The sequence below is a fragment of the Eubalaena glacialis genome, chromosome 11 (assembly GCF_028564815.1).
Source record: "Eubalaena glacialis isolate mEubGla1 chromosome 11, mEubGla1.1.hap2.+ XY, whole genome shotgun sequence".
Classification (NCBI taxonomy): Eukaryota; Metazoa; Chordata; class Mammalia; order Artiodactyla; family Balaenidae; genus Eubalaena; species Eubalaena glacialis.
This window is the reverse complement of record NC_083726.1, coordinates 62,236-201,154: the sequence shown is the minus strand read 5'-3', so window position 1 is coordinate 201,154 and position 138,919 is coordinate 62,236. Positions and strand designations below refer to the sequence as shown.

At 51.9% G+C, this 138,919-nt stretch overlaps 5 protein-coding genes and 1 pseudogene across 25 annotated transcripts in view; 3 read left to right on the top strand and 3 right to left on the bottom strand.

Annotated features, from left to right (window-relative positions):
• The window catches only part of MAPK8IP2 (mitogen-activated protein kinase 8 interacting protein 2), a 10,209-nt gene extending 8,235 nt beyond the window's left edge, over positions 1–1,974 (top strand). The window contains exons 11-12 of the mRNA XM_061204652.1: positions 728–826; positions 1,258–1,974. Of these exons, the coding sequence (XP_061060635.1) occupies positions 728–826; positions 1,258–1,330 (172 nt within the window). The 3' untranslated portion in view covers positions 1,331–1,974. The remainder of the gene's footprint in view (positions 1–727; positions 827–1,257) is intronic.
• Positions 1,975–10,588: 8,614 nt separating this feature from the next.
• On the bottom strand, positions 10,589–13,904 carry ARSA (arylsulfatase A). 4 transcript variants are annotated; one of them, XM_061205823.1, is made up of 9 exons: positions 13,716–13,904; positions 13,160–13,412; positions 12,703–12,943; positions 12,404–12,622; positions 12,152–12,321; positions 11,704–11,828; positions 11,484–11,611; positions 11,135–11,237; positions 10,589–11,042 (listed from the first exon to the last, which is right to left on the bottom strand). In XM_061205823.1, exons 2-9 carry the CDS (start codon positions 13,375–13,377, stop codon positions 10,723–10,725), a joined length of 1,524 nt encoding a protein of 507 aa, XP_061061806.1. In that variant the 5' UTR covers positions 13,378–13,412; positions 13,716–13,904; the 3' UTR covers positions 10,589–10,722. The 4 variants fall into 4 exon arrangements, with proteins under 4 accessions (XP_061061806.1, XP_061061807.1, XP_061061808.1 ...); XM_061205824.1 differs by having other exon boundaries at positions 13,160–13,397; XM_061205825.1 differs by having other exon boundaries at positions 13,779–13,904.
• Positions 13,905–28,904: 15,000 nt separating this feature from the next.
• SHANK3 (SH3 and multiple ankyrin repeat domains 3) lies at positions 28,905–79,098 on the top strand. Of its 6 annotated transcripts, none has more exons than XM_061205719.1 (23): positions 28,905–29,028; positions 29,805–29,847; positions 30,278–30,940; positions 31,254–31,457; positions 32,290–32,361; positions 34,455–34,563; positions 34,639–34,790; positions 34,884–35,051; positions 35,154–35,270; positions 35,654–35,731; positions 36,678–36,744; positions 42,422–42,695; positions 45,662–45,855; positions 46,982–47,095; positions 52,666–52,741; positions 52,935–53,017; positions 53,476–53,600; positions 53,697–53,829; positions 54,764–54,844; positions 62,547–62,677; positions 63,320–63,404; positions 67,797–70,047; positions 78,267–79,098. In XM_061205719.1, exons 3-23 carry the CDS (start codon positions 30,662–30,664, stop codon positions 78,856–78,858), a joined length of 5,385 nt encoding a protein of 1,794 aa, XP_061061702.1. In that variant the 5' UTR covers positions 28,905–29,028; positions 29,805–29,847; positions 30,278–30,661; the 3' UTR covers positions 78,859–79,098. The 6 variants fall into 6 exon arrangements, with proteins under 6 accessions (XP_061061702.1, XP_061061703.1, XP_061061701.1 ...); XM_061205720.1 differs by lacking the exon at positions 29,805–29,847 and adding an exon at positions 29,406–29,444; XM_061205718.1 differs by lacking the exon at positions 29,805–29,847 and adding an exon at positions 29,406–29,469.
• Positions 79,099–85,960: 6,862 nt separating this feature from the next.
• Positions 85,961–90,782, top strand: ACR (acrosin). Its single transcript, XM_061205768.1, has 5 exons — positions 85,961–86,031; positions 87,051–87,257; positions 87,474–87,757; positions 89,557–89,702; positions 90,231–90,782. The coding sequence occupies exons 1-5, from the start codon at positions 85,964–85,966 to the stop codon at positions 90,780–90,782; spliced, it is 1,257 nt and encodes a 418-aa protein (XP_061061751.1). The 5' UTR covers positions 85,961–85,963.
• A 6,388-nt stretch (positions 90,783–97,170) lies between these two features.
• On the bottom strand, positions 97,171–101,580 carry LOC133101317 (glucose 1,6-bisphosphate synthase-like; annotated as a pseudogene).
• Positions 101,581–103,871: 2,291 nt separating this feature from the next.
• RABL2B (RAB, member of RAS oncogene family like 2B) lies at positions 103,872–120,858 on the bottom strand. 13 transcript variants are annotated; one of them, XM_061204706.1, is made up of 9 exons: positions 120,814–120,858; positions 118,942–119,103; positions 111,433–111,462; positions 110,184–110,263; positions 109,467–109,573; positions 107,160–107,271; positions 106,721–106,848; positions 106,237–106,320; positions 103,872–106,065 (listed from the first exon to the last, which is right to left on the bottom strand). In XM_061204706.1, the coding sequence occupies exons 2-9, from the start codon at positions 119,046–119,048 to the stop codon at positions 105,985–105,987; spliced, it is 729 nt and encodes a 242-aa protein (XP_061060689.1). In that variant the 5' UTR covers positions 119,049–119,103; positions 120,814–120,858; the 3' UTR covers positions 103,872–105,984. The 13 variants fall into 13 exon arrangements, with proteins under 13 accessions (XP_061060689.1, XP_061060691.1, XP_061060690.1 ...); XM_061204708.1 differs by having other exon boundaries at positions 120,780–120,856; XM_061204707.1 differs by having other exon boundaries at positions 120,804–120,852.
• Between the last annotated feature and the right edge of the window lie 18,061 nt (positions 120,859–138,919).

The following is a 138,919-nucleotide window of genomic DNA, read 5'->3' as shown; positions in this document are numbered from 1 at the left end:
ATGCTGTCGTGTGGATTCCCATCTGGTGGAACCACAAAACCCTAATCCCACCTGATGTAGATTGGATTGGCCACAGTTGGGGGGTGGGTCTCAACCCTCCTGCTACAGGATTCTGACAGTTCCTCCCTCTGGACAATAATTTTTATTAATGTCTTGATGAGAAGAAGGGCAGATTCAGGAAAGGCATACATGGAAGAGAGCTGGGGTGACAGAGCCAGGGTACAAGCTTCTTCAGGAAGACTGTTTTACACATCAGGGATCATGTCAAGCCCCACATCAGAGCCCGGAAAACAGCTGTGGGTTTGCAGGACCAGAGGTGGGACTGGGCAGGCTCAGGGTGTCAGGTGACATGACAAGGAAGAGTCAGCTGAGATGCGGTGCCCAGAAGACAGGGGGAGGCCTTGCTCTGTGGTCCAGGGGCAGGCTTTGGGTGGGGGGGGCCACAGAGGCAGGTGGCACTGTCTCGGGAGAAGGAAGATGCAGCGGGACACCCTTGTTGTGGACAGATTAGCATAGACCGCTAACTCCTCACAGATGCCCAGCGCTGTGCTTGGACGGGGACCCAGAAAGGGGCCTCGAATCTTGAAATCGTATGACCCGCACATTCCCCAGCCCCACACGCCCTCCCTGAGCCCTCTGTTCCTGCCTCTTCTCCCCGATCCCTGGGGGCTGAGGGGTGGACCCGTGCCCTGACGTCCCCGTGTGCTCACCGCCGCTCTCCCCGCAGCTATTTTGGCTTCATCACCAAACACCCGCTGCTGAGCCGTTTTGCCTGCCACGTTTTCGTCTCCCAGGAGTCGATGAGGCCCGTGGCCCAGAGTGTGGGGTGAGTGGGTCTGGAGGGTGGGTTGCAGGATTAGGGTTGGGCCAGTGTGGAGTGATGGCTGGGACTGGGGTGGGGATGCAGAACCGGTGCAGCGGTGCCCAGGGCGTGAGCAAGCTGGGAGGAGGGATGGAGATGAGGTTTGGGGAGACAGGGGAGGGGCAGGGAGGGAAGGCCAGATGACCGTGGTGGTGGTGGAGGGTTGGGAAGGTGGTGGGCAGAGCGCTTGGGGCAGGAGCGTGGTGTGGGGGGTTCCTGAGCGTGGGAACGGCACGGGCACACTGACCACGGGGGTGGGGGTGGGAAGGCCGCATTGAGGCCAGAAGGAAAAGGGTCCGGGCCCGGAGGGCTGAGCAGTGAAGCTGGGGGGGACACGGGCAGGCCCAGGTGGGCGGGCCTGGGGAGCCTGGGGCTGAGGACGCTCTCTCCGCCAGCCGCGCCTTCCTGGAATACTACCAGCACCACCTGGAGTACGCCTGCCCCACAGAGGACATCTACCTGGAGTAGCCCCGCCGCGCTCCCGCTCCGGGGGCGGCTGGGGCTGGGGCGTCTCCCGCGGCCTCCTCGGCTTTGGCAAGGACGGGACTGGGGGCACATGGGACCTGACATCCGGCGAGTCTCGGGCTGTGCTGGGAACTCTCCTCCTTGCTCCCCAGGGGCTGCTGAAGAGTGGAGTCTGCACCTTCGCTACCCCTGACCTGTTCTGTCTGTGTCGCCCTGGTCTGCCCTTGGCCTCCCTCCTCTCTCCTCCTGTCTGTCTCTGCTCCTCTGTGCCTGCACACTCTTGCCCTCTGCTCTTTACTTTGGGGTCAGCATTGGGAGGCGCGTGTGGAGGAAGCTCCCAGGTGACCCCTCTTGCTCCTCCCATGTGATTTATAAAGGAATTTTAATTTTTATAGTGAATATCAAGGGATCATCCCATCCTCACCATAGGGACAAAGAGAGGGGACCCCCCCATACTGCCCCACGAGGAGCTCAGGGGTAAGCAGGGAGGGGTTCCCCAGTAGGGCCCTGGGGGAGACTAGGAGTCGTGGTCACCCCAGGCCCCAGACGCTGCTAGGAGGAGGGGGCCCTGGCCCAGGCCCCGGCCACACCAGCATCCGCTATGCCGCTGCAAGCACTCCCCGCAGTCCACCTCAATAAACTCTCTGCTTGGTGTGACCTTGGCTGTTTCTGGGGTGGGGGGAGCAGCTAAGGGGCCAGGGGCCCAGGCACTGTCCATGGCAGTGGGGACCAAGACCCCAGGGTGATGGAATCAGGAGAAGTCTCAGCCCTTCAGGGCTCTCTGAAACCACGCCGGTGTTGCTGTGCGGCGCGCGGGAGGTGCTGTCCAGATACACTTGCTTGGTCAGCGAGGAAGCTGAGGCCAGAGAGGAAGGTCACGCGACGTGTGCCCTTTCCGCCTGCGCTGGAGTGCCGGGCTGGGAAGTGTGTGTGTGCTTGTGGGTGTGTATGGGAGACAGAGGGCAGGCGTCAGTCTGCTTAGATCCTAAGATCAGTGTTTTAAAAAGTCTCCACAGAAAGCCAGAAGAAAAGAGGTGACTGTCTGTCACATGCCCGAGGTGATTATAGATGGTACCTCCTGGAGAAAGGGCTTCCCCGGCCCCCTGGCCCCGGTGAGCCCCAGCTCTCAGGTGCTGAGGTCAGCATGGCGGTCAGTGCCTTTCTGAGGGTGGGCCTGACCCCCGCCCTAACCCCCCGAGCCCAGGATGAGAGCACACCAGGAAGACAGCGGGTGAAGATTGAGAAATGAGAGTGAGGAAGGCCAGAATAGACAAATTCACTACATGAAGGTTGAAAACTACTGTCTACAGAAATCACACACCTCTACTCAAATTAAGGGCAACCAGCAAACAGAGAACATAGTCACGGGTTAGGAATCAGTAAATGACCACCCTTCAGCCTTTGGGTAGCCCCGGCGCAGGCCAGGGCCCCCGACCCTGCAAGAAGACCAACCCAGCAGAACATCTACGAGAAAACTTTCCTACTAATTACAGCTGAACGAGGCAGAGAACCCCTGGACGCGCACCTCTGCCCCTGAGCGTGGGGGCGTGGCTCTCAGGTCCCTGTGGCTGCACCCTGCCTGCTGTTCCCTTCACCCTCTGTCACGTGGGAATTCGACCCCCCATCTCAGGGAAGGCTCCATTTGCCCGGCCCCCACTCCGCCCTTGTTGGGCTCAGTCCCTCCCTCCAACTCATCTCCTCACGTCTCTGTATCCATACCTTTCCCTTCCTGCGGTGGCCCTTTGGGACAGCAGCCGGACACGCTTGGGCGTCCTTCACCTGGAACAGCTTCCTGTCTGTAGGGCCCTTCCCACACCTGCCTTCCACCTCTGGTCTCCTTTCCTGCACCTGCCCGGGCACCTTCCTTCCCCTCCCCAGCTGTTCCTTCTCGGGGCTGGCTCACGGTCTGCTCCGGCTCAGCTGCGCTCCAGACCCCGCCCTGGCTCTGTCCTGGGTCCCCTCACTGGTTTCCTCTCTCCCGCGGCCTCGGTGCCTTCCCTGTGCCGAGGGCCCCAGAGTCCTGCCACCGGCAGACCGCGTGGTTCAGCTCTGTGCTGCGCCTTAACTCGCCAACCCCAGCGCCCCGCAGGAGCGCTGCTTCTGCCAGTCACGGCCAGGCGCCTGGTGGAGTTCGGTAAACGCGGGACCCTAACCGGGGCCCTGAGGTGCAGAGACACGGAACTCCTGGTGGGAGCCACGGACACTTCGAACTGACGTGAGCCTCTTCCCCATGTGCCCCGTTCTGTATTCTGTGCTTTATGTCTCTTGCAGTTGCCCGAGCAGGAGGCCTGGAGGCACCCTAGACTGCCCCTGCTGTCAGCGTCACCCCCACCGCCCCAAGCCCGCCCCTTCGCCTCCCCGCCTCCGCCTGGATCTTTGTGTGTCAAGCAGACTCCTCTGGGCTCCCACCTCCACCTGTGTCTGCAACCCACCAGCTCCTGCAACCAGACCCGGTTGTTTAAACAGAAACCTGAGCAGGCCACTCGCCCTCTTGACTCCGCTGTGGCTCCCTGTGCAACCTCAGCCTGCCCTGTCGCTGCCCCTCTCCAGCCCCTCTTCCCTCCACCCCGGTATTTCCACCCTTGACACTGAGCTTCCTGTGGGCCTGCACTGCCCTTCTCTGCATGCGGCTGGGTGACCTATCCTCCTGGACGCAGGGGGGCCCTGGGCAGAGGCTGCCACCTGTGAGTCTGCTAATGCCCTCGTCCTCCCAGAGCCTGGCACACGCGCTGGGGGCCCTCAGAGCCCTGAGTGGTGAGTGAGTAAGCCTCCAATGCCAGGACTCTGCCTTCTGGAAATCCAGCCAAGGAGAGCATCCTAAATGAAAAGCTTTGTATTGTACATGTTCTTGTTTAAAATGTTGAAAACATAAAAAACAGTCTAAATATTGACCAGTAAGGTTAACTGAATTAAGGTATATATACCTAATTGGAATAGTGGGCTGGTACGAAAAAAGTGTGCTTACAAACATTTAATAATAATACAGAAATATTTGTTATGCTATTAAGGAAAAATAAATATGCAGATTCTACACTAGAAACTACACTGAAAAAGACTGAAAGAAAACACAAAGACTGCAGTCATTGTCGTCGGAGGTGGGGCTGACAGTTTCTCTTCCTTTTTTCTCTGCAATGAACATGTCTTAATTGTTTCAAGCATTATATATTGCTATTAGGGACCCCCGAATGCAAATAGAAACACCCACAGAAAACTAAAAATAAAAAAGTAAAGATATATTCATTAAATCCAAACATAGGGACTTCCCTGGTGGTCCAGTGGTAAAGAATCCACCTTACAATGCAGGGGACGTGGGTTTGATCCCTGGTCAGGGAACTAAGATCCCACATACCGCAGGGCAACTAAGCCCGCGAGCCACAACTACTGAGCTCGGGCTCCTCAACTAGGGAGCCTGCGTGCCGCAAACCACAGAACCCACACGCCCTGGAGCCTGCACGCCACAACTAGAGGGAGAAAAACCCGCACGCCACAACTAGAGAGAAGCCTGCACACGACAATGAAAGAGCCCACATGCCTCAGCGAAGATCCCGTGTGCCGCAACTAAGACCTGATGCAGCCAAAAATAAATAAATACATCTAAAAAAAGAACAAAAAACCCCCAAACATAAAAAGTTATTTTGGCCACGATGGAAATACCCATCTCATAGGATTCGGTGGGTTCAGCTGTCAGGCCAAGAACAGGGCTCCAGTGAGTGTATCTTTTCAACTTAAAGACGATTGCTAATATTTTGGTGTATTTTTTTTTCCAGTTTCCTTCCTATGTATGAGTTTTATTTTATTTTGTTTGAGGCCAGAAAGAGATTGGGAGAGTCAAGGAATAATTTAGGGCAAAAAGATTAAGGCAAAGTAGCTAAGATCATTATAAAATAAAGAATGGTGGTCTCAGCTCAGATTCTAGTTATGAAACTGCTGACCAAGAAATTCATGATTTAAAATGTTTGAGTGGCAAGAAAAGGAGAAAAACATAATCATGGATTCAAAAATATAATCAATAAGGTAAAAAAAAAATACATGTACACCCTGGATTTTATATTCTGCATGTCAAGAGCACCCTTCTTTCTGGATGTCACTGGGAATGTTTCAACAGTGGTTCGCGTGATAGGTGGGATGCAGAGCATCCAGCTCTGAGAGAAATGCCCAGGAAGACAGTCTAATAAATCAGGGCATTTCTTGTGCCGCAGGAGGCCTGGAGGCTGGTGTGGCTTCTAGAAGGTGACATCGAGAACAGCAGGCTCCTTCCCTTGGTCCTGTGTCCTAAGTGTGTGGTCTTTGTCCTCATGACTGCCTGAGGGCTGCTGTATCTCTGGGCATTGTGCTCAGTCCCATGCAAGAGGACATACAAGGGCAGAGGGGCAGGCAGCTGGTTTTGTAAAAGCCCCACTGTGTGCTGTAGTGAGGAGAGGGCACAAGTGAGGTAGGGAGGGAGCAAAAGCCAGTGTAAGGCCCATCCTTAAGGCTGGGTGCCCTTCTGCGAAGCAGAAGAGTTCTTCCCTGAACCATATACCCGAAGGATGGGAAGCAGGAACGCTCACCTGCTGGCTCCTGGCCCCCCCCTGGTTGAGGACCACCCCAGGAGTGTTCACCCCTTGCCCTTTAGAGCAGCTCGTTTGCGGGCTGAGAGCAGAGGGGAGAAGCAAGCCCTCTCAGGACTGCCCAGCCAGTTGCAGCAAAGGTCAGAAGACCCGCCCAGGCTGCTGACCCTTTAAAGCTGAGCAGCCATCCTGACTTTCCCAAAAGAAGCACAGAGAGTAGAACCCACCCAGGGGGCTGCAGGTATCCCCCCCAACCCAGGGTGAGGGTGATGGGGAAGTAAATGGCACCCCCGAAGAGGGACTGTTAAGGAACATTGCCTTGGTGCTGAGCAGAGCTACGGTACCAGGCCCCCCATCCCTGAGACAGCCGCCCTGAGATGGCCTCACCTGGTCTGCAGGTGTGGCGGGATGTGTGGAGGTATGAGGTGCGTGTGGGACGGGAGTTGATGCACAGCATAGGGTCTCTCCCCAAATGTGCCCCCCACACCTGGCTCATGTTTTACGGAATTAGCATAAACCCAGCATACAGGCCCTGTCCCACGTCCTGGGTCCTGTCCTGTGGCAGCACCCACATAATCCAAAGTCAGCGGCACCGAGTACCACGCCCTCTCCCCTGTGAGTGAAGTACAGCTTCGCAGGGAGGAGGATAAAACAATGTAGCCCTAAAAGCTGCCTCAGCCATCATCTGGGTTGATGACACACGGACAACTTTATTTTTGTTTCTTCTTTGTACAGATTTGGAGCAGACAAGAGCGGACGGCCCCTGGCATCTACCTGACGGGGAGGGGCCTGGCCCCCCACACCCACACTCGGCAGCCCGCAGACAGACCGGAACCCTGTAGAGCAGGAGCCCCTGTGCCCCTCTGGGGCGTCCTGCATGAGGTCACCGGGCAAGGAGCCTGACGACCCAGTGAGGTGTCTGCAGCCTTGCTCTCCCCGCGGGGAGGTGGGTGGAGTCAGCAGCCTCAGCGCCACCAGCCACCAGGACCTCGCCCCGTCCTTCCTCAGGGACTCCCCCACCGCCCCCCGTGAGGGACTGGACTGTCCTCACCGGAGGAAGTGTCTCAGGGCGGGTGACTTGTCAAGTCACGGGTGGCGAAGCAGAGGGAGAGGGTCATGCTGTTTAGTAGGGCACATGTCCCTGTGGCCACATGGCAGGGTGGGCACAGGTGGACCCCAGGGCTCTGCCCCAGTGTCTCCAGGAGGCAGTGGCTCATCCTCCACCGCAAGCACTCAGCACATTACACTGAACCTGTCTGTGGCAGCGCCGTCACCCTGGATGGCAGGGACCACGGCCCATTCCTCTCACCGCTGGCCCACATTTGCTGGGATGAGGAGGGTGGGTTAGTAATTATTTTCTTCTGTGGTTGCAACCGACCTATAGACACTGACCCTGGGTAACTTAGCCAAAAGGGAATTTATTGGGAGGGTGCTGGGGACTCCCGGGTGGAAAAGAAGGCACAAAAAGGGACCCTGCAGAGGGCCCCTGGGCAGCTCGGGCCCGGGGTGTGGGGAGCTGCCGAGGAGGATGGAGGCCGTCATGCCTCTGCCCCCAGGGCTGCGACCGCCTAAGGGGAGGTCTTCACACGAAGGAGCCAAGGAGCTGGGGGCACAAATAAATGCCCTCCTCCCTCTGTTACTGCCCTGCCTACACCAGGCCTGGGGTCCAGGAGCTGGCAGGACTCTCCAGACATCCCACAGGCAGTGTCCAGCCGTGACGAGGGTCAGGGTCGAGTCCAACACCCACAGGTAAGATGCGGGGTTCACAGTCACGGTCACGGGGGCAGGGAGGGGCGTGTCCGGGTGTCTCTTCTTCCCTCCTGAGGGACACCACAGCGCCCACAGCACGGCGTTCTGTCCCTTCCAAACACACTAGCGCCTTCCAGAGGATGCTGGGCGCCCTGAGGAAGCCGCTCGGTGGGAGTGGATGGTCTTAGGCTCACAGGAAAAGGGCTGCTTTTCAAATCAACAGCAGCAGAGAAGGGACATCGCAGACAGCATTTGTGGCTGTGAGTGTGTGTATGAATATGCGTGAGCGTGTGCCTGTCTGTGTCAAGTATGCAGGCCCGTTTGCGGGCGCACGTGCACGAACGTGGGAGAGCACGTGCGCAGACCGGTGCCTCTACAAAGAGGGTGCATCGCACTAAAGCAGCTAAAATGATGAGAAAGCTTTTCTGCTCTCAAAGCATCACAGCGAGACCAAAAGTGGAGGGGGAGGGGGAGGGGGAGAACCTTGCGTTCAGAGGGTGGAGTGAACACCCGTCAGGTCTCAGCAGACTGGGAAGCAGCCCTAACTGGTTCAATCATTTCCCGCACCCCTGCCCTGCCCCGCAGTTGCACTTTTGTAGCACCAAGCACTCTTCCTTTGTGGTATTTACTACGGTTAAATTTTTTTCTTCCAGTTTTCTCGAGATACAGTTGACACAATCACGATTAATATTTTATTTCTATTGAAGTATAAAATATACATGGCACCATAAAGGGCACTCAAGCTACACACTCAAGTGTGTAGCTCGAGTGCATTATACATATCTGTGCACCACGTTTCCACCCCCCCCCCCCAGTCAAGACGGAGGACTTCTGTAGCACCTGACGGTTCCCGATCGTTGTTCCCAGGCAATACCCACACACCGAAACCTGGGAAGTTGAGTTTCTATCACACTGAACTCCATTTGGTCTGAGTGCGCAGCGTTGATGTTCATCTCCTTTGCTAGACATTAAGCACCACAGGAGCAGGGGTGAGTGCCCTCTGTCGATTTGTGCCCCAGCCCCAAGCACAGCCCTGGGTGGTGAGTAAAGGTCCGTGGAACTAATACCGTGATGCTCACCACCCAGCTGGGCAACAGACCTGGACAAGGTGCCTGCAGGTTATGCCTGGGTGTTGGCATTCATTTATTCTTGCTGGAGTGTTTGATCTTTGGATGTGATACAGAGATCGTGCACCTGCTTCCATTCCTCTGTCCTCATCCTGAAACCAAGGCACCTCGAGGTGACTGCAGGCCCCTTGGAAGAGAAGCTGCAGGCTGCAGGGGGTGGGCATGCCCAGACCACACATGCACGTGGGCCCTCCTTATGTCAGCGCCAGTGGCTGAAGGGGCCCCCAAGGAAACCACTGCCCTATGGGGGCAGCTCCAAGATACAGCAGGATGTGGGGCATGGTTAGTGCAGCCCCCAAACCAGACTGGAAGTGATGGGAGAGTCACATGGAGAACACAGACGGGGCCTCAGCACAGGGTATCTGACACCACAGGCTCACTCAGGAGGACCCCTGCACACATACACATGCCCTCTACACGTCCCGTTCACACGTCATTCCAGCAAGACTGCTTTCAGCTGCAAGTAATAGACAAGCCAGCAGCAGTGGCTTAAATAGGCTGGTTTATTTTCTTACATTGTGAGCTCTGGAGGTACATGGCTGGAGACACTCGTTTAGCGGCTTCACGATGTCTGGTCAGGGCCAGTGATGCTGCAGCACCGTCCTCACCACCTCTGGAGGATGAGTGGTGCAGAAGACCCGGGGATTCCAGCAGACTGCCCCTGACCTTTCACTGACCAGGACCCTTGGTCACACGCCTCTCTTGGACCAATCACTGGATTGTGATTGGCTCAGACTGGCTACTACCCTCCTGGGACTAGGAGAGCCTGTACCTCAGAGGTCACGGGGCCTCTGCCCACCAATGAAAAAGTGAGGACCATTAGTAGGAGGGGGTTGGCTGTTTGGTCTACCGTGAGGACAGGACACCCACTCGGGGTCCTGAGCACCCAGACTGCACTCTTCTCACTCAACCAACGCTGAGGGAGCATGTGGGGTGTGACAGCCGCTCTAGGAGCACGTGGCCCTGAATCGGTACACACACAAGGGGACCCCAGGAGGGCTACATGCCACCACGCAGATGCCAGCGGGTGGGCAGGCAGGGGGCCCCTTCTGCAGAGAAGGTGCCAGACAGAGGCAAGGATGAGCATCTTGCCCTGATGATGGGCAACCTGGCCAGCTGCCAGGGCTGACGGACGAGGGCTGTGGGATGGGGCATGGTGGGCCACTCCAAGGAGTCTGGGTTCTATTCTGAGCATGATAGGAAGCCTGCGGTTTTGAGCACAAATGGAGCCAAACCTGCTTGTTTTTAAGAGATCACTTTGACGGGTGGGGAATGGCTCCCCTGGGGGCAGAGGCGAAGTCAGGAGACTGGAAATGTGTGTGCAGGTAGGAAACGCAGTTTTGGAAGGGGCATTGGGGGGCCGAGGGGAAGTCTCTGGAGCTGCTGACGTGCCTTCCTCAGAGCTGGCAGGGCTCCCCAGCCCACTTCACCACGTAGACTGCAACTCCTCACCCTCCTCCAGACAGGTTTCTAACAGCCAGGGCGGTCCAGTTCCTGTGCTTCTTCCCCGGGGAAAACCTGGCTCTTATGGGCACTCTGCGTCTTCGGGGTCTGCTGTCCGCCATGCCCTCGCCCCCTCCTCACCCCGTCCTGGCACATAAAAGCACCTAGTATTGCCCCCATGAACAGGTGTGCCCACACTCACCACCACGCTTGTCTGCACTGACACAAGCAATCCCCAGGGGGAGGGGGGCAGCTTCCGGAGCCAACCTCTCACTGGCCGGGTGACCTCAGACAACTTGCTGGACCTCTCCACGCCTCAGGTTCCTCATTTGTAACGGGCAGAACAACACCTATCTCAGGGCTATCACAAGGATCATGTGAATTATCACACCTACAAGTGTCAGCTGGTGTTATTAGCATTCTCAGGTACAAACCATCTCTACACACCCACAGCACAGCAATGGACCATCACGTGCCTGGGTGGGGCGAGGGGCGCGGGGCGCGGGGCTGGCCTCCGCCTATGCTCTCAGGGCTGGAGCTCAGGGCAGTGGCAGCAGGATGGCCTGGGGGTGCAGCTGGGCTGACAGCAGACCTGCAGGGCAGGGTCCTCGCCCCGGGCTATCTGGCTGGGGCTGAAGGTCACGGCAGCATCAAACTGGGCCTTGAGCAGCTGAAGTTGCTTCAGCGCCTGCAGCGCCTCTGGGGCGACCTCAGCCACACCCCCCAGCAGGTTGTAGTTCTCACCAGGGTCCTCAGACAGGTCAAAGAGCAGCGGGGGCTCATGGGCAGTCAGAGGACTAGAGGCATGGCAGGCAGGGTCCGCAGTGGTGTCGCTGTGGACAGAGCCTGCGGAGGGGGGCACATCTGGGCACAGGGCAAGGGGGGGTGTGGGCTCTGGGGCTACGAGGGGTGGGCAGGGCTGGGGGAGAGGAAGTTACCCTGGGTGAAGAAGTGTGCCTTGTACTTCCCGCTCCGCACAGCAAAGACCCCTCGGACCTCGTCTGGGTAGGCCGAGTAGAAGAAGAGGGTCTGCCGGGGGCTCTGGGGGCAAAGTCGGGGGTCTGCACATACCCAGAGCCTCAGCTCTGCGTTGGGCCCTGGATGTGCGGTGGCTCCCTGCCCACCCGAGAGCCCCAGGCGCGGCACCACTTGGACGCTGCTCAGCAGAGGGTCTGCCTGGTCCCAGGGACTTCAGTTGCTGCCCATACGCACTCCCGGGGAGGGTAAGTTGAGAGGGGCCCTGGGGGGGGTTGGGGGGAGCTGGGGTCATGAGGTCACGGGCCCTACCTTGCCTGTGCCCAGCAGCAGGGGGCTGAGGTCAACGCCATCCAAGATGACATTGGGCAGTGGGGCCCCTGCCAGGGCTGCCAGGGTGGGCAGCAGGTCCAGGGAGCTGGCTAGCTCGTGGGTCACACCTGCGGGTAGAGGGCTGTACAGTCACTCCATTTGTGATCAGGGTTGGGGAGATGGGGCCAAGAGTCCAGGAGGAGAAGGCCTGAAGACTGACCGGGAGCAATGTGGCCTGGCCAGAAGGCCAAGGCAGGCTCTCGGACGCCCCCCTCGAAAGTGGTTCCCTTTCCGCATCGCAGGAGGCCAGAGCAGCCACCGTGGGACATCCGCATCGTCTCAGGTCTGGAACACACGAGAGGTTATCTGCGATGAGGAGCCCAGGGTCTCTGGCCTGCCCCAGTGACCCCAGCCCCAGACTTCTGAGTTACACGTTTTGCCCAGAAACGGCCAGCATGTGCCTGTCCGCTCCCTGTCCTACCAAGACAAGCACCTCCATGTACTCGTGGCCCCCAGCCTCCCACACACATGCACCTGGTGTCACCACATATGGCCAGCATCTCCCAAGACCCCCTTATCCCACTATGTCCTCGACCAGCAGTCAAGATGGGAAGACCCCAGGACCCTGTGAGGGATCGACCAGCATCCTCTGCCCCCTGCCAGAGTACCCGTTGTCTGCAGTGAAGAAGACCAGTGTCTCTCCGAGCAGCCCCAGGTCCCCCACAGCCGTCATCAGGGCCCCCACAGCCGCATCCAGCTCCATCAGGGAGTCCCCAAACGGCCCTCGGCCGGAGCGCCCCGAAAAGCTCTGCCCACTGAACTGGGGATAGTGGGTGTGCTGGGGATGGAGACTGGAGTTAGCAGCAGGTAGGGGTCATGGGCAGCCCTGGGCTCGGGGGGGGGGGGCCACGATCACTCACGTGGGAGGCGTAGTACAGGAAGAACGGGCGGCCCTGGCGCTGGGCATCAGCCATGAGGTCACGGGCGAAGGCCACGTAGCGGGCCTCAAGTCCAGGAAGCCAAGGGGGCTGTGCCTCCACCGATAGGTTGGCCAACAGAGGGACAGGGACCAGGCCCTGGTCGCAGCCGCCATCGCAGGGGGTGGCCGGCGGGAAGCAGGTCAGGTTCTGGCAAGGGCCCTGGGGGAGCAGCTCCTTCAGAGGTCTGGGCTGTGGGCTGGGGCTGTAGGGTCAAGGGGAAGGACCCCTGTGGTTCCTACCTGGTCATGGGAGTATGGGATGCCCAGGAATCGATGGAAGCCATGGTGGGGGGGCAGAAAGGCCCCCTCAGGCCCCACCCCAAGGTGCCATTTGCCAGCTATCCCTGTGAGGTAGCCTCGGGCAGCCAGGACCTCAGCCAGGGTCACCTCCTCCAGGGGCAGGCCCCCTCGGGAGCTGGGCTCCAGAACGCCAGGGTACAGGCCCATCCGAACTGGGAGTCGGCCGGTCAGGAGGGCAGCCCTATAGGACAAGTCAAAGAGTCCGTGAGACAGAGCAAAAGTGATTGAGATAAACACAAGGAGAAGGGGAGAGAGAGGACAAAAACAAAGAGACGTGAACTTCTCCATAGAGAGATGGAGACCCTCTTCCTCCCTCTGCAACCCAGAGTGAAGCTGGGAGGAACTGGATGGGCAGGGGTGGGCATTTGGGGTGAGCGCTCCTGGTCTCCTTGCTCACCGGGAGGGTGTGCACAGAGACACAGGCACGTAGAAGTCCGTGAACCGCAGACCCCCTGCGGCCAGCTGGTCCAGATTGGGGGTGGTGGAACTGGGGTGTCCATAGGAGCCCAGGTCCCCATAGCCCAGGTCATCAGCAAAGATCAGCACAATGTTAGGTGGGCTGGTAGCAGCCAGGCCAGCGGCCAAGGCCAGAGTGAGGGTCCACAGAGCCACCATGGCACACGGCACAGACAGGCCTGTAACAAGAGACCCTTGGGAGAGAAGGCAAACTGGTTCCAGAAAGCGCTATCCCAAAACCCCAGACGCAAGGCACTACCCTCCCCTGATACCCCAGACCCAGGCACTAACTTCTGACACCCCAGAGCCAGGCACTACCCTCCCCTGAGACCCCAGACCCAAATACTCCCCCGACTGAGACAACTCCTTTCCTGAAGTCCCAGCGAACTCTGAGACCCTTGACCTCAACAGAACACAGGAGCCCGTAGCCTGGGATCTAACTCCCTGGAGACCCTCAAGGGCCAGGACACCTTTAGATTCTTAGGCGGAGATCTCACCCTCTTCACGTAAAGGTCCCGGCCCAGGCGCGTGATCAGGGGCAGAAGTCCCAGGACACTGACCCGCGGGGGCCCGCGAAGCGGGACGAAGGCAGTTCACGGTCGAGGAGGGGCGAACGCGGAACAGTGGGCAGCAGTGCCCTCTGCTGGCGCTTCCGCCTGGCCCGGCCCCGCCCCCGGCCCGCCCTGCGACCCGCCCCCTGACCCCGTGACTTCCGCGCGGCCCGCCCAGGGGCGGGGCTCAGGGCCGGGGAGGGGGCCCCAGGCTTGGCGGGTGTGGCGAGGCCTTCTCTGACCGGGGTTGGGGCGGGGTCGCGATCTGGCGGCGGGGGCCGGCCGGGGCGGCCGGGGCGGCCTGGGAGGGGGGCGGCGCGGTCGTGCGCGCGCTCCGACCCGCTTTGCGCCCTGAGGCAGTTGGCGCCAGGTGCGGGGCGGCCGGGGAGGTGCTCGCAAGCGGGCTGCCGGCGTTCGCGCTCGGCGCGCGGTGTGTTCCTTAAGGGGCCTGAACCCGGAGAGTGTGGAACGACCGAATCGAAACAAAAACCGTGGAGCCCGCGGGCTGCTGGCTTTTCCTTCAACACTCCTTTTGGTGTTTTTCTTGAAACAGGAGATCAAAATTTCTTCCCAACCCTTTCTCCTCCGTTCATGTGTGTGTCTGTTGTGTGTCAGGGTGTGTGTATGTGTGTGTGATGTGTCTGCGGTGTGTGTGATGTGCGGTGTGCGTGGTGGTAGTGTGTGTGCTGTGTAGAGGGGCATCTGGGGTTTGCTCTGCGTCCGGGTTACACCAATGGGAAGGGCCCATCGAAAGCGGAGATGACGGTCCTGGCTCCATCACTGCACAGCTTTGGACGAATGACTTCACCTTTTTGGTCCGCAGTTTGTTTAGCTGTTTCAAAGTAAGAGAACGCCCCAGGCGGTGGTTAGGTGGGTATCTTAGTGCAGCTGAACACCCCACGTAACTCCCCCAGAGCGCTTCCCCACAGAAGCTCCCCTAGGACATTCGTCGCCCACCCCCAGCCCTCCCCAGGGCAGCTCTCAGGCTTCAGGGTCCCCCACAAGGTCGGACCTCAGGAAGAGCAGGATGCGGGCTGCTGGTTGGGGAGGGCTTCCCGTGGTTACTGACCCTGGAGCCAGTGGGAGAGTGGACAGGGCCCCTGAAAGGCCTCTGGTCACTGGGGTGGGGGCCAAGACACAGTTTCCACTGCAGCCCTGGCTGGGGAGCTGGTATTTTGCTGGTGAAAGATGAAAGCTCAAGACGAGAGGCAGCGTGGGGGAGAAAATTGGAAGGGTAGCGACTCCCAGAGACACGGCTGGGCTTGCGGCTGCTGCTGGCCTCGTGGGGAACGGAAGGGGCTCCGGTGAGCCACCCCCTTGGTGTCACGTTCCAGTGTGGTTTCTGGGCCGGTGCGTGGGAGCAGTATGGGGTGGGTGGCCAGGACAGAAAGTTTTTCCGTGGCCCAGAAATCTTTGAACTTGTAATTGGAACTGTCACAGCTGGTTGGCGCTGTGAATCGGAGTTTAAAAGGAATCAACCAAAAGCACTTTCTTCCCTCTCTGCTGCAAGCTGGGAACTACCCCAGGCAGCGGAGGACCTGCCCTTGTTCTCTGGAAGAGCCGGCCTGTGGTTGTAATGTTATGCAAATGGCTGGCACTTTCCCCTGCAGTCTCTGGAGGCTGTTCTGGTGTGTGCACACGGGACAGCAGAGCCAGCCCAGCCCTGACCTCTGGGTGGGGGGAGGGCGCATGCGCTGCCAGCTGTGTTTGTTCAAAGCCGAGCTCTGCGGGCGCCAGAGTCTTTTGGAGATGTGAGCCTTTCTTGGCTTTGCTGCGGGAGCCGGCAGGAGGGTCAGCTTGGGACAGAGCCCCGGTGCGAGGCATCCTGCCAGGCTGCAGAAGTGGCTCTGGGCATTGCTAATTTGGAACTAACACCCACAGTTAGGAGAGGGGCCCTGTGAGCGGTGCGTGCCTGCTCTTTCGGCACCTAGGGCAAGGAGGGCCTCCCATTTCCTGGGCCTGCCTGGGGTGAGCGGGGTGGGCCAGCCGCTTCATGGAGAACACTTGGCCCACCTGAAGGGCTTCTGCAGTGGTTCTTGGGACTGGCGGATGTGGGGGACCCGAGACACCGAAGACCATCTGTGCAGGCCTCCACCTCCTGCTCTGGGTCTGCTCTGTCCACTTTGCCCTCAGCAACCATCATTCCTGTCCCCTGGGTATTGGAGGAAAATGATCCTAAGTCAGGCAGGACTGAGCACAGGTTCTGGATCTGAGGGGCGAGGATGGTGTTGACTGTTTGTGCTGTGGTTGTTAAAACCAGTGCTCATGACAGCCCATGTGAATGAAGCCAAGATGCTGGAAACTCTTTGGTTTAGTACAGAAAAAGGCATCCAAAGACAGAGAGGGATAGGAGTGTATTGTGCTTGACCTGCTCTGTTGTCCCCTAACTGTCCTCTGTGAGGGCCTGGAGGATGCTGTCATTGAGACATTGAGGTGGACTTTGGAGTAAGGAAGGGAAGCAGCAACACCCTTGCAAGGCTCTGGGGAGCTGGCCACTATGGGACAGAAATGAAATGGGATGAAAAGATGCTAGGGTGCCAGAGGCCACATGGCCAGGCAGGTATTGTCACCATCATGTCAGGCAGAGTGGCGTGGCCTCAGAGATTTTTGGCTCACTGGCCAGTGGAGTTACCCTCCAGGACAAAAACAGAGGGCAGCACTAGTGGAGGCGGGGGTGGTGGTGGAAAGACCCTGGGTCTCGGGAACATGGCCCAGACTTGACTCACAATGCAGCTCCTCTTCCAATTCCTGGACATGAGTCACTCACAGACCTGGAGCCCTCTGCCAGAGGGAAAGACCTGGCAGAAACACCCAAGGCTGTACTAAGTCTTCTCCCTGGCCTCCGCTGCGGGGAGGTATGGCCTTTGGGCAGGATGGCCATGCACTAGGGGAAGGGACACCTCAGGCTCTGAGGGGTTGTTGGGCACTGGCTCTGAGCGAATGCCACTTCTTGGACATTCTGATGCCCCCACAGTCCACTGATGAGAGCTGGGCTTTGGACGTCAGGCAAGTCATGCATTTGGGGCCATTGTCCATCCCACAATGGATACAGTGGTTACGCGAATTTATTTTGTATTAATCTCCCTGGTTCTCAAGCATATTATTCAAATAGGTATATTGAGCAGCTGGCCAGTGCAACACTACCTGCTGATCTAGACAAGGACCCTGAAGGTGGAAAGCTCAACGGAGTCTCCTACATCAGTTGAGGAAACACCAGCTACTTTAACAGATAAACCCCCAAATCTCAGTGACTCAATACAGTAGACATTTATTTCTTGCTCACAGAGAGTCCAGTCTGCAACACAGGCAGGGATGGGGGTGGGCGAGTCTCTGCTCCGTACGGGCATTAGGGACCCATGCTGAAGGAAGTGCTGCCGTTTTTGACACGTGGATTTAAGGTCATCCTAGATGCCTGCATTCAGCCAGCAGAAGAGTGAACAGAGAGCACGCAGGATAAGCAGGAGGTATTTATGGGTTAGGCCTAGGAGTGGCACACATCATTTCTACCCAAACCAATTCCAGAACTCTGTGACATGGCCCTACCTAGATGCGAAAGGGGCTGGGAAATACAGACTCCGAGGTGTGGTCTGTTGGAGCCAGCAGTTGGAGTATCAGCTTTCTGACACCTCAGTTTGCTGACTGTGGCAAAAAGAACAAATCCCCAGGGGACTAGTTCTGTGGTATTGTTGGGGGAGAGTGTATTTCTAGCAGCTCAGGGTAAGTGCTACTTTCAGTACTTCCAATGACTTTGTAGACACTAATTCCATGTATTAAATACCTTTCTGCTCAAACTAGCCATACGTGGGTCTATAATCAACACCTAAACCCTAGCTTTTACAGTCAGTGAGATGAGAGGTGGAGGAACTGGGAGGCCATGGTGTGAGGGATCACTTGGAGAGACATGGAGGATGTCAGAACTTGGAGTGAGCAGACAACCTGTCATCAGGGTGCTGAAGTTCTCAGTGAATGAGAGGATGTGTTTGACCAGGAGGGACCCATTTGGTCACTGCTGTATTCCTAGTGCCTTACCCTCATACTTTGTTGTGTGTGGGTGTGTGTGTAATAAACATTTTAAAATGCAGGATGTTGGACTTCCCTGGTGGCGCAGTGGTTAAGAATCCGCCTGCCAGTGCAGGAGACACGGGTTCAAGCCCTCGTCCAGGAAGATCCCACATGCCGCGGAGCAACTAAGCCCGTGCGCCACAACTACTGAGCCTGCGCTCTACAGCCTGCAAGCCACAACTACTGGGCCCACGTGCCACAACTACTGAAGCCTGTGCGCCTAGAGCCTGTGCTCCACAACAAGAGAAGCCACCGCAATGAGAAGCCCGCACACTGCAACGAAGAGTAGCCCCCTCTCACCGCAACTAGAAAAGGCCTGCGTGCAGCAACGAAGACCCAATGCAGCCAAAAATAAATAAATAAATAAATAAATTTATTAAAAATAAATAAAATAAAATGCAGGATGTCTTTCTGTTCATTTATTGATTCATTTAATATCTGACCAGCAAACAATCGTTAAACACTTCTTTGTGCTGACTGCTGTGGCTGAATAAGAAAAACAGATTTCCAACAATATAACCTAAAGCCCCTCTATTGTAAAACACTTGAAAATGCTGAGTAAAATATAGTAAGTAGAAACTAAAAGCAACAGGGTAAGCAAGTGTGATATCAGGGACATTCTCAATACCAGGAACTTAAAGCTCTGGGTTTTAATGGCTGCATAGAAGGCAAGAGAAAGGGATGTGGGCCCATGCAATATGAGAAGGTGGTATTTTGATACCCACATAAAGTCAGGATTATTAAAGACCCGTAATTTCAGTAAAAGGTTACAAAGACTAGGAAAAAATATCTCCTTTCCAGGAAAGAGAAATGAGAGATTTTGTGACGAACTCACTACAAGACAAATCAAATCTCCCTTCAGAATTCATAAGTACAGATGTTTACCTTCAAATGGGTGTGGGTTTTAAATATATACTGGATGGGTTTTTTTTTTTGGGTCACACTGCACAGCTTGCAGGATCTTAGTTCCCCGACCAGGGATCGAAACTGCGCCCCCAGCAGTGGAAGTGTGGAGTCCTAACCACTGGACCGCAAGGGAATTCCCTACCTGGGTGGTTTAGAATTGAGTTGAAGTGGTTATATGTTGGCAGCATTGAGGCACCTAGCAGGAGCAAATGCAAATCACCTCGGGAGGAGTTCAATCCCTCCAGCTTACCACAGTTTGGATTAACCAAACATGAGATCACAATCTAAAAATCACAAAACATGTAAAGATGCTAAAAATGGCCTCAGAGATAAAAGATGCAATTGAAAACCTGAACAAGGAAAGAGAAACTGTTAGAAAGCATCAGAAAAAAAGGATAAAGGAAAAGAAAGAATCTGATAGATTTTAAAATGAACGCAATATAACTTTAGAAATGAAAAATATAATAATTGAAATTTCAATGGGCAGGTTAATAGCAGACTAGACACAGCTGAGAATTATTAAACTAGAAGATGGTAGGCTGAATACAAAATAGTTAGACTGGGAGATGAGACCATTTTATAGAAGTTACAGTGAGAAGGTCTAATATATATTAAAAATTTCAATCTTTTAAAATTTTTCACAATTTATAATTTAACAAAATATATTCACAATGTTGTAGAACCATCACCACTATTCATTTCCAGAACTTGTTCATTATCTCAAAGAGAAACTCTGTCCCCATTAACAATACTATCTATTCTCTCCTTTCCCCAGCCCCTGGTAACCTCTATTCTGCTTTCTGTCTCTATGAATTTGCCTATTCTAGGAACCTCATATCAGTAGAGTCATATAATGTTTGTCCTTTGTGAATGGCTTATTTCCCTTCACATAATGTTTTCAATGTTCATACATGAGGTCTAACATATTTTTAAAAGAAGATACTGAGGAGATACAATATTAAAAAAGATAATAGCAGAGAATTTTCAGATTTGATGAAAGACGTAACTCCTCAGATTCAGGAATCACAACAAATCACAAACTGGATAACTAAAACTAAAAGAACACCTAGGCATATCATATTGAAATTGAATAATATTAAAGACAACAGGGTCTGAAAAGTAGCCACAGAGAACAAATTACCTATGGAAAGAATAACAATTCAAAACAGTATTTATTTTAATGGCAACAAGATGACAATAGAATAGGAAGTTTAAAATGTGGCATGTCAATAACTGCTAATCTAGAATTGTATACCCACAGTGGCAGCTTGCTAGTTGCCTATTCTGATATCCATCATGCCTTCTTCCTTATTAACAGAGTCCTGGTTTTCTAGGAGGCAGTAATGTGCTCACCTAAGAAAACATTTTCTAGCCTCACTTGCAGCCAGACCCAGTTCTGGCCAATAGGATGTAAGCAGTTATTGGGTAAGGTATCAAAATGTTCCTTAAGAGGGTCAGCTATCTGTTCATAAGGAAAAACTCTCTACAGACAAGGACTAGAAGGTAATTTTCTTTATCAGTAAAGGGTATCTATAAAAAAACCTTCAGATAACATATTTAATGGTGCAATAGCAAACATTTTCTACTGATGATTGGGAGCAAAGCAAGAATGCCTGCTCTTATCACTTCTGTATGACACTGTACTGGTGGTCATTGCAACAAGGCAAGAAAAATAAATGAAAGGCATAAACATTCAAAATAAGGAAGTATTTTGCTATTTGCTGACTATTTATGTAGAAAATCCTAAGGAATCTACAAAAATACTATAAAATGAAGTGAATTTAACAAGGTTATAAGCTACAAAATTTACATACAAAAATCAGTTGTGTTTTTATATACTAGCAACAAACAATTATAGCATGAAATTTAAAAATTTCATTTGTAATAATGTGAAATAACGAAATTCTTAGGAGCAAATTTAACAAAATGTTTAAGAATGCAACCCTGAAAACTACTAAGCCTTGCTGAGATACCTGAGGAAAACAAAATAAATGGGGGACATACCATGTTCAAACGTTAGAAGATTCAATATTGTTAAGATGTCCATTTTCTCTAAATATATTTATAGACTCAATGCAATACCCAATTAAATTCCCAGGTGGTTTTTAATTTTTGTAGAAATTGACAAGCTGATTCTAAAACTTCTAAAACATAGAAATGAAAATGACCTAGAATAGCCAACAAAATTAAAAAAGAATGAAGTCGTAGGACTTACACTATCTGATTTCAAGACTTAGTATAGAGTTATAGAAATTAAGATAGTGTGGTATTGGAGAAAGCATATAAATATAGATTAGGGCTTCCCTGGTGGCACAGTGGTTAAGAATCCGCCTGCCAATGCAGGGGACATGGGTTCAAGCCCTGGTCCAGGAAGATTCCACGTGCTGCAGAGCAACTAAGTCTGTGCGCCACAAGTACTGAGCCTGCCCTCTAGAGCCTGTGAGCCACAAATACTGAGCCCGCGTGCCACAACTACTGAAGCCCACACTCCTAGAGCCCGTGCTCTGCAACATGAGAAGCCACCACAGTGAGAAGCCCACGCACCATAACCAAGAGTAGCCCCCGCTCGCCACAACTAGAGAAAGCCTGCGTGCAGCAACGAAGACCCAACGCAGCCAAAAAAAAATAAACAAAATAAATAAATTAAAAAAAAATTAAAAATATAGATTAAAGGAAAAGTAAAGAAAGTGCAAAGGCAATCCAGTGGGAAAGGAAAGTCTTCAAAAATGGTGTTGAGAGGTCCCTAAAATGGTGGAGACAGAAAGTAGAAAAGTGGTTACAGGGGCCGGGGGAGGGGAATGGAGCGTTACTACTTAATGGGCACAGAGTTTCCATATGGCATGATGAAAAAGTTCTGGACATAGTGGTGATGGTTGCAAAACAATGTAAATAAAAATATTTTAAAATAATTTAAAAATGGAATGAAACAACTGGACACCCCAAAAGGGAAAATACAAACATCAACCTTTTCTTGACACCACAAATAAAAATTAACTTGAAATTAATCATAGAACTAAATGAAAAGTTAAAACTACAACTTCTCATTGAAAACACAGGAGAAAATTTTATGATCTTTCAGGAGGCAAAGATTTATTGGATAGGACACAGAATATAAATGATAGAAGAAAAAAGATAAGCTCACTCTATAATAATAAAAAACTTCTGTTCTTTGAAGGAAACTACTATGCAAGTGAAAGGAAGCTACAAAATTAGAGAACTTTTGCAATACACGTTTCTTACAAAAAAATTTGTTCCCACAATATATAAAGAGCTTCAAAATTTCAATCAGGTAAACTACACATTTTAAAAAAAATGGTCAGTGGACTTGAAGGGACACTTCACAAAAGACACGTGAATGGCTAATAAGCATATGAAAAGAGGCTCAATATCATTAGTCATCAGAGAAATGCAAATTTAATCACACAAGGAGATACCACTATACATCCATTAGAATGGCTAAAAATTAAAAAGACAGGAAATACCAAGTGTTAGCAAGGATGTGGAGGAGATGGGAAAGGTTGGAATGTAAAATGGTACTATCATTCTGGAAAACTGCTTGCCAGTTTCTTTAAAAGTTAGCAAAAATATTCACAGCAGTTTTATTCATCATTGTCCCAAACTAGAATCAACCCAAATATGCATATCAACGTGGTATTTTCCTAAAATGGAATACTGCTCAGAACAAAAAAATGAACTGAGTGGGATTTATCCCTAGGAGGGCTTCCCTTCAAGATGGTGGGTGGGGACGTGTGAGTGCATGGGGACTCTGGCAGAAAGTAGGCTGGGGATCCCCTGTCATTCAGAAAGTTGAGAAGGAGGGGCTAGGAATTACCTTTCATAAAAAGCTAAGTCCCTCCCTCCCTGCAATAACAGCCCCACTTCTCTTCTGGCCCAGGGGTCTCTCCAGTCCCCCGCCCACTGTACTCAGGGAGCAGTTCTGTGCCCTGCAGCTGGAGTCAGCTGATCCCACCCCACTCCAGCATGGTCCCACTGTGCCCAGCTGGCCCCTTCCCCAGAAGTCTCTGTGACATTAGGGCTGTGCAGCCAACTCTTGAGTTTTGTTGGCTTTTCCATCTTCTGATCCGTCCGTATCATGTCTTCACAGATTTTATTCACAATCCATGTGTCTGTCTTTTGACACTAGGATGGACTTATTATTTAAAAAAATACACTGTTCCTTTTAACACTACTGTATTATACACTTAAAAATGGTTAAGATGGTAAACTTTATATTATGTATTATTTACCATAATAATTTTTAAAAAAACCTCACATAGTTCTTAAATTGTCAGTGACCTTTGGGAAGAAGAGGTAAACATGTAGGCAAAACTCACAGTCTTGAACCAAAGGGTAAGTAGAATCCTAAGTGTGAAATTAACTAGGCATATATTTCTCACTCTTAATTTCACTGTTAAAATAATATTTTAAGGCTAATGCTCTTTCTAAGAACTTACAACAAAGATCAGCCATCCCTTCTCACGGCTCTAAGTTTTGCCACTATACACGAAGAATGTGCATTAGAATGCACTCCTTTGGTTGAGATGACAGAAACCAAATCTGAACTAGCCTTATGATTATACCAAAAATGTGTTCACTATGTAGCAGGCACGTGGTGAGCATGTCACATCCATGGGCCTCATCTAACCTGCACGACAGCCCAGGGGGACAGGAGCCACCTTGTCAGCCCAAAGGCAGGTTTCTGGTATGTGGCCTGAATGAGGGAGGGAATGAAGTAATTCCTACCATTGTACCCAACGTACCAGAGCTCACAGGGAGACATAGGGAAGCCAGGAGGCTTTCTCAGGCCACTGGGGTATCTTGTGGCGGAGCTGGGATTCCAATCGAGGCCCTTGCCCTAAGGCCAGCCCTTCAGCCTCTCTTTTCCATGGATTTTCAACCTAGAAGGGAAAGTCCCTTCTAGGGACCCTTGGCTCTTGAAACCAAAGGCGAGAAAAGCAGATTTCAGGGACTAAGTCTGGGGGCTCAAGCTCCTTCAGAACCGTCCTCGTCTCCTGTATCTATATTCCTTGCAGGGTTGCTTTCTTCCCAAGGCTGGAATCTCGGTCACTAGCAGTTGCCGAGCTACATCTCTCCTGTGAATCCCAAGAGTAGAAAAAGGGTTTCTTCCCTTAGTTACAAGAGTAAGACTCCAGGGCAGGATTCTCATTGGTCCTACTTGGGTCACATGCCCACTGATGTGTTTCAAATCCTGGTTTCTCCACTGATGAGCCACATGTGATTCTGGACAAGATAAGTTACTTCTAGTTTGCTTCGTTTCCTCATCTGTTACATGAGGACAATAATGGGCTTGCTTAGTGATTTTGTGATGACTGAATGAGTTAATACGTGTCATACACTTAGGATGACATGTAGTGCTCAAAAACCTGGTGAGTAATCTATTTTCATAATTCTTATAATATATTTCTCTTTCATTTAAGCAATTTTCATAAAGCTTTGTGGTGATCTCGCTGTGGAGAAGTCTCCCTATGAAGTTGTAACCACTGCCTGTCCCCAACAATTTTGGAGTCTGAACTGTATTACTCTTTGTAGCCCCCAGGACCACCAAGCCAAGAAATGAACATAAAACAGGTCCTGGGCTAGTCGTACTCCTCTGAGGGACACATCTAGGCTGCCCAGGATTTCCACATAAATACAGGCCCAGCTGAGTTTGTAACCCCAAGTCACAAAACTGTCACAGAAAGAACCTACAGTCCCCCTACAGTGAGTGAGTCGGTGGACACCGCAAACAGGATTAGACCACCAAAAATTTCACATAAGGGAACTACTGACTAGAATTTTAAAATAAATGTTTTTAAAATAATTAAAGACAAAAGAAATCTAAAAATTGCATTAAATAAAAAAGAAAAAGCCAATATAAAGAAAGAACAAGCAGATTTGATAATGTACCAAACAGGGCTTACAGAAATAAAACCTATGGTCATTGAAATTTAAAATTCTATGGGGAAAAAAACAACAACAACCCTATGGATGGGATTAACAGCAGACTAAAATCAAACAGAATCAGTGAGATGGAAGTCAGAATTGGGAAAATTAGGGGCATCCCTGGTGGCGCAGTGGTTGAGAGTCTGCCTGCTAATGCAGGGGACGCGGGTTCGAGCCCTGGTCTGGGAGGATCCCACATGCCGCGGAGCGACTGGGCCCGTGAGCCACAATTACTGAGCCTGCGCGTCTGGAGCCTGTGATCCGCAACAAGAGAGGCCGCGATAGTGAGAGGCCCGCGCACCGCGATGAAGAGTGGCCCCCGCTTGCCGCAACTAGAGAAAGCCCTCGCACAGAAACGAAGACCCAACACAGCCATAAATAAATAAATAAATAAATAAATAAAAAAGACTTTAAAAAAAAAAAAAAAGAAGACAACCATAGAATTGTGATGATTAGGACTATATCTAACTTAGAGCTAATGCTCATCCACTTATCCACCTCTTTAAAAAAAAAAAAAAAAAAAAAAAGAATTGGGAAAATTACCCAGAATACAGCACACAGAGAGAAAAATCTTCCAAGTATTGAGAAAAAAATAATTTGTCAATTTAGAATTCTACACTGGCTAAATTATCACTCAAAATGAGGGTGAAATAAGACATTTCAAAGACTGAAATTTGTCACTGCTTTCAGGAAGAACAAAATTCAAGCCAGAAGGAAAGTGAGTAAAGAGCGGGTTGACATGTGACTCCTCAAGCAGCCTCACTGGAGTGAGGACGATGTGGACAAAGACCTGCAGCTAAAGCATCTTCAACTCCCACTAGTGCCCGAGGTGGGTGGAGACAGTAATTAACCTCAGGCTTTGTTAATCCCACATGCTGAAAATTTAAGTGTGTTTATGAAAATGATAGAGAATGCTGGACTTCCAAAACAATGGGAGTTGAGGGAAAAAGGAATAAAGATAATGTGATCAATCAAACGGAGGGCCCAAAGGGAGAAAAAAGCAGCATAGAGGAAAAACAAAAACAAAAAACCAACCGACAACACAAAATAAGATGGTAAAAATCAATGGAAACATATCAGTAATCAATAATCACACTAAAACACCATCAAAAGTTGAAAATTGTAAGATTGGTTTTCATAAAAATCTGGCCACACATACTATTTACCACAAGCACACCTAGGAATGTAAGATGTAGAAAGGATAAAAGGAAAATGAGGGGAAAAGACATACGAGGTCAATACTCACAGAAAAGTGCTGTGCCTAGGCTAATTATTGAAAAAAAATAAAATTAAGGCAAAAAGCATAGGGATAAAGAAGGGTACCATATAATAATAAAAGGAATAATTTATCAGGAAGCTATAATAATCCTAAACCTGTTAGCATTAAAAACAAAGTCTGGAAAGACATATAAATCCCAAATTGGCAAAATTTCATGGTGAGACTGCTAAAGTGGGATTTTATCCCACTTCTTTTTTAAAATTAATTAATTAATTTATTTATTTTTGGCTGCGTTGGGTCTTCGTGGCTGCGCGTGGGCTTTCTTTTTTTAGTTGTGGTGAGCCGGGGCTACTCTTCATTGCCACGCGCGGGCCTCTCATTGCGGTGGCCTCTCTCGTCACGGAGCACCGGCTCTAGAGCGCAGGCTCAGTAGTTGTGGCGCACGGGCCTAGCTGCTCTGCGGCATGTGGGATCTTCCCAGACCAGGGCTCGAACCCGTGTCCCCTGCATTGGCAGGCGGATTCCTAACCACTGCGCCACCAGGGAAGCCCATCCCACTTCTTTTAGTAACTTATAAATCAAGCAAACGAACATTAGAAAGGACATAGGATATTTGAATAATACAATTAACAATCTTGATATAATGGAGATATATATATATATATATATCTGCATTATGCAGATCACCTTCTGACCACAACACAATAAAAAAAGAAATCAGTAGCTAAGGGTTAGTCCTCCCTCCAAAGAAAACCTAGTATATATTTGAAAATTTAAGTAAGCATATTTTTCAGCAATTCCTAAAGCAAACAATACAATTGATATTAGAAAATCAACAAGATGAAATTAAAAATACTACTTTTCAAGACTTACTGGACATAACTAAAGTCACACTTGGAAATTTATAACCTTAAATACTCATTGTCAGAGAAGAGAAAGACTAAAAATTGAGTTGAGTACCCAGCTGAAGAAATAAGAAAAAGAATCTTAACAACAACCAAAACAGTAGAAAGAAAGAAACAAAATAGAAATAGAGATGATTAACAGAATGAAAAGTTGATTCTTTAGAAATAGATTTGTATTCCTAGGGAGATAAAACTTAACAAATCAGACTCAGGATGAAACACAATCTAAATATACTGATAGATGTTAAATAACTAGAAGCAAAACAACAACAACAACAGCAACAACAAACAAACAAAACCCCAAAACCCTACCCACAAAAATTACACCAGATCCGGACAGTCAACTGAACAATCAGGTATTCTGCCCCTACAGTCTGCTCTGGAGGTTGGAGAGGGTCTGCTCTGAAGAAAGTTGGGCGTGAACAGTCTGTAGATGAAGGTTCAGCAAATACACGCTGAGCATCGACTGAGCACCAGGGCCTTGGACACAGCAGTGAACCAAACCGGCAAAGCTCCCTCTCCACAGGGAGCCTACATTCTGGGGGGAAAGACAGATCCTAAACAGTGAGCGACAAGTAAGTGAATTACAGGGCAGGTAGACACTAGGGTGCTGCCGAGGAAAGATCAGAGTGGAGGGCAGAGGAAGAGTATAGACTGTGAGAGAAGACCAAGGGCAGCCAGGGGATCACCTGACAGCAGGACACTCATCTGCCCCACACCCCCAGTTGTCAAGGAAACCAGGGGGTGAGGGGAGATAGGAGAGAAAGCAGGCCTGTGGGGTTTTCAGCAAGAGGCGGATTGTGGGGCCAGGCCGCTGTAGGCCGAGGGGTGAGAGGGAGGGAAGGGTTAGGGTTTGGGTGAGGAGGTGGCCCCAGGAATGTAAAAGGAGGGAGGGATGGCATGGTGAGGGAGGGGGACACAAACGGGCTCACCAGGAAGGGCCAGGAATTGGGGGTGGACCACCCACGCTGGGGGGGGGCTTAAGACTTTGAGGGTGTGGGGCACCAAGGGTGTCAGATGGCCTATGCAGTGGCCGGTGTGCAGGGGTTCACCCACGGATGGGTTTAACCCTGTGCCAGGCACTGTTCTGGACGCTTTGCCCACATGAGCTCCCAAAGGCCCTGGGCGTCTGAACGTGTGTGGTGGGAAGAAGTGGGGATGGGAGAACCATGGGTCATTCTGGAATCTTAGCCCTGATGGAAGGAGTGGAGATGCAGAAGGGCCATGGAGTCTGGGGAATCCTCACCTTCAAGGACAGAGACAGGAGAGCAGAGGGGTGAGGCTGGGAGGTGGTGAGGAGCCTGGGGGTCTTTTACTCTCAACAAAATAGCTTGTCCCGGGGCTTCCTCCTCTGTAGACCCACCATGTTGCAGGGACAGGAGGACATTGTGTGGGTAAGGTGCTTCTGGGTATTGGAATTTTTGCCGTTTGCCAGGGTGGTGGTGGGTCCAGAGGAGTGGTGCCGGTTTGGCATTCGTTCATTACGTACCCATCCTTTGCGCCAGGTGCTCTGTGGAAACAGCCCTGGAAGTGCAGGCCCGTCTGAGCCTGGAGACCAGGAATGTGGTCATCAGCAAGGTTGTGAGGTTTCCTCCTGAAAGCTCGGCATTCATGGTGCTGGACTCACCGAGGACAGTGGGTTGCTGGGGAGGCCGAGGGGGCCTCTGTGAGGTCCAGGCGGGGTGGCCAGGTGGGCGCCTGGCTCTCCAGGTCAAGGGTAGGTTTGCAGGGAGAGCACGGAGGCCTGGGGCTGCTCTGCGGCTGGGTGTGAGCCTCCTCCTTCAGTTCCATCACGAATTGGGGACTCCGGTGAGCACGGCCCGGCCTTGCAGCTGCCACAGCGGGAGGGATGAGGGACACGGGGGGGTGGGGGCAGCTCTGGGTGACTCAGGGAGGGGAGGACAGGGGCAGGAAGACAGTGGAGACAGGAGGGGGGCCGGGAAGCACTAGTTTCCTCTCTCCAGGGCTGGGCCACGTGCTTCCCAAGGTGCTTCCTGCAGATAAGTGGGCTTCCGACAGCCCCTTCCTGCTCCCCCCTTCCCCTACCCCTCCCATCCTGCTCCAGCCCCTGGGGACCTTCAGCTCCCCCACTCAGGCCAGGCCAGTGGCCTTGGGAAGAGCCTGGACATCCTGGGGCCACATTTCTAGGCAGGCAGGGTCCGCCCAGGCTCGGGAGGAAAGCGGGCCCAGACCACAGACAGCGCTGGACACTCGGCTCTGCGGGGTCAGTGAAATCCTGGGAGGCAGAGATTTTTCCTGAAGGGGGATCGGCTGGGCAGGGAGAGAGCCCGGTTTCCCTCAGGAGTCAGGGCTGGTCCTGGGGAAGAGGGCCGCGCTCTGGGGTGAACACAGGCTGTTCTGGGGGGAGGAGGGGTGGGTATTGCGGGGCTCTGTGGGCAGGAGGCTGTCCTTGGAGGGGGTGTCAAGCGCTGGTCCGTGTGGGGTAAGGCTGCTTCCAGGTTGTCATGGGGAGGGGTAGGGAGGCTTTCTGTGTGTGTGTGTGTGGGGGGGGGAGGTTCATTCAAGTTTATTCCCGGGAGGCTCAGGGGACCCAGGGCTGCTCTTGGAGAAGGTAGGTGAGGCTGGGCTGTCTTCTGCCAGGGACTGGAAGGTGTCCTCATGCTGGGGTGTTCTGTGAAGGTCGGCCAGGGTGTCTTGTGCGAGGGTGAGCGGCTGCGGGGGTCAGGGCCTGTTTCTGGGGAGGAGTCAGGCATGTTGGGGGAGTTCTGTGGGAGTCAGAAGCTGTTTCTCGGGAAATCAGGGCTATTTCGACGTTAAGGGGCCGCTCTTCGCTTTTAGGGACCTTGGGGGCACAGCGTTTCCCAGCACTGGGGTAGTTCTGTGAGGCTGATGAGTGTTGGGGGGACCTGGCCAGCTCCAGCGGGGCGGTGGCGCCTGAGCTAGTTTCTTTACTGCGCTCCCCTCTCCTCCGCCTACTCATCACCCCCTCCCGCGTTGCCACGACAACGCGTGAAACTAAAATTCACTTCCCGGTTGCAGGTGGAGGCTAGTGGCGCCCCCTCCCCTAAGCCCTTCCTCTCAGGTAGCGCCCCCATCTTGTCGTCGCTAAGGTGACTGGGAGGGCGTGACAGGCGTTGGAGCTAGGCGGACCAGGGGACCTGAGGAGGGGGGCAGAAGAGGCGGGCCTCAGAGTCCGGAGTGAACTCCTCAGCCTCGGCCAGGGGTGGGGGAGCCGGGAGCCGCGTGGCACACTGTTCGGCGTGGTCCTAAGGGTTAAGTTCTAAGGTTAATTGGTTCTGGCTGTGGGAGAAGCCCCGGCCCCTCCAGGGCTCCGAGGTCCCCACCGTCCCACCCCAGGACTGGGGCAGTGTTGGTCCCTGTCATCTCCTCCGGGGCTTGAGTGGGGTGGGGAGGGGAGGTCGGTAGGGTGGTAGAGAAGCTGCCACCCCCGGAAATTAATTTTCCTGTTTTTCTCTCCCCTTCCTGCCCTGCCTCTGGTCCCTGTGCCCAAGGCGGCCCCCACGCCAGGTCCAAGACCCCCTCCTCGCCGCATCTTCCCCTGTGGGCCACAGATGCTCTTCCGCAGCCGAACGGCGGCGCGGCCCTTGCTGCTCAGCCACTCTCCCCACACTGAGGCCTAGGACTCCCCACACCCCCGGCGCAGCCCCTAGGCCCCCGCCTTGCTGCGCGGCCCTCGCCCTTCGCACCAACCCCACCCCTCACCCCTCACCCCGGGACCCCGCAAAGTCCCCCTCGCCCTCGGCTGGCTCTGGGCCCTCCCGGCCCCCGCCTCCGGCGCAGCCCCCTTGCCACCCCCGCTTCCCTCGCCGCTCAGGCCCCCTCCCCCCGCCGCCCCCGCCCCCGGGGAAGGCAGGCGCCGAGCGGAGCCGGGGCCGATGCAGCTGAGCCGCGCCGCCGCCGCCGCCGCCGCCGCCGCCCCTGCGGAGCCCTCGGCGCCGCTGTCCCCCGTGCCGGCCCCGGCCCCCCCCGGCCCCCTCCCGCGCAGCGCGGCCGACGGGGCTCCGGTGGGGGGGCAGGGGGGGCCGGGGCGCCGCGAGGAGCCCCGGGGCGCCCAGCTCCCGGCCGCGAGCGGCCACGGCCGGGGCGCGGGGATGGACGGCCCCGGGGCCAGCGCCGTGATCGTGCGCGTCGGCATCCCGGACCTTCAGCAGACGGTGAGCCTCGCCGCCCGGTTCCCGGCGGCACCCCCGCCCTCCTCTCCCAGCCCCCCACCCGCGCGCTCGGAGCCCGGCGCGGGAGACCCCAGGCCCGCGGCTACTCACCCCTCCCCCGCCACCTCCGCCGGGACCCTCCCCACCTCCAGGGCGGGGGCGGGGCCCGGGGAAGCACCGCCCTCGGGGCGAGGCCTAGCCGGCGGGGCGCGGAGGCTCGGGGTCCGCGGCCTGGGCGCGCGGGGCCCGGGGACTCAGTACTCAGCGCCGCGCGGAGCCGATCCGCGCTCGCGCTCACGCTCCCGCTCCGCCGCAGAAGTGCCTGCGCCTGGACCCGGCCGCGCCGGTGTGGGCAGCCAAGCAGCGCGTGCTCTGCGCCCTCAACCACAGCCTCCAGGACGCGCTCAACTACGGGCTCTTTCAGCCGCCCTCCCGGGGCCGCGCGGGCAAGTTCCTGGACGAAGAGCGGCTCCTGCAGGAATACCCGCCCAACCTGGACACGCCCCTGCCCTACCTGGAGGTGAGCGGCGGCCGGGGGCGCGGCAGGGGGCGGGCTGAGAGCTTCGAGCTCCGGGACGGGAGCGGCGGAGGGCGCGGCAGCGAGGGGCACGGACGCGGGGAGTTAGTGTGGAAGCGGCGGGCGGGGGGGTTGAGTTGTGTGTCTGGCGCGTGAGGTGTGAGCCGCGTGCCGTGCGTGCGGTCAGCGGCACGTGCGATGGGGTGTGAGCAGGCGTGAGTGCCCGGAGCGCTGTGTGGAGTAAGCCAGCCGTGGTCTGTGTGCACGTCGGTGTCAGTGTCTCCCCCTCCCCGCCCGTGAAGTTGTCGGAAGGGCGACCTAAGCTTCCTCGTTTGCTCACCCGTCCACGGTGTAAAGGCTGTTGAGCGCCCTGTGAGCAAGGGGACCCAGACCCACGGTTTGGAGGTGGGGGTGGCAAGTGCAATGAGCACTGAAGCAAGAATTACGGTGGCTGAGCTCAGAGCCGGCTTGGCCTCCGTGGTGGCCCAGGCAAGTAGGGACAATTCTTCCCAGAGACGGAATGTCTCGGAAGGTCAGCCTGGAACCTGGTCTTGGAAGAGGACTGAGGTTTCCAGGGAATCCCGGGGATGGGAATGAGACAGAAAGGGCACTGCAGGCGGACAGCTGGGCATACATCGCGCCTGACCTCTGTGTTGGTGGTGTCCATGGTAGTGTGCATGGCTTTGTGTGGCTGGCAGGCAGGGGTTTTGTGACGGGGGCGGCGAGCAGTGTGGGGCCCTAGCCGCACGGAAGTGGGCAGGACTCGGTTCTGTGCATACTTTCACTCACTCAGCCCAGGTGGATGCCTTTTTCTGCCTTGTCTTTACCTGAGCAGTTTCGATACAAGCGGCGAGTTTATGCCCAGAACCTCATTGATGATAAGCAGTTTGCAAAGCTTCACACAAAGGTAAGGAGGCAGCCACAGGGAGTGGACTCCAAGGTCACCTTCTACACCCCCTCCGGCCGCCCCCCCCATGACCAGTGTTCACCCACCCCAGCCTTAACTGGGTTTTGTGGCGTCAAAAATGTTGTTTAAAAATTCCCTTCTTGAGGCCCTCCCCCTGTTCCCAGAACCCCCCCACCCGATCTTGGTTGGGGCTGACCAGTCAGTCCTGCCAGCCTTGGCTCAGTCTGCTTTCTCTTGTCGTCAGGGGCCCAGAGTGGGTGTTGGGGACGGCTAGAGGGCTGGGTGCAGACTCCGGGCACCATGGCTTTGGGGTGGTCGGTCTGGTGATGGGTTCTAGTCAGATCAGACTCTGGCTGACCCCTCTGGTGGGCCCCTGGCTAAGGGGTGGAGTGCGATAGGGCACAGTGTCTTTGTGGGGGAGAAGTGAGCAGGCACCAGATGTGGTTGTTGCGGGGAGCTGGGTAGCGGTGGGGAGAACAGGGAGCCCAGCACTTAGTGGTCATCCAGTGCTGGGCACTTTAGGCATCTCATTAATTTTCTTCTGTGAGGGACTATTATTATCCCATTTCACAGATGAAGATACTGAGTCCCAGGGAAGTTAAGTGACTTACTTACAGCTCTGCGTCCAGTGATGCTGGGGCTGAACCCAGATCTGTCTGACTCTGGGGCCCTGTCCCTAGGCATACTTGTGGAGTCTTTACTCCTCTGTACTGTTACTAGGAGGGTCTGACCCCAAGTGCTCTTTGGGGGGCACCTCCCTGTCTTCTCTGAATGTAGGAGGGGCAGGGTGGGTGCCGCGGCCCTTCCCACAGGCAGACTCCCTGAGCTCCCACCCCAGGCTCCCCTGGGCCAATGGACATTTGCTTGCTGGACACTTCATTGACAGTCTCTGGAGCCTAAGAGAGGGATCTGAACATTCACCCCTGTGGCCCAGTGACCGCGCTGTGATCCTGGAGCCTCCGTGCCAGACTTCTCTGCTACCCCGGGGCATGTGGTGGTCAGTAGCCATGACTGTGTGGCTGGGCAGAGACTCCCTCACTGGCCCCGGTGTGACCTATCACCCTGGGTTCCTCCTGTAGTTGCCCCTCCTCCAAAACTGTCCCCAGTGACCCACAGGACACCAGTGACTCCTGACCTTCAGTGAGTCCCACTCGTTTTTAGGATGAGTTTCAACTCCTTGCCACAGTCCCGTGTTTCTGCCTGCCTGGGCTCCAGCTGGCCCCCACCATCACACCACCCCCCTCCCTCCCTGCCGGCTGCAGCTGAGGTCTTTCCTCTCAGCCATGAGCATTAGTCCTCCTGTCTCATTGCCTGACCCCCCCGGAAGATGCTACCTCCTGTGGAGCTGTCCCTGTGGCCCCCTGTCTTATTTCTGATGCACTTTGTTTCTAGAGGGCCCGGGGCCTCTGGCCAGGGCACCTTGCCTTGTGCATGTGGCATTGTAGCACCAGCAGGAGCTCAGTGAGGCTTTGCTGAGTAAATTAGCGCACGACTGGGGGTATGAATGAAAGGCAGTCAAGGTCACGTGACAGGAGGCGACACCTGGTGATGGGGGAGGGCCCCGGAGTTGGGAGTCTGCCATGGGGTGAGCTTGTGAAGAGAACGGGCTGTATAAGGAACAGGCTACCTTGGGAGTGATGGGGATGTGGGCTGCCCTGGGCTGGCTCCTGCCCATGTGGCCTCGGGCTCTTCCAGGCTGGACAGGTTGGGGCCCCCGGGCCAGGGAGAGAAGCCAGGGCAGGGGCTGAGCTTGGGGTAGGGAACTCACTCAGGCGGCGTGAGTGAGGGCAGCCTGGCCTTGTCGAGGGGCTGGCTGGGCTCAGGCTGACAGCTGTGTTGGGCTTGGGATGCAGGGAAGGACTTAGCAGCACGTGGGTCCAGCTGAGCTGGGCTCGGGGCCACAGCGGGAGTGCAGGGCTTAGGGTGACGCGAGAGGAGTGACAAGGTCACGATGTAGGCTGATAGGTCAGACTGAGGGCGGGGTGGGGTGGTAGATGCCCCACAGGTAACCTGAGGCTCCCTGGTGGAAGGTGGGTGATGGTCAGATGATGGTGGCCGTGCTGTGGGCTGATCAGGATGGCTGGGTGTTCCAGGCGAACCTGAAGAAGTTTATGGAATACGTCCAGCTGCACAACACGGAAAAGGTGGCACGCCTGCTGGACAAGGGGCTGGACCCCAATTTCCACGATCCTGACTCAGGAGGTGAGAAGCAGACCAGGAAGGGGCATGGCCTTGGAATGGCCAGGACTATAGCCTTCTTCTATCCCTTGAACCCAGAGTGTCCTCTGAGCCTTGCGGCCCAGCTAGACGATGCCACAGACCTGCTGAAGGTGCTGAGGAACGGCGGCGCTCACCTGGACTTCCGCACCCGCGACGGGCTCACCGCCGTGCACTGTGCCGCGCGCCAGCGGAATGCGGCGGCCTTGACGGTCAGTGCGGGCACAGCCCTGGCCTGGAGGGGCATGCGGCCCGGTAGCGGGAGGAGGCTGGCCTGGCATGAATACTGAGGTTCTCGCTCTCAGACCCTGCTGGACCTGGGCGCTTCCCCTGACTACAAGGACAGCCGCGGCCTGACGCCCTTGTACCACAGCGCCCTGGGTGGGGGGGACGCCCTCTGCTGTGAGCTGCTCCTGCACGACCATGCTCAGCTGGGGACCAGCGACGAGAACGGCTGGCAGGAGGTCCACCAGGTGGGCGGGGAGCGTGAAGGCGGGGGTGTCCCCGGCTCCGCCTCTGGGGTTTGGGGCTTGGGCTCCGTCCAGGGGCCCAGCAGCACCTCTTCCCTCCCCCAGGCCTGCCGCTTTGGGCACGTGCAGCACCTGGAGCACCTGCTGTTCTACGGAGCCAACATGGGGGCCCAGAACGCCTCGGGGAACACAGCCCTGCACATCTGCGCCCTCTACAACCAGGTGTGCCTGCACCTGTGCACACGTGTGTGTACGCACAGGTGATGCTGTACAGTGACTACCTGTGTGTGCACGTCTGACCCTGTGTGTCGCGCCACAAGTGCGTCTTCTGCCTCCTGCAGTGAGCTGTGGCCTTGCAGGCCTACGTGTGCGTATCAGTTCCCTGCACACACGTGTCACACGTGTGTGTTCTGCACAACCAGGTGTGAATTGTGTGCATCTGGGCCCTCTGGGCCAGGTGGGACCTGCACGTGTACACCTGACCTGCTTGTCCCTGTGCTACAAATGTGTGCGCTGAACATGGAGGCGTGGGTGTGTGTGCCCTGCACTCCTGTGTGCGCATGTGCTGTCGCCCAGTTGCAACCCCTACTCCGACCCTCCCACAGGAGAGCTGTGCCCGCGTCCTGCTTTTCCGTGGAGCCAGTAAGGATGTCCGCAATTATAACAGCCAGACAGCCTTCCAGGTACACCAGTGTCTACAGGAGCACAGGGCTGCCCCAGGGCGTGTTTGTCTGTGTATGTGTGGCTTGGTCTCTCTAGACCTTGCTTTTTTTCCCTGTAGAGTAATACGGGAGCTCTGACCCCAGGATCGCCCCAGGGTGGGGTGGAGGAAGGGGGTGAGCCAGTGCAGTGCCCAGCTCGTGGTGGGGGTGTTCGTTGAGGATGGTTCCCTTGGTCCCCCTTCCAGGGAGAAGAGAAGAGGGTTAGAGGGCTCTGGGGCCAAGGGAGAACAGGTGTGGGCCTGACCTACCAGAGACAGGTGGGGTGCAGAGGCCAAACCAGGGGCGAGAGGGGTGGTCCCAGATCCCGACTGAACTCAGGTCATGTTTCTGGGCCTTTTCTCTGGCCAGGTTTGGTTCTTAGCACCAGGATGACCAGATGGATGGGTCTCTGTGTGGCCTGGAGTTGGTGGGGGGAGTCGGGGACCACGTCATGGGGACTTTGGACACGGAGGGAGCTGGGACTCCACTCTCAGTGGGAACAAGGGCCTTCATAGGAGACGTGGGAAGAACAGGTCTGGCCACTGACCGTCCAGTCAAGGGGGCAGAGGCAGCAGTGGAGGGCTTTCTGGATGATGAGATGCAGGGTGAGGGCACGGAGGAGAGAGGGTGACAGGAGTAAGGTAGTGGTGGGCCATGGCTGAGACAGAAAAGATGGTGTGTGGAGGGGCCATTAAGAGAACAGGCAGAGTGGCCAGCGTGTCCCAGCTTTAGCTCCGAGAGTCTCGTGTCCCAGGAGACCCCTCAGTCCCATGCAGACTGGGGTGGTGAGTTTAGGCAGGGGACAGGGTCCGAACCTGGGGCCCCCAACTGAGGAAGACCCCACACAGGAGTCGAGAAGGAGCCACCAGGGCCGAGGGGAGGCGAGTTTGGTGCTGCTGAGCCTCCCTCCTGCTCCTCCCCCCCACAGGTGGCCATCATAGCAGGGAACTTTGAGCTTGCGGAGGTCATCAAGACTCACAAAGATTCGGATGTTGGTGAGTTCTGCCCACCCAGGTCCCTGCTGAATGTGGATTTGTGGGGGTCGTCGGGGCCCAGCAGTGCAAGGGTCAGTGGGGATGTTACAAGGAAGCCCCCATACCCTGAGCCTTTTCCTCCAGTTCTCCCAGTACAACTGGGAGTGGTCCATTAGTGGCCCTTGCAGGTATGGGGAATGTGCTGAGGGAAGGGCCTGTGTAGGGTGGACAAAGGGTCAGGGTCAAGGTCATGGTTAGGTGAGGGCTGTGGATTGCGGTTAGAGTCAGGTCAGGGTCAAGGGTATGGTTATAATGGCTAGGGCTGTGGGTTGGCGCGCCAGTGCTGGGTTTAGAGATCAACTTAGGTTGAAAGCAGGTTGAAGTTAGGGTCAAGGTTTGTTTTCCTGTTAGGTCGTGTGAAGGGCCAGCAGGGGACATGTGGCAGTGGACCCTCAGTGTTTCACTTCATCCTGGCCCATAAAGCGGTTCAAGGGGCCCATAGCAAGCCTCGACCGTTGTATGCACGCGTAAAGAAATCAGAACACAGCGGTGGGGATGCACATGGGAAAGGGTGGCAGCGGTCTCGGGGCAAAAGGGGCTCAGCCTTCGGCAGCCAGTGCTTCAGGGGGAGCCCCGGACGTGCCCCAGAAGGAGAACCAGGGAGTGCCCTGTAGTCTGAACCTCAGGGCAGGAGGGCTCACATCGGGCCTGGGTCGGGGGGCACCCACTCCCATATCAGTCCTCCAAATCCTGCCGCCCCTCCCTGTGTGGGGTGGCTGGGGGGTGGGCCTCTCTTCCTGGAAAGCATATTTTCTGGCCAGAGGCTGCCCCCTCCAGCCAGCTAGCCATAGAGGGACTTCCTGCTCAGCTCCCTCTGTCCTTGATGGACAAGGCTTTTCTGCCCACGGCTCTCTTTGGAACACAGACTCCAGGCTCCCCTTTCTGCTGGGACTGCGATATCCCGATTTTTATAAAATTTAAAGTGACAGTGGACAGCAGAGGGCTAGAGCTGGTCTCAGGTTTTGAGTCCTTGTTGGTTCTAATGTGAGGTTATGGTCAGGCAGGGGTTAAGACTAAGGCCAAGTTCATGTTTAAGAAGTCTTCCTATGTAGAGTCTCTCCTGAACGGTCCTCCCCACAGTGAGGCTTGGTTAGGAGCCCCTTGTTCCCCAAGCAGGGTCAGCGGACCGTGAGAGTGAGTAGGCTGCGGAATCAGTAGGTGTGAGTCGAGCTCATAACTGCGCTAATGAAGTGCTGTCGGCTTGGGGCCCAGGTTCTGCTTGGGAGAGAACTGTGATGAAGTTTGAGGTGTGAATTAGGGGTGAGAGAGCAAGGGCTCCAGTTAGGGTCTGGTTGGGGCTGCTGAGTGTTTGGAGGTGGTTGTTAGCCTGGGAGAAGCCTGGTTTGCGGATGTGGGTTCCCTCTTCTGCTTGTGAGGTCACCTTGGGAAAGCTGCTTGGGACCTCTGTGCCTCAGTTCCTTTCAGTAAAATATGGTTACTTGCAACCCCTTCCCCCTCTGACCTCATGTGGGATTCGATTCCGTGGGTCTGGACTCTGGCAGGTGGCCTTGAGGGTGGGGGCCAGGCCACGGTCCAGGCTGAGAGTCAGGCAGGCCTCAGCTGCCCCTCTTCTTTGGACAGACATGCTAGGGCTCCTGGGGTCACCATTATCTCAGCTTTCTGTCTGCCTGATCCAGAGTGACCTCACCTGGCTGGGGTTAGGCGTTTGTCGCTGAGCTGGGAGGTCCATATCAGTTAGTCCCATTGTGTGCATCAGCTCTGCTGGCCATGTACCCTTACCTGCTCAGGTGTCACACATACACTCAGAAGACACAGCCAGATGTTCATGAGTATTTATGATAAACCCTGTTATTTTAATTCACTCTTTTAACAACCCCCCAATGAGTGATTGTTGTTAGTCCATTTTTACAGAGGAGGAAAGTGAGGCACAGAAGGGTTAATGGCAAAGCCTGTCTTCAGTCCTGAGCAATCCAGGGATCCATCCTTGTTACCCCACTCCCTCTGCACACCCTCCCTCCATGAGTCAGTTGTCATGTCCCACCCCAGCTTGGGGACCCGGGTGGGACCTGCACACAGAGGAGGAGCAGCAGGGAGGCTTTGCCCAGTCATCCTTCCTTTTCCTCAGGCACGAAGCCCACCTGGAGGGATCTGGTAGGCTGAGACCTGTCACCCTTCCGGGGACAGGTCACCTGGAAGCCTCTTGGCAGCCTCACCTTCCCCCTCTAGACTGACCAGCTGGAAGCAGGGATCCTACCTGGGAGCAGCCACCTCTGCTTCCTCACCTGTTGCCTTGGGCTACCTTGGGTCCACAGGCTCTCCCACCCTCTCTTGTGTGTACACTTTCAAGTACACTTCTCACTGACTTGCTATCCCAGAGTGCTTTTGAAGAGTGCCCTAGGGAAGTGCTTCTCACTTTGCAATGTACATTTGAGTCACCCAGGGATCTAGTTAAATGTAGATTCTGACTCAGAGGGTCTGGGTGGAGCCTGAGATTCTGCATTTCTAAAAGCTGGAGGTGAGGTCCAAGGCCCACACTTTGCATAACAGGAGTCTAGAATAGGGCTTGGCGAACAATGCCCCCAGGCCAAATCCAGCCCACCGGCTGTTGTTGTTGTATTTTAATCGAGGCTTTAAAATTGAGGATTTAAATTCAGTTAAAATCAGATTCATGTAACATAAAATTAACTATTTTAAATTGAATAATTCAGTGGTATTTAGTACATTCACAACCAACTCTATTGAATTCCAAAACATTTTCATCCTCCCAAATGGAAACAACATATATATTAAGCAACTATTCCACATTCCCCTCTCCCTCAACCCTTATCAACTATTAACATACTTTCTGTCTGTATAGATTTACCTATTCTGGATATTTCATTTAAGTGGAATGACCCTTAGTATTTGGCTTCCTTGTTTTCAAGCTTTATCCATATTGTAGGATGTATCACTACTTCATTCCTTTTTATGGCTGAATAATATTCCATTGTTCGTATATGTGACATTTTGTTTATCCATTCATCCTTTGATGGACACTTGGGTTGCTTCCACCCTTTGGCTATTGTGAATATTGCTGCTACGAAGATGTGTGAAATGTATTTGCTTGAATACCTGTTTTCAATTATTTTGGGTGTACACTTAGGAGTGGAATTGCTGGGTCATATGATAATTCTATATTTAATGTTTTGAGGAACTACCAAATTGTTTTTCACCATTTTGCATTCCCACCAGCAATGTATGAGGGTTCCAAATTCTTCAAATCCTCACCAACGCTTGTTATTATCTTTAAAAGAATTTTTTTTATTAAAAAAATTTTTTTATTATAGCCATTCTAGTCCAAGTGAAGTGGTATCTCATTGTGGTTTTGATTTGCATTTCCCTAATGGCTATTGATGCATCTTTTCATGTGCTTATTGGCTGTTTGTACATCTTTTTTGGAGAAATGTCAGGTTCTTTGCTCATTTTTATTTATTTATTTTATTTATTTAAAAACATATTTATTTATTTATTTCAGCTTTGCCGGGTCTTAGTTGCGGCACACGGGATCTTTTAGGTGCGGCATGCGGGCTTCTTAGTTGCGGCATGCATGTGGGACCTAGTTCCCCGACCAGGGATAGAACCTGGGCCCCCTGCACTGGGAGCGCAGAGTCTTACCCACTGAACCACCAGGGACGTCCCTTTGCTCATTTTTAAATTGCTCATAGAATAAGTTAGGAAGTGTTCCTACCTCTTCCATTTTTGGGGAAGAATTTGAGAAGGATTTTGCTAATTCTTCTTTAAATGTTTGGTGGAATTGATTAGCGATGCCATTTCATGCTGGATTTTTCTTTGTTGGGAGATTTGTGATTACTGAGCCAATCTCCTTGTTTTTTATGGGTCTGTTTAGATTTTCTATTTCTTCTTGAGTCAGTTTTGGTAATTTATGTTTTTCTAGAATTTGTCCATCTAGTTTGTCTAATTTGTTGACATACAGTTATTCATTGTATTCTCTTGTATTTCTTTTTACTTGTATAAGGTTGGTAGTAATACCCCAATTTTCATTTCTGATTTCAGTTATTTGTGTCCGCCTTTTCTTTTTTTTCTTAGTCAGTCTAGCTAAAGGTTTGTCAATTTTGTTGATATTTTCAAAGAAACAACTTTTGGTGTCATTGATTCTCTCTGTATTTCTATTCTCTATTTTGTTTATCTCATGTAAGCTTTATTATTTCCTTCCTCTGCTAGCTTTGGGTTTGGTTTGCTTCTCTTTTTCTAGTTCCTTAAATAGGTTATTGATTTGAGACCTTTATCCCTTTTTAATGTAGGTGCTTACAGCTATAAATTTCCCTTTTAGTACTGCTTTTACTACATCCCATAAGTTTTGGTATGTTGTATTTTTGTTTTTATTTTCTCAAAGTGTTTTCAATTTTCCTTATGATTTCTATTTTGACACATTGATTGTTTAAGAGTGTTGTTTAATTTTTCACATATTTGGGAATTTTCCAGTTTTTTTTCCTGTTCTTAATTTCTAGCTTCATTCCATTGTCATTGCAGAAGATACTTTGTATGATTTCAGTCTTTTTAAATTTATTGACGCTTTTTTGGTGACCTCATTAATGATCTATCCCGGAGAATGTTCCATGTGCACTTGAGAATAATGTGTATTCTGCTCTTGTTCTGTGGAGTGTCCTATATATATATATATCTGTTAGGTCTAATTGGTTCAAGTCTTCTATGTTCTTATTGATCTTCTCTCTAGATGTTCTATCCATTATTGAAGGTGGGGTGTTAAAGTCTTAAATATATTGTAGAACTGTCTATTTCTCCAAATATATCAATGTTTGTTTCATATATTTTGATGCTTTGTTGTTTGGTGCATATGTATTAATAATTGTTAATCTATTTGACGAATTGACACTTTTATCAATATATAATGTCCTCTGTCTCTTGTAACACTTTTTATCTTTAAGTCTATTTTGTCTGATATTAATGTAGCTACTTAGCTCTCTTTTGGTTACTATTTACATGAAATATCTTCCTTTATCCTTTTATTTTAAGTCTACTTGTGTCTTTGGATCTAAAGTGATTCTTTTGTAAATAGCACATAGTTGGATCATGTTTTTAAAATCACCATCTGCTATTTAAATAAAGTTTTATTGGAACTCAGCCACACCCATCTGCTTATACATCATTTGAGGCTGTTTTCATGCCGCAGTGGCCGTGCTGAGTCCTTGCAACAGAGACTGTATAGCTGGCAAAGCCTGAAGTGGTTACTATCTGATTCATTACAGATGTTTGCCAACCCCTGGTCTAGAACATCTTTTACAGTTTCTCTGGTTATGGTCAACTGCAAACAGTTCTATACAGTGGTAGTCTGGTGAGATTTGTCACACGTCACATGTGGCCGTCTTTGTCTCTCTGGAAGCCTGTGAAATAGGCAGTTCCAAGACCTCATTTGGCTGACAGGAAGGGCAGGCTTTTACCCCTGAAGGTAGAGGTAGAGGCAGTTTGGTATGTGACCCGCCCCGCATCATAGTTTCAGTCATGGGGTGACCAGCTGTCCTGGTTTGCCTGGGACTGAGGCAGTTCCTGGGACATAGGATTCTACTTTTAAAATCTGGAAATACCAGGCAAACCAGGACAAGTTGGTCACCCTTTCTGGCTGCCCAGAGTCTCACCTGTCCCCCCTCCCCCCTCCCAGTACCATTCAGGGAAACCCCCAGCTATGCGAAGCGGCGGCGGCTGGCTGGCCCTAGCGGCCTTGCCTCTCCTCGGCCCCTGCAGCGCTCAGCCAGTGACATCAACCTGAAGGGTGAGGTGCAGCCAGCAGCTTCTCCTGGACCTTCACTGCGAAGCCTCCCCCACCAGCTGCTGCTGCAGCGGCTGCAGGAAGAGAAAGGCCGGGACCGGGATGGCGACCAGCAGAGTGACGGCAGTGGCCCCGCAGCAGGCAGGGGCAGCCAGAGTAAGATCAGGTATGTGGGGGCCGGGACCTGAGCCAGGAGGAGCCAGCATTAGGGGGGCAGGGCGAGGCCTGTTGGTGCCTGGCACCTCTGCGGTGATGAGCTGAGGCTTTGGGTCGGGGGGTGGCGGGGTCTCTTTGGACGGGAAAGGGAAGAAGGTGAGGTCCTGTGGCCTGGGGCAGGCTCCCCCATGCTGATCTCTGGTTGGAGCTGGACTTGTCCCGAGGGCAGTGGGCAGCTGAGGGAGAATGTTGTGGGCAGAGGGTCTGGTCCGACCTGTGGTTTAGAAAGGTTCCTGCAGTGCCAGGGAGGACGATGAGGGCTGGGATGAGGCAGGGCTGGGTGACGTGTGGCAAGAGGTTAGGGACTGGAGCTTCCTCTCCATGAGGGCTCAAAATCTATAGGTGGACCCTAGCCCTGTTCCCAAGGGGGGAGTCTTCATCCCAAGACTCCCTCTTGGTGTTTCCCCAACCCCTCTGGCCCTGTATAACCACAGGACCCCATGGTTCTTCTCTTTATCCCTCACCATGAGTGCTGGGACCCTGAGAACCAAGGACATCTGAAGGACTTGGCATTCCTAGAACTTAGAGCAAAAAGCCTGGGCGGGAGCCCCACCAGACTCTGTGGGCTGGAGCCCCGCTAAGCTGAGCAGTGGGGAGTGGAAGGTAGATACTGGCTCTGCAGACAGATGGACGGGCTCCAATGCAGTCCTTGCATCTGCCGCCCGTGTGGCCTTGTGCGGATTAGCCAACCACTCTGTGCCTGGGTTTCTCATCAGTAAGGTAGGCTAATGCTACCCAAAGGCTTTCCTTTGGGAAGCCTTCTGGAGCCTGGGCAGTGAAGGCTCCCTACTGGGACCCCCTGGCCCACAGCAGCGGCCTGCTGCTGCTGATTAAGGCCTCTCTCCTCGCTGCACCTTGAGGGCAGGAGCTGTCTTTCTCATTTCCCACAGTTGCTCCAGAGCCAGTCCCATAGAAGGTGCTCGGGAGACATGTTGATTGAAAGAGTTACATAAATAGCACTTTGTGTTCACAGTGACAGCTGGGCTGAGCAGCGTAGTGTGTATCATATCACTTAACCTTGACCGTGTATGAGGCTGTGCTGTATTTTACAGATGAGGGTCCTAACTCTCAGGTGGGGTAAATGACTTGCCCAAAGTCACAGAGCTGGGAAGCAGCTTAACTTGCCCCCAGGTAGACCTGATTCCCAAACTTTCTAAGCCTGAGCGTTCAGCAGAGGGCTTGGGGTGCAGCAGGAGCTTATAAAAGCCATTTCTTCCTCTGCTGTCGTCCCTGCTCATACAGCCTCAACCTGTGATGTCTCCTCTGTCTCTGCGTGTTCCTACCCAGACTGCAAGGCTACCTGTCCTGCCCCAAATCACCTCAGTTCTCCCCCAAAACTTTTGCATGGCCCAGTGGCTAAAAGAACAAACTTTGGGATGTTTCAGTTTTGCAGATGGGCTGCTCCTGAGTTGGAGCTGTGTGGAAGCCCTGCTTTCATGTAGTTTTCGTATATTCGGTCATTCTTTTAGCAAACACAAGCTAAGACCTGCTCTGTGGGGAGAGCAGAATTATTGTAACTTTTTTTCCAGCAAACATTTAGTAGGTGCCTAGGGTGCCTGATGTGGTGGGGGGCTAAGGGCGAAGCAGCAGCTGGGGGGGAGCGATCCAGGTAAGGGAGTCCCCCAGTGAGTGGCCAGGAGGGGGCTGAGGAAGTTTGGCGCACCTGGAGGGAGAGGGCCTCAGGGGGAGAGATCACCTTTGGTGAAAGGAGAGAAGGTAGACTTCCGAGTTTGAGCTGCTGTTGGGGGGTGGCGGGTAGAGGTGGCCAAGGTGGCAGTTTTCCCCTGGCTCCCCCTGTTGGCAACGCCTGGCATGAAATGTAGTCGCAGAGTCCCCACCACCATCACAGAGCCGGACAGAGAAAGGTGCATTCGGAGCTGAGAGGCAGCAACTTAACAGTTGGCCGCAGGAGCACGATTAGGATAGTTGAGGTTTTGGGAACAGCATTACGCGCGGCCGGGGGAGGGAGAAGAAGGTACCCAGGCTTGTTACTGAAGTGTAGCTAATTCTCGTCCCAGAGAGCCTGGCTATTGGCGGAGAACGTGGACCTAGTCGGCCTAGGTGCCAGGGAGCCAGTGCAGGCCGTTGAGCAGGGCAGAGGCGTAGGGCCGAGGCCTCAGGCTCGGTGCCCAGATCGGGGGAGTGGTCCGGGCAAGGCGGTCAGCCTGGAGGGGGCATGAACATCCGAGGCAGATGTCCAGGAGGAGAAGACCCAGGTCGGGAGGGGGCTTCTGGCGCCCAGCACACGCAGCGGTCAGGGTGTGAGGAGGCCAAGGCCCGGCTGGAGGGTGCGGGCGCGGACCCGCTGGGGGAGCCCCTCCTGGCGGCGAGGCGAACCTTCACGGAGGCGCTTCCCTCCTGTCCGAAGCCTCCAGTCTCCTCCCCGGCTCCCACCCGGCCGGTCCCGCCTCCCCCTTCCCCGCGCTCCTCCGCCGGACCGACCCCTCCCCCAGCTTCCCCTCAGGGCGCCGTAGTTCCCCCTCGGCCCCTCGGCCTCTCCCGCGTCGGGGCCGCGGCGACCGGGCCGCACGGGGAGAGGAGGGAGCCCGGCCCGCCGCCCGCAGAGGGAGGAGCCGGGCCGCGGAGGAGGCGGGGCGCGCGGAGCGGCCGCGGCATGGAGCGAGCCCGGCGCGCCCGGGAGCGCAGCCCCGCGGCTCCGGAGCCCTGAGCGGGCGCGGCTCGTGCGCTGGCGGGAGCGGGCCGGGCGCGGCGGCGCGGCCCATGGAGCGGCCCCGGGCCGGGCCCCCGGCGGGCGGGCGGACGGCGGCGGCGGGCGGCGGGCGGCGGGCGCTGCGGCGGCGGCTGCGGTGAGGCCGGCGGCGGGGCCGGGCCGCGCGCCATGGAGGCCCCGGGCGCCGGCTTCGCGTGCCCGCTGCCCCCCGGCATCGCGTCCGTCACCTACGTGTTCGTCTACAGCCCGAGCGGTCCCGGCGGCCCCGGCCCCGCGCCCGGCCCTGGCCCGGCGCCCCCCGCGGCCCCCGCGCCGCCGCCCCGGGGCCCGAAGCGGAAACTTTACAGCGCCGTCCCCGGCCGCAAGTTCATCGCCGTGAAGGCGCACAGCCCGCAGGGCGAGGGCGAGATCCCGCTGCACCGCGGCGAGGCCGTGAAGGGTGAGGGGGCGCGGGGGGCGCGGTCGCGGGGGGCGCGGCGCGGGGCCTCCTGGGGTTCGCGGGCGCCACTCTGGGGTGCCCGGCCCGGCTTCCCGGCGACCGTGGAGGGGCTGATGCCATTTTGGGGCGTCTGTCATTAGGGGTGTCCCTGGGAACTCTGAGTCGCCGTGGTCATTATGGGATGCATCTGCCACTGGGGATTCCTTGTGTCACTGTGAAGGGCTCTGTCAGGGAGGGGTGTCTGTCTTTATGGGGTTCCTGTCGTGGGTCCCTCTCCATCCTGTCATTTTGGGTTTTCCGTGTCACAGCAGAGGCTCCTCTCGTCATGAGGGTGTTTCTGTGTCATGCTGGGGGCTGGTGGTGGTGGGGTTCTCTGTGTTCGTAGGACCTTATCCTATTTCAGAGCTTCCTTGAATTATGGGGTTCCTGTGTCACTTCTGGGACTTTCTTCATTGGAAACGCTTGTGATATGTGGGAATTCTCTGCCATTCTGGGGGTATCTGTGACAGTTATGTGGGTGTCTGTAATGAGGGGGTCCTGTGCCATGACAAGCTCCGTTCATTACGAGGGTCTCTGTCATCACTGGGGTCCTCGCCTCATGAGTGCTCTCTGTCCGTGGAGCCTGAGAAAGACACAGTTGCGAGGGTCAGCTCTCCATGGTCCATCCTGTGGCCTAATCCCCTGGCCACAGCACAATGGCCCTGAGCTCTTGGCAGTGACCCCTGGGGTGGGCGACAGAGCAAGGTTGGTTGGGGGTTGGTTGAAGAGGTGGGAGGAGAGGGGTCGGCTGGGAGGGCAGGGGTAGGATTGTGGCCCCTGCCTCTGCCTCTGCCTCCTGTCCCCCCCTCGAGTGTGTCCATCTGTGCGTCTCTCTGTCCCCCACATGCCCATCCTGTGCTGTGCCCATCTGTTCTTTTCTCTCTTCTGTGTGGATCCCAAAATTTTCCCAGGGAAAAAGACAGGAGGATGAAGGAAGGGACGGGAGGAGAAGGAGAGAGAGGTGAAGGGTGGGTGGGCAGAGCCTGAGCCTGAGGTGGTGGAGGTGGAGCTGGTGGTGGTGGTGGGAGAGGTGGCCTCCGGCTGCCCTCCTCTGCCCTGACAGCCTGTCTGGCTTCTGTCCCTCCAGTGCTCAGCATTGGGGAGGGCGGTTTTTGGGAGGGGACCGTGAAAGGCCGCACGGGCTGGTTCCCGGCTGACTGCGTGGAGGAGGTGCAGATGAGACAGTATGACACGCGGCACGGTGAGTGACCCCTGCGTCCCCTGCGTGGCTCCTGAGGGTGCCGCCCCTTCCAGCTTCCCGTTGGTCTTGCTTGGAGGCAAATCCACATTGTATACACAGAGAAAAGACTAGAACAAATTCAAACACACGTTCAAAGTAGGCGCAAACTCGTGTACATGACAGACACAGCACGCATTCATCCCATACTTACTTACCAGCACACATGTGTGCATCTGGATCCTAGACAGCTGTGGAGACACATGTGACGTGCCCATGGGACGCACACGTATGAACGTGCACCAGTCTGTGATCCCACGTGTGGCTCTCAGTGACCACAACCCTTCCCAGACATGGTTCTCACAGAAATGCTGGGTACTTGGAGTGTGCGATTGCTGTGTGGCTGGCAGACAAGTAAAGAGGTCAGTATGAGAAAAGAGGCATCTTTCCAAAGTGGACAGATTGTCCAAGTGGGCAGTGCAGGGAGGCCTGGACCAGCCAAAAGGAAATGAGGCCAGTTGGGCCCAGAGGGGCTGTCATGGGTGCCCTGGGGCCAGGATGGTCTGAGGGCAGCAGGTGGGGGATGGCTGCATCCTTAGCCTGCAGGGAGGACGTGAGGGCAAAGGCCGTGGCTCCTGGGGCTGGTGAGCAACCTCGGTCCGACCCTGCTCACCACCTGAACCTCCAGGAAGGACCCCTCTGGGAGTTGGGATCTGAGGTGGTCCTGCCAGTGGAAAGGAGAGGCTGGTCCTTTCAAGACCCCAGCCAGGGCTGACTGCACACCCAGGAGGCCCCTCGACCTGCAGGTATTATTTCTGGCCCCGAGAGCTGGTGGGACAAGGGAGCCCCCTCCTGAGTGGTGGCTAGTGGTGGTCACTAGTGGTGTGTCTGGACCCAGGGTGCACACCTCTGTCTTTCTGCACATGAAGGGCTCAGACCCAGGGTTGCTGTGCTCCCTTATCCTGGGTTGCGAATTTCCCCAGGGGAGCCCACCCCTGTGTGGCCTGGACCCCTGCCCTGGGTGGAGCGTGGCAGAGCCCAGGGAAGCAGGCGTGTGGCCGCTGACCCACTCCTGAGCAGGAGCCTTTACTTTTTAAAAAAAATTTTTACTTATTTATTTATTTTTATTGGAGTATAATTGCTTCACCATGGAGCCTTTACTCTCATGCCTGGCTGTTCACCGCCTCACCCTGACGGCCCTCCTTGCGGCTGGGAGCCTGGGAGGGACACGACCCCCTGTTGTCTGCCCATCGTGGGCAGGTGGGGTGGTATGTGGGGAGGGGAATGGTTTCGGAAGTTTGGGCTCTGGTGCCAACTGGACGGGAGAGGGGAGGGGAAGGAGGGGCCTCCAGACCTGCGTAGGGAGTGGGTCCTGTGCGCCCCTGTAGGGTGGGCAATGAAGGTTCTGGTCTGAGAACTCTGTGGGTCCCGGGGCAGTTGGAGCTGAGTCTGAAGCTGGGGAGGAAGGAAGGGAGGTCGGGACTGGAGTTGGAATTTGAGAACACCCCATGTTTGTTAGGTGTTTGACGTGTGCTGGACCCTGTGTTGGGAGCTGGGATCACAGGGGCTGGCTCCCTGCCTAGCGGGGAGCAGGCGTGCACACCGCATGGCTGTGACGGGCGTGAGCACAGGGGGCTCCCTGGGTCGGTCTGAAGGAGTCAGAGGGGCCTTTAAAGCAGAGGTGTTGTTTGAGCTAAGCCTTGAAGGATCGCTAGGACCATCTAGGTGGTCAGCATGATGGGGGTGGGGGCAGAGCCTGTTGGCCAGAGCACGGCATGGCCTTCTAGATCTACATGTGCTGGCACCCAGTGTGCCCCAAGCAGTGTCAGGATGCCTGGCTGGGTTTTAAGCTCTTTTACATCTAAGAATTCACTGACTCGTCCCAGCATGCCTGGGAGGTGGGGACAGTTGTTGTTAGTTCATCTCTAGGAGGGTGGGTTCCACAGCCCAAGGAGCAGAGTCTTGTTTGCAATGTAGGCCGTGGGCTGCAGGCTCTGTGCTGTAGCTGCCACGCTTCATGGGCTCTGGCTGAGTAAACCTGTGTGTTGAGGGGAGGGTGGCAGGGATGGAGTGGGGAGCGTGAGGGCTGGTCAGGTGTCCTGGGACCAGGGGCTAAAGTTTGTGGCGGTGTTGCAGGAGGAATCTGGGGGGCGCTGTCCTGATTGTGCTGGTCATTCAGGACTAGGGTGACGGCCCAGGCAGGGCAAAGCAAGGAGATGGAGACGGGGTGGGCAGGGCTGGACTGGAGTCATAGAGAAGGCAGAGGACACAGGGCAACCTGCTGAAGGAGCTATAGGCCTCTGGGCAATTGTGGGGCTCCTAGACAGGGGAGGCTCTGGGGTTTGTCATCTGAAAGTGTCAGAAGGTACCTGGGTAGATGGATGGGCAGGGAGACAGGCCTGCGGGGGCCGCCTGCTGGGAGGGGGTGGGAATAACCTCTGTCCTCACCTGCAGGCCCGGCCGCCAGCTGCTCTGGGCAGAGTCTCTGGCTTGGGACTCGGGGGCTGAGTTCTGCCAGAGGTGAGAGGGCAGCCCAGGAACAGGAACCTGCTTCCAACAGGCCCAGATCCAAAGAAAGATCTGTTTCTGAGACTGGAGCAGGGACAGAGAGGGACTTAGAGCCCAAGGAGGGGATACTGCCAACGCGTGTGGGCCAGGCCGATGCCCAGGGTCAGCAGAGAGCAAGGCTCCCACGGCACCCATCTGGGTGAAAGGAGCAGTTGCAAGCAGGGAGAGTTGAGCTGTGAGGGGAGGGAGTGGGGAGGCGGCCCTGGGTATCCTGGAGGCTGGTGTAGAACACCAAAGCTATGGCTCTGGCTGGCATCCTCCCTCCTCCCCCTTTCTTTCCAGTACTGGGGGTGGGGGGGGCATGCGGTGTGTTTTCATTTGAGCTGGCTTTTACGTGTCTGATTATAAAACTGGAAAATGAATTTGCGTTATGTAATAATTTGTGTTTGGTCGATAAATATAAAAATAGGAGGCCAGTGATCTGCAGAAGGTCTTTTTTTGGGGGAGGGGTCCTTCTGCAGGCAGGCACTGTGAACATTTCCGAAGTGGGGTCAGCGTGGAGAAGGGTGTGGTGGAGGTGAGGAGAGGTCTGGGCCCTACCTGAGCAGTGCTGAGGCCTGGCCTGCTCTGGCTTTGGGGACGGCAGGGTGGTGGGTGCAGGTGTGCTGCAGAGGGAGGAGAGGGTGTGAGCACTGGGGACGGTGCCAGTGAGATAAAACTATAGGCCATCAGAACCTAGGGGGCCTCCAAGGTGAATTTTCCTGCTTTATAAGGAGAGGGCCAAAAGGGACTGTCGAACATACTGAGGATCACACAAGTTAGTGGCAGGGGTCTGAAATCCAGATCAATACTTCTCCTGGTATCTGTGTCTGCTGATGTTAACAGGAGCTCTTCTTTCCATCCAGCCACCGCTCCATCTACTCTTTTTTTTTTTTTTTTTTGGCTGCATTGGGTCTTCGTTGCTGCGCGTGGGCTTTTCTCTAGTCGCGGTGAGCTGGGGCTACTCTTCGTTGCGGTGCGCGGGCTTCTCATCGCGGTGTCTTCTCTTGTTGCGGAGCACAGGCTCTAGGCATGCGGGCTTCAGTAGTTGTGGCTCGCGGGCTCTAGAGCGCAGGCTCAGTAGTTGTGGCGCACGGGCTTAGTTGCTCCGCGGCATGTGGGATCGTCCCAGACCAGGGATCGAACCTGTGTCCCCTGCATTGGCACGTGGATTCTTAACCACTGTGCCACCAGGGAAGTCCCCTCTGTCTACTCTTCCATCCATCTATGCTTTCACTCACCCACCCATCCTGTCATCCATCTACTCATCCATCAACCCACCTAGCAGACCCAGTCCACCCATCCCCTCCTTCCATCCATCCCCCCACCCCCCTACCCTGCTCTCTTTCCCTCCATCCACTTATACATACATTTACCTTTTGGTCCATCCTTCTGTCTGTCTCTTGTTCCATCCATCCCTCCATCCATCCACCCACCCACCCACCCAGCCAGTTGTCTACCTGTCTGTCCTTCCAGTTGGCATTTGGAACGCCTGTTATGTGCCAGGTGCTGTGCTTGGTGCTAGGATCACAGAAATAAATGCGACGTGGTGCTCACCCACAGGAGCTTGCAGTTAGTGGAGGAGACAGTCGTCAGAGTCCTAGGTGCCCTCTCAGACCTCCTTTCCCACCGCTCTGCTGCCGCCTCTGCCCCAGCTGCCCAGGCTGCTCACGGTGCCTTGAACACGCTGAGGTGACACCTGCCACGTGACTTTGCCCTGAGTGCCCCCACTCCCAGAAAGCCCTTTACCCACATGGAGGGCTGCTCCCTTACGTCCTCGTGCCTTTGTTCAACTCTCCCTTCCTGGGGAGGCCTGCACGTGACCACCTAGAATTGCAGCGCCCCGAACGGCTTCCTTTTTTCTTACCGCTTACCAGCATTCCACACGTTCTGTGTGTACCTGTTTCTCGTCTCCTCTCTCTCTTCAGCTGTACAGTTTAGCCTGTAAACTCCGCAGGGTAGGGGGGCTTCGTTCTGTTCTCTGCTCCATTCTTGGAGCCTGGTACGTAGTAGGAGCTCAGTACGTACTTGTTGAATGAATAAATTAATCTTGAGGAATGCTAAGCTGGTAGAGAGGGGGGAGGAGCTGCGGGGTGGAATTTGAGGTGGTGGTGGAGCTGGAGACAGAGGTGCTGGGGGCTGGGGGCCAGGAGTGGGTGCAGGGGTACCAGAGGATCCAGCGTACAGGCAGCTGGAGAAGTAAGCCTGGAGCAGGGAGGGTAGTGCTTGGAGGTGCGGACTGGAGCCTGCAGGCTTGCAGGACATCAGCGAGGCCGAGCGTGGCCGAGGGTGGGGCAGCTCCGCAGTGGCTGTGAGGGACTTTGAGATCAAGAGTACAGATGGGGATAAAGCTCTGTGGGATGCAGTGACAGCAGGATAGGGGGACCTAGCCCCCCATACGTGGACCCCTCCCTGCCCACGCAGAGGTAGGGTCTGGAGCAAACGACCCCGTGAGGGTGAGCATCCCTGTGGTGAGGGATACGTTGAAGACACAAGGCCACCTCAATGCCAGTTCACAGGGGTATGTAGCGTGACATTTGCACATGACTGTGGGTCACGCACACACAGACATGCACACGTATGAGCACAGCACCTGCACATGACTGCAGGTCACACACAGAGACACGCCTGTATGAACACAGCACTTACACATGACTCCAGGCCACACGTGCGTGTGCGCACACCTTCTCTGCCCTTAGTTTTGGGGCTTGCTGACTCTCTCTGTGGTTGCCCTGGCCCTGTCCGGTCTGCTGTGTGCAGCCACTCAGGAGAAAGATGAGCCACAGCTTCTGCCCCTGTCTGGACCCTGACCCCTAGAGGCAAAATTTCCTGCATGGTCCCCTCAGCCTTCTTACCTAGGACCGCTGGGCCCAGGACCCCAGCATTTGGACCCCCCACTTCCACGTGGGCACTACCAGGCCAGGGGTGTGTGCGTGCGTGTGCGTGTGTGCGTGCGCGTGCAGAGGCTGGTAGCCGGTGTGCTTGAGAGGGTGGTTCACGCCACTTGGAGGATGAGACCCTCCGTCAGCTCCTGAACCTCCCCTCAGAAACCCGGGAGGACCGGACGAAGCGACTTTTCCGCCACTACACGGTGGGCTCCTATGACAGCCTCTCTGCACACAGGTACAGGTGGGGCAGGTGGGCAGGCGGGTGAGGGTGGGCACGCGTGCGATGGAACGTCAGATGTGGAGGGAGGCCTCCCGGGTGAGTCCAAGGACAGCTCCCAGGGAGGACTGTGCCCGTGCCCGCGGGATCCTGTCTGGGGCACGTGCTTTCCCGGCAGGCTTCTCCTCACCTTTCTGTTTTCCTCTGTCAGCGATTATGTCATTGACGACAAGGTGGCCGTCCTGCAGAAACGGGACCACGAAGGCTTTGGTTTTGTGCTCCGGGGGGCCAAAGGTAACGGAGGGGGGTATCCGGCTGGCAAGGGCTGCACACCACTCGGGGTGTCTTCTGTGTCCTGCCTCTGCTCCTCTCCTCTGCTCTCCTCCTGCTGCGCCCCTGCCCCCCTTTCTTCTCCCCCACCCCCTTCCTCTCTCCCTGCTGTGACTCTGTGTTCTTGGTTTGGGATGTTGGTAGGAGGTAGCGGGTCCTTTCCCTCATTGGTTCCCAGGATCTCTGCTCTGCGTGTCTAATGGAGCGGGGGCCTTTCTGGTGGGGTGAATGGCGGGGGCGGGGGGGGGGGTCTCTCAGAGGGGTGTGTCCTGGATTCCCGGGCTGGCTCTTCTCGCGCTGGGCAGCCCCCGCCTGCTGCCCCCCGGCCCAGGTCGTTCGTGGGAGGTTGCTGTGTGGCAGCCACCTCCACCTGGACCCTGCTGGCAGGACGCCGTCCTCATTGCCCTCTCCCCGTCCCACAGCAGAGACCCCCATCGAGGAGTTCACGCCCACGCCGGCCTTCCCGGCGCTTCAGTATCTCGAGTCGGTGGACGTGGAGGGCGTGGCCTGGAGGGCCGGGCTGCGCACGGGGGACTTCCTAATCGAGGTGAGGCTCGTCCTTCCCTGTGCGGCCCCGTGGGGTGCTGGCCTCCGAGCCCGAGGAGGACTCACCTGGATGGCCCCCGGGCCCTGACTGTCCCAGGTGAATGGAGTGAACGTGGTGAAGGTCGGGCACAAGCAGGTGGTGGCTCTGATCCGCCAGGGCGGGAACCGCCTCGTCATGAAGGTGGTGTCAGTGACAAGGAAGCCTGAAGAAGATGGGGCTCGGCGCAGAGGTGAGGGCTCGGGCTTGGGCTTCGGACCTCGGTGCCCAGTCTCCCTGCTCTGTCCCCTGACCTTAGACCTTTGACCCCAGGCCCATACTCTTCTCATCACCCCCGGCCCCAGACTGCTGACTGCTGACGTCAGAGGCCTGAACCTAGGCGAACGCCCACGTGCGCCGCCTGGGTGCCAATCCCTGATGTTAGACAGCCAACCCTCTCCCGGCCTCTGACCCCAGGTTGCCCTCCTAAGATCCCTGCCCCCTCCTTCCCGGCGCCCCCCAGCCCCTGGCATGGAAGAGCCCTCCTTCCCGACGCTGCCAGCAGCTGCCTGGAGGCCGGGGTTGCCATAGCAACTGTGAGGTTGACGCTGCCGCTGCCGCTTATTGTCGGAGGGAAGGGGGAGGCGGCACCTGAGGGAAGAGGAAAAGCGTCTTCTCCCCGCGCCAACGTCGCGGCACAGCTTGGGCCCAGGAGGCTTTGCTGGCCGGGTCTAGCCCAGCCCAGGCCCTGGCTTGGCTGACCACACCCTGGTCCCCCGAGGGGCAGTGGCCTCCAGGCCTGGGGGGGGGGGCGGCCCTGGGGCAGCAGGAGCCCGGCCTGCCGGGAGACCCCTCCCAGCCCCCACCCCACGACTCTGCCCTCGAAGCCTTCCACGTGGGCCCTCGGGCTGAGGCTGGCCAGCACTGTGACCCCCCCGGGGCCCTCGACCACTGCCTGAGGCCCTGGCTGCCCTGGCCCAGCCCGGCCTTCAGCACCCCCTGAGCTCCCAGCGCCATGAAGAAGTTTGCATCCAGCCGCAGCCTGAACAAGATCCTGGCGCAGTGTGACTCGTCCTCCCGGGAGTACGAGGAGATCCAAGCGGTGGAGCGCAGGTGGCACCTGCACCTGGCCACGCCGCGCTGCCTGCTGCTGGACAGGAGGTCCAAGGCCTCCCTCTTCTTTGCAGCCCCGCCGCCCCCTAAGAGGGCCCCCAGTACCACGCTGACCCTGCGCTCCAAGTCCATGACGGCGGAGCTTGAGGAGCTTGGTGAGTGACAGGGCAGGCGGTGGGCAGGTAGCCCAGGGTGGGGGGCCAGGTCAGGGGAGCTGGGCCAAAGCCAGCAGAGACAGAGGGGAGGGAGGACGGAGAGATGGACGTATGGACAGGTTAGAGGTAAATGGGTGGGTGCTGAAGTGGTGGGGGAATTGGGTGTCTGTGGGCTGAAAAGGGAGCTGACGTGTGGATGGATTGAGGGCTGAGGGGCAGGGTGGCAGGGCTAGAGATGGACAGTGGGACCACCACGTCTGGCAGTGGGGAATCAGGCCCTGGCTCACCAGTGTGTTTGCATGTGTGTGCACATGCTGCCTCTGGCCCTCCACACCTCCAGTATGACTTTACGCCTTCATTTCATCCAAGTGAGAAAAGGGGACCTGACCTTTGCTCCTGGCTCTGCCAGGCACTAGCTGTGTGGTCTTTGCATTTCCTTTACCCTCTCAGCACCCGTTCACACGTCGGTTACACAGGGGTCAGTAGAGTGAGCTGCCGACCTCACGGGGCCGTTGTGAACATTGCTGGTACAATGATGGGACAGGTCCTTGTAAGTTGCAGGAGGCAAACAGGAGTGTGTCAGGGCTTTGATGGGTATGTGGGGGGCACGATCCCAGGGTGACCACCAGCAGCCTCATCGTGGGTGTGTCTCGATATATGTGACCGTTAATAGCCTCATCACTGGCGTGTTCAGATATACATGACCATGTCCTGACATACGTGACAGTTCATAATGGTTATGCCCTGACTTACATGACCATGAACATCTTTATCATGGCATGTCCCAATACACATGACTGTTAACGTGCTCTATCCTTCTATAACCTGAACCCAGTTCGAGTCCCAGACTTTGCTCTCATTCCAGCCATAGAAGGACCCCTGACTGGTCCTGTGCTGAGCTCTAACCCAGGCGTGGGCACAGGAAGGGCCTTGATCCTGGTTCTAGACTGAGCCCCAACCCTGGCTTCAGGCTTGGTTCTGCCCCAGCCATAGAAGGAACCCTTACCTGTCCCCTAAAATTATTTCTGACCTCCCTCATGGACTGATCCCTGACCCTAGTCCTTTGCTGAGCCCTTCCCTTCCAAGCAGGTACTCTTGACTGCAGTTTAGTTTGGTGTGGAGGACAGCCACCAAGATAGATTAGGCTGATGTGGTCAGGACCTTCTTCCCCATAAATATTCTGAATAAAGTAAAACTCTAAAAATACATAGCCATCTCAAAACAAAAGAAGAGGAATTTCCCAGTTCTCAAAAATGAAGAGAGAAGTCAGAGCCAAGGGAGTGAGAGGAAGCAGATGCTCCCATAGTCCATGAGGGCTTGGGACCGATACAGATCCTACGGGCAGGGCACTGGGGCTCTGATACCCCCACAAAGCCAAGAGATGGGGGAAAGCTGGAGGCAAGCACAAGACTTGGAGTTAGCATCAGAAGGACTGGAAACCACAGAATACCACGAAGAGACAACACAAGGTGTGTAAATACAAAGTTTGAGAGAAGTGACAGAACTCATAATGAAAGAACAACACAGTGGGGGGGGGAAATAAGGATAAGCAGATTTAAAAAGGATTCCTAAAGAAATGTTATTGAAACAAAAATACAGCCCCTGAGATTTTAAAAACCCGTGCCTGGGAAACAGTATGGTAGACCCACCTGAAGGAAGAAACTATGAATTAAAAGATAAATCTGAGGAAATTACCCAAAATTCAGCACAGAAAGATAAGGAGATGCAAAATATCAAAGAGTAGATAAGAAATATGGAGGACAAATGAGAAAAATCCCAGCCTAAATAGAGTCCCAGAGGGAAAGAGTAGAAAGATTGGGGAAGAGACAATATTTGAAGAGTAAATGGCTAAGAATTTTCTAAAATTCAACAAGGACATGAGACTCCAGTTTGCAGGAGTGTAAGTCTGAAGCAATGAAGTAAAAACAAAGCTACCTCTAGACCTGTCATAGTAAAATTTCACAACACCATAGACAAAAAGAAAAATCTTAACTGCCAGAGAATGATGACTTAGAAAGGAACAGGGGTCAGACTGACAGCGGAGGTCTGATAAGCAGATGCTAGAAGACAACGGAACGGTAACTTCAAAGTCTTGGGTCAAAATGCCTTTCCACCTGTAATTCTATGCCCAGTAACCTCGCTCATTCAAGAGTAAGGCAGAGAAGCCGGCAGACTCCGGGCCCCGGGGTCACAAGGGTGCAAGGCTAGTCATGGGGAGCTGACCCATTGCACTGATTGAAGATCCAAACTGGTCAATAAACCAATACCGGTAGGCAGCTGGGTCTGGCTAGACCCCACACCAGGCTCTGGTGGATGGTTCCTGGGAGTCTCTTGCCGGTGGCTGTCACGTGGCCACGTTCAGCTGCATGCTCAGAAAGAGGTGCTGGGCAGCCTGAGGCCTGTCATGCAGGGACCCAGGGACTCTGCCCTGCAGAAACGGAAGATTTGCCTTCTGCTCTCTGGGCTGCTTCTGTGTGCAGAGACCAGTGGATGGAAGAAGAGCCTCCTTCCTCTCTGGCCTGGGCGTCCCCTCTGTTGCCTTGTGACAGGGTTGCTCCACAGACCCCTGTCTTCCAGAGGGAGGGGGCTCACTCTTGCGGCCCGAGGTCAGCATCCTTTTCACCAGCTTTTCCTGAGCAGAGTCTGGGGGAGGGCGAAGGGACAGCCTACCACAGAGCCTCCATCCACACTGCTGAGTGAGGGGGTCACAGCTTTTGTTGAACTGGACCCAGGCCCTTCCCATGGCTCTGTTCAGAGAAGGGCCTGGGCAGCTGGGAGCACAGGAAACCCACTCCTGCCCCTGGACGACAGCTGTCCTGGGAAGCCAGGCCACCTGCCGACCTTCTGTAGACACACCTGGTTTGAGGAAGCCAGGCCAGCATCAGGGTTTTCCCAGGTACCTAAGCGATCATCCCATGATCCAGTGTTTGGGCTTTTACGGGATAGAAATAAGACCCGTGGGTTCGTTGCCAGCATAAACATGTCAGTTTTCTGTCACAATATCGAGGGCTGATAGGGCCCTTTAGTGTCTGTAGTCTATTGAGAAGATGACCTGAACACCTGGGAAGAAAGAAAAGTGTGAGGCGACAGAAAAAGCAGGTGGCAAGGATGGGGGCTCACGCAAGGTGGCTCCTTGTGGCTTGGAGGGCCTGCAGGAGGAAGAGGAAGGGAAGGTATATCCTGGGGGGCACTGGTGTCCCAGAAAAGGAAGGGCTGAGGTGGCTGGCAGAAACAGCATTAAGAGGAGGGGTTGGGTGGGGACTCTCCTCCTGAGAAGGGAGAGAGAGGGAGAAGGAGGGAGGGCGGGACCCCTCTAGTGCCCTGCAGCCCTGGGGCCCCTCACGCTCAGCAGGTGCTCATTGCATAGCTCGAACCAAGGACGTGCTGGGGCTGCAGAGGTTGGTGGAGACCCAGGCCAGAGGGGGCCCTGATGGGTCCAAGCCCCTCCTGTTCATCCTCTTTCCCCTAAGAAATCTGGAACTTCTGGGTTCCTTTTTCTTTCGAGATGAGAATGTCAGGGCAGGTGCCATGCCAGGGTGTGGTCCCTGACTGGCCTTGGTCTGGAAAACACGCTGACTTGCCTGTTGTTGGAAACACACTGCAGGAATGCTTGTGGGTGGCCACTGCACCATTGGTGGCCTCTGAAATGGGTTTTTATGGGGTTTTGCCTTTTTTCTGAACAAACATTTGATTGAACCAAGTGTGACTTAGTTTTGCGTCCACACAAGTGTGTGCATGTCTGTGTGTGTGTGGACGTACACAAGCACGTGTGAGAGTGTGTGTGTGTGTGTGTGTGTGTGTGTGAGCATGCATGCACACAAGCATTGTCCCTGCTGTGGTTGTTCCCACCTTGAATTTCATGTACTGACTTGGCATTTGGGTCGATTTGCCACTCACGATCTGACGAGGGTATAGGCCAGGGGTGGTGGGGGTCTGGGAGGTCCTGGCTGTTGGGAGGGTAAGGATGGGCTAGGAGCGGGTGGGAGTGGGGAGTGGGGCCCGGGTGCCGAGGGACAAAGCCTGCCTCTCACCCCGTTTACTCTGTTTCTTGATTCCAAGCCTCCATTCGGAGAAGGAAAGGGGGTGAGTCATCTGCTGTGCTCCGGGCCCAGCTTTGCCTGACCCTTGGCTGCGGAAGTGCTTGTGTGTGACGGGGCTCCAGTTCGAGTCAGGGGGTCTGGGAGCCTGGGTTGCACCCTCCTGTTGGCCTTCTCTGTGGGGGGCTGCTGGTGGCACAGTGGAAGGACCTGGGAAGGGTCAGATGGGCCTGGGATGGTAAGTGTGGCCACAATCCTTGAGGGCTCGAGTGAGCTGGGGGCAGCGGGGTGAGGGCCACAGGGGCTGCTGAGGCAGAGCTGGAAAAGCATCCCAGTGGAGGCCACAGCTCGTGCCACAGCCTGGAGCAGAGGGGGGAAGGGTTCAGAAGGCCCAGCTGTGGAGCTCGCTTGGGGAACAAGGTGACTGACTGGGTTGATGGGGGCGGGGGTGTCAGGTGCTCAGCCCCAGCCCGTGTTGCTTCTCTCTGCTTGTTTTCTGGGGCTCCTGTGCCTGGTGTGTGGGTCCCATTTCTGTGCTGATCTGTTATGGGGTCAAGCCTAAGGCTGACGCCCTTTAGGAGCAGGAATCTGGGCCCCAGAGTTTTGTCGCCCAGGTTGTTGACTTGACCACCCCTGCCCCTCCCGTCAGACCTCCCACCCTGTATCCTTTGAAGCTCCTTCCTGTATGTCCTGGATGTCCAGCCTGGCTAAATGAGGCACAGCAGCCAGGCGGGGACAGAGTCTGGGCCTGGGCGCTGAGGTCCAGTGTCTGGTGGGGTCTAGGGCCTGGCCTTTGCCAGCCGGCTCCCCCTCACACGGAGACTGGAGCCTCTGCTGCACAGGAGTCCGTGCGAAACAGGGGCCTGAGATGGCTTTGTGGCCCCAGGCGTGTGTGTTCACTCGCTTGTCTTTGTGCCTGGTGCCCGCCCACCCCTCACTCCGGGATCCACCGGGCCTTCCCTGTGCCAGGGACACACTTGCCCGTCTGTCTGAGCCCAGGTTCCCTGTGTGACCTGCGGTCTCACCCTCTGAATTCTCCCGTTGCCCTTGCCCCGGTCCCAGGTGAAATGCTTTCCCTTTTCAGGGTCTTTTCAGGTATAAAACAGATGACTAGGTCTCCTCTGGGGACACTTTTCTTCACACCTTTGAGGCAGACACACAAGCTATTTCTGGAATATTTTGGTTCTTTCCTCAGCTCATTAGCGGGGCTCCCAGGGTGCTCTGCTGTGGCCTGTGTGCTTCTTCCAGTTGTAGGGGAAGTGACGGCGATTCGTCGCCCCCGCAGGCCCCTCATGCCTGCTTGGATCCTGGTTCAAACAGCTGCATCCCCAGCTGCGTCCCTGCCACATAGCGACTCCTGACAGCCAGTGTAGTGCCCCAGACCTGGTTCCTAATGGGCTTCATTTCTTTTGTTAAGTATCTAAAGTCATTTATTTAAGAATATATTTTTCTCATTTTGTTGGGGATTGGTGTCAACCTCACCAGCTTGTAGTCTGCAGAATTCTTGATTCTTTTCCTTTTGAAAATAAGTCTCGTCTGGCCTCAGCACCATCGCCCCATGGCCAACAATATTCGCTTTGCTAATAACTTCATGTGCACACTGCTTTGGGTCTCTGAGATTGAGTGCTTCTGGACCTAGAGACGCAGCCTCTAAATCCACAGCTCTGGTGAGCGTGTGCCCCGTGTGCCCCACCGAAATATCTTCTCTCCGCTCATGTCTTTATGTCTGTGGTTTCCGGATAATCTGGTTGTTAAGTCTGATCTCTTACTTATCGGATCTATGATCTGGGGCAACTTATCTCTCTCAGAGCTTCAGATTCTTCTTGGGTAAAATGGGGGCAATAGGGATCCCTTCTGCCTGTGGTGGTTGCAGCATGAGAGGGGCCACATAAACCTCTTCTAACTCTGGAAATCCTCACGGACTTAGCAAATGGTGATCATGGTGATTTCAGCTTCCAAAGGGAAATTACTCAACCTCATTACAGAAGCAAACAGGAAGGCCCCTCTAACAGCCCGCCCCTGTCTGCACCTGGTGGCGCTGGGAGCTGTGCACAGGCCACGCGAGCTGGTCTGTAGATGGAGCGTGTTTTGCTGGTGACTCGTAGCATTTGTTGAACTCTCTTGTGTTTGGGGACCAGGCTGGACGCGCAGGGCACGCTGGCAAGGGTATTTGCCCTCTCCTCCTGACAGCCCATGTGCTGTTCGGGGAGATGAGGCGCACAGACATGAAGAATTGTAGCGAGTGTGTCCTCAGTGCTTGCGTTGAGCCAGGCACAGCTGTAGCACTTCTGCCGTATGTGCTAATTCTCACAACAGACACTGAAGCAGGTACCTTTTTTAATGCCTGTTATCAGATCAGGAAATCAAGTCACAAAGAGATTAGGTGAGCACAGTCAGTATACAGGATGGGTCCGGGCTGGGTCAGGTACTGTACATCTCGGAGGAGTTTATTTCCTTCCCCACAGCAGTTGCTGAGCAGTGCTGGGAGGAGGTGTCAGGGCTGACCACAGTTCTCCAAGGGGGGCACTTGGGGCATGAAAGGACTAAGTGTAACCAGATGCGTGGTCCTCTGTGGTTGGCACAGCTCCTAAGAGTCTGGAAGGGCTCAGGGATTTGGAGGCTGAGTGATGGGTGGGCTGCGGTGGGGCTCCTGGATGAGAGGGGCAGTGTGGCAGCCAGGTGGACATGGGAGCTGCCCCCAGCGCCTGCTGTGTCCCGTGTGCTGGCCCTAAGTGGGCCCTCCCCAGTCATCCGTCCACAGCTGATAGTTTTCAGACACAAGTGTTTAACAAAATTTCCAAGTCACTTGGTAATCAAAAACACCACTTTCAAAAACATGAAATAGCTTTAAGAAAAACAAGCAAACAAAGCTTTTCTTTTATAACAGATTTGAAAAGAGCGCCGCCCGAGGGCACCTGGTTCAGGCCTCAGCCCTGGGCTTGTCCTTCCCCCTCCTGGCTTCTGGGGCTGCTTTCTAAGGGGCCGGTGGAAGCCCCCTCAGCACTGCCCCTCCCAATATCCTCTTCTCTGCACCCCCCACCCTTGGTGGGGCTGCTTTTCGGGGGTTGTAGGTTCTGTGGCCTCCTGATCTGCATACAGCTATTTCTTAGGTCTCTAGCCTCCGGCAGTGAGCCCCGCCCCCCTGCCCCCCATGGTTCTTGGTTTATACACATTCTTTGTGGGCAGCTACTGTACATCAGGGTCTGTTCTGGGGCTACAGCTTATCTTTTGGTGCAGTGGCGGTACAGACAGGCGAGTAATGCCATGTGCTAAGGAGAAGAGTGAAAGGGCAAAGGGAAATGGGGAAATTCAGGAGGTCTCTGGGCTGTAAACAGTCCCGCCCCCTGCCTGGTTCTCTCCCTAATGGTCAGCCAGGCTTTTCCTGGAGTGGGGTTCGGGGAGCCTCCCTGAGGACGGAGGGGCCAGGCTGGAGCAGGGTCTGGGTTCTGGTGTGTGAGGGGCTTGGATGGGATACGAGTTATGGGGCCTCCTGTCTTGGTTCTGGATCGCGTGTCTTGGGGAGTGAGGGGGCGAGGTAGGCGGGGCCCCAGTGGCCTCTGTCAGCAGCACCGGGAGGGCCAGCCGGGATGCGTGAGTGGGGCTGCAGGGGGCTGTAGCGGGTTCAAGGTCCCTGTGGCTGAGACGGCACCTCCTTGGCTGTGCAGAGAAGCTGGACGAGATCCTGGCAGCCGCCACGGAGCCGGCGCTGAGGCCAGACATCGCGGATGCTGACTCGAGAGCTGCCACCGTCAAGCAGCGGCCCACCAGTCGCAGGATCACCCCTGCTGAGATCAGCGTAAGCCAGCCTGGCAGCTGGGGGCACTGGGGGATGGGTGGGGCACGGGGTCAGAGTGCCACGTCCCCTACTGGGTGTTTGTGCATTTTGGAGGGTGAGGGTCCATCATTTGGACTCCACTCTCCAGGGGTGGGGGTGAAGGACCCCACAGCGTCTCCCGAAGACACCTGGGGCCATCAGCCCTCAGAACAGCCACAGTCCGGCTTGTGCTGAGCTCTCACTCTTCTGGCGCCTCCCGCCTTAGGCAGGTTCTGTGCCACCTAGAGCAAGGACCCCAGCCACGCTGAGGCCACAACATGGTGTTGCTGTCCCCCCGCCCACTCCTCTCACTTGGCACCTTCTGGGCTGCTCCCCCAGCCTCACCCCGGCCATACCCAGGACCCCTGACTGCTCTGGCCCGTCTGCATCACCCCTGCCCAGCGCCGCCTATGCCTGTGGGCCCACAGCCATGCCCCTGCTCCTTGGAGGCAGGGCCTGGGCCTGGCTTCTGGGTCAGACACCATGGGAATTAGCACTGTTGGAATTAGCACATGGGGTGTCTGATCTCAGGCTTAGGAGGAGGATGGGTGGGGCTGGATGGGCAACTGGGGACCCCAGTGCTCTGGAACCTCCATATACCCCCGCCCCCTCCAACTCTCACAGTCACTGTTTGAGCGCCAGGGCCTCCCAGGCCCAGAGAAGCTGCCAGGCTCCCTGCGGAAGGGGATTCCACGGACCAAGTCTGTAGGTATGGCTGGGCTGGGAGCTGCATGGGGCTGGAGGACTGGGGCGGGGGCTGGAGTGCGTGCGGGGCTGGAGGACCCTGTCTCTCCCCACCCTTTGACTGAGGTTTCCGGTTTCTCTCAGTCCTGCCTCTCCCTGGCCCCAACCCAGGAATCTCATTTTCTGTGGACGTACATGGTGGGGGGCTGGGGGGGTGTCAGTCCTTCCCCCAACCCAGAGATACTTTGCTGAAAGATACCCTTGAGGCTTCTCCCCATCTGTCACCCCTGCCAGCGGGCACCCCCATCTGTACTTCCCACAGACACCAGCATCCCCGTCCCTGGGTCTTCCATATCCTACCTGGCTGTGCCCCCTGCAGCCTGAGTACCTGTCATGTTTCTGATGCTAAGCTACCCTCCCCTTGAATCTGCCCTCTCCCCTCCCCCCGGCACCCCAGTTATTGCTCTATATCTCTCCTCTCCTTCACAGCCAGTTTTCTCCAGAAGTCACCCATACTTGCTGTCTCCCATTCCCTGCCTGCCTCTCGGCCTGTTAGGGAATTGTCCATACCTGAAACCGAAATTGTTCTCACCAGGGTCACCAGTGGTTTCCAGGGCATTCCTCCCAGTGGCCCCATTTGATTTTGCTGCCCCCTCCTCCATGAAACTTTCCTACCCAGGGCTTCTAGGACAACACTTACTGGTTTTCCCCTCAGTTCTCAGGCTGGACCTGTTCAGTCCCCATCGCTCCCCTGCAAGGTGTGGGTCCTTCTCCAGGCTATGTCCTTAGCCTCTTTGCCTTCTGCACCTGTCTCCTTGGGGCCTCATCATGTCTCGCCCTTGGCCATCTCCTCTCTTGTTGACCCCAGACTGGGTCATCTAATAAGCCCCGCCCACTGCCCCTCCCGCTAGGCATCTAGGCCCCCTTACCTGCCCACCTGTCCATCCGCCCACCTACACACGTGTCCCGTTTGCTGTCCATCTGTTCACCCACTGACCTTCCCACTCGTCCATCCATTTGTCCCTGTGTACCCCACCGCTCTGTGTTTTACACACACTGGTTCATTTAATACTTGCAGTAACCCTGCTGAGGTAACACCATCAGTACCTCTAGATTATAGATGAGAAAACCGAGGCAAAGAGGTAAAATGACTTGCCCAAGGTCACACAGCTGCCTTACCTGTCTTCTATTCACTCATCTGGCCAATCAGTTTCCGCAAACCCAATCCCTCATTCACCCCAGGACCCCTGCTGATGGATGCACACTCTAGGCTGATGCTGGGCAGGGTCTGGGGGCTCAGTTGGAGGAGGTGACGTGTCTGCGGACAGCTCAGCTCAGCAGTTACATGGTGGGTGCAAAAGCACATTTACTAGGGAGCACCAACCATGCTTGGGTGTCAGGAAAGGCCGGGGGTGAGTGTGTGTGTTTGGGCTCAGACATGCAGGATGAGTGGGGGTTTCTGAGAGAGAATGGCGTGAATTGCTGACAGCAGTGGTCCTTCAGAGGCCGCTATGGGTCATTTCTGTAGGTAGGAGGGTGGGGGAGAGGACACATGAGACTGCAGCTACTTTGGAGCCAAGAGGCACTCCCCCCTCACCTCCCTGGCCTAAGCCCTGGACATCCTCTGTGGTTTCCTCCTTATTCTCTGCCTCCCCAGACAAATTAGGGATGGTCGGCTTCCTCACCGTCCTCGCAGCCCTGCCTGGCCAGGCCCCGTTGTCTTGCGCCTCAGCGTCTGGAGGCCACAGCTTTGGTCTCCTCTTGACTTCCTGCCCCGGCTTCACCCTCTAGTCCGTCCCTCTGGCCACAGGGGTCTTTCTGCACAAGATACCACCTCACATCCCTAGAGCTGGTCCTCTGTGGGCTCTGCCTTGCCTTGGGGCCCTGAGGCCTAGCCCCAGCCCTCTCCTGCTTCTTCTAGGGACCTTTGTTTCTGCCTCCCTCTGATTTACATCTGCCAGGACCGGCTGTTCTCCACCTGCCCTCACTCTGCCTGGATGGCCTGTCCCTCAGCCCCACCCAGTCTCAGTACTGACCACCGCAGGTCCGCATCTAAGTGCCTGTCCTTCAGGCTGTAAGCCTCTCAGTGGAGGTTGCCAGCTGTTCCCTGCCCACCCTCCTGGGCCCTCCTGTGCTCAGTCCATGGGTGGCTCATCTTTAATCCCCCTTGCCCTAGCCTGCCGCCTGTCACCCACTTGAACGCTGGCTGAGGTGTCAGACTCCGGGGCTCCTACCCCTTGTCCTGGCTCTGTGGCCCTGGGCACACATCTCAACCCTTGAAACCTCAGGGTCCTGATCCATAAACATGGGGACCATCTAGTGACTGCCTCCTAAGGCCACTCTGAGGTTCGCACAGAGGGCTGTACTCACAGGCTGAGTACTGAGTAACTGCTCATGGTGATAGTAGATGTAGGTCCTGCATCTTGAGGCTGGTGCACAGAAAGCGCTGGAGAAATGCTCACGGCTGTTATTTGGGCAGCGGCCCCACCCGCTCTGTATCAGAACGGATTCCCATTTTCATCACGAGGAAAGTGACTTGTCTTTACCCTGGGTCGGAACGCGGCATGCTGACCCTCCGGCGTGTTCCAGGTGCGCTAGCTTGTCCCACGTAGCTCCGTCTCACGCACATGCTCGTGGGTGTTGAGCTGCGTTTATATGCTGCGCAAGAAATGCAGCAGGGAGGAGACCCAGGCCGAACCTGGCACAGAATCTGTGTCCAGCAGTGGGGGCGGAAGGCTGGCCTAAAAATGATGATGGTGATGATGATGACGACGACCTCAGCCACCTTCCTGGGGGCGCTGCTGGGGGCTCAGCCCTGTGCTATAAGCTTTAAATGGCTTCACTTTGCACTTCAGTGGGAGGGGGCAGGTCTCCAGAGACGAGGAAACTGAAGTGCCAAGAGGTTAAGAGGTATCAGACAAGAAGTGGCAGAGCTGGAGTTCAAGCCTTATCTTATACAAAAGCTCCCCCATGCCCCACGCCCCTTGCTGTGCCGGGGGGTAGAAGAGCCGTGATGCAGGACACACGCAAACAGTTCAGGGTGGGAGGCCTGGTGAGCACTGTGGTGGCCAAAGGAGGAGGTGGTTGGGAACAGGCAGTCTGCATCGTCGTGAGTTCATAAAAGTGTGACCAAGCCCAGAGTGAGGCCAGGTGTAGATTCCCAAGGAATTGTTCCAGAGACCTGTGTGTCAGCACTGAGGAGCCGCTCCTCCACTCTCCTTGGATTGGGCCGTCTTACACCTGCAGCCTAAGTGAACACACCTGCAGCACAGGTGTACGCATTGTGTACACAGGAACACTCGGGAGGTCTTGCCCCGTCCTAGCTGGGCGGCAGGACAGTGGGGGCTCTGAGCGCTCCAGCCCTGCCCTCGCACAGATCCTAATGACAGCTGAGTGCGGCAGGAAGTAGGGTTCACTTTCAGTCCGTGTTGTCCATGAGAGAACTGGGGCGTAGGGGGGCTCAGGGCCTGGCCTGGGGTCACAGCCAATAAGGAGTGAAACTGAAACACGTGTCAGGTGCTCAGGCTGCCGTTCCACTGCAACCCTCCCTCCCTCCTTCCGCCCAGCCTTTCTGAATTTCCGCCACTAGGGCTATGGCAGTGACCTCCTGGCGGCCTCCCCCAGTCCAGTGCCCGTCGGTCTCTGGGATAGAGCCTTTCAGGACTTCTCTTCACAAAGCCTCCCTCACCGGGGCATCGGCTCTCTCTCTCCCCGGCCACAGCCCTGCTGCCCCCTTGTCCACAGCGTGTCACTCCTGCTTGGGAGATTTCCCTCTCATTTCTGACCATCTCCCTTCTTCCCGCCTCTGGTTGCCACCAGGGCCTCCCAGTGACACCTGCTTGTTCCACTGCTGGTGGCTCTGAGATGAGGCCTTGCTCAGTCTTGTGTGCGAAGGCCTGTGCCAGCCACCCCCTGGCCCTTCTCTGTAGTTCTGTCCCCACGACTGGGGGTGGGGGTGGGCCTGCCCCTGCCCTCCTGCGGTGTTGTCTTTGGGCCCTCTCCATGTCCCCAACCTGAGTAGGCAGAATTTGGGTCTTCTGTCACAGCCTCCGCTGGGGGGCCCTCCTCTCCGCTATATCTGAACGGATACCTCTCCCCAGTCTCCGCAGGAGCCCTCCCAACCCAGCGGGGACGAGCCCAGACTGGGGATTTTGCTTAGATCCCCTGCTCTGGGATCCCCGTGTCTCCCCCTGATCTCACCCTAGCGCCCACGCCCACCCTGACTCCGTCCTCTGGCTGGCGGCCAGCACCTCCCGCGGATTTCGAAGGCGCCTTGGCGTCCGGGACCTTGGCTGCCCTGGGGTGGGGGGCGGGGCCGGCCTGTGCGGACGGGGAGGGCGGGCGCCTGGGTCGGGAGGGGCCTCCTCGAAGGCCCCTGGCTCCTGGGCCAGGCTCACCGGGGCCCCTCTGTCCGCAGGGGAAGATGAGAAGCTGGCGTCCTTGCTGGAGGGGCGCTTCCCGAGGAGCACGTCGATGCAGGATTCAGTGCGCGAGGGCCGAGGCATCCCGCCCCCGCCGCAGACCGCACCTCCGCCCCCGCCCGCACCCTACTACTTCGACTCCGGGCCGCCCCCCGCCTTCTCGCCGCCGCCTCCGCCGGGCCGCGCCTACGACACCGTGCGCTCCAGCTTCAAACCCGGCCTGGAGGCGCGCCTGGGTGCGGGCGCCCCGGGCCTGTATGATGCCAGCGCGGCCCTGGGGCCGCTGCCCTACCCGGAACGGCAGAAGCGCGCGCGCTCCATGATCATCCTTCAGGACTCGGCGCCCGAGGCAGGCGACGTCCCCCGGCCCCCGCCAGCGGCCACCCCGCCGGAGCGCCCGAAGCGTCGGCCGCGGCCGCCCGGCCCCGACAGCCCTTACGCCAACCTGGGCGCCTTCAGCGCCAGCCTCTTCGCGCCGTCCAAACCTCAGCGCCGCAAAAGCCCGCTGGTGAAGCAGCTGCAGGTGGAGGATGCGCAGGAGCGCGCGGCCCTGGCCGTGGGCAGCCCTGGCCCGGCGGGCGGCAGCTTCGCCCGGGAACCCTCCCCGACACACCGCGGGCCTCGGCCGAGCGGCCTCGACTACGGCCCCGGAGACGGGCCCGGGCTCGCGTTCGGCGGCGCGGCCCCAGGCAAGGACCGGCGGCTGGAGGAGCGGCGGCGCTCCACCGTCTTCCTGTCTGTGGGCGCCGTCGAGAGCAGCCCTCCCAGCGCAGACCTGCCCTCCCTGCAGCCCTCCCGCTCCATTGACGAGCGCCTGCTGGGGCCCGGCGCCACCACCGGCCGTGACCTGCTGCTGCCCTCCCCTGTCTCCGCTCTGAAGCCATTGGTCAGCGGCCCGAGCCTTGGGCCTTCGGGCTCCACCTTCATCCACCCGCTCACCGGCAAACCCCTGGACCCCAGCTCACCCCTGGCCCTCGCCCTGGCTGCCCGGGAGCGGGCTCTGGCCTCCCAGGCGCCCTCCCGTTCCCCCACACCTGTGCACAGCCCTGACACCGAGCGCCCTGGGCCCTTGTTTGTGGACGTGCAGGCTCGTGACACCGAGCGAGGGCCCCTGGCCTCCCCAGCCTTCTCCCCGAGGAGCCCAGCCTGGGTTCCTGTGCCTGCTCGCAGGGAAGCCGAGAAGGCCCCCCGGGAGGAGCGGAAGTCGCCGGAGGACAAGAAGTCCATGATCCTGAGCGTCCTGGACACATCCCTGCAGCGGCCAGCCGGCCTCATCGTCGTGCACGCCACCAGCAACGGGCAGGAGCCCAGCGGGCTGGGGGCCGAAGAGGAGCGCCCGGGCACCCCAGAGCTGGCCCCGGCCCCCACGCAGTCGGCTGTGGTGGCAGAGCCCCTGCCTAGCCCCCGGGCCCAGCCCCCGGGCAGTACCCCAGCAGACGCCGGGCTGGGCCAGGGCAGCTCAGAGGAGGAGCCAGAGCTGGTATTCGCCGTGAACCTGCCGCCGGCCCAGCTGTCCTCCAGCGATGAGGAGACCAGAGAGGAGCTGGCCCGCATCGGACTCGTGCCGCCTCCTGAAGAGTTTGCCAATGGGGTCCTGCTGGCCACCCCGCTCCCTGGCCCAGGTCCCTCGCCCGCCACGCTGCCAGGCCCGGCCTCAGGGAAGCCGAGCAGCGAGCCGCCCCCTGCCCCTGAGTCCGCAGCGGATTCGGGGGTGGAGGAGGCCGACACGCGCAGCTCCAGCGACCCGCACCTGGAGACCACGAGCACCGTCTCCACAGTGTCCAGCATGTCCACCCTGAGCTCGGAGAGCGGGGAACTCACCGACACCCACACCTCCTTCGCCGATGGACATACTTTTCTACTCGAGAAGCCACCAGTGCCTCCCAAGCCCAAGCTCAAGTCCCCGCTGGGGAAGGGGCCGGTGACCTTCAGGGACCCGCTGCTGAAGCAGTCCTCGGACAGCGAGCTCATGGCCCAGCAGCATCACGCCGCCTCCGCCGGCTTGGCCTCTGCTGCCGGGCCTGCTCGCCCTCGCTACCTCTTCCAGAGAAGGTCCAAGCTGTGGGGGGACCCCGTGGAGAGCCGGGGGCTCCCCGGGCCCGAAGACGACAAACCAACTGTGATCAGTGAGCTCAGCTCCCGCCTGCAACAGCTGAACAAAGACACCCGCTCCCTGGGGGAGGAGCCAGTTGGCGGCCTGGGCGGCCTGCTGGACCCTGCCAAGAAGTCGCCCATCGCGGCAGCTCGGTGAGCAGGGCAGTGTGGGGAGGGTCCTGTCCCCTGTCCACGCCCGCCCCGTTCTTCCTCTCGTCCTTCCACGGCTCCCTGTGTTCCTCCTCCACGGCCCATCCTGTCCCATCCCTCACCTGTCCGTGGCACCCACCCCTGTGCTCCTCCCGTCTGCATCTCTGTCCTTTATCTGGCCTTGCTTTATCTGTCTGAGACCGAAGGCTCTTTCAGCGATCTGAAATATCAGGGGTTCTGTTCTCTCTATCCCTGTTGGTGCTGGCAGTGGGAGCTGGGCACCCACCGAGACCCCGGCTGGCCATGAGCGCCTCCACAGCCCTCCTGGAGGCTCCCTGCCCCGGGGTCCCTGCGCTCTCACTCTCACACCTGACGTAGCTGCCTCTCCTACCATCAAGGGTCGTTCTCTGGTCCGCTCTCAAGTTGCAGCTCTCCCCCACCCCCACCCCAGCCACTTGGCTTCTCTGTGGCCACATGGCTGTCCCACGTGGCTGGTGCCATCTTTCCTCGCTTCCCTTTGTAGCTGCCTTGCTTCCTTTTGAAACCTGGAGTACACTGGATCCTTTTCCTCTCAGGACCCACCACCAACTTCCTGTTTTCTGCCCCAGAAACATTTCTGTCTCTCAGCACCACCTCAGAGTCCCTCAAACACAGATCCCTGTGCGTGATTTTCAAAGCGCATCAAGAAGCCATTCTCAGGCGGAAATCATGCCGTTTCTCTGCACCTCCCTCTGCTGTCTCTTCTCCATGCCTTACCCGTTCCTCTGTCCTCCCCGGCCACTTCCTACGCAAGGTGGGGACCTAAAGAGGCCACACGGTGCCCTGGAAATGGGGGGAGGCACTGGCTTGGGGGGAGGGGCCAAGCAGGGGGCTGGGGTGCTGTTCCGGCTGGGCAGAAGCTGCCAGAGCCTCTGGGCTCATCCCTTGGCTCTTTCCTTGAGGACCTCATTCCCAAGGCTCCGCCCCCAAGGGGTACCTCCTCGGGCCTGTGGGCTCCATGCTTGCTGGCGGGAGAGCTGGTTCCTGCCCACGAGTGGTCTGAGGCAGAGCTGGTCGTCCCCTGGCCAGCCCTTGTCTGCCTTTGCCTTCTGTGCCCCGTAGGCCCTCCCCCACTTCTGGCTTTGTGGGTAGCACATGGGGTGCCGCCTCCTGAGTCCTCATTCTCGCCACCCTGAAGACCAACCTAGTGAGTCTTTCCTGCCAACCTTGGAAGGCAGAGTTCACAAAGCAGTGAGGAATGCAGGTCTTACAAGGGCTTGTCTGATCTACTTTCTTCCAGCTAAGGACTCAGAGGATAAGTGGGGGCTTGGGAAACTGGTGATGCCTCTCCCGAGTGGTTCGGCAGTGCTGCCCTCCAGCTCCCATCATCCCAGGCTTGCACTGGGGCCCTCCCCTTTTCACCTCTTCCAACTCGCAGTTGAATGTGAAAGCCCTCTTCCCAGCAGGGCAATGTTTAAAGTGCCCTATGAGTGGGTGTTAGGGGTGTGGCCAGGAGTGTCCAGTTGGAGTGAGCAGCCCAGGTCCGAGGCCTCTGAGGAACAGAGGGTGGGGATCCCCTGATGCAGCCTGGACCAGTCCCCATCTTCGCTCTCTGTTTCTCACCCCCCTCCACCAGCCCTTCCTTTCCTCTGTGCCCCTTGGTCCTGATGAAAATTAAAGCCATTGACAGCGGGTAGCACAGTGCCTGGCACAGTGCAGGCCTCAATAAAACATTTGCTAAACGTACGAAAGAACAAAGCTAAATGCAAGTGCTGTCTTTTGTGATTTGAGGTCTAGGGAGGCGGCTTAGGACAAATGCCACAGAAGGACAGACACTTGGTTGAGGTTTGCTGGTTGTCAAGCCCCTCGGCCGAGCTCAGGAGAGCCCAGGTGTTGCCTTAGCTCTGCTGGCTCCCGTGGTGCAGCTGGGCAGTCACAGGGCAGGAGGAGGTGGTCTCTGGGCTGGACCTTCCGCCACGTCCCTCACGGTCGTCCTCAGCATTTCCCCTTTGTCACGGCGAGGCTCTCTTGTCCAGTGGGTCTGGGTCATGCCAGAACCTGTGTTTGTTTCCTTTCTTGGAAGTGGTGTGGGGGAGGGGGCAAGGCCAGCAGTTCCAACCTTTACATCCCATCTGTCCTGCAGGCCCACTGGAGAGTGAGCCTCTTTCCCTCAGGAGTTCCTGCAGAATCCCGGCCTCCGATTGGCTTCGTGTGGATCCCCTGCCTCCCCTGAAACGGTCACTGGGGTCAGGGAGACATAGGGCTGCTGTTGGCCAGGCCTGCCTCATACGCTATCCTGGGAGCCAGGGCATGGGGTCAGCCAGAGCTACCGGATGGGTACTGAGTGAGGGGGGCGGGTATCCAAAGGAAAATCAGGTGCTGTTCCCAAAGGCACCAGATGCCGGAGAGCCTAAAACAAGAGACTCCCTGTGCCATGGCATTCACCAGCTTTAGCACCTCGCTTTGTTCCCTGACATCGGCCTGGGGTCAGATGGCCCTGGATTCCAACCCTCAGCAGGTTGCATCTGAGTTTGTATTCTTGAACAAACCACTTAACCTCAGTGAACTTCAGTCCCACCCCTGTGAAATGGTGAGGGTGACCAGGCACTCAGCCAGGCCGGTAGGGGGACTCTTAGGGTCCTTACGGGAAAATGAGCGCTCTGCACTGGAGAAGGCCAAGTCACGTTACTTCATCTTCAGAGCCATTCTGTTCGATGGATAATAATATAATCTCCATTTTCCAGACAATAAAATTGAAGTTCTAAGGAGATCCATTCCAGCCAGTAGATGGTGGCATCTGACCTCAAGCCCCGCTATCTGTCCACTATAATCTGGAGCCTCTGTCATTAAACCCCTTCTAGTGACAGACACTGTGTTTATGTGCAGTAGTTCCCCTCACACAGAAATGCATATGTGTTCATTGTGTAGACCGAACCTTTGCTTACCAGTCAGGCGTATAACGAACAGCATGTGGATTCTGAAATTACTTGCAGTTGAGCCCAACTGGTGCCGCTTGATAGGCCCAGCGACGTTACCCGTCTGCCCTGCCTTTCCTTCCCCACCTCCCTCCACATTCCCTTCTGCTCCTGTTCACACTTCCTTCCTTCCTTCCTCTTATTCCTCTTCCTTCTTGCCCTCGAACCTGGGTGAAACCATGGCCCTCTGGAGTGGGCCCCACTGCCTGTCCTAGACCCTTTACTTCTGGCCACTGGCGGGCGGCTGAGCAGGAGATGCTGTGGCCACGTCCAGTCAGCCCCACATGTGGCCGGCAGTGGCTGTGTTGCCCATCGGCGCTGCTGGGCAGCTCTTGTTTTGCCGCCAGCAGTGGCTAGAATCTGACACTCATTTCTCACGTAGCGATAAAAGTGCTAGTGATACTGTCTTTCAGAGACATGTCCGAAGTGCAGGACGTTCTGATGTCCCGGTGGGGCTCTTACCTTCCCAGGATGGATCCTAGCTGAAGCCCTAGGGCAGTTGCCACGGCCACCCAGTGGGTCACACCCCTGTGCCTTGTCCACTGGCCCCCCATGTGTTCCCTCGCAGGCCTGCCCCTCTCCTCACCCGACAGGCACCACAAGAAAGGAAGCGCCTGCTCTGCCCACCTTCCTCACTGACAGCTCAGTCTAGGCTCTGGCGTCCTTTACCCGCAAGACACTCTGCGGCCCGAGATCTAGGAAGATCTCAGAAGGGGAGGGGAGGTTACCCCTTATGTCATGGACTTGAAGCTCGGCAACTTGTGGAAATGCACTGGGGCCATCCAGAAGGCCCACGGCCTTTGGCTTTTTGGAACTTTGATCCCAGACCATCCACCTCTTTATGCTTCTAGCTTTGGGTCTAGCCTGATAGGCAGAACATTTGTCTGCTCAGAGCCCCACATCTGCTCTGAACTCCCTTTGTCTTCCAGACCCCACGGTTGGATCTGAATCCCACATGCGGTCTGAGGGCCACGTGTCTCTGAGCCCCACAGCAATACTCAGTTTTGCTGTGGCCCTCAGTTTTACACCTGTCTGACTGTCACATCTGATTTTACAGAAAAGAGTTCATGGCGAAATAGCTTTGGAAACACAAAGTTGATGAGGTTTCTTTCCTGCAGTACTTCTCAGAACTTTTGATGTGCTGTGTGCTGTGGTCTCGGACAGCTTCTTTAGTAGATCACTAATTAGCATCCCACAGAAGATGCACGTTTCTGCGATGGTGGAGAAACCCTGCCCTGGGGACCTACTGTGAGCCCGGTCCTGCTAGCACGTCTGACAGGGATCTGGATAAAGCCATACATGACTGCAGGTGCCTCAGGGCTTGTTCTTTTGAAACTGGACCTGTTGTGTGCTGGCCAGTGCAGGGCACAGGGGCCAGGCTGTGCTCTGTCCTTGCGGAGGTCCTCGCAGGTTGGGGACCTGTGAGGTGTGTTCGCAGGAGATGTGATCAGGGCTTCAGGAGTTCACGGAACTCTGCTAGGGGAGCGGGAAGGGGTCACAGAGGAGGGGTCATAGGGGCATCTGGGTGCATCAAGGTTGGAGCCATGACCTGGTGTGGGCGGTGAGAAGTTAGGGCTGGAGTGAGACACGGAGACCAGAGAGAGTGCAATGGGACGCTCACAAGCCCGTATATAGTTTGTGCTCCTGTTGAGGATTATTTCCGTTAATGAGGCTCTTAAATTTCAAAAGGCCACAGGCCTAGACCTGCCCTGCGTGAGTGCAGTGGCAGAAGGCCCCAGGCAGAGACCAGGGCCGGAGTGGGCTTTTTCTTGCCTGTTGGCACCAATGGGTTGACAGGCAGTCAAGCCTGAGAGTGACATGTCACATTGTTTTTGTTTTATAACATTTTTTTTCAGTGCATATTGTGTTCCTGGCTTTGAGCTAGGTACCAAGAGTCAAGGATAACAATTAGGAAGTGAGATGAAAGGTCCTGAGTGGGACCATGAAAGGTCTGGATCCAGAGGTGGCTGGGGGTGAGGAGGAGGGCCAGGGTTAATGCCGGGAGTTGGTGACATATCAGCCATGGGGGTGAAAGGATGGAGCAGCTGATGGTGGCTCCCAGGCCTCTGGTGTGGGAAGAACTGGGGCGAGGGAGAGCATGTTTGGAGACCCCAGGAGAGGTCTGGGGAGAGCTCAGGAGAGCTCAGGAGAGCTCAGGAGAGAGTGGCTTGGCTTCACATGTGGCATTCATGGGCACATCGGTCACAGAAAAGGGTGGGAGTGGATGACATGGCCTGGGAGAAAGTGCGAACTAAGAGGGGAACCTATCTAGGAAGGAAGGGGTAGAGGAAAGGGTGCCTAAGAGGGAAAGCAGCGGACAGGTCAGCAAGGGGATTCTGCTGACAGCCTCGGTAACTGCAGGGGCGAAGGGTGGGGGGCAAGACCAGGCCTCACTGGTCGAGGAGTCACGAGGAAGCCAGACACTGCAAGGTTCAGACACTGGTGGGAAAGTTGCTGGGGAGTGTGGAGCCTGGCTGAGACGTCTGGAGAAAGACCGGAAGGCGTCCAGGGGTGCTGGTGCCTACTGAGGTACCACATGTTAGAGAGTGGGTGGCCCAGAAGCCCTTTGGGAGGCTGGCAGGGGTTGTGATGTGGCCATGCCATGGTCAGAGCCTGGCTGGGGAGGCCGTCAGACAGCTCAGAGTGGTGACGGACAGCGATGGCTCTGCAGAGGTGGTGTGGAAACATGTGGACCTTGACCATGGACACTCCCAGGGTGCCTGGCCTGGGGCAATGTGGGAAGTTCCCTGTTCCCCAAGAGGAAGGGGAGGAGGAGCAGACACCTGGGCCGTGGGCATCCCTGGCCACTCCCTGCTATGCCCTGGGGTCTTGGGAGGGCAGCCTTAGGAGTGTGACCGGCCCGCTCCCCTGCACTCCAGTGGATCAGCCCCTCACTCATGGCACCTCCTGGCACCAGCCCTAGCCTCTGGCAGGTGCCCACCTCCCCACACCCAGTATCTCCCCTCGGCAGGGTCTCCCTGGTGCTTCTGAGCCGGTCTGCCCTCATCCTAGGCCTCCAGCTCACCCCATGCCAGGGCTCCAGACCCTGCTCCGGGGGACTCTGGGGGTGGGCCACGCAGAACTCCATCCTGAGGTGCAGGTCCCCATGCCAGGGTGGGATGCATGAGGGCCCGGGGTGGCGGGAGGGGAGCACTGTACTGGGCCCAGCCCCCCAGCGCTGCTCTCTCGCCCTCTCCCTAACAATCACCACCACTTGGGCGCCCTCTCCCACCCTCCACTGCCGCCCCACTTTGCTCTGAAACCCAGGCGGTACCATGGAAGTCAGATGTGGGAGAGGGGAGGGTTTCTTCTGGTGACTGGCGCCTGTTCCTTGAGCCCATCACCCCAGGTGTCCTTGGAGTCCCTCTCTGCTGGGTGGGGGAAGCATGGTCTGGCCTCTTCAAGAGGCTCTGCTCTGGATCTGAGCAATTGGGCAAGGCAGCAGGGACAGAGGCTGAGGAGAGGGAGCCAGTGGAAGGCAATGGAAACCAGGTTGAGTAGGAGGGACAGAGCTGGATCTCCAGGGGGAGGCTGGCCTTGCACGGGTGAGACGGGAAAAGACCAAACCTGCTTTCAGGGGAGGAAGGATGCTCAGGGTGCCCGTGCGGTGTGGGACAGGGGCCAGTCAGGATGGCACAGAGGTGGGTGGGGGAACCCAGGGGAGGGGTCCTTAGCCCAGTGTGGGCAAGGGCAGGGAGAGGGAGGTGGGATGGCAGCTGGAGAGAGGCCCTTCAGGCAGCAGCAGCACAAGGGGACACAAAGCATCCCCAAGCCAGGGGTCTGCTGAGCAGCTGCCACACGGGGTTCTTAGTAAAGCCTGTGGATGGACACCACCGTGGTCTGCACTTCACAGACCAGAGAACAGGTCACAGGCAAACCAGGAGCCCACCCAGCTCTGCCCGCGTCGGGCCTGCACTTTCCTTCCTCCAGCAGCTCCAGATGTGTTCCCTCCCATCGCACCTGGGCCCACTGCACCTGAATTCCTCCCTTACTGGGTATCTGGCCACGGGGTCCCTGCACCTGGCTGCCCTCACTGTGGTCGTGACTGGGGGCCATGTGCCTGCTTTGAGGGCCTGGGCCGCTAACACTCTCTCTCATTGCTCTCTCCTGCCCATCTGCATGTGGCTGCTCTGTCTAGCTGCGCGGTGGTCCCGAGCGCCGGCTGTGTAAGTGAGCATGCCCATCCCATGCCTCTCACTGTCCGTGCGCTGCACCTGCCCGCCTGGATCTCTGCTCTGCGTGGCTTCATGGGGCTTTGGTGCCACTGACGGCCCCATGAGGCTTCCCGTGGTGGCCACAGTAGGGGATAGGGAAAGAAACGGGGTGGAGGTGGCATGGGATCTAGGAGTGGGTTTTCTCTGGAGGGGTCCCCCCAGCCAGGCTTCCCACCATGGCCATGCTGGGGGGCGTGGCGGGGCTGAAGGCCTGGGGTCCTCTCAGGTGATGCTGGGAAGTGAAGACCCATCTGTGTGTGTGTGTGTGTGTGTGTGTGCGCGTGCACATGTGCTGCTGTGTCACTGTCATGAGCAGGCCACTGCCACTCCTGCCACTGCTGCATGTATGTAACACACGTGGGTGCTCCTGCTGCTGCTGTGTGCGCTCCTGTGCGGGGAGGCCGCATGTCGTGAGTGTGTCGCTGCCTCACGCCTGTCCTGCACGTGCCGCTGCTCCGTGTGGGTGTGAACGCCGCCTCGTGTCTGTCTCAGACCTCATGGACTTGTTCAGTCTTGTGCTGCCACCAGCCTTGATCACGACTCAGCCAGCCCTGCAGCCAGCCCAGGTCTTTCTGGGTCTCCTCATGATGACAGAGGGCGAAGTGGTGTGTGGGAGAAGTGGTGAGGGGTCTTGCCAGAGTCTTCCTCTCCAGGGTGTGGGTGGACGGGGCAGTGTCCAGAGCCGGTGTCCCGGGCTGTCAGAAATGCGGTGGGAAGCCCTTTGCCCCAGCGGCTGTCTTTCCTCCGGCAGCCTGCTCTTGGAGCCCGCAAAGAGTGGAGGGGGCCAGGGGTTTTACTCCTCACCGTCCGTTCAGTCTAGGGCCCCCCCTCCCCCAGCAGGGCACCGGCTCTGACTCTGAGGACCAGGCCAGAGTAACCACAGGACCCTACCCTCCTTTCTTCCTCTGGCCCTAAGGCTACCCACCGAGTCCCAGGCCGCCCCCTCCCGCCCCCGCCCTCCCAGAGTCCTCCTGGCCGCTGGCCCCCGCCCCTCCGCCTACCCCCACCTCGCCTAGTGCCCCTCACCTGGCCTTGACCCCCTCTCCCTCCGCAGGCTCTTCAGCAGCCTCGGTGAGCTGAGCTCCATCTCAGCGCAGCGCAGCCCTGGGGGCCCGGGCGGCGGGGCCTCCTACCCGGTGCGGCCCGGCGGCCGCTACCCAGTGGCGCGGCGCGCCCCGAGCCCAGTGAAGCCCGCGTCGCTGGAGCGGGTGGAGGGGCTGGGGGCGGGCGCGGGGGGCGCGGGGCGGCCCTTCGGCCTCACGCCCCCCACCATCCTCAAGTCGTCCAGCCTCTCCATCCCGCACGAGCCGAAGGAGGTGCGCTTTGTGGTGCGCAGTGTGAGCGCGCGCAGCCGCTCGCCCTCGCCTTCGCCGCTGCCCTCGCCAGCGCCTGGCCCCGGCCCCGGGGCCCCCAGCCCGCGCCGGCCCTTCCAGCAAAAGCCCCTGCAACTCTGGAGCAAGTTCGACGTGGGCGACTGGCTGGAGAGCATCCACTTGGGCGAGCACCGCGACCGCTTCGAGGACCACGAGATCGAGGGCGCGCACCTGCCGGCGCTCACCAAGGACGACTTCGTGGAGCTGGGCGTCACGCGCGTGGGCCACCGCATGAACATCGAGCGCGCGCTCAGGCAGCTGGACGGCAGCTGACGCCCCCCGCCCTCAACCCACGCCCCGGCCGCGCCCTGCCGGCAGGGCCCCCCACCTCCGCCCCCGGGCCGCGGGCTCGGCCCGCCCCCTAACCCCCACCCCAACGGCGCCCGGGCCAGGAATGTTGCATGAATCGTCCTGTTTGCTGTTGCTCGGAGACTTGCCCTGTACATTGCTTAGTGCCCTCCCAGGCCGTCGAGCCCCACCCAGCACACGGTCAGGAAGGGCGCGGGCCGTGGGGCGGGGGGTGGGAGGGGGGGAGGCTGGAGCGGGAGGGGGTTGGGGACGGGGGTGCTCCGGCCTGACCATCTCCCGCTCAGCTCCTGGTGGCTACTTTCCCAGAGGGGGGAACCTAGTCCAGCATGCAAGGTTAAGACACACCTTGGTGACTCGGGGGGAGGGGGGAGACATTGGGGTTCTCGGTTGGGGGCCAAGGAGCCCCCCTGTTTTGCATATTTTAATCCACTCTATATTTGGAACGAGAAAAGGAACAAATATCTCTGTCCTCAATAGCTTCCCTTCCCCTCCCCTCCAGCCCCCCAGTGGTTCCGCTGCGGCTGCCCAGTCTTCCATCTCTGGCCCCTCAACTGCCACTGCCACCCCACATGGGGCGGGGGACGCTCCAGCTGGTCTGGGGTTGGCCAGGGTCCTAGTAACCCGCCCTGGGGCCCCGGCTGGGCCCCCTCCCCTCGCTGAGCTATAGTGTGCCCCACCGACCCTTCAGGTGCTGCGTGGAGGAGGGGCGGCAGGCAGCGAGTCCTGCTGGGCACTAGCAAGGTCAGATCGCCTGGGAGACCGTGGCCCTGGAGGGGGGCGGTAGGAGGGCAGGGCCCTGGCACCCGCCCCCAGCTATCTCTCTCGCAGGGTCCCTCCCCAGTAGGGGTCTAGCCTCCTCCCCACGCTGCTGGGCGACTACAGCAAAGAAGCCTCCCTGCCTCAGACCTGAAGTCTCCAGTTCCGCCCTGTGTGTGTGCGCACATGTGCGAGTGTGTGAATCTCGGGGTGCGACTGAGTGCATCGGAGCCCCGCGTGTGCCTGACTGGAGAGCGGTCCCTAGGGGCCACTCTGGACTAGTGTAGGGGCTTCGGAAGCGTGCACAGGGTGCGTGCATGGGTGTGTGCCTGTGAAAGCACCCCGTCTCCGCTTCCAAAGAAAGTCAGAGGTCGTCTTGCACCCTGGGACCTGCTGTCTGCCCAGCCTGGCCCTCCAGAGCCTCGCCGAGCCTGAGTGTGCCTTCTTGGTGAAGGCTTGCTGCTCGGGAGAGGCCCCCGAGGGCCCCTGGAGGCAGTGCTCCCCCCGTCGGGCTTCTAGGGGGGATCATAGGGGCAGCCCTAGAGTCAGGCCACTGCGAGCCCTGGGGAGAGGCAAAGACCCCAGCAGGCACCCCAGCCCCCCTTACTGTGACTCCTCACACTCAGCAATGACCTGTGGGGTGGGGGGCCCGGGACGTTTTTAAACCTAGGGTTTGGAGTCTGGACTAAGCTCCATCCACGTCACTCACAAGTTTCTGTTTATATTTCTAGCTTTTTTTAATAAAAATTAAAAAACCCAGAAAACAGAAGTCTTCACAGCCCAGGGACCTGGCACGCCGGTCTGTGCCCACCCGCCCCGCCCCTGGCCCACCGGCCCCATTCCCTGGGCAGATTCACACCCAGTAACCCTTTCACCAACAGACCAGGTCACACACACAGCGGCAGTCACTGTAACAGACTGCCACATACACACTCGTCTCACACTCACCTGTGGGTTTTTGGTTCCGTTCAATTTGGGTTTTTAACTTTACAGGGTCAGTTCTGCTTCACCCCTCCTTTTGTATGGAGTTCCAGCTGGGGGATTTCACCCCCTGCTCCAGTCCTGAGGCCTCCTGACCCTGACGTTGTGATACACCCCACAGAGATCTATGTTTCTTATATTATTATTATTATTGATAATAATTATTATAATATTATTATGTAATAAATTTATAAGAAATGAAACCATCTCTCTGTTGCCTGCTTGAGGAGATATCGGGAGCACAAACTCTGCTGTCCCTTGGACAGCTCACACAAACCTCCCCGGCCTGGAGTAAGCATTCAGCCACACGCAGTGATCACCTGCAGATCCCTGTCTCTGACCCAGTTTCTTTGCTGACCTCCATGCCCACGTGCCTGGCTTCTCCGTGCATCTCTCTCTCTCCGAGGCCTGCTGGACCTGAGCCCATGCTTCCTGAGCTGGAAGCTTCGCTCTCTGCTCCCCAGCTCAGTGAATGACACCTCCTGAGCTGTAAGTCCAGTTGTCCTCCGTGGCCTCTGTCCACTTTCCCCCTGGTATCCAGTTGCCCCTAAATTCTGCTGCTCCTGTCTTTGAACCCTCTTCTGTCCATCCCTGCTTTCCTGCCCCCAAAGCTTCTGCCCATGTTCAGGCCTTCTCCCCTCTGAGCCAGCTGCCACCAGCCATCGATGGGGCAAGTGCTGTGTGGCACCTGGTGGGGGGTGGTAGCTCACAGGAAGGGCAGAGGCACCTCAAAGAGTGAAAGGAGGAGGAACAGTGAGGTGAGAGGGCAAAGGAGACCCAGAGGGAGCCATGAAAGGGTGGAGACTGCGGGGCCCAGGTCTGAGAGAGGGCCAGAAGCCGCAGAGGTGGGATATCAGACCAGTTGGGCACCAGTCACCCGGTGGGGTTTTAGGAGGGGCAGTGGGTGCAGAGCCTGGCCACGCTGGGTCAAGGCGGAGTGTGAATGTGACACATGCAAATGTAGACCTCGATTCAGGATGGGGCCTGGGCGATGCCTCCAGGAAAGCGTGAGGATCCCGGGAAGAGTAAGAACGGTGGATGGAGTGAAGCCTTGTGGGCAGAAGAGGGGTGGACTCAGGTGTCTTTACCCAGAGGGGGTGGGAAGGCAGAGAAGCTCTGAGGAGCAGGTGAAGGTCTGGATGGCCTGCAAGGGAAGGTGAAGGCCCCTGTGAGGCTGCGGCGGTGACTACTTGGCAGTGGGACCTTGAGAGACGCTCACCGTCTGTCTAGAAAGCCCCCCAATTTCAAATTTTCAACATTTTTCAAATTTTTGGCTTCGTTTTCAAGTTAGAGACAGTGGTCATCCTACAGAAGAGGCCAAGAAGGGAGTCGAGGGGTGGGGACCTGGGAGGGTCCGAGTGTGGGGGGCAGAGGTGGGACCCTGACTCGCTCTGGGCCTCAGCACTGTGGCAGCTGGGGCGCTGGGCTCCTCTGAGCTGCGCATGGAACCCTGGGCTTCCCCGGAACTTGGGGCGAGTCCAGCTTGTCAGTGGAGGAGAGGAAGGACACGGCAGTGGGAGCCGCCTTCCCTGGAAATGGCGTTGCCGTCCCGGCCCCCGGGGGTCTGGGGAGACCGATATCCCCACAGGTCGGAAGCCACCCCAGTGCCTCAGAAAATGAGTCAGAACCTTCAAGATCTATACCGGAGAAGCCTGCAGGAGCAGGTGGAGAGATGGCAGAGGGACACAGGGCTGAGTGAGCTGAAGCCTCCAAACGCCTGTGGCCGCTTTCTCACTCAGGACTACGAACTCCCTGCCCCGCTTCTGCCTCGTCATGACCTCAGAATGTTCCAGCTTTATCCTCTCAGGGGCCCCAAGCAACTCACCAGTGCTCTGTCTGGAAACCGGAGCAGAGGCTGTGGCTCCAGCTGCCCCCAGGGTCCTGTGGGCACCGAGCTGGATGGCTGATGAGGGCTCTGCTCTGCCGGGGGCCACGCTGGAGAGTAACTGAGGGTGGGCGGGAGTGAGCAGGGTGGGAGCAGTGAGGCAGGGGCAGGCGGGAGCCGCCAGAGGTTAAGGCCCCGTGTGAGGAAGATGGGGTGGGAGTTGGCTTGCCCAGGTGAGTGGGGATGCAGAGTGCACAGGAGCATGGGGCAGGGCTGGGGTCAGCTAGAGGGGCGTGTCGGGGTGGGGAGGGAGTGGGGCTGGAGAGTGGGGAGAAGGAACCTCGGGTGGAGGGGTATGGGGAGCCCCTTGCCCTGCTCCCCGTGCTGGGAGCTCCACCTTGGCCTGAGCCAAGCCCCCAGTAGCCACTGAGACCCCATCCTCTGGCCCCGGAATCCTAACTGTCCTGTACCTTCCCACCTCCCCCCTTTGCTCTTGGGAACAGCGTGGAGAAGGCAAACGAAGTCACTCTTCCGTCAGGTTTAATGGCAAAATTAAGCCTGCTGGTCTATGTGCCTATCGCTCAACCCGTGACTGTGGCTGGGAGCAGGTGCTGTAACCCCGTCAAGGATCAGACGTGGGCGCTACTCTGACGAGTCAAACAATAACTGTGTCTCCCAGAATCTAGACAGGGGGCTTCAACCTTCGTTACTGCACAACCCCTAAACGTTCTGAAAAACTGGGTACCACTTTTCATTTTGAAGTTTGTATGTTACATTTTCATCCTATATTTTGAAAAACTTGCAAAAGTTATGATTTCCAGAAAATTGTACATATTAACATTTAACATAAATGGTTACATCATTCTGTTAAATGATTCTCATGGATCTAAATACCGTATCAATTTTATGCCCATCAAAATCCTGTAAAAGCACCTGAATAACCTTTTCTTTAACAAGCAAACCTTTAATATCACTTATAGAGTTCCTATTGCCATTTCTTGAACTATATTTCCAAAGCCTTTTTTGGTTACTTTATCAGGCACAGTCTGACACTGAGTTAAAATAAGCAAGGCCTCAGGTTGGTGAAATAGGACCTCGAAACCTTCAGATAGAGGAGGTGAGACCACCTGAGATGAGAGAGAGAGAGAGAGAGAGAGACCTTGGACACTTACGTAAGGCAGAAGAGTCCTCCTGAAAGTCAAGTAGAAGAAACAAGTCCTGTGACACTCAGGTATGGGAAGTAAGAGATCCTAACAGATAAAGTATCTAAGAGCCCTGAAACGGACGGAGGGGAGATGAATCCTCCTTACACTCAGGGAGCGGAGAGGGAGACCTCCCGCCATGCAGTAGCAGAGAGAAAAATCTCGTGACACTCCAATAGTTGATATCTTTGAGACCTGATTGCATTTATATAAGGGAAATAAAACCTCCCGCTTGGCAGGAAGGGAAATAATGAATATTGAACTCAAGTAAGGAAGTTAAATCATCCTGCTCCTCACTGGGGGGATAAGGCCTTGTCACTCCCTAGTAAATAAAGATGACATGTTCTGGCTTTGTAATAGGAGAGACAAGACCTTCTGACCTGCAGGGAGAGTATATTTGGGGACAGTCATGTGGAGAAAATAACTTCCTGACAATGAGGTGTGTGAGAGGATGTCTCTGGACTTTGGAGAGGAAGTGAGATGCCCTGACAATTAGGTAGAATAGATGGAAATGCCTGATACCCGGGGACAACAAAGCCTTGTGACACTCAAATAAGGAAGATGAGACATGCTTGTACTAAAGTAAGGGAGAGGAGACCCCTTCGTCACTTAGAGGGAAGAGGTAGGACCTCCAGACACAGAGCAGAAGAGATGAGGCCTGTCAGGTAGAGACGAGACCTCCCGACACTCAGGGCCTGTAAGACCTCCTTGCGCTCAAATGGGAGATGATAGAGATTTCATGACCCTCAGGTAGGGGAGATGAGACCTCCAGACACCCAGGAAGGGGAGAGAAAGACTTCAGACAGTCAGGGGGTTGAGAGGAGAGCTTTGGACACTTATGTAGAGGAGAGGAGACCTTGTGGTGCTCAGGTAGAGAAGATGTAAGCTCACGACATTCCAGAAGGGAGACGCCGGTCTCCTCAAGCAGGGGCTGGGAGACTTCCTGGCAGTCAAGTGGGGTTGTGAGAATCCCTGACACTCCAGTGTGGCAGTTGAAGCCTCAGAGTACTCATATAGGTGAGATGCAAGCTCTTGACACTCAGATAGAGGATGTGAGACCTTTCGGTTCTCAGGTAGAGAAGATGGGACAAAGTGACACTCAGGTGGTGGAGTTGAGGCCTTTGGCCCTGAGATGGAAGAAAAGGGACATCCTCACAGTCAGGGAGAGGAGATGACAGCTCCCTGATACTCAGGTAAGATATATGCGACCTGCTGGATGTTCAGTTGAGGGGGATGTGACCTCATGAAGGTTACATGAAATGAGAAAGTAGGACATTTAGTCAGAGAAGATGCTCGGGTAAAGGAATCGAGATCGTCTGACAATCTGAAAACTCTTCATACCTGGAAAGAGGACATGAGGTGTGCTGACACTCGGGTAGGAGAGGTGGGACCTTGTGACACTCATATAGGTGGGGTGCAACTCCTTGACATTCAGATAGGCCAGTTGAGACCTTATACTCAGGTACAGGAGCTAAGACTGCTCCTCCAGTAGGTAGAGATGCGACCTCTCCACACTCTTACAGGGGAGGTAAAACTTTTTAACATCCAGGTAGGTGAGGTGAGCATTCTCCTACTCTGGGAGGTGAGATGCTGTCTCCTGACATTCAGAAGAAACATTACTTCATGACATTCAGGTAACTGTGCTGAGAATTCCTGACACTCAGGTATAGGAGAGAACACCCTGCTGCACATGGCCCCAGGGAGGAGACCTGGAGACACTCAGGTAGAAGATACCGAGACCCTGTGGAGAGAAAGGTGGGCTTTGTAGTCTTAAGCTGGGTAAGTTCAAAATGGCCTTCAGAAAGCGTGCTGATAGCACACACTTGGAAGAGGGAAAGACAATTTCCCCCCCGCAGTGTTAAGGGTCTGTCAACCTGTGGAGCCTCCCTCGAACCGCTGACATATTGCACCGTCTTGTCGCAGAGTGGCTGAGCTGCCCCTCAGTCTGTGAGTTGGAATGGGACTGTGGCTACAGCTTGCATGAGGGTCAGACCCTGAACCTGCACAAAGCTGGAACCTCAGATGGTGTGGGACCTTGGAAGATAACTGGAACTGAAGATCCTGGCCTTGGGACAGAGGGAGGGGGCTGCATGTGAACCCGCGTCGCCCTGGGGTGGGGGGAGCCTGTGCCGGAAGTTGGGAAGTCACTTCAGCATGAACCGGTTGAGCTAAAGGGCTCCTCCTGCCTGGCCTGACTGCTGGAGGGTGGGGGGTGGGAGGTCACTCTGCTGATTGGTCAGAAGGCCATGGAGCTTTGTGAGGTCACTGGGCTTCCAGGCCAGGCTGGGGCAGGAGTTTGGTAGAGATGTTGCCAACTGCCGTTCTGCTGGTCTTGGCAGCGTCTGTGGTCGCTAGAGATAACATCACGTGTGAGTAAGTGTCAGAGACACCTGGGGCGGGGAGGGTGTCTTCTGAGTAACAGACCCCACCCAGACTCCCTGTGTCCAGGGCTCTGGAGGAAGCCAAGCTGGGGCCTCAGCAGTCCCCCCGGGTCTCACAGCGCCTGTTACCCACATCCCCAACCCAGACCATCCCTGCTCCCACCATCCTCAGCCCAGAGCCCCCAGGGCCCCAGACGTCCATGGTTTCCTCCAGAGACTGACTCCTGGGGCCCTGCAGCACACAGGCCTGTGCTCCCTCCCCACCCAGTGACTGACTTCACTGCCTCTTGAATGGGAGCCTTGATTCTCAGGAGCTCCTGTCCTCCCACAGACACTGGGACGCCCCCTGCTGAGGCTGACCCCAAAGGCCCCAGGGTGTCGTCAGGCGGTACCTCTGGGACCTCCACTCCACGTGTAGCATCCCAAGCCCCCAAGGTACCCCGCAGTGCCAATGACTGCCAAACTCCCAGCAGCGACACAGAGCCCTGACCTTCCCCCTCTGGACCGCTCCCGCCCCAGAGTGCCCCCCTCCCCTGGGGGGCACTTTATCGACCTGCGGCTGCTCTCCTCCTACCACTGTGCAACCCAACCCTGCAGCCCCAGGACCCGCTGGCTCTTCCCGGAGTCTCCCACACAAGATTACCCTCCTCCGCTCCCACCTTCAGCCTCCCCCTCTGACCAGGGATCTCCCATACTTCTAGGGCCCTCACAGCCTGTCCTAGCTACCCGTGGCCCCCTCTGTCCCCACCTGGTGACCACATGCACAAGACCCGAGAAATGCCGCCCCTGGAGTATTTCCTGGAGCCCGTGGCTTCCTGTCCCATCACAGCCGCCACAGCACCACTGCTCAGCCGTCCCCCTGGATCCCACACCCTCGAGCTGCCCCTGCTTTCCCAGGACCCCAGCTCTTCCCCGCTGTGACCAGCCCCACGCCGCTCTCCCCCCGTTGTGGAGGCACGAGGAAAGGCTGGCCTATTCCTGATTCGAACTGTGCCCGTGGTCTCTCCTCAGCGGCCCCTGCGGGTCACGGTTCAGGCAGAACCAGCAAGGGGGCACGCGCATCATCGGTGGGCAGGCCGCGGTGCTCGGGGCCTGGCCCTGGATGGTCAGCCTCCAGATCTTCACGTACCACAACAATCGGCGGTACCACGTGTGCGGGGGCACCTTGCTGAACCCCCACTGGCTGCTCACTGCTGCACACTGCTTCCGGAACAAGAAGTATGTGTGGGAACACGCAGAGGGGGTCTTCAGAAAGGCTCTTCTCAGAACTGGGCCTTCTCCAAGGGTCTGTGTGCCGGGGAAACCTGAGGCTTTGGGCCCAGTGGTAACCAGACTGCGGGGGTGACCCACACCCGCTGGGAATGGGGTGCTCCAAGGGTCACGGTCCCAGCCAGGCCACAGCGAGGGTGACCTGGCTTACCTCTGTGCCCACAGAAAAGTTACCGACTGGAGGCTGATTTTCGGAGCAAAGGAAGTTGTGTGGGGAAGCAATAAGCCAGTGAAGCCACCACTGCAGGAGAGATACGTTGAGAAAATCGTCATTCACGAGAAATACTCTCCGGGTTCAGAGGCAAACGACATCGCTCTCATGAAGATCACCCCTCCTGTTCCCTGTGGGCACTTCATTGGACCAGGCTGCCTGCCCCAATTTCGGGCAGGCCCACCCAGAATTCCCCAGACATGCTGGGTGGCTGGCTGGGGATTCTTAAAAGACAATGGTGAGTAGCGGCAGGGAGAAATGCTGGTCACCCCCTTGGCGGTCCTTGAGGTGAAGGGGAAATACGTGGACGCCTGCCCTAGCCCCACCCAGGCTCCAGCGCGGTGCTGTGAGTGGGTCCTGCCGCTGTCCCCTTTCACAGCCAGAGAAACAGGGCAGAGTTCCCTGTCCAGGGCCCCTCACTGGCGGCTGGTGTGCCCCCCGGGGAGAGGCCGATGGCAGGCACAAGGAGAACATTGGCGTCTTTAGCATGGGGTCGAGGCTGTGCCTGGAGCCCCGGGGTGAGTTCTGGAAGTGGGGACGCGCCCGAAGCAGCACTTGGAGAAGGGCTTTAGACCGAGTTTCCCCATCTGTATATGGAAGGGCCAGGGCACGTGGTCTCCAAGCTCTGCGGCTCCCGAGCCCCGCCCTTCTGCCCTAGTGCCATCCTGCCCAGCAGTTACTGCGCGTGTCCCCTGGGGACCGGGAGAGGGGCTGGTGGCGGGTGTGGCTTTCTGCGGGTCAGCGACGGGCAGTAAGGTTCTGCTAGCGGGGCGAGACGGAGTAGGACAGGCCTCTGCTCGTGAGCCACCCTTTCAGCTTTCTGTAGGTGGGTGCGTGAGTCTTCACCCAGTCACATTAGGGATGTGAAGATATGATTGAAATTAACTTAGCTTTCAATCTCTTTTGTTCATTGATAATGGAAAATCTGGGATTCCTAATTCAAGGCAGTTCAATCATTTGCGCTTTAAAGCTCAGTATTTTTTTCTTTTTTTGGTAACAAAAATCGGTAATTTTGGATTCTTCCCTTAACTCTTCTTCTCCTCTCTCAAAGTTTGATCTTAGTTTCTGATAGGATTGCCACCTATGCTGTCCCTCGGGGAAGGGCATCTCCTCCCAGCCGCCTTTGCTTTCACTGGCCTTTGCTGACTCACAACCTTTCCTCCCTGGCCTGGGGTGTCAATCCCTGTCCGGCTGTTGGTGTCCGTGGCTCTGCCATGATCTCTAGAGCAAGTACACACTTTCTTCTTGTCTCATCCCCTGGCCTGCCCTGCTCTGCCCACCCGTCCGACCTTGTCCTTAGCTTTTGGGGGTTTTTGCAGACCCCTGACAGGTCTGCCTGTGTGTGGAGGCCCTGCCATAGCTCTGCTCTCTCCACATCTAATAAGAGATATGAGGCACGTGGGGAGGGACTCATCAGACCCAGTCCAGCAGGTCCTGTCCACAACCGGGTGGAGGATAAGAAGCAGGGGGGTGACCTATAGCCGGAACGAAAGGTGTGGCCTGGACTTGAGTCTAGAGAGGAAAAGCTGGGTGTGAATCCAAGCCGCACCAGGCCCCTGCCGTGACCTTGGCATGTGGTGCTCCAATCTCCTGGTTGGAGAAAAGGGGAATAACCGTTCCTAACTCGTGAGGTGGCTGTGAGGAGTGAATGGCACGAAGCCTGTGTGATTCATAGTGAGTGCTCAGCGCACCCTCAGTGTAATTGTTAACGTCCTCTCTGTAACCATCATCTACCATTAATGTACACGACTCTCCAGCTGTATCTGTCCAGCCTCCATCTGCCGTCTGCCCACCGTCCACCTCCTTTCTCTCCTCCTCTCTCCTCCACCTCCATCTCCCGCCTCTCCTCTGCTCTTCCAGCTGTGTGTTTTCTTCCCTTCAGGAGTGGGTACGGAGAGGCCGGGGGCATTGACTTGCATGGATCTTAGGTTCAAATAGAGCATTTCAGGACGATGGGGTTTTAGTGGAGGGAGGAAGGCAGGGCTTTCCCAGAACACGTCTTCTGTGATCACTGACCACTGAGTCGCCTGGCTGTAGCCCCCAGGACATCACCTATACTGCAGGAGGCACGTGTGGACATCATCGACCTCGACTTATGTAACTCGACCATGTGGTACAATGGGCGCATTCGTTCAACCAATGTGTGCGCAGGGTATCCTGAAGGCAAGATTGACACCTGCCAGGTAACTTTCCTTTGGGTGCCCAGGCCCTTGCGGACACCTCTTTTTTGGATCCCTGAGCAAATTTCCCTGGTCCCGTCTTCCAGCATCTGCAGTCACAATGAGCTTGGGAGGTGACACCCACCAACTGCCCCTACAAAGAATCAATCACCATTTGTAGAACTTTATCCCACCCTAACGCAGAGATCATATCATCCAAACTCTGCTCCAAAGAGAATGCTTACCTCTCTTCACCAGAATGCAAAACAGTCAAATCCACTTGTACCCACACGCTCACGTACGCACGTAAAACCACGTGCACAGGCACATGCGTTTGCTCACCTTGCCTCCTCACTGCGAGGAAACCCATGACAATCCACACCCTTCTCACATCCCCGAGCAGCTGTTGGTGCACCTCAACTTTACCACAACCGCCTGTGTTTATGGCAGCAGGGAACCATACGACTGCAAAAATGCCTCCCGGAGTCTATGACCCTTCTGGGCAGGGAATGTGGCTCCGGCAGAGAGTGACTTCTGTGTCTTTCTGGGCAGGGGGACAGCGGCGGGCCTCTCATGTGCAGCGAGAGCGTGGAAAACAGCTACGTGGTCGTGGGAATCACAAGCTGGGGGGTAGGCTGTGCCCGAGCTAAGCGCCCCGGAGTCTACACGTCTACCTGGTCCTATCTGAACTGGATTGCTTCCAAGATCGGTTCTAACGCTTTGCACATGATTCAGTTGCCCACCCCTCCCCCTCCTTCTACTCCAGCACCCCCCGCTAAACCCACCTCCACTCAGCCTTCTCTTCGCCCACCTTGGTACTTCCAACAACCTCCTCGACCACCTCCCTCCCAGAGCCCCGCTGCAGTGGCCCGACCCCAACCCACAGCTCCACCGCCCCCCCCTCCTCCACCGCCCCCCCCTCCCCCACCGCCACCCCCTCCCCCTCCCCCACCGCAACCTTCCACTAAACCTCCCCAAGCACTTTCTTTTGCCAAGCGACTACAGCAGCTCATAGAGGCCTTGAAGGGGAAGGCCTTTTTTGACAGAAAGGGCACTTATGAAATGGAGACCACAGACATCCCAGAGCAGCCTGCCTCCTCCTGACCTGACCCCCTTCTCAACGGACCCAGTGAACCCCTCGCTCCTGAGGAAAAAAAGACGAAATAAATGATTATAAATACAAATATAAATATATATTCATAAAGAGATGCTTTCTGGACTTCTTCCTATCTGCCCTCCCCAACTCAATCCCTCATCTCATCTACCTTGCCTCCTCCGTTCACCGCCCGACAAGTTGGAATTGCTTGTATTAATGATGTCAATTGTGGTTCTTTTTAAATCTTGATTTTAAAAACTAGAACAAGGTGACCTGGGGCTGTGGTCCAGGTAATCATTTAGCGCTTAGTGCCTCTGCATATTAAATCGACGGGCCTCCCAGCTCCTGTGAGGTGAGCTGACTAGAAGTGAAGGGTGTGCGTCCAAGTCTGCTGGAGGCCATGCTCTCCTGGTGGTGTGAAGAGACAGACCCACGAGAGGAATCTGTCCTTAGTTTGTTCCTTCTCTCCTCCTTGAGGTGGAAAATTCTGCCCTGGGCCTGTGATCTGTAGCTGACACTTGGGTCTCCTTCCTGGAGGGACAGGGCTGAGCTCAAGGAACCCTCTGATGGGAGCCTGCAGAGTCTAGGCGGCGGGTTCTTGTATACCTTCTGCAAACTTCCCATGCACGTGGCTATAACCTAATCCCGTTCTTATATTTTCACTGTTCATATTACTCTTTGACTTCCTTTTTATCATTTATCAAATACAGACGTTTCCATATTAGCACATATGGACCCCTTCTCTAACTATGCTCCACAGTATGGGCATTTATGAGCCATAGTGTCACGTTTCCTTCCTAGGAGGGAATTTCCAGTCTTCCATTTTAGCTCCCCCTCAATGTGCACATTTCCCCACATCTGGCTCATAACAAATTCATCCATCCTTGCCAATCTAATGGATGTTTTAATTTTCATTTTTAAAATTATGAATGAAGCTGTTTATAAGTGAAGAGAGACTCTTTGTTCGGCCTTCACGTCCCTGTGGATACTCTGGCCCTGAAAATGGCTCACAGATCCTGGCACAGAAGCCCCTGCCCGCAGCGACAGGAGGAGCAGGGAAGAAATGGGTAAAAGCTGAACAAACACCGAAGGGCATCCAGACATCCGAGGACTATGCTCGCTCTTGCCCTGTGGGATCGTGAGGCAAATGATAAGGATTCTCAAAGAAATAAAATTCATAATGAATCTTACTGCGAGGAAGAATAACAGAAAATGATGAAACGGTGGCTAAACCTGCACATGGTAAAACTCTGACGCTAGAAAACCGGGCATGTCAGGAATAAAAGATGTACAATGATGACTCTTAAAGGGGCAGAAGTTCTAGTTGTGAATTTGATCAGTATATGAAATCTAAACATATTTGCAAGGAAAAAAAAAACTGATCCCAATGAATATAATTGTAGTAAATTTTAAATGGAAGTGGAAAAAAAATGGAGGTAATTCATTTTTAATGTGTAGAAAACCGATCAAGAAACAGAAGTTAGCTTATTGGGGTTTTCTGCAGAAACTACGTTCTTGGTAAAGAATCATCAATGACCTGCTCTGGTCACTACAGATGAGTCTTTGTATGGACACGTGCTTTCAGAAGTGGAACGGCTGGGTCGTGAGCTTCGGTGGGTGTGAGTTGTGTCCTATGACTACACCCACAAAACCAGCAGCACAGTCAATACAGTGAACATATCCGTCACTCCCCAGAGTTTCCTTGTGGCACTTTGTAATCCCTCCAGCCCTTTCCTCCCCGGCTCCAGGCAATCTCTCACCTGCTTTTTCTCACTATAAAGTTACATTTCTAAGGATTTTATACAAATGGAATCACACATCAAGTACTTTTTTTGTCTAGCTTCTTTGCCTAGCATAATCATTTTGAGATTCATCTATATGGTAGTGTGTTCAGCAGTTTATTCCTTTTTATTGCTGAGTATTTCATCATATGGCTATACTACAATTTATTTTTCTGTTCACTGTTGATGGATGTTTGGTTTTGTTAAATGAAGCAGCGATGAGCATTCACATACAAGTCCTTGTACGGACACACGCTTTCATATCTCTTGGCTGAGTATGTGTGGAACGGCTGGATCGTATGGTAGGTGCATGTTTAGCATCTTTAATAACTGCCGAAGTGTCTTCTCCAAATGGTGGAAACACTTCGCGTTCCACCAGCAGTGAGGAGAGTTCCGGTTCTCAAGCTCCTCACCAACACCTGGTATGGTCAGCCTTCTAATTTTAGCCATTCTGATAGGTGTGTGGTAATATTTCATTTGTGGAATTTTTTCCATAAACAAGTGTAGTTTATGAATAAGTTTAAAGCATTCTGAATGAATACAGCTAAGAGTTCTTATCAGTAATGTAATAGGGCAATAACCCTTGATAGTAACAAACGTGGAAGGACTCCTAGGGAAAGAGGTAGGTAGAGAAAAAAAGGCGTAAAATAAATTTATCCAAGCAGAATTTGGAGTTTTCAAGCATCACAAACATCAATGGAAAACTGAAAGATATACCGCTAGGAGCAGTTCATGGCACAACTTCTCCATTAAACTCCAGCTAATATTTCTGTTGCACTAATTCCAGAAGCAACCTGCTTAAGAAATGGGACGTCTATTTCTTATATAAAGATGTTCCGAAGTATCCAATCTCTCAGAACCTCTCTGGCTGCTGCTGTTACTACATCCAAATAACAATATATTTAAAACAAAATCCTCAGATGTTCTATAATGCTATACATTCTTCAAGGTGAACAGAAGTGTGTTCAAGTCTCAATTAATTTGCCAGGTTAAATTAAAAATAACATCCAAGCAGGTCTTAATTCATTACACTCATGCATCTACTACACAAAATATACAAAAACCATTTTGTGAGCTAAATTCTTCTAGATATGGTGCTAAACTCAAAGGTTACATTCGGTGCTCTTTATGACATCATCTTTGTTCCAACATGAGTTTTTTAAAAAAACAAGTGTTGAAAGGAAGCTTCAAAAGCCATTCAGTATATCCCTTAAATTTTAAATTTTTTATTTTCTTAAAAGTAAAGATTTCAGGGGCTTCCCTGGTGGCGCAGTAGTTAAGAAGCCGCCTGCCAATGCAGGGGACACAGATTCGAGCCCTGGACCAGGAAGATCCCACATGCCGCAGAGCAATGATGCCCATGCACCACAACTACTGAGCCTGCGCTCTAGAGCCCGCGAGCCACAACTACTGAGCCCACGTGCCACAACTACTGAAGCCCGGGTGCCTAGAGCCCAGGCTCCGCAACAAGAGAAGCCACCACAATGAGAAGCCTGCGCACCGCAACGATGAGTAGCCCCCGCTCACCGCAACTAGAGAAAGCCCGCACGCAGCAACAAAGACCCGAAACGCAGCCAAAAATAAATAAATAAAATAAATAAATTTATTAAAAAAAATAAAGATTTCAAATAGAAGACTTCATGACAATTCCTGCTCAAGAAGTTCTTAGATCTCAAACTTTTCACACTGCATTTTTTTTTTTTTTAAATAAAAAAGATCCTTATTCCCTCCTTTTCTGTCCTCACTGGAGATGGAGAACAACTTATCATATTACTTCTCACTTTGAGTCCTTTAATAAAAGTCACAATAACAAGACATTAAACCACGTCAACAGCTTTTTCCTCTCCAGAGCAAAATGGTCTTAACTTTTTGAACTTTTTCTCAGAGGTCTTATTTTACAATCTGTATTTCATTTCTTTTTATTTCTCCTGTATCTCCTTCCGAGTTCCCATAGGCCCCTAAGACACAACGTGCTAGCAGGGACTGAATTAGTGAAAGGGATACTTTTTCTCACCTCCTAAAAGTAGGTCTCTTTTTAATGTTTGCTAATAAAGGAAAACAATTGACTCATTATCTGCTCATATAATAACAGATAAGCACAAGTCAGCAACTTTCCCACAGTCGGTTTGTTCCTACTTTTGGGTGGTAAGTAGGTTTGCCCTTCCCAAGAAGCATTTCCTGTGCGGCCTTACTGACCTTTCTGTTGTGTGTTTGTTTTTACTGCTAATTTACAACATATGCTTTGATCTTGCCCCACTCATTATTTCTTTTTCCCCAAACTCTAGAAAATTGAGTTTTGATATGTGCAATCAAGGAGAATTCATTCATTCCCGTGATATTATTCCTAGAGAGAAAGATAAACAATGCAGAGCCCAAGGCTGGGACTTGCTGGCTACCACCTGTGTCTCTCCTGGCTGGCCTGGGCACTGAATTTATCCTGTTAGCCAAGTGTTGAGCACTATGTTAAGCTCATGCTAAACATCATGCTCGGACAGACTCCAGAGCTTGGCTGGAATCAGATGATTCCTCAGTCTATATACTTTGGGAATTTGTAAGATTTCTGTTCATTTTAATTTTGGATTTTTAAATTTTTGAGATAAGAATCCAAGCTTCTACCTTTTCACCTTGATTAAGATGACTTAAATCTTGCGTTATATTAAAGCACTCAAATAAAACTGTGCTCTTCATAGAGAGTAACCATCAAGACGTGGCTCAGCGACGATGACCCGGCTGTTGTATCATTGCAGCTCCACTTCGTTCTTCAGTCACTGAAACACGAGTATCCAGCCAAATATACATATTTCCCACAAATAGAGTATTATACCACTTTGTAAAATAGAGACCATTTCCTAAATGACAATCTACATTCTTAAAAGCAAGTAAAAATTTCTACATATTTCTTCTTCAGTGCAAAGCCTTTGAAAACAAACTCACTCAGAAAAGTGGTGCTTTACGTTTGGCTAGCTGTCTATTACCTAAGTCATACAAGACACAGCTATGAGAAAGTAAAGAAGGAAAAAATTAACAATAGTGGCAATATAATAATTTGAAAATTATATTTGGATTATATGCATTCAACCAAATGTTAGCTGATAGCTGCAACAAACCAAACCATGATTTAATGAACATTCCAATCAGTTCAAACTTTATATTATTATTATTTTAGGAAATAAATTCTCTTATACCACTGCTATCTCCTATAGGTAATTTGTTTAGTATGATTACATTCAAGGCCTTGTGATTGTTACCTCTTAAACTATACCACGTGTGTTTAAGTATTCTGTGAACTATGTAGGACAGAATATACTTTAAGATTAAACAGCACTTCTCTATTAAGTCTTTTTTCAGAAGACTGCAGAATCAACCAAAAATGACCTTCCAAAATTTTTTTTCCACGTTAAAAATCATAAATGGTTCTTATATGATCAGAAATTTTGTACAGGTCAGAAAAATGTTACAATAAACTGGAGCTTTAGTGTTTCATAATACCTAAAATCTGTTTATTTCTTAGTAACATTAGCATAAATCTACTTACAAAAACATAATTCAAAAGTTAGACTTCTAAATAAATTCCAGCTCCTTTCTCAGCTCTGATTTTTTTTTCTTTACTTAAATCAGCAAACCCATTTGATATAGAGGTGAAGCACCTAAATAGTTCAAAAGATTTTTCTCTAGCTGCCTAAAAATTAACTGATTAAATCATATTCAATGCAGGAACATCATTTCAGTTCACACCAGACCCTGAGAAGGTTCCAAGAAATTCGACAAGAACAAAGCCACCAGGAGTGTTGCCTATTGTTTTATGTTCAGTAAACATCAGGATTTAAAAAATATACAATAAATGTATACTGCACCAAGAGCATCTTCAACAGAGGTGCTGAAACCACATGTAGAAGTGTTAAATGCCCTATTTCAGATATTCTAATTTGTAAATAAATACCTGTGATGTAACAGTAACACGTTTCCACAGTGATCTGGGAACAGTGCCATTTTCTTGCCAATTTAATGGATTAATTTCCTTAACTAACTCTACGATTAAATACATAACACATGCTTCTTTTAAAAATGTGCTATAGGGACTTCCCTGGTGGTCCACTTGTTAAGACTCCACGCTCCTAATGCAGGGGCCTGGGTTTGATCCCTGGTCAGGGAACTAGATCCCACATGCCGCAACTAAAAAGGTACCGCGTGCCACAATGAAGACCTTGCACCCAGCAACGAAGATCCCATGTGAGGCAACTGAGACCCGGCGCAGCCAAATAAATAAATAAAATGTGCTATACACAATTACAAGACACTGGAACTAAGCTTAATCACACTTTAATTAGTAAACTCACTTTTGTTACGTTTTTGTTAAAGGAAGAACAATGTGTTGCTATGATACTTCTAATGTAATGACTTTTGTTCAAGATTATGAAAAGTTTGAATAATTTCCCTCCAGACCATTTCATTTCAAATTTATACAGTTTGTTTAGTTACTTGACCAAAACAGAAGAAAATAAAAGGAAAAAAGACACTCAGCCCGATGAGATAAAGAATGCTAACACGAGGTCCAGGCGCAGCTTGGTTTTTCCGTCCCAAGCGCCAGCGAAAGCAACAACGGACGGGTATACACCTAAACAGAGTGCCAGGTCAGTCCATTTTTACTGGGCTCAAGAAAATTTTTAATCGGAGTGATGAAATAAAATTCACATTTTGTGGCAAGACAAGAAACAATTAAACTTAAAATTTCTCTCTCCCGGTCTGGGCCTCTTCAGACCCTTTAGTGTGTGCTGTGCATCTGCATTAACCAGACCTCCTTAGGTGAGAACCTTCCTTCCTAATCTTGTAAGGAGCAAAGACGACCCACTACTGCCTTGGTACATGCAGATCTGGACTGTGTAAACTATCAATATGTCATTTGATATATAACACTTCGTCTCAAAAATGTATATAACTGTTCTTTGACCTCTAATGGGCACAACAGTCCTCAGGGCTTTCTGAAAGACTGTCTCCTGGGTTATAACCCTCAAATTGGCTCAAATAAAATTTTCCATTTCTTCCTTAGATCAACTATTAACTATTGATTAATTGATTAATTAATTGAAGAGCCTCAATGAATTTCTTCAATTCTTCTTTCAGTAAGGCAGCGACACTCTGGTTGGGTGATGTGCGCTTCTCTGCATAATACTTTATCTTTGGTTTTGTCCTGCTTGTCTGAAGAATAGCAACACAGCATTTTGAAAAGCAAATGTTAAAGTAGCTCTTTTGACCATTTCTGTTCCCCTCTAAACTTGAAAGAACCTAATTAACCTGTTTATTCTTTTCCTAGATAAAAAGAAGTAAGAATAAAGAATTAAGTAAAGAATGACCAGCTCTCTATCCCCAACAACCCCCTTAGCAACCCTGCAGGCAGATCACACGGGCAAGATGGCGTCAGGAGGGAGAGTCAGCCAGCCTGCACGCAATAGGGAGGGATGCAGAACACAGCCTCCTGCCTCGATGATTCACTGAGATTCTCCCCCCTCTCGCTTTTCCCTTTAAAAACTGTCATGGCTGAGTAGAGTCTTTGGATCTGGTCTTGGGATATGAGTCTGCCTTCTCCCCAGATTGCCAGCTTTTCTGATTAAAACATCTTTCCTGTCTACTGACACTTGCCTCTCGATTATTGGCTTTTGAGCAGTGAACAGCTGAACCTGAGTTTGGTAACAAATGTAATCATTTGGTTATTTTTATTCACAGGCAGCATTGATTTCTTTCTTTCTTTTTTTATAAGTTTATTTATTTATCTTTGGCTGCATTGGGTCTTTGTTGCTGCGCGCGCGGGCTTTCTCTTGTTGAGGCGAGCGGGGGTGGGGGGCTACTCTTGTTGTGGAGCACGGACTCTAGGTGCGCAGGCTTCAGTAGTTGTGTCACGTGGGCTCAGTAGTTGTGGTTCACGGGCTCTAGAGCTCAGGCTCCGTAGTTGTGGCGCACAGGCTTAGTTGCTCAGTGGCATGTGGGATCTTCCTGGACCAGGGCTTGAACCCGTGTCCCCTGCATTGGCAGGGGGATTCTTAACCACTGCACCACCAGGGAAGTCCAGCATTGACTTCTTTTTTTTTTTTTAATTAATTAATTTATTTAATTTATTTATTTTTGGCTGTGTTGGGTCTTCGTTGCTGCGCGTGGGCTTTCTCTAGTTGTGGCGAGCGAGGGCTACTCTTTGTTGCAGTGCGCGGGCTTCTCATTGCTGTGTCTTCTCTTGTTGCAGAGCACGGGCTCTAGGCGCGTGGACTTCAGTAGTTGTGGCACGTGGGCTCAGTAGTTGTGGCTCACGGGCTCTAGAGCGCAGTAGTTGTGGCGCAGGAGCTTAGTTGCTCTGCGGTATGTGGGATCTTCCTGGACCAGGGCTCGAACCCGTGTCCCCTGCATTGGCAGGCGGATTCTTAACCACTGCGCCACCAAGGAAGCCCCAGCATTGACTTCTTATTAGGCTGGCTGCTGTCATATTCACAGGTAATGTCCCATGTATGCAATATGATGGATGTTCTTTTGGAGAATCAAAATTGTGAAGACTTTCAAATATGCATTTGTTGGTAGTCAGATCAAAACACAAGAAATATGAAGTTTTTGAAATATGATAATCATATTTTTCACAAACCTTAATCGGTTACTGGCTCAGTGTTATGTTTATGGTTTCCAGTTAAGATAACATCTCAGCCGCAACAATGGCTGTACTCACCCCATCTTTATTCAAAACTGAAGTTCCACACAGAAAAGCAATGGACTTTTTAAATGCAATAATGACTTCTTTCCCATTTTCCAGGTCTTTTATCCCACTTCCTAGCCATTTAAAGTCTGGTAATATTTCTTCAAAATAAAATCCTTTTTTTAAAAAATTAATTAATCTATTTTATTTTCGGCTGTGTTGGGTCTTCGTTGCTGCACACGGCCTTTCTCTAGTTGCGTCAAGCAGGGGCTACTCTTTGTTGTGGTGTGAGGGCTTCTCATTTTGGTGGCTTCTCTTATTGTAGAGCACGGGCTCTAGGTGCGTGAGCTTCAGTAGTTGTGGTACGTGGGCTCAGTAGTTGTGGCTTGTAGGCTCTAGAGCGCAGGCTCAGTAGTTGAGGCGCATGGGCTTAGTTGCTCCATGGCATGTGGGATCTTCCTGGAGCAGGGCTCGAACTCGTGTCCCCTGCATTGGAAGGCAGATTCTTAACCACTGCACCACGAGGGACGTCCCTAAAATCCTTCTTTAAGTGCAACTGGATACAAAATTTTGGAAGAGAGACTGTGGAGGCTAACATATAAACATTATTCACATCAGAATTTCCTGATTTATTTTTCCGGCAATCAAATATCCTGCCCCCCCAAACCAAACAAAGTTGCCAACTCATTCCCCGTGAAAACTTTCCATTGACCATCCTCCTGGAGTTCTGCTACAGCCAGCTGGTCTGCATTGGGATCTGTAGATAGCACTATCCGAGCGTTTTCTTTCTCTGCCAGTCTCAGGGAAATTTCCAGCACAGATTCTCCTTCATATTCGGGCATTTAATGGTAGAAAAGTCTGGAGCAGGATCTTTTTGTTCTGGTAATGGAATTGGAGGCTTGAAACCAAACACTTGCAGAGTCAACTGCACACAGTCATGTCCGACACCATGAAAAGATATATGTACAAATGTCAAGGTGGTCTTTGAGTTTGATTCCCTGTGAAAATCAATCTTTTTCAGACCTTCCATGTGTCTCCTGTAATGTCCTGCAGAGAGTCTCTCTCCAGTAGGCTGGCATTCACTAAATCATTATTCCAGGAAGCATTCCAGGGTTCCACACCGTCCTCTATACGTTTTGGACTTTCTTCATCATGAGGAGATGTGATCTAAACACCAGTTTCCCAATAAACCCTTTGTCTGTTCTCTTCCTTGCAGTTGTGAGAGGCAGTAATCATCACACCTCCAACTGCTTTGAGCTCCTGGACTGCATATGATGTAGGAACTTATTCTGGAAAAAGGTACACAGAAACATCTTTAGCCAGCAAGACTGAAATGGTGAGTTTAGGAAGTCTTTGGATGCTGCAGCTGCTAGTTACTTGACCCCAGCTGTCATACCCAAGACAAAGTTTCTCAGCATCTCTCAAGGTATTTGTGCATCTTCTGTGTTGATTGGATTACTGTAAGGTCATTAACATAGCAAAACCCTGCCACCAGAGCAGAACCAAGTCCTGCAGCTCCAAAAGTCATCCAGCAACAAAGAAACTCCTTGTTTGTCCCATTCAGTAACAGATTTTCAAATTGCTCTTTTGTTTTGGCATTGTTTACTGGTTTGCAAAGGGTGGCTCAATATAAAAAATCAATCAATGTAATTCACTACATTGATAGCAGTGAGGTGGAAAGACCACACAGTCATCTTAATTAATGCAGGAAGAGCATTAGACAAAATCCAGCAGCCTTTTATAATGAAAGCACTCGGAAAATCAGGAATAGAAGGGAACTTCTACAACATGATAAAGGCCATATGAAAAATCCATAGCTAACATCACATTCAGTGGTGAAAAACTGAAAAATTTCCCCCTAAGGTCAGGAACAAAACAAGGATGCCTGCTTTTACTACTTAATTCAACATAGTACTGGAAATTCCAGTCAGAGGAATTAGGCAAGAAAAGGAAATAAAAGTTACCCACATTGGAAAGGAAGAAGTAAAACCTTTTCAATATGCACATGGTATGATTCTATTTATAGAAAAACCCCAAAGTATGTGCAGGAAAACTATTAGAATTAATAAAAGAATTCAGCAAAGTTTCAGGGTACAAGATCAACACACAAGAGTCAGCTGTTTCTATAAACAGCAATGGAAAAATAAAAAAGTAAATAGCATCTAAAAAAATCTGGAAATAAATTTAACCAAGAAGTGAGAGATTTGTACGTGAAAAGTACAAACATTGCTGAAAGAAGTTAAAGATATAAATAAATGGGAAAAAAAAAGTAAAGACATCCAGTGTTCATGAATTGGAAGACTTAATATTGTTAAGATGTCAAAACAATCTTTAGAAAGAAGTTGAAGGACTCATACTTCCCAAGTTCAAAACTGTACTACAAAGCTACAGTAATTGAAATAGTGTGGTATTGGCATAACGATAGACATCTAGACCAATGGAATAGAATTGAGAGTCCAGAAATAAACTCATACAACTATGACCAATTGATTTTTGACAAAGGTGGCAAGACCATTCAGACAGAAAAGAATAGTGTTCTTGACAAATATTGCTAGGACAATTGGATATCCACATGCAAAGGTATGAAGCTGGATCCCTACGTTATACTATATATAAAAATTAACTCAAAATGGATCAATGACTTACATATAAGAGCTAAAACCATAAAACTCTTAAAAGAGGACATAAGGGTAAGTCTTCATGACCTTGGACTTGGCAATGGATTCTTAGATATGACACCAAGAGCATGAGCAATAAAAGAAAAAAAAAAAGATAAATTGGACTTGATCAAAATTAAATACTTTTCAGGGAATTCCCTGGAGGTCCAGTGGTTAGGACTCGGTGCTTTCACTGCCAAGGGCCCGGGTTCGACCCCTGGTTGGGGAACTAAGATCCCGAAAGTCACGAGGCATGGCCAAAAAAAAAAAAAAAAAAAAAAAATTAAATACTTTTGTTCATTAAGGACATTATCAAGAAAGTGTAAATACAACCTGTAGAATGGGAAAAATATTTGTAAAAGTCATAAATAAGAACTTAATATCCAGAATATGTAAAGAATTCTTATAACTCAACAGCAAAAAGTCAAACAACTCAATTTAAAAATAAGCAAAATACTTGAATAGTTGTTTCTCCAAATAAATAATACAAATGAAGGGGAAATGTATCTCAAAACCACAATGAAGCACCACTTCATAACTACTAAGATGGCTTATCTTTAAAAATGGAAAATAACAAGTGCTAGCAAGGATGTGGGAAATTGGAACTCTTGTACCTTGCTTGTAGGACTGTAAAATGGTGGTTCCACTGTGGAAAACACATTGGCAATTCCTCAAAAGTTTACACATAAAATTACTATATGATCTTTTTTTTTAAAAAAAAATAAATTTATTTATGTATTTTTGGCTGTGTTGAAAGCCGCGCGCGGGCTTTCTCTAGTTGTGGCAAGCAGGGGCTACTCTGCATTGGGGTGCGTGGGCTTCTCATTGTGGTGGCTTCTCTTGTTGCGGAGCAGAGGCTCTAGGCGCACGGGCTCAGCAGTTGTGGCATGTGGGCTCAGTAGTTGTGGCTCGCAGGCTCCAGAGCACAGGCTCAGTAGTTGTGGCGCATGGGCTTAGTTGCTCCGTGGCATGTGGGATCTTCCTGGACCAGGGATGGAACCTGCATCCCCTGCACTGGCAGGAGGATTCTTAACCACTGCGCCACCAGGGAAGCCCCACTATATGATCTTGTAATTCCACTCCTAGATACACTGTGCTATGCCCTCCTCCCCCACCCCCCAATTTAAATGTTGAAGCCCTTACCCTCATGTGATTGTATTTGGAGACACGGTCTTCAGGAAGTAATTAAGGTTAAATGAGGTCATAAGGGTGGGGCCCTAATTAGGATGTCATGATGAGGGTCACAGGATATAGTCTTTTTAAAAAAAAATTGTTTATTTTTTGGCTGTGTTGGGTCTTTGTTGCTGCGCATGGGCTTTCTCTAGGTGTGGAGAGCGGGGGCTACTCTTTGCTGCGGTGCGCGGGTTTCTCATTGCGTTGGCTTCTCATTGCGGGGCACAGGCTCTAGAGCACAGGCTCAGTAGTTGTGGAGCACGGGCTTAGCTGCTCCGCGGCACGTGGGATCTTCCTGGACCCAGGCTCGAACCCGGACCCCGGCACTGGCAGGCGGATTCTTAACCACTGCGCCACCAGGTAAGTCCCAGGATATAGTCTTTGAAGAGGAATCTACCTGAACACAAAGAGGTCATGTGGGCACACAGTGAGATGGCAGCTGCCTACAAGCCAAGAGAAGAGGCTTCAGAATGAAACCTACCTTGCCAGCACCTTGACCTGAAGACTTCCCGGCCTCCAGAACTGTGAGAAATAAATACCTGTTGTAAGCCACCCAGTCAACGGTGTTTTGTCAGAGCAGCCTGAGCAGACTCCGACACCCAGAAGAGTTGAAAACTGCGCACATAAGCACACGTATGAGCACGTCCACAGCAGCACTGCTCGCAAAAGCTGAAAGGTGGATCCAAACGTCCGTCAGCGGGTGAACGGATAAACAACTTGTGGTATTTAACACAATGGAACATTATTTAGCCATAGAAAGGAATGAAGTACATGATATATGCGTGAATCTTGAAAACATGCTGAGTGAAAGACACAAAAGGTCACATATTGTTTTATTTCATTTATATGAAATATCCAGAATAGATAAATCCATAGAAACAGAAAGAATGTAGATCAGTATTTAAAAGGGGCTGAGGGGAGGGAGTGTCGGAGAGAAACTACTTAATGAGTAAGGGGCTTTACTTCAGAGTGATGGAAATGTTTTAGAACTAGACAGAGGTGATAGTTGCACAACACTGTAACTGTACTAAATGGCACTGCATCGTGTACTTCAATTTTATGTTACGTAATTTCACCTCAATAAATTATTTAAAAAAGACTCAGGGGCGGTCCTGTATGTCAGGATGAAATGATCTTTAAGAAGCAGGTGGATTTGAGCAGTGTATGGGTAGGTGGCCATGGATATTGCTGGCACCCTGCCTGTGCACTTATCCCCTACCTACTTTGAGTGTTGAAACTCATAGCTGCCCTTTCCCCAGAGAACTGCCCTTGCTAAAACAGGAGCCACTTTGCCCTGGACACGAGGAGTCATCCCTTCCACCTCCTCCTCCTCCTCACACACTTGGCCAACTGGCACAAAAAGCCCCCTGGTCTCAAAGTGGGACCATCCTTGTGGGGCAGTTTGTCCTCCAGAGCTTCCCTAGGAAGGGGGAGACTGAAGCTGGTCCCCAGCAGAGACAGAAAACTGCCGCACTAAGTCATCTGAACAAGAGTTGCCTTCTCAGGCTTTGCTTCTAGGGAACCTGATGCAAAATGGTTGTTACGTAAAACCAATACTGATGGTGAATTATATGGTTTTTGAATTATATCTCAGTGAAGCCATTATATTTAAAAAACACTTATTAATCATTTATAATAACTAAAGGGTTGTTTTTATTGTTGTTTTTAAGAGTACATCTCACCAGGGTAACGCATTCCTGAAATTTCCTGGTCGGGTTAAATCTGTGAAGTTGAAATTGTAAGCATCAGTAATCTAAAGGATAAAAATCCTTGTTCTTGACTCCCAAATACCCATTCTTTTAAAAACACTAAATTCCACTGAAATGGTCTCTGTGACAATAAATCAAGAGATAACATGACAGATCACGGCAGTCTCCCCTTATTAATGTGGCTGACGATCCGCTCGTTCTCTTGTGACTTTTTGCTCAGAGAAATCCATACCCACAAAGCATGCACATCTATTCAATGTAAATAAAAATAAATTTAAAAAATGGAAATGATGTACAAGATGATCATAAAAACATCCTAGTGGAGCACAAGTCCTGGAGATGAATGGAAAAGACAGCACGACAGTTCTCAGCAGCCCTTGCCACCCAAGGAGGTACAATGTCCACACTAGTCCTCAAAAAAAATGAAGCAAAGCCTCCCTTGTTGAAATAGGGGTTTTAAAGGAAGCTTTCCTAAAGTCAATTTCTTACAATGCAAACAGGTGTGCCTTGTGGTGTGGCTGTATTGACCCTCGATGTGTACAACTACGATGTTTGTGTATTACTAAGTATGGCCAGACCAGTCACCTGCTTTCACGTGATGTTAACAACAAACTTGTGCCTGTGGTCTTGGCCTCGCTGTTCATCAGTGTACTGGCTGTACCTAGAAGAACTCTGGAAAAACTTACGGAATGAACAGCTCTCTGCTCAAAACCGTTTTCTTAAAATGGTTGGTTTCGTTGGGAGACTAAAGAGGAAAAAGGATAGTCAGGAATTAGAAATCATTCCCTTGGTAGAAATGCAACGAATAGGCCCTGAGGTCAGTTCTGGGAGGGGAAAAAAACCCACCTAAATTTCCTTTTATTTAAGAGACACACACAGAATGTTCCCCGATTTTCTTCACTGTCCCACATAACCTGGAGGGTCCATCCTTAATTCTGCCTCAGGGTCTGGTGTGGACCTCTTACACCTGTTGATGGCTCTTGCTGGTGTTGACCCCTTCCCTGCCCCTGACTACAGGGGAGGCAACAACTGTGAAGGGTCAGGTCTCACGGGCCATGGAAGTGGGGGAGCAAACGGGATGGCTGGGTCTGCAGGAGGTACAGCAGGGGACGGCCTGGAAGAACGTCTCAGGTGAGAGCTGAAGGGCTGCCGAGGGCGGGGGTATTCTGAGCTCCCCCTCCCCACCGAGCCAGCCGTGGGGAGAGGCCTCCTTCCGTGGCTCAGGAGGGAGGCGGGCTCTCGACGCGGCCACGCTGCTCTCTGTCCAGCACATCCTCCTTCTTCTGCTCCAAGCTGACGTTCTGTGAACAAGCGTGCAGGTGAGGCCTGGCCTTGCACCTGCCCAGCCGTCGCTCTGACACCTCTAGGGGCAGTGCCCTCGACGAGCACGTGTCGCCTGCAAAGTCAGCCTATTGGGTTATGCTCTGCACCCCTATGAAGAGAAGCCGCTTTCTCTACGCCACCTGACCTACCTCAAGCTCCTGCAAAACCTCATCCATGAAGTCCCGGGAGTTCTGTTTGTAAGACACAGCTAATCGAATTGCATCGCTGAAGAGCTGGAGGTAAGGTGAAGGTGGTGGGAAGGAAAACGAGGCTGTGGGGCCAGTGGCCTGGACTCTGCCTGCCCTGTACCCACTGGCCCCGTCCCCATCATATGTCCACACAGTACTCCACCCTCAAATCAGCAAGGTCACTCCTCAATTCACCTTTTCCCTGTCACCCTGACCCCATGCATGGTCAATGTACCTTTTCTTCACCAAGCCCAACCCATCACCGCCCTTACTGTCAATGCTCACACGACCCCTTCCTGTCACCACATGCTCAGCACAGCCCCCACAACAGTGCCCGTCCTCTCCACCATCCCTGCAGCCAGCCCTTCTCTCCATCGCTTCCCTGGTAACTTCAGCACCAGGCCTTCCCCGGCCTTACGAGACTGTCTCTGCAGTCTCCCATTACCTTCACAACGTTGGTACCATCAGCAGCTGAGACAAAGTACAGGGGCAGGGAGAACTTCCTGGCAAAATTGAAGCTTTTTTGGGTCATCTTTATGTCTGCTGTAGAGAGAAGGTAGGACATGGGCCTGTCTACAAAGGGAAAGGGAGAGAATTTTGCAGGGTGGGTCACTGGAGGTCCCCATTCTAGGAGGAGGGATGAGCAGGGACAACCAGGGGACGTGTCTTAGAAAGAGTTCATTTCACTGGGATTTGTGTCTCGAGAAGGCAGGTTGGCTCACTTGGATCCTTACTGGGAGGGGAGTGATGGCAAGTAACCAAGGGCTGTATGTTGGGAAAAAGAATGGACCATTGATGGTTCGTTGGCCCAGGAAAGGAAGAGGAAACGTGTGATGGTGGGTCCCCCCATGAATTGCTGGCACCCAGATGTCGGGTGGCCTCACCATCGATTTTATTGGCCACCACAATGCATGGAATCTCTGGCCTGAACTCCCGAAGCTCTGTATACCAGGTGCTCAGGTTCTTGTAGGTGATTTTCCTCTGCACATCAAATACCTGCAATTAGCAGAGGAAAGAAGACAGCCCAAGTGTATCAATGTCTCTGCATGCCACCCCCAGGTGACACACACACAAGCAGGCAAACACGGGCTTGCGAACTCGGACCATGCACCGCTCTGAGCTGCATCCCCTCTAACCGCAAAGGCTATGCCTTGCCCACCCTTCTCACCCTCTAGAACCTTCATCTAGTCACCTAACCTTATTTACCTATTATAACCAGATTTTATCATTTTACTTATTGTATCATTTACTTATTGATAAGACCGTTACAAATGGTAAGCTTTTTGTTTTTTTCTTAGTCTAATTACTGCTTAAACTTTGTTTAAAAACTCCTTTATAATGGGACTTCCCTGCTGGTCCAGTGGTTAAGACTCCACACTTCCAATGCAGGGAGTGTGGGTTCGATCCCTGATTGGGGAACCAAGATCCCACATGCCACGCGTGGTGTGGCCAAAAAAACCCAACAAAACACCTCATGATAATCTTAAATGTTTCTAGAATTTCCTTTCAGTTATTTTGATTTACTTTTAATTATAAACTTTTAATTTTGTATTTTAAACTTTTTAAAAGTACTTTTGTCTTTTATTATTTTGTAGCTTACCATAATTTTATTAACTTTCTATGACTTATAGTTTTTACCTATTTAAAAGTATCCGCAAGAAGCACGAGCACTGTGCCTGGCTCTAAGGGCAGGGAGGACAGAAGTCCTAAGATACTTCAAGTTGCTGCTGCAGGGATCCTTCAAGCCCCTCACAGGCCAGCTTTCTGTTGCCGAGCCACCCTCCAGAATAGACTCACACGTCCAAACTGCCCCAGCACAACAGTGGATTGAGATGCACAACCCTGTAACCTGCTGGAATGGCAGATCTTACTTCTAAACAACCCAGCCCTTCGTGTCCAGGGCCAGGGATTCCCCCTGCATGGCAGTGGGCTCTGGTCAGCAGCTGTCACAACTGAGGCAGCAGGAGGTCCACTTGAGAGGCTCTTCTATGGTACTCCCCAGGCCCAATTTCAATAAATGACTACTTTGTCTTGAATTCCCAAAAAAGACTTCTTTTAAAATACGCTTGTAATGAAACTTCCGGAATCTGCTTCACACCTCCCATGGCTGCCTGCCATGATCACTGTCAGTCGCCCTTTGTCCAGGTCTGGTTTCCTGAGCTTCCTTTCCTTGTTTTGAGAGCTCAGGAGGAGCTGGTTAGGCTGAGAAGCATACCCTTTGGGGTTTCAAGGAGGCGGGTGGAACCCCAGCTCCCTCTGGGACTATCAGGTCCCCATGTGGTCACGAGAGGCTGAGCGCTTTCTACCTGCAAGGCCCCCTACAGCAGGCTGGGGCTGGTGGTAGGCACCTGCAGATACAGGTGTGCAGGGATGCTGGCAGGACAAACACCCCAGGTCTCAGAAGAGGGCCCAAAAGGAGCTAATGGAGATGTGTCAGAGGCAAGAGGTCACGATTGCTGGCACTAGTCTGCCCCCATTTGCCTTACCTTGTTACCCTCTTTTGTTTTGTCCCATTAGAGGTACTAGCATTAAATTTTGGAAAATTTCAAGAGATCTTGTGCTTAAGGGACAGAAGAGCCTGAGAAAGAAGCCAGCGAGTTTGTGGGCAGGAGGTCCTAAAGGACACAGGTTTACAGTTCTTCTCTCTATTCGTGGCCCTTGCCATAGCTGAGTGTCAGGCTCTCCTGCGGCACTTGTTACCCCCTGGCTACTGGGGTGGACCTCTGAGGACTGTGGTCTAGACAGCAAAGTGAGAGGCTGAGAGGGAGGAGGGGGCCACTTTGGAGGGAAAGCTCCCTGGGAACCAGGGCCCGCTCAGCCCCAGCATCTGCCCCGAGAGCGCAGCGGACGAGGGAGGCCTTAGCAGCTGGCCTGAGTAGGTAGGCCTCCGTCAGGGAGAGACTGTGTTTGACTCTCAGACGCTCTGCCTGATGATGAAGCCCTGACCTTGCTCCTCCCGCTGGAATGGTGGCTCCATACACCCCCCTCACCCCCCACCCCTGGAAGAGAAGCTGGCCCTGGCATGTTCTCACTCAGAACCTCTGGGAAGCACGCGCAGTCTGAAGCCTGCCCTAATCCCTCCCTCCAGCACCCAGCCCTGGTGAGGAGGGCTCAGTCCTGCTGGGCCCTTCATCCCTTCACCCCTCAGGCCAGACTTGCCCAGAGCCTTTGCCCTCCAGTCGGTTTCATACCATGATGCAGGCGTGGGCCTTGTGGTAGTAGGAGGCGTGCATGCTCTGGAACCGTTCTTGGCCTGCTGTGTCCCAAAAGTCTGCAATGTGAACACAGCTCTGACTGCCTGATGGGGGATGAAGGGCAGAGAGCCCCAGACACTGAGCATCTCTGTGCAGTGTCTGTGTTCAGAAACACAGGCACACGTGGGAGGATGGGGAGGAACGGAGACCACACAGCTCGCAGATGTGTTGTCAGGATGTAATGCACCTGGGTGTGCGTGGGGGTGGGTGAGAGGGAGACACAGGGCCAGGAGGAAGGAGAATACAGACAGGAAGCCCCAAGAGGGAGAGGGTCAGTGCCCTCCTTCCCCCACCTATAAGATGCAGGACGCTCCAACGTCAAAACTAGGCCCAATTCCCATGTGTGCTGATCACAGAGGGTGGACACAGTCAGGCTGGACGTGTGGCCTGGCCAAGGGGAAGGTTGTGACCCCATTTAAAGCCAAACCCTTGGCAGACGACATTCAGACCAACCCTGTTATTTCTTTACACTGGCTGAAGAGCACCGGAACAGAACCCTGCGTGCTTCCTCCCGCCCTCCCTGGCTTCCTGGCTCTCTGGGTTGTACCCATCACCCTTCCTCCACGCCTGGGGTCTCATTTCCCCCTGCTGGACTCTCTCCCCCGCCACGTCTCCCTCTTGAGAGTCGGCGCGGCTTGGCACTGTGCTGCTCACCCACAAGGACGGTCTTGCCGTCTACCGTGGCCGTGTGCTTGTACAGCGTCAGGGCGTATGTGGACAGCTGCTGGGGCTGACTGCATCTAGGTTAAGGAGCAAAGATGAATGAAAAGAGACGTAAGAAAGGTGCTGGGGGGTGGTTGCTGGTGTGATGGAATGGGCCTTCTCTCTCCTTTTTTAAGAAGTTATTTAGATTTTAAGTTGAATGAGTGTTGCAGAGGATCAACTTCAAATATCACAGGCCCAAGCTCCATGGAAAGGTGAGGGGTGGGAGAGGTTGGGATTATGTGCTGGCCGGCTAAGTCCAAGGGAAAACATGGAATGGAACTTTACAGAGCAGCTGTCTGAAACAGCATCACGTGGCTGGCAAACGAGACTGTGGGGGTGCCCCAGCTCCTTATGGGCGGGGCTCTTGCAGGCCAGAGAGGAGACCCAGCCGTAAGAAGCAACACGGCAGTCCCAGGGAAGAAAAGTCTTCCTGAGCCAGACAGCTGACAAACTGTTTATGAACTGTAGTTTGCTTTCTGCAACCCTATCAAAAAGCTTGGGGAATAACATTTCCTGAAGCTGCAAGATGCTGTGTGGTTTAACCATCAGAGCTGGGATGATGCAGGTGGGTGGGGGCAAAGGAGAACGTGGTAGAAGGTGAAGTCAGATACACTTAGAGTCTACCATGGGGGGCTGGGGGGCTGGGGCCCAGGGCAGGGAGCAGGAGGCTCTAGGGCTCTTCTCACCCACAGTTCTCAATGGACTCACTGGGGAAGCTTTTAAAAACCATCCCAATTGTCTCATTCCAAACCTGCACAATGCAACAATTCACGGAAGGAGGATGGGGCTGGCAGTTCCTATTTTACAAAGTTGATTCATACCAGAGAATGTTTAAATGTTAGAGAGCCCAAGCTCTGAGGTCAGAGACGTTAAGTGACTTGACCAGCGCCAGAGCTACTAAGAAGGAAGAGGTGGGGTTTGAGCCCAGGCATTTGACGAGGTACTGTTAGCCATTCCACTGCTTTCCTAATATAAAGCAAATCCAAATGTGAGTAAGCTTCAAAATATGCAGCACCAACTACATGTGATGCCATGTAGGTCAGCTGGTGAGAAACCAGCATGAAATGAAACCTGTGAATTTACTCACTTATCCCTCCTCCCTGGACCACTGGAGCAAAGGGGTGGGCAGTGGGGCTGAGTTGGCATGAGGGTGGAAAGGGCCACAGGAACAAGGAGCATTTCAAAACTTGAAGGATACAATCCATCCATGAGAAATCTCTCCATAAGTCTGTAAGGAGAATGTGCAAGGTGGTCAGGTGCATCCCTCAACGCTCCTCCTCCTTGCCCCTGTTGCACCACCCAAGGGTTGAAAACTTGGAAGCCAGCTGTGGCTTCCTCCCTCCCATTCCTTCCACAGCTACACAGTTTCCTTTCAAGGACAATGCCCAGGAACCACCCACCCACCCTCTTTCGGACTCCCCTTAAGTTCCTGACACCCTTCAGCTATAACGCTGACCCAGCACCCACAGATGCTTTCCCTGTGGGCAGGGACCCCAGCTTACTCCTTTTAGGGAATAAACAAACTGTGGTACATCTATAATATGGACTACTACGCATAACAAGGAACAAATTACTGATATACCCAACAATCTGAACAAATCTTAAGGGTATTATGCTGAGTGAAAAAGGTCACATGTTGTATAATTCCTTTTATACAATGTTGCCAAGATGACACAATTATAGAGATGGAGTATATTAGTGGTTACAGGGGTTAGGGGTGGTAGGAGGTGAAGTGGGGTGGGTGTGACTATAAATGGACAGCACGACCAAGGCCTCTGCAGTGATGGAATAGTTTTGTATCTTGAGTCCAGTGATGCTTACACAAATCTACACATGTGACAAAATGACACAGAATTATACATATGCATTGAACTAATGCCAGTTTCCTGAATTTGATCTTGTACTACAGTTATGTAAGATATAACCACTGGGGGAACTGGGTGAAGGGTACACAGGCCCTCTCTGTATTCTCTTTGCAACACCCTGTACATCTGTTATTTCAAAATGAAAAGTTAAGAAAAAAACAAAACAAAACAAAAAACACAGACTGGGAGAAGATACGTGCAATGCCAGTCACTGACAAAGAATTAATATACAGAGATTATGAACAGCTCTGATACGTGAATAAGAGAATACACACACAACCTGGGTCCTAAGAATATGAACAGGCAATTCAGAAGAAAGGCTAAAAAACATATGAAAAGATGCTCAATCTTGAATGATTTTAATGTAAATTAATGATTTTCATGCAAATTAAAATAAAATGAAGTAGCACACACATCCTTCAGATTAGCAAAGTTGAAAAAGTCGTATGATACCAAATGTTGCAGATTTTGTGGAGCAACAGAAACTCTTGTATTGTGCCGGTAGGAGGGCGAACTTAATATACTACTTTGGAGAGCAACTGGGATAAGTCAAAGTTTGAGCTAATCCTAAAACTGGGCAATTACACCCCAAGTCTAATAGACTGTGTGCCCAAGATGACAGGCATAAAAATATTCACTGCAGTATTGTGTCTAATACCATAAAAATGATAATTTCATAACTGTTCTTCAACAGAAGAATGGACAAATACATTTTAGTACAAAAAAATTTAAAAATATTACTGAGTGCTTGCCATTTGCCAGATACTATGCTACGTGCCATGATATAACATTTAACAAAACAGAGGAAAATTCCTGTCTTCATGGAGCTTACAGTCTAGTGGGTGAAGACAGACAGTAAACACACACTTAAAATATATGTAGCCACGTGTATGGTCACTGGATTTAGAACAAAAGCATTACTGCAATTCAATGGGGTAAAGGATTGTTTTATCGAGGAATGGTGTGGAAACAACTGGATATCTGTGTAGGAAAAAAATGAACCTTGAGGACATTACATAAAATGGTGGAGTATGAAGTTCTATGGGTCACTCCCTCAACTGAAACAACCAATAACTGGAAAAAATGATCAGAATCAACTATTTCAGAACTCTGGAACCTGACTGGACGCAATGACCAGTAGAGTGCTAGATAAAAGGAGCGTGCTGGCCTCGTGCAAAAGAACAACACGCACAAGCCAGCAACGGTCACCCACTCCCCAGGCCCACTGCAGCTAGGCAGTGACCCGTGTTCCAAATGTCTGGCTCCAGTACAGATACTTTCCTCAAAAAGTTTGGCTGAGGAGCCGGATCTCAGCTCTCTCAGGCTTCAGAGTTTTCCCCTGCTGGCATCTATTGGAAATTTAAAGGGATAGGAATACCTCTTTGTTTCTTTCCCCTTTTGGAGCCAAATATTTAAGGAAATCTTTATCAGGTCACTGTCTGATCACAGATAATGGAATAGAAATATCAGTGACCACACACAAGAAGGAATATACACTTTGCAAAAATAGTATGGAAAAGTTACAAGTGGATACTCCAGCTCTAAACAAGCAGAAATCAGCCATACCCGAGTGGGAATATCTGAGTTCCAAAGTCACCACATCAAAATACTCAGAATGTCTAATTATCAACCAGAAAATTACAAAGCATACAAAGAAACAGGAAGGTATAGCCTATTCTCATGATAAAAAGAATTTAACAGAAACAATACCTGAAGAAATCCAGACCCTGGAATTACTAGTCAAAGAAGTTAAATCAATTATCTTAAATATGCTCAAAAACTAAAGAAAACCATGGACAAAGAACTAAAGGAAACTAGAAAGCAATATATAAACAAAATGAGAGTATTAATAAAGAGCTAGAAATTATGAAAAGAAACCAAACGGATATTCTGGAGCTGAAAAGTACAATAATTTAAATGAAAAACTCCCTAGACGGTTTCAACAGCATACTGAGAAGGCAGAAGAAAGGATCAGCAAACTTGAAGATAAGGCAACTGGAATTATCCAGTCTGAGAAGCAGAAAGAAAAACGAGTAAAAATGACCAGTGCCTAAGGAGCCTATCAGACAACATAAATCATCCTAACACATGCATCATAAATAGAAGAGGGGTGGGGGCAGAGAGACTGTTTGAAGAAATAATGCCTAAAAACTTCCCAAACCTGATGCAAGACATGAATGTACCCACCCAGGAAGCTCAACAAACTCCAAACAGGATAAACTCACAGAGATCCACATTATAGGCAAATTGTCAAAACTCAAAGACAGAATCCTCAATAAGATAAACAGCCAATTTCTCATCAGACACCACTGAGATCAAAAGGCAGCGGAATGATATATTTAAAGTCCTGAAAAAAAAATTGTCAACAAAGAATTCTATGTTCAGCAAACTATCCTTCAAGAATGAAGGAGAAATTAAGATGTTCCCAGATAAACATAAGCTGACGTGGCTTATTACCAGTAGATCTGTCCTATAAGAAATGGTACAATAAGTCCTTTAGGTTGAAATGAAAGGACACTAGACAGTAACTTGCAGCTGTATGAAGAAATAAAGATCTTCAGTAAAGGTAGCTACACAGGTAAATATAATAACCAGTATTCTCGGGCTTCCCTGGTGGTGCAGTGGTTAAGAATCCACCTGCCAATGCAGGGGACACGGATTCGAACCCTGGTCCAGGAAGATCCCACATGCTGCAGAGCTACTAAGCCTGTGTGCCACAACTACTAAGCCCGCGCTCTAGAGCCCACGAGCCACAACTACTGAGCCTGTGTGTCACAATTACTGAGCCCCGCGCACCTAGAGCCCGTGCTCCCCAACAAGAGAAGCCACCGCAATGAGAAGCCCGTGCACCACAACGAAGAGTAGCCCCCGTTCGCAGAAACTAGAAGAAAGCCTGTGCGCAGCAACAAAGACCCAACGCAGCCAAAAAAAAAAAAAAAAAACCCAGTATTCTCCTATTTTTGGTTTGTAACTCCTCTTTTTTCCCATGATTTAAAAGACAAATATGTAAAACTACAATTGTAAATCTATGTTAATGATCACAATGTATAAAGATGTAATATGTGACAAAACAATATCAAGGGTAGGGATAGAAATATATAGAAGCAGAGTGTTGGTATACTATTATAACTAAATTGGTATTCAAATAGGCTGTTATAAATTTTAGATATTAATTATAATCTTCAAGGCAACCATTAATAAACAACTAAAAAAATTATACAAGACAGGAAGGGACTCAAAATAGTACACTACAAAAAAATCAAAAAAATAAAAATAAAAAGAGTAATGGAGTACTTGAGGGAAAAAAACAGGAGACACATAAAACAAATAGCTAAATGGCAGAAGTAAATCCTTCTTTATCAGTAATAACTTTAATTATTGTTGTTGCAAATGAGAACAGATAAAACTCTCCAATTAAAAGTGAGAGATTGGCATAGTATATTAAAAAAACATGATCCAGGTATGTCCTAACTGTAAGACACTTGCTTTAGATACAAGGTCACAAAGAGGTTGGAAAACAAAAGGATGATAAAGATATTCCATGCAAACAGTATTCAAAAGAGAAATGGGGCGACTATACTACAGTCAGACAAAATAAACTTTTAAGTGACAAATGTTACAAGAGACAAAGAAGGACATTATATATTGATAAAAAGTTCAATCTATCAAAAAGATATAAAAGTTATAAACATATATGCACCGAACAACAGAGTCCCAAAATATATGAAGCTGACACTGACACAACTAAAGGGAGAAATAGACAGTTGCACAATAATATATTGAGATTTCAATACCCCACTTCCAATAATGAGTAGAACAATGAAACAGAGGACTTGAGCCACACTATAAACCAATTAGACCTAACAGACATACACAGACTACTCCACCCAACAATAGTAGTATACATATTCTTCTCAAGTGAACATGAGTTAGGTCACAAAAAAAGTCATAATAAAATTTAAAAGACTTAGATCATACAAAGTATCTTTTCAAATAAAATGGAATGAAACTAGAAATTAATGACAAGAAAAACAAGAAAATTCACAAAAAGGTGGAAATTAAATCAAATAGGGAAGATTTAGTCAAATTAAATCAATAACATAACTGTACATCTTTAGGTAGTAGACATGAAAGAGCAAACTAAACTCAAAGCTAGCAGAAGGAAGGAAATAATAAAGATTAGAGTGGAGATAAACAAAATACAGAATAGAAAGACAACAGGGAAAAATCAATGTAACCAGAAATTAGTTCTTTGAAAAGATCAACAAAATCAACAAAGCTTAGCTAGACTAAGAAAAGAGAGAGGACACAAATGATCAAAATCAGACCTGAAACTGGGGACAGTAACGTCAATTTTACAGAAACAAAAAGAATTACAAGAGAATACGATGAACGAACAAGCTGGATAACCGAGACGAAGTGCACAAATTCCTAGAAACACACAAACTACCACACAGATTCAAGACGAAATAGAAAATCTGAGTAGACCTATACCAAGTAAGGAGATTACATCAGTCTTCAAAAACCTCCCAGAAGGAAAAGTCCAGGACTGGACGGCTTCACTGGTGAATTCTCCCAACCATTTCATGAACAAACACCAATCCTTCTCAAACTATTCCCAAAAATTGAGGAGGAGGGAACACTTCATAATTCTTTCTATGAGGCCAGTGGTACCCTGATTTCAAAGCCAGACAATGACACTACTAGAAAAGAAACCTACAGGCCAATATTCCTCATGAATTTAGTTGTAAAAATCCTCAAAAAATCCACTGGCAAACCAAATCATATTAAAAGGATTATACATCATCAAAAGGACCAAGGGAGATTTATTCTCAGAGTATAAGGATGGTTCAACTTAAGAAAATTAATCAAACATATCATATTAATAGAACAAAGGAAAAATCCTACATATTCATCTCAATGAATGCAGAAAAAGCATTTGACAAAAACCAACACCATCTCATGACAAAAACTAGGAATAGGGGCTTCCCTGGTGGCACAGTGGTTGAGAATCTGCCTGCCAATGCACGGGACACGGGTTCGAGCCCTGGTCTGGGAAGATCCCACATGCCGCGGAGCAACTAAGCCCGTGAGCCACAACTACTGAGCCTGCGCGTCTGGAGCCTGTGCTCCGCAACGGGAGAGGCCGCGACAGTGGGAGGCCCGCGCACCGCGATGAAGAGTGGCCCCCGCTCGCCGCAACTGGAGAAAGCCCTCGCACAGAAACGAAGACCCAACACAGCCAAAAATAAAATAAAAATAAATTAAAAAAATTAAAAAACAAAAAACAAAAAACTAGGAATAGAAGGTAATTACCTCTAGGATAAAGGCCATATATGAAAACCCCACAGTTAATACTCAGTTGCAAAAGACTGAAAGCTTTCCCTTATAATGAGAAACAAGAGAATGCCTACTTTTGCCACTTCTATTCAACATAGTACTGGAAGTTCTAGCCAGAGCACTGTGATGAGAAAATAGTTATTTTGAGTTGCTTCCTAGACATTTTACAGTATGACAATCCTGCTCACACCTGAAGTCTGGACATTTAGATGAGGACCTGAGTTTAGGATTCCCGCCACAAGTTCCTGCTTTGCTTTTCCCAGGGCACCTTTTAAAATAAACAGACTTGAGGCCGAGAAAAGTTAGTGACCTCTGCCCCAGTCAGCAAAGCCCCTAGGGAATTACTGACAGCTACCTGGGTCTAAGGATATGTTAATAACAGATAAAAGTGGAAACCACGGTGGAACTGGGGCACCTGGGGTATAAGACTAAACTAGGCATCTGGTTAGGGGCAAGTTTACCCTCATCCTGCGAAGGCAGAAATGGATGTGTGCCCCACTGGTCCAAGGCAGCTGAGACACAGGTTCACACCTTGTGGAGACAAGCTGCCAGCATTGCAGAGCCTCCCTTCAGGGGGAGTTCCACGCCCGTGCACAGAGGCCCTGAAGTCAGTTAAAAGAGTGAGTCAATCTTTACACTGGGACTTCCCTGGTGGCGCAGTGGATGGGAATCTGCCTTCCAATGCAGGGGACACGGGTTCCATCCCTGGTCCAGGAAGATCCCACAGGCCGCAGAGCAACTAAGCCCATGTGCCACAACTACTGAGCCTGTGCTCTACAGCCCACGAGCCACAACTACTGAGCCCATGTGCCACAACTACTGAAGCCCACGCACCTAAAGCCCATGCTCCGCAACAAGAGAAGCCACCGCAATGAGAAGCCCACTCACCTCAACAGAGTAGCCCCCGCTCACTGCAACTACAGAAAGCCCGCGCGCAGCAACCAAGAGCCAACACAGCCAAAAATAAATAAAAATTAAATCTTTTAAGAAAAAAAAAATCTTTATGCTGATTATAGTCAGGCATCATTTCTATCCACTTTTCTCAACTCTGAGGTCTTGCAAGACAGTATCTTCACCACCTTTCTTCGACCTGTCGCTGGCTGTGCCAGTCACACTTCTCACACTTTCCTCTCTCCATTCCCACTGTCTGCATCTTGCAATCTCTCAGCCCCACACCACACACAGGAAGACCCCAGCTCTCACCTCACCAGGACTGCTTCAGTAGTCTCTGGGGTGACCCGTCCCATACCTTCTGCCAGGACTCATGCATAAAGCTCAATTTCCTCAGTCCTGTGACTTGTCCCTGGGGACGCCCTCCTCCCCAAACACACACAGCTGCTGATGTGACGCTCCCTTGTGCCCCCATGCAGACCTGGGCTCCAGCCAAGACTACTCTCTCACCACTCCCACAGAAGCCATGCTCCTCTATGCCTCTGGAGGATTCTTCTAATAACCCAGACCCACTCTAGGCCTGGCATTTCTTCCCTAGTCTCCCGACATACTTGGACTTGCCCACAGCGCTGTCCCCCAGGCAGATGATTTTCACATTGTCATCGGCATCGTATTTCTCTTGGTCCAGCTCACAGGGTTTGGCTCTGTCCCCGGCCATTGGCTCCTGGCTGTAGAAAGGGGATCAGCTCAGGAGAGGGGGGTCTTGTCACCATCTGGGAAGATCAAGAAGAGGCTGTTGTTAAAGAGATGAGAAGTCCCCTCCACCAAATCCACTTCCTCTTCCTGGACAGGGGAGACAATGAGCTGACAAGAGAGGGGCCCAAGGAAACACTTACATCCTTCTCTATTCACCACCAACCTGGCTAGCACTTGCTGAATCATGGGGCTGTAATCTTGTCCCCACCCAGATCTTCTGAGAGTGGTTTACCCTATGTCATCTCTTTACTTCAGCTATGCTCAGAACCACAACTCCCACTCCTACCTGGAGAGACTATTCTAAAGCCATGTTGAAGCTTTACAAGTTTTACCTACAAGCGTTTTCTCACTTGTAAAGCAGGGACAAAAATCAGTGCCCACATCACGTTATTGAGTTGAGACACTGTCTGACAAAGAGACAGGGCTCTGTAAGCCTGAACTCTCATCACTGAATGACAGATCACACAGCCAAAGAAACCTAACCTGTGTTCCTGATCCTCTACCTCATGCTTCTCACTTCCACTTCATTTCCCATCATACTGCCATCAGTAGCTGCCTTTTCCTCTCTCAAACTAGGCATTCCTCATACCCTCTTCTCTAGGGTTATTTCAACCTCTACTAGTTTCAGCTATCTCCTAAATGCTGCCAAATGATGATGCCAAATCTGTATCTCCACAGAGATCGCTTCCCTCAGTGCCAGACTCAGGTATGCAATTGCCTACCAGATTTTGAATAGCGAACTATTCCACACAGGCAAAAATAACCTGTGAGACCTAAGCCCTGCCCACCCCAAAGTCGCTCCTCACATTCCCTGTCTGTACAAGACATCACCAGCCACCCAATGCCAACATCGAGGCGTAACAATTCCACTATCCTCATGTCCTTAAGCCCAAATATAACTTCACAAACATTACTGGGAATGTGCCATAGTCCACACTCTGAGTTAACTCGGCACACAGAAATGATGCAACGACAACGTAGCATCAGTGCTCGCACTTACTGAGGGTTCATCACGGGTACACCTTGCACCCGGATAGGAGACACGATGGCAAAGTCTACTGTGGCAAGAGCTATGACAGACGTGCACACAAGGGTGGAAAATACCGACAGGACCCCTGAGTTTCCCTAACTGCAATGCTATTGTTTCTGCTCAGGTAGGGACCCAGCCTTCTTTACCGAGGTACCCTCAGCCTCAAAAGCAGTGACTGGGAAGTGGCAGATGCTTGATAAGCATAATGAGGGGCTGCCCCTTCCACCTCCACCCTGTAGCTGGAGCGACCTGTTCGGAAGCCAAACGCAGCCAAACCCGTTCTCAAAGACCTTCAATGGTTGTCGATGTCCTCGCCATCCAGTGGATAAGTTCTCTTTCACTCAAGTAGTTTTCGGGCACCAAACAGGTCTGAGAACCACTTTACCCCCGCAGCCAGGCTGGGCTGCCTTCACCCCCCCCCACCCGTTGCCAGAACCCACTGTCCCGTTCTTCCCCCCACTGGCCAAGGGCCCGAGGACGGCCTTGGAGGGGCGGTTCCCACATGCGAGGCCGCCACCCGCGCGGCTTCGTCTTCTCGGCCGTTCCCGGGCGAGGGCTGGAGACCAGGAACGCCGCAGGTCGGTCCGCCCACGGCCAGCTGCCCTCAGGGCCCCGAGTACCCCTCGGATCCCGCCCCGTCCCGGACCCTGCCCTGTCTCAGACCCCACGAGTGAGCCCGGGTCCCACCGCGGCTCACTCAGCTTCCAGCGCTGCCCGCGTCCTCGCAGATGCTACGCAACCGCGCAAGGACCCTAGGAGGGCTGCCCGGCCAAAGGCCTGAAGGACCTCGCCGGGGGCTGCCTGGCTAGTGCAGTGCCGGGCGAGAGTACTGCCGGTCAATGAGTATCCGGACCAGGCCGGCCTGGGGCTTCCAATAGCCGGAGTCTGGGGTGGGCTTTGGCCCCGGGACTGAGCCAGGGTTCAAGCGGCTGTAGGCCTTGGGGAGTGACTGGGCGGCCGGGGGGAACGACTGGGGAAGCGTTCCTGAGGCGTGGGGGCGGGGCCTGAGGCTTTTGGGGCGGGGTGCAGGCATGGGGGCAGGGTGCTCAGGTGCGGTGGGTGGACCATAGGTGTGGGGGGGGGGCGTCTTGTGTGGGAGTTGGTGCCCAAGTGCGGGGGCTTCTTTGGGGGTGATGGAAGGGGCGCAGGGCAGCGCTGGGGAAAGTGGAGGGGTGGGGCCTCATGTGTGGGAGGCAGAAGACTAGGTGATTTCTAAAGTTTGTAATTCTCTCTTGGGGCGATTCTGAGAATATTTTTCTTTCTTTTTTTTTGAAAAAATTTATTTATTTATTTATTTTAAAATTTCTTTTTGGTCTTTGTTGCTGCGCGCGGGCTTTCTCTAGTTGCAGCGAGAGGGGGCTACTCTTCGTAGCGGTGCGCGGGCTTCTCATTGCGGTGGCTTCTCTTGTTGCGGAGCACGGGCTCTAGGCACATGGGCTTGAGTAGTTGTGGCACGAGGGCTCAGTAGCTGTGGCTCGCGGGCTCTAGAGCGCAGGCTCAGTAGTTGTGGCGCACGGGCTTAGTTGCTTTGCGGCGTGTGGGGTCTTCCCGGACCAGGGATGGAACCTGTGTCCCCTGCATTGGCAGGCGGACTCTTAACCACTGCGCCACCAGGGAAGCCCCATGAGCATATTTTTCTATTCCATTGTTGTTAACCGAGAATTGGGACAGCCACGACTGAGCCAGGTTTATCAGGGAACCTAGTTCTCCCTGCACACAGCTCGGCAGTGAGATGCTGGCTCAGGGGCATTCATTGATATATTCAAGAAGTACCTGTTGAGGGCACCTGTGGGCTAAGACAGGCATTCCTCCTGGGGACTGAGGGTACAGCGGACAGCAACAGAGCTGCCATCTTGGAGCTGACCTTCCAGTGGGGCAGACGTGTAAATCAACTAGCTGTTGTAATAAAATTACAGACAAATCCTCTAAAGAAAGTAAGCAGGGAGACGGGAGAAAGCAACAGGGGAAGTGAGCTGGGCTTCAGCGGGTAATTAGGCGCTAACCTAGGGAAAGGCCCCACTCAAAGGCTGTCTGGCAAAAGAGCCTTTTGGAACGGAATTAGAGTAGTCATTGTATGATTTGTATTCTTTTAAATTTGTTGTGTTTCATGGACCAGAATGTGGTCTGTTTTGGTATACGTTCCATGTGAGCTTGAGAAGAATGTGTATTCTGCTGTTGTTGGATGAAGTAGTGTATAGATGTCCATTATATCCAGTTGATTGAAGGTGCTATTGAGTTCAGCTACGTCCTCACTGATTTTCTGCCTGCTGGCTCTGTCCATTTCTGAGAGAGGGGTGTTGAAGTCTCAAAATAATACTGGAATCATCTGTTTCTCATTGCTGTTCTTCTTTTTGCCTCAAGTAGTTTGACACCCTGTTGTTTGGTACATACATTAAGGATTGCTTGTCTTCTTGAAATATTGACCCCTTTATCATTATGAAATACCTCTCTTTATCTCTGATAACTTTCCTTGGTCTGAAGTCCTCTCTGTCTGAAATTAAGGTAGCTACTCCTGATTTCTTTTAATTGGTGTTAGTATGATATATCTTTCTCCATGCATTTCCTTTAGACAGCAGATAGCTGGGTCTTGTTGTTTGACCCACTCCGACAATCTGTCTTGTAATTGGTATATTTAGACAATTGATATTCAAAGTGATTATTGATATTGTTTGATTAATATCTACCTATTTGTTCCTAGTTTCTATTTGTTGCCCTTGTTCTTTTTTTCCTATTTTGTCTTTCCTACTTTTTTTTTTTTTTTTTTTTTCCTTTTGGGGTTTTCATTGAGCATTTTAATTTTATATGATTCCATTTTCTCCCCTCTCCTGTCATATCAATTATGCTTATTTTGTTTTTACATTTTTGATGGTTGCACTAGAGTTTGAAATGTACATTTATAAAATATTCAAGTCCAGTTAATAACACTATACCACTTCACAGATAGTGCAGCTGCCTTATAATAATGAAATACTCCTATTCTTCCCGCCTGTCCTTTATCTCACTTATATATGAGCATACATAACTGAATGCATTGTTGATATTGTTATTTTGAATAAACTGTTATCTATTAGAGCAACTGAGAAAAAGAAAAATTAAAAGTTTTACCTTCACTTATTCATTCTCTGATGGTAGATTTGGATCCAAGTTTATGATCTACATTATTTTCCTTCTCTCTGAAGAGCTTCTTTATAACATTTCTTGCAAGGCAGGTCAATTTTTGTTTGTCTGAAAAAGTCCCCTTCACTTTTTTTTTTTTTTTTTAAATTTATTTATTTATTTATTTATGGCTGTGTTGGGTCTTCGTTTCTGCGCAAGGGCTTTCTTCTAGTTGTGGCAAGCGGGGGCCACTCTTCATCGTGGTGCGCGGGCCTCTCACTATCGCGGCCTCTCTTGTTGCGGAGCACAGGCTCCAGACGCCAGGCTCAGTAATTGTGGCTCACGGGCCCAGTTGCTCCGCGGCATGTGGGATCCTCCCAGACCAGGGCTCGAACCCGTGTCCCCTGCATTGGCAGGCAGATTCTCAACCACTGCGCCACCAGGGAAGCCCTTTTTCTTTTTTTTTTTTTAAACATCTTTATTGAAGTATAATTGCTTTACAATGGTGTGTTTCTGCTTTATAACAAAGTGAATCAGTTATACATATACATATGTTCCCATATCTCTTCCCTCTTGCATCTCCCTCCCTCCCACCCTCCCCATCCCACCCCTCTAGGTGGTCACAAAGCACCGAGCTGATCTCCCTGTGCTATGCGGCTGCTTCCCACTAGCTATCTATTTTACATTTGGTAGTGTATATATGTCCATGACACTCTCTCACCCTGTCACATCTCACCCCTCCCCCTCCCCATATCCTCAAGTCCATTCTCTAGTAGGTCTGTGTCTTTATTCCCGTCTTGCCACTAGGTTCTTCATGACCTTTTTTTTTTTTTTCCTTAGATTCCATTCCCCTTCACTTTTGAGAGATACTTTCATAGAGCATAGAATTCTAGCTTCGTGGTTTTTTCTCTCAGTACTGTAAGTATTTCACTCCACTCTCTTCTTGCATTCCTGGCTTCTGAGAAGTATGTAATTCTTACCTTTGTTACTTCATGGGTAAGATGTTTTTTCCCTGTGGGTTTTTTCAATGTTTTTTCTGTATGTTGGATTTTCTGAAGTTTGAATATGGTATGCTTAGGTGGTTTTTTTTTTTTGGTGGCATTTATCCGGCCTGTTGTTCTCTGAGCTTCCTGGGTCTCTGTTTTTGTGTCTGACATTAATTTGGTGGAAATTCTCAGGCTTTAGTGCTTCTGTTCTGTTCTGGGTTTTTTTCTGGTATTTCCATTATGTGTATGTTACACCTTTTGTCTTGGATATTCTGTCCTGGTTTTTATATCCTCAAGCTCAGAGATTCTTTCCTCAGCCACAACCCGTATCCTAATAAGCCCATTGAAAATGTTCTTCATTTTTGTTACAGTATTTTTGATCTCTAACATTTCTTTTCAACTAATTCTTAAAAATTCCATTTCTGTTCTTACATTATCCATGTTATTTATTTTTTCCATTAAATCCCTTAGCATATTAATAAAAGTTGTTTTAAATTCCCAATCTGATAATTCCAAATTCTTTCCATATCTGACTCTGGTTCTGACGCTTGTTCAGTCTCTTCAAACTATGTTTTTTGCTTTTGAGTATGCCTTGTAATTTTTTGTTGAAAGGTGGACATGTACTAAGTAAAAGGAACTGCAGTAAATAGGCCTTAGTAATGTGATGTTAGATGTGGGAGAACAGAAGTGTTCTGTAGTCCTGTGACTAGGCCGCAGTCTTTGGTGAGCCTGTGCCCCTGGACTGTAAACTTCACCAGTTTTTCCCTCCTAAGGTGGGACGGGATGGTTAGAGCTGGCTGGAGTTGAGTATTTCTCTTCTGTCAGTTCGGTTGAGCTCTGATAAAACCCTAATAGGTCAGGCTCTGGTAAAATGGTTTCTCCTGAGGGCAGGCCTTGTTAAGAACAGAATGCCCTGGTGTATTTTAAAATGGTTATTTTTCCTTTCCTTCTGCTGGAAGCATGAGGGATTTTTCTCCAATATTCACTGTGAAGACCTGGAGCTCTCCTGGAGGTAAAACTCACAAAAGTGTGGGAGCTCCCCTAAGACTGGGCCCACCCTGGAGTTTTTAGCTCTCAGATTTGTCCACACTGAGTGTCCAGTGGCTTGTCAATTACAGCAGGTGGGTTTTCCTCTCCTGATGCTGGTTCCTGCCATGTGTTTCTACTTGTGGGTTTCTGCTCTGTCTTTCTCTTCATTTTTGGGGGCAGTGGTTTGCTCTGTGACCTCACCTCTCCAAGAATAGCTGGTGATTTTTCAGTTTAGCTTCTTACTTGTTAGGACAGAGTGTCAACTTCTGAACTCCTTGCATGCTGGACCGTAAACTGGAAGGCTACCAGGTACTCTCTTTTGGGGGTGTATTTTCATTTGTGGCTGGTGGAGTTCACAGCCAGACACTTCGGACTTTGGTACCAACATCTTTGCTCCCCTTCCCCCAGAATAGATTATTATTATTATTATTATTATTTTTGCTACTCTTTGAAGTTGCATGTCATCACAGCTGAGCCTCTGTCTCCTTTGGTCACTCCCATTCATTCAAGCCCACTCCAACCTACTTTGAATGCCCAACACTACAGAAATTGCACATGCCAATGTCATCAGTGACCTCTCTGGTGCCAAATATAGTGAGTACATTCCAGGCTTAGTTATACCAGACTCTCAACAGCATTCAACTGCTTTTTTTGATACCACATTCTCTTGGTTTCCTTCTTGCTTTTCTGGCTGTTTCTTACTCTCTTTAATTATCTTAGATTAGGATTATGGTGAGAAGTTAGGGTTTAGTAGTTAGGGTCAGGATCAGGGTTTGAGACAGTGGTCGGGGGTCCAAGATCTAGGATAGGGTTCAGGGATCAGAAGTTAGAGATAGGGTTCAAGGGTTAGGAGTCAGGGGCTAGGGTTCAGGTTTGGGTTGGAGTATGGGTTAGTTAGGGTATGGGTTTGGGTACAGGTTAGAGTACAGGATAGGGCTAGGGTTAGGGCTAGGACAAAAGCTAGGTTTTAGGATTTAGGGCTTAGGACTAGGGCTAGGGCCAAGGGAAAGGGTCTAGGGGCTAGAGTTAGAGGGTTACAGGGTTAGGGTTAGGAGTAGTGAATTTAGGCATAGAGATTAGGGATTAGGGTTTGAGGGTTGTGTTAGCATTAAGGGTAACTGGCCCACATTTCTCTCCTATTTTTTCCATCTCCCTGAGACCTCTAGGAGGACGGCATTCTCTAAGGGTCACTCATGAATGTAAGGTTGAACTGGACCATTAGTTGGGTTAGGGTTAGGGGTCAGAGTTAGGGTTTGATATCTTCTCTGCTTTTCTGACATGTATTGTCATGGTTGTTTTGAAAAGTAATTTACTTCCCAGTCATTTCAAACATACAGAACACTTTCAATAACAGAAAAAAGTGCTCACATTTGCCACTTCACATGAAATATTCTGGTGTATTTTACCCAAAATAGGGACATTCTCCCCAGGAACCAGCATATAACCCCAAAATGAGTAAATCAAAAGGTTTCCACCTTATAATTTAATCCACAGGCCCACTTCCAACTTTCACCAGGTTTTCCAGCTGTTTGAAAATGTCTTTTTGCATCCTGATCCAGTTTTCTTTTTCTGGAATCGTTACTGAGATTCTCCCTTATTTTTACAGTCTTCATGGATTTAGAGCACATAATATGAGTTTGTGTTTGGGTGGCCTTTTCTGTATGGCACCTTTTACTTTGGATGATTTCAGTGTTCATCCATGTTGTAATACATATCAGTACTTAACTTTTTTTTTCATTGTGATTAGAAATGTGTAACATGACATTTACCATTTAAACGTTTTAAGTGTACAGTCCTGTGGCATTAGCTACCTTCTCATTGTTGTACAATTATCCTCACCATCCATCTCTGGGACTTCTTCATTTTCCCCAAATGAAGCTGTCTATCCATTAAACACTAACTCCACTCAGCCCCTGGCAACCACATTGTTTTTGTCTCTGAATTTGACTTATCTGGATACCTTATATAAGTGGAATCATATAATACTTGTCCTGTGACCAACTTATTTTTAGCATGGTGACTTCAAGGTTCATCATGTGTGCGATGTGTGGGAATTACCTTAGTTTTAAAGGCTGAATCATATCATATACCACATTTTGTTATTTGTTCATCAGTCGATGGTTACGTGGGTTGCTTCCACATTTTTGGCCATTGTGAATAATGCTGGTATGAATATGGTTGTACAAATAACCGTTCTACTTACTGCTTTCAAATACTTGAGTCTATGCCCTGAAGTGGAATTGACAGATTGTATGTTAACTGCTTAAGTGTTTGAGGAGCTGCCATATTGTTTTCCACAGCGGCTGCGCCATTTTACTTAATTTCTTTGTATGGTAGAATAATAGGATAGTTTATGGATTTACCCATTTTGTTTATCCATTCACCCTTTGATGACATTTCAGTCATTTCTACCTTCTGGCTCTTGTGAACAGTGCTGCTATGAATATTCGTGTATATATATTTTTTGTTTGAACACCTATTATTCAATTCTTTGGGGTCTATATCTACGAGAGGAGTTGTTGAACCATAAGGTAAAAAGGTAATTGTATAGACATATTTTTTAATAAGTTTATTTATTTATTTTTGGCTGCATTGGGTCTTCGTCGCTGCGCGCGGGCTTTCTCTAGTTGCGGCGAGTGGGGGGCTACTCTTCGTTGCGGTGCGCGGGCTTCTCATTGCAGTGGCTTCTCGTTGTGGAGCACGGGCTCTAGGTGCGCGGGCTTCAGTAGTTGTGGCTCGAGGGCTCAGTAGTTGTGGCTCAAGGGCTCTGGAGCGCAGGCTCAGTGGTTGTGGCGCACGGGCTTAGTTGCTCCGCCGCATGTGGGATCTTCCCGGACCAGGGGTCGAACCTGTGTCCCCTGCATTGGCAGGCAGATTCTTAACCACTATGCCACCAGGGAAGCCCGGTAACTGTATTTTTATCTTTTTGAGGAAATGTCAAAAATGTACACATAGGCTGCACCATTTTCCATTTCCACAAGCAATGCTTAAGAGTTCCAATTTCTCTACATTGTTGGCAACATTTGATATTTTCTATTTTTTTTAATAACCATTCTAGTATGTGTAAAGGGGGATTGCATTGTGGTATTAACTTGCATTTCCATCATGATTACCGATGTTTGACATCTTTTAAAGTATTTATTGACTATTTGTATTTCTTGTCTAGAGAAGTGTCTATTCAAGTCCTTTTCCGTTAAAAAAATTGGGTTGTCTTTTTGTTGATTTGTAAACGTTCTTGATATATTCTGAAGAACAGACTCTTGTCAGATATATGATGTGCAAATATTTTCTTCCATTCTGTGAGCTGTATTTTCCCTCTCTGTATATCACCTTTTGATGCACAGAAGTTTTTAAAATTGAGGAAATATAATCTGTCCATTATTACATGGATACTGTAACCGTCCTCCTTTGCTTATCTGTAACTTCCCACTCCAAGGGTAAGATAACTGGCTTCCACCTCTGTCATTTATTGAATTCATTGCTTGCTCCAGTCCAGGTTACAGATTTAGTAGTTTCAGTATTGTTAGCTTCTATCACCATGGGAAAGAACTTAGACTCCAGTATTTATGCATGGTACATTTCGCCTTTGTTCTACAGATTCCATTGTCTCCCATAGTTAATTAGGTCAAGTACCTTTTGCCCCCCCCACCTCACCCCACGAACAGTGAGTTTTGTCATATACTTCTAAATAAGTTAGATTCCTTGTCACATTCTCTATTCCATCCTATGAAACTCCCATATCCTAAATAACTAAATTTGAATATATATTATTTACTTGTTGGGTTGTAAAAATCCATGGGTTTAAACTAATACATAGTGGCAGGTATCCAACATTAAATTATCATATGGAATATTTCAACGCCCACCCCATAACTTGTTTACCATCTCTGTTTTACCTGTTCCAGAATGTCATACAAATGGGGTCATACAGTGTGCAGCCTCTTCAGACTGGATTCTTTCACTTAGCAATATACATGTAAGAATCACCCATGTTTTGTGCATGGGTTGATGGTTTATTCCTTCCTATTTCTGAATAGTATTTCATTACATGTGAATGGGAGGAAGAATAATTTTCCCTCTACCCTCCTAGGTTCTTGGATGAGGACCCCCCCCCCCATAATAAGAGACATACATAATCATCCAGACAAGTGCATACAGACAAATTTCCAAAATTTTGGCCGTGAGTCAGTAAAACGGAGTAATACAAAATCATCTGTTTATGTAAAACAGTAGACTCTGAATTGTGTTTCTGGCAGAGGGAAGACAAAGATTGCTTGCTTAGTGAGAGCTAAAGCTTTTTACTAATATATGGGGAAAAGACTTTTAAGATTTTTGATTTGCCCTGATATGTAATCTTATGGAGGCTGTGGACTAAATTCTGGACAACGGAATATCTGGAAATACTATGTGTCCATCTTGGTTTTTTTTTTTTAAATCAATCTGAGTGGATAAAATATCTAGTTTGTCTACAATTAGCTTTTTCCTTTCTGGTCTCAGGTAGTGGTTTTAGTGGACTAAGTTACTTTTCAATGGTTGGGCATGATAGGCAAGAAAGCATTGCGCATTTTTTTTTGGGGGGGGAGGGGGTGTTAATTGCACTTATGAGGTGAAGAAATAAATATCTAATTTTTTTGCAAGAAACATTATCAACCTTGAGACTAGTTGAATATCTTGAATACTGTAAATCATGTTCAAATATCCTTAATAATAATATATTTTTGTTTTTTTTTTGGCTGCACCAAGTGGCATGCGGTTTCCCCAACCAGGGGTCGAACCTGTGCCCCCTGCAGTGGAAGCCCGGAGTCTTAACCACTGGACTGCCAGGGAAGTCCATGATATATTTTTGAAATGTCTCATGTTTTATGACAGGAGGCAAGAAGCACAATTAAAGGCAAGACACCCTCAAGTTAGAGTTATTTCCTTGGATGTTCACATTTAAAGACACAGGTCTTGCTGGCAGAAGGGCCTGAGGAAGGATGGAAGCATTTTAAATAAGAATTTCTGGGGCATATTTCCTGTTATCAGAGATGTAGGGCAATTGCTATTTAAGTTTATCTTCATTCTGGAGTGTAGGACAGTTCTCTTTCCAATGCCCAGACATGAGAAGAAAGTGGAGACTTTCATATCGATAAGAAGGGTGGGTGGCTTTGAATTCCTCCTAGAGCTGCATTTGTTTCATGCAGATGAGATTAGTAAAGCAAGGATGGTTGTTTTTAATTCTTCAAGGAATTGCATATCTTGCTCAGTGATCATTTCAAGAGGCTGAACTGTCCATCCAACTTCACTATCTTGAATTTGCCTCTTTATAACAAGGAGAAGATTTCCAACTAAGATGTAAATCAAAGAATTCTTGTGTGCGGATTTAGAGCTGTGTGCCTTTGGGATGTTTTCATGAATCCTTCCACAAAGGCTCGGCGTGCTCTGTCTCGCTCAGAGCGTGTGGTTCCATTTTAGCCCAGGTGGTCTTAGCAGAGGAGGCCTCACAAATAGCTCCTCTCAGGCCTGAACAGCAGCCTCCAACTGGGCCAAGTTCTGAAAATTAGCAGGAGGTTCTGGGCAAGGATCTGGCCATTTGCAGTCTCGGTGAGGATTTTCTCCAGGGGCCATCTGAAAAATGGCATGAGCACAGTGTATATATATGGGGGTGATGGTTGATTGTGTACATGGATTTTATTTTTTCCTCTAAATCTGATTTCCGTTCTTTTGTTTTGTTAAGGAAGTGTTCTTAGGTTCGCTATGATACTTCTTTGTCTTTTTTAAAAATTTGATCATCTGAGAGGTTTCAATAGGATATTTGTTTTAGGGTGAGAACATTTATTTATTCACTTATTTATTTATTACATCTTTATTGGAGTATAATTGCTTTACAATGTGTGTTAGTTTCTGCTGTACAACAAAGTGAATCAGCTATATATATACGTGTATCCCCATATCCCCTCCCTCTTGAGCCTCCCTCCCACCCTCCCTATCCCACCCCTCTAGGTCGTCACAAAGCATCGAGCTGATCTCCTTGTGCTATGCAGCAGCTTCCTAGTAGCTATCTGTTTTACATTTGGTAGTGTATATATGTCAATGCTACTGTCTCACTTCTTCCCAGCTTCTCCTTCCAGCCTTGTGTCCTCAAGTCCATTCTCTACATCTGTGTCTTTATTCCTGCCCTACCACTATTTTGATCAGCATCAATTTTTTAGATTCCATATATATGTGTTAGCATATGGTATTTGTTTTTCTCTTTCTGACTTACTTCACTCTATATGACAGACTCTAGGTCCATCCACTTTACTACAAATAACTCACTTTCGTTCCTTTTTATGGCTGAGTAATATTCCATTGTATATATGTGCCGCATCTTCTTTATCCATTCATCTGTAGATGGACAATTAGGGGGTGAGAACCTTTTAAAAAAATCCTTGCAAATATCTTATCAGGTGTTTGACCAGGACAACCAGTAAATTCTCCTGCCAGTATTGAACCCTTTTTTTTCCCTCCCAGGTGGTTTCCAAAGGTATACCTATTCCTAAACATGCCTCAAAACCAATATGCCTTATTATAGCTTAACCATGGACAAAAAGATGTCACTAAAGAGGGTGAAAAAAGAGCAGCCATGATACAGAGTCACTCCCAAAGACAGCCAAAAGAAATAAAGACTACATGAGTCCCTGAGAGCTGGCAGCCTCCTTAAGTAGCACATCAGCCTCAAGTGGGGTGCAACCCACATTTCTGGACAACCAGCTACAAATTCTAAGGACCCAAATGTGACAGTTGGCTGCCAGTACACTCAGGCTGTACAACCAGTGTTCCTTGCAGGAGGAAAGACACAGAGGGAACACTCTCAATGGATCCAGGCCAATCTCCCAGGATACCAAATGGGGCAAACGGGAAAGCAATGCTGTACCTGGAGGGAAAGGACACTGAGAGGACCCAAAACTGAGGGCCATGCAAAATCACAACGCCCAGAGAAGAGGTCCCCCCAAGTGTTTCCTCCTGCCAGTCTAGATTAGCAAAGGAGAAGACAAGGAGAGATTGTCACTGCCCTCATTTGACCCAGTCAGAGCAGATATCTGGGGGGCTGACTTGGTCAGAATTGTTACCTTTTCTTAGTTCTTTCAGACGTCCTGAGAATCCATCACAGCCTCCAAAGTGAGCGGTGTGCCCCAGCCTTCCGTTTGTGTTCACCAAAACTGCGAAAAAAGAAAACAATTTCCTCGACCTTCTCAGGATTCGTGGCTGGGGCTTGTAAATTAAACTTACAGAAGACAGGTTAACAGGAGAAAAGGTTTGTTTTCATGCATACAGGAGCCAACCAAAAAAGTCACTCAATGCTAAATAATGAGAGTCAAAGGCTTATAACCTAACTTAACAGGGAAAGGGCGAGGGGAGAATTGGCTTCTATGGGAAGAACAGAGAGGTTTCTTCAGGAAAGACAAACAGGTTCTTTGGAAAACAATGGGATATGAGAAAGTTTGTGATAATGTTTGCGTCTTCTTCAGGGTCATAAAACACCTCACAGAAGGGACTTATGATGGGTTTACTCTTGGTCTCTCTCCTGGGAATAGAAGCCACCCTGAAGAGGGAATTTACAGCAGTTGTCATTTCTCAGAAGTTTCTGCTTTTATTCAGATGAGGGGAGCTCCAAGGAAGCTTTTGTTCCCTGCATCTATTGAATCTCAAGTATCTTCAGCTTAAATTGTCTTTATACCAACCATGGGGTTCTGTCTGGCTCTCCATACCTCCAACTTTGTTCTTCAAGATTCTTTGATCTATTCTGAGCCCTTTTTCCACATGAATTTTAGACTGGTTGTCAATTTCTGCAAAACACCACCTGGAACTTGGGTAGGGATTGACTTGAATCTTTATTTGTGGAGTGTTGCCGTCGCGATAGAGTTAAGCCTTCTGATCCATGAATGTGGGATTATCTTCTATGAATTTATCTCTCTCTTAGTTTCTTTCAACAAGCAATTGTTGTTTTCAGTGTACAAGTCTTATCCACATTTCCCTCACCTCTACTGGATGCTGATTCAGAACATATACAACCTCCTGGAGAAACTGGCCCCAACCCTGCCATGTACTGCTGCCCAGCTGGCCCGGAGCTGAGTCACCAATAGCTTTTGTTCTTTACTTGATTCTTAATTCCTTTAGAATTCATTATTTTACTCTCATAAGAGGTTACTGTCCTTGCAATAAATCTTTAAAAAATGAAATGATGTTCTTTTAATTATTCCATCGATGAGTGATAAATGGATCACACTTAACATGATTTTAATCTTTTTAGAATTATACACATATTATAAAGTGATATACACATATTATAAAGAATTGAAATATCACCTAAGGGAGAAGAGAAGAGCTTTGCAAATCCCACCCCCAGAGGTGACCATCATGAATGGTTTGGTGCATCTCTCTCAGGCTCTGTCTCTCTCCTGTCTCTTTCTATCTCTGTCTCTCACACAAGCAGATTCATTGACATCTCTGTTTATTTCACCTCTTTGTGGTCTTACAGATGGGATCCAGGCTGCAGATGGTTGGTCCTCATGCTTCCCACCTAAGAGAATCCTGAGGTCTCCCCTTTCATGAGGTAGACACCCTGTCCCCACTTTCCCAGCTGCAAAGCATTCATTCGTCCATGTGGACCAGAAATGATGGATCCCACTCCCTCTCCATGAACATTAGTGTTGTGTCCAATCACCTTCTGTTTCAGCCAGTGCTGTGATGAGTATCCTTGAAGTGACATCTTTGAAAAATGGTGCAGGACTTGGAGTGGGATCGACTCTAAGAATCAGCACTGCTAGTAAAGGGACGCGCCTGTGGGGCTTTGATGGGTCCTGCACACTGTTCTCCCCGAGAGGAGTGTCTGGTCACTCTTCCCTCTAGGGGATCTGCTGGGGCCTCTTCTTCCTCACTTTGTCCCCTGGGCTGGTGGTCAGCAGACTAGAAACCTGCCAGTGTGATGGTGACCAAAGCTGTCTCCATAGTGTTTATGTTTGCATGTGTCCTCATCTGAGAGGTTGAGCATCTCTCACATACACTGGCCATCTGCATGGCCTCTCCTTGGAATTGCATGTGTTTGCTCTCTTTTTAGAACATTGATTTTCAAGAGGTTTCTGGACCACAGGTATTCTCTGGCCTTGGTTATGAGGAATGCTTTTCCAGTTTGTGTGTGTTGGCTCCTGCAAATCAATTCATTCTGGGAACCTTCTGTCGTGACTACTGTGGTGCCAGTTAGCTTTGTGATGACAAAGCCAACTCCCCTCCCTGCCTGTTTATGAGAAAAGGCCTGAGTCTGAGCCACTATAGATTCTCTAGATATCTTGGCACATGGACTGAGCCCCACCCTCCCATCCTGCCAGACCCCTTGTACAAACACCTCCATTTGAAGAGTTCTTTCGCCTCATCCAGAAAATAAACAGCACACCCCCCTCCCCCCAATACCCAACAAACAAGCAGACAGATATCCAGCTGGCCTCCTTCTACCTCAACCTCTCCAGAGAGTCACTCTCTTAGAAATACCTTACGCTCAGTGACATACCGCCGTCTCCCTTTCTCTGGCACCATGCCAACCCTGGGCGAGCCCCGTCTTATGTGGGCACGACGGCACCACTCAGGTGAGCCGGGGACAGTACCCCAAAGTGGCCTGATGGTACCACCGTACATTGAAAATGACCTACACACCAAATCGGCCTTAAACACGGTGGTTCAGAGACCAGAGATGTCCATGTGCCTCCGATAAAATCATTGCTCAGGAGACCCCAGCACCTATCAGCAATCTTGTCCATATTTTTCTGACCTTTATTCTTCCTCTTTTCAGCTGATATCTTGCTAGATCGTTCATGGAGAAGTTAGATCCCATTTGGCAAGAGCAGAATCATCTTCCCAACACATGAGAAGAGAACAGGCACAGGCCTGCACCCATCTTATCCCTCCTTGCCTGCCCAGCCTGTCATGTCAGAAACATGTGTCCCTCCTCCTGTCAGAAGCCTAACCCCAGGTAAAGGACTTAGAGGTAAAGGAAACCAGAATATTGTCTTGAGCTACGGAGACTTCAAAAAACAAAGCAAAAACAATCCCCCCCCCCCTCAATACAGCAGGTGCAGAAGGGAGTGCTGAGCCTTCTCCTCTTTCTTCCTGGAAGCAGCAGGTAACATGTCCCCCCGCCCCACCCCCAGAGGAAGACGCCTTCCCTCTGCTGGAAGGAGAGTGACATTGTGATCGTCAGGGGCAGAGAGTGGAGAATGAGAGAATTCTGTACAAACAGACCTTGTTCAACATAATTCTCAACCTCCTTAGCCTCCCCATATAGTGTAGTTCCTTTTCCACAATCGCCTCTCTTTGTTCAACCCAACAGAAAAGAATTTAGGTTTTGCCACTTCTCTGGGTCTTTCTTCATTTCCTTAGGAGGGCGCCCTGGGTCAGGTAAAACTTGTGGGAAATAAATGTGTATGGTTCCCTCCTGTGAGTCTGTTTCATGTCCATTTAATTCTCAGGACCAGCCTTCAGCTCTAAGAGGGTGGAGGTCTGGTTTTGTCTCGGCCACATCTTCCTTGCCGGCATCTTTGAATTCTACCTCCTTCCTTGGCTTGATTCCTCAGCATGCTGACATGCTCTCAGCCACCATCTTCAGAAACTCTGTGAACATTCTTACCATACGATCCAGCCCTCAAACTCCTTGGTATTGATGGACCTAAATGAGTTGAATGCTTCCATCTACACAGGAACTTGCATGTGGACATTTACGGCAGCTTTATTCGTAACTGCCAGAACTTGGAAGCAACCAAGATGTCCTTCAGGAGGTGAATGGACAGATAGACTGGGCTCCATCCATGCAGCAGAATTTTCTTCGGCACTGAAAAGAAAAAAGAGAGAGAGAGGGAGCCACGGGGTGACAGGTGGGGCACCTTAACTGCATGTCACTCACTGAAAGAAGCCAATCTGGAAAGGTGCCATATCTTAGGGTACCAACTACCTATGACATTTGGGAAAAGGCACACCACAGAAAGGGTGGGTTGCTAGGGGTTTGTGGCGGGGTGAAGGGGTAGGGTATGATAAATAGGTCAAGCACAGAGGACTTTTAAGGCAGTGAAACTATTCATTGTGATACATGCATGGCGAGATACATTTGTCAAAACCCACAGAATGTACAACACCAGGAGTGAACCCTAGTGTAAACTCTGGACTCTGATGATCATGATGTGTCCATGTAGATTCATCAATAGTGACCGACACACAGAGTGTTGATAGGATAGTTGGGGAGAGGGAAGCTCTGAGCACCTGTGTGAGTGGGGGGGAGGGGGCGGATGGACAGAGCAGTAACAGCAGAGCAGGGGGCACGTGGCACCTCTCTGTACTCTGCCCAATTTTGCTGTGAACTCAAAACTTCTTTAAAAAAATAATAAACCCCATTTAAACAAAGAAACAAATGAACATTCCAGTAGCATCACATGACTCCTCCTCTTCAAGCCCTCAATTTGTCTGGGCCACTTGAGAGTCAAACTTCAGTAGGCACTTGGCCTTTCAATCAGCATCCTTTCAAAGTTTCATCTGACACCTGCTATTTATCTCACTACACTCTTTTTTACACATTTTTAATTAAAAAAAATTTTTTTTTGGCTGCCGCGTACAGCTTGCCGGATCTTAGTTCCCTGACCAGGGATTGAACCTGCGCCCTCAGCAGTGAAAGCACAGAATCTTAACCACTGGACCACCAGGGAATTCTCCAACACTTTAAAAAACATATATTTATTTATTTATTTGGCTGCACCGGGTGTTAGTTGCGGCACACAGGATATTTTAGTTACTGCATGTGGGCTCTAGTTCCCTGACCAGGGATCGAACCCAGACCCCCTGCATTGGGAGCACGGCGTCTTAACCACTGGACCACCAGGGAAGTCCCTCTTTTTTTAAAAAAAATATTTACTTATATATTTGGTTGCATCGGGTCTTAGTTGCAACAGGCGGGCTCCTTAGTTGCAGCACGTGGACTCCTTAGTTGCAGCATGTGGGCTACTTAGTTGCAGCAGGTGGGCTTCTTAGTTGTGGCATGCGAACTCTTAGTTGTGGCATGCATGTGGGTTCTAGTTCCCTGACCAGGGATCAAACCCTGGCCCCCTGCATTGGGAGCACAGAGTCTTACCCGCTGCGCCACCAGGGAATTTCCCCCTCCTCTTTTTAAGATAGTTTTTTTCTTCTTTTTTAAAACTGGTGTATATTTGACAGGCAATATTATATATTAGTTTTCTGGAACACAACATAGTGACTTGATATTTTTATACTCTACAAAATGATCACCAAGATAAGTCTAGTTACAATTTGTCACCATACAATGTTATTACAGTATTATGGACTCTATTCCCTATGCTCTAAATCACACCCCAGGACATTTGTTTTATAACTGGAATTTGGAACTTCTCAATCTTTCTCAACTATTGCACTCATCCCTCCACTCCCTCCCATCTGGCAACCACCAGCGTGTTCTTGGCATCTATGAGTCCATTTCTGTTTTGTTGTGTTTGTTCATTTGTTTTGTTTTGTAGATTCTACATATAAGTGATATCATAAGGTAATTGTCTTTCTCTGTCTGCTATATCTCACTTAGCATAATGCCCTCTAGGTCCATTCATGTTGTCATATGATTTCATTCTTTTTTATGGCTGAGTAATATTCCAGTGTGTGTGTGTGTGTCCAGTTTTCATACATATATATGAAAACTTCTTTATCCAATTGTCTATCGATGGACACTTTGGTGGCTTCCACATCTTGACTATTGCCAATAAAGCTGCCATGAACATAAGGGTGCATATATCTTTCTGAATTTGTGTTTTGGTTTCCTTCAGAAAGATACCCCCAAGTGTAATTCCTGCATCATGTGGTAGGTCTATTTTTAATTTCTTGAGGAACCTCCATACTGTTTTCCATAGTGGTTGTACCAATGAACATTCCCAACAAAAGTGCATGAGGGTTCCCTTTTCTCCACATCCTGAGCAATACTTGTTATTTGTTGTCTTTTAGATGATAGCCATTCTTTGAGGTGTGAGGTGATAATCTCACTGTGGTTTGGATGTGCATTTCCCTGATGATGAGTGATGGTGACCATCTTTTCATGTGTCTTTTGGTCAACTGTATGTATTCTTTGGAAACATGTTTGGTCTTCTGCCAATTTTTTATTTGGGTTTTTGTTTTTTTGGAGGCTGACTTGTGTGAGTGAGTTCTTGGTCTATTTTGTGTATGAACCACTTACCAGATATATTGTTTGTAAATATTTCTCACATTCAGTAGGCTGCCTTTTTGTTTTGTGGATGGTTTCCTTTGCCATTGAAAAAATTTTCAGTTGGATGGAGTCCCATTGCTTTATTTTGCCTTTGTTTCCCTTGCTTGAGGAGAGAGGTCCAAAAAATATTGCTAAGACTGATGTCAAAGAGTGTACTGCCTATGTTTTCTTCTAGGAGTTTTATGGCTTCATGTCTTTGTTCTAGTTCTAAAAATTCCATTGGTATTTTGCTAGAAATGGCATTGAATCTCTAGATAGCCTTGGGGTGTGGAATCCTTTTAACAATACGAATTCTTCTAATCCATGAGCATGGTATGTCTTTCCATTTGTTTGTGTCGTCTTCAATTTCTTTCATCAATGTCTTCCAGTTTTCTGAGTACAGGTCTTTCACCTCCTCGGTTAGATGTATTCCTAGGTATTTAATCTTTGTT

Coding starts and splice junctions, on each gene's coding strand:
- SHANK3 (XM_061205717.1), top strand. CDS start 30,662: ATGCAGCTGAGCCGCGCCGCCGCCGCCGCCGCCGCCGCCGCCCCTGCG. Junction 53,830..54,763: donor AGATGGGGCTCGGCGCAGAG/GTGAGGGCTCGG, acceptor TCTTCTTTGCAG/CCCCGCCGCCCCCTAAGAGG. Junction 63,405..67,796: donor TCCACGGACCAAGTCTGTAG/GTATGGCTGGGC, acceptor CTCTGTCCGCAG/GGGAAGATGAGAAGCTGGCG.
- RABL2B (XM_061204706.1), bottom strand. CDS start 119,048: ATGGCCGGGGACAGAGCCAAACCCTGTGAGCTGGACCAAGAGAAATAC. Junction 111,463..118,941: donor AGCGCTGTGGGCAAGTCCAA/GTATGTCGGGAG, acceptor TTCTCCTTACAG/ACTTATGGAGAGATTTCTCA. Junction 106,066..106,236: donor AGGTTTTGCAGGAGCTTGAG/GTAGGTCAGGTG, acceptor GCTTGTTCACAG/AACGTCAGCTTGGAGCAGAA.
- ACR (XM_061205768.1), top strand. CDS start 85,964: ATGTTGCCAACTGCCGTTCTGCTGGTCTTGGCAGCGTCTGTGGTCGCT. Junction 86,032..87,050: donor AGAGATAACATCACGTGTGA/GTAAGTGTCAGA, acceptor GTCTCTCCTCAG/CGGCCCCTGCGGGTCACGGT. Junction 87,258..87,473: donor CACTGCTTCCGGAACAAGAA/GTATGTGTGGGA, acceptor CTGTGCCCACAG/AAAAGTTACCGACTGGAGGC.
- ARSA (XM_061205823.1), bottom strand. CDS start 13,377: ATGGTGGCTCTGTGGACCCTCACTCTGGCCTTGGCCGCTGGCCTGGCT. Junction 12,623..12,702: donor TCCCATACTCCCATGACCAG/GTAGGAACCACA, acceptor CTGCTCCCCCAG/GGCCCTTGCCAGAACCTGAC. Junction 11,043..11,134: donor GGCACACTTCTTCACCCAGG/GTAACTTCCTCT, acceptor CCCCCTCCGCAG/GCTCTGTCCACAGCGACACC.